The sequence below is a fragment of the Talpa occidentalis genome, unplaced genomic scaffold (genome assembly GCF_014898055.3).
Source record: "Talpa occidentalis isolate TD23 unplaced genomic scaffold, MPIMG_talOcc4v2.1, whole genome shotgun sequence".
NCBI lineage: Eukaryota > Metazoa > Chordata > Mammalia > Eulipotyphla > Talpidae > Talpa > Talpa occidentalis.
In genome coordinates this window covers 24,025,027-24,143,738 of record NW_026555331.1, presented here as the reverse complement: position 1 = coordinate 24,143,738, position 118,712 = coordinate 24,025,027, and the positions used below count along the sequence as shown (strand labels likewise).

Below are 118,712 nucleotides of genomic sequence, written 5' to 3'. Positions count from 1 at the left end.
CATTCTAGATAGCAACAGTGATCTAACTAAAGTTGCTGTTTCCAACCTTGCCCCTTATTTCTTTCTCTTGTTTTAAACTTTTTCTGCAAGGCCTTTCTAGAAGGCTAAATTCAGCCATGCTTTCTTCAATGAAACTCAGTAATGGTTCCTTAGTTGATTTCTATATAAGATTCAAACTCCTTAATGCGGCACAAAGACCTTTCATGATCTGACCATGTTCAGTTCTCCAGTCTCATTTCCTGCCACCCTCTTCTTGTGTCAACTCTTCCTCATCACCACCCTCCCCCCCATATGTATTAATGGATACCCCTTAACCTCTAGAACTGATTTCAGTTCTCTCTTCATGTTTTCCTCTAGGCTGTTGTACTTGCTTGGCACCTTTGTCTGGAGCATTACTTGCATCTGAACCATTCATTCTCCTCAAACCCCTAAATATACACTATGTTTCATTTTAGAGACAGCTTCTTCCAAGAAACCTCCCCTTGGAATGGAAGGATCAGATTTCCCCCTTATATAATTCCAGGACACCTGTATTTAATTTACCCCAAGAGAGCTGTTATGACTTATATCAGAATTCACTATTGATCAATATTTGTCTGTCTTTACCAGGGATCTAGGCAGCCCCCAGCACAGGTCCTGCCACACAGCAGGCACTCAGTACATAACACTCAAAGGAATGAATGCATAAATGAGCCCATCCTGTAAATTCTAAGGGACCATCCGTACAGAATAAAAAACATAGGCACCACTTCTGTTTTGAAAATGACTCAGGAAAAGCTGCCTCCAGTATGTCATTGTATTTGATAAAGGGGTGTGTGCCTAAAAAAATTCAACATGTGTTCAGTGAAAGCTTTTTACTGCAGAAGTGCAGGCACTGAGAGGCTGTGCAGTAGCCCCGCTGTCACCATAGCAACCTGCCAGGGAAAGGCTGATGATTTAGTGTTCAAACGTCTCTTAGCTCTGTACTTTTGGAACCCAAGCCTGTTTTTCTGCTGTTCTATAAGGCAAGTTTTACAAATGATATCTGTGCTGCCTTTAATTTTATTCAAGTGCTTCTCATGTCATTAAGAGATATGTTATAACATTTGCATTGTATCATCAAAGCGACATAATCTAATTCAGCATATTACATTCATCTTTCATCTGCTTTAAAATATTCTCATGCATCATTTTCAGTTTCGACTTAAATACTAATTTTATTGTCTGCTTTTGTAATTGTGTGGTTTTTCCTTTAATAGTGAATGTAATGTTGATTTTTAGAAAATATCAGCTGCTATAGAAAGCTAACCCATAAAGATGATAAATAATAGCCCTTTCCAGGCTTGGAAAGGAACAGAGGAAATGGGGTCTTGTAGTTTAGGCGGGGGAAGGCATGTGTGTATGTAATTATGGCCCCAAATATGTGGCATGTTATTTGATTAGTTGTTTATGTGAAATTTGTAATTTAATAATTCATACCTTTTATTTGTACAAAACTAGATTTTCTGAGCTTTGTCACATAGGTAATCTTATGTGAGACTCACAGAAACACTGTGAGGTGGCCTATCCCTGAATCCAGATAAGTAATAAAGGACAGGTTTTTATAGATAGGACCCCCCCTCTCCAACCTGCAAACTTCACAGAAAAGACAATACAAATACACTGCCAAGGAGAAACGTGTGCACCACACAACAGAGACACACCGCCGCCCCATCACCTCTCTTCCTCACTGCTCACCTGCTTCTGCTGGGGGTTTTCTCAGACTCAGTCAGGGCTGACAAAGCACCATCTCCTAATCCTATCAGCTGTGTGAGCAAGCGCTGCCGTCTGTCTCAGTGACCCAATGTTGGGTGATCTGCACAGCAACAAGGAGCAGCTGACGTGTTTTACCACACGTCATGAAGAAAAGAAGCTGCATTCTGGGGCATCCTGGGATTTTTGTGTGGTGGGGTGGAGACCCATATTTTTCTTACCAGGGAGAGAGCTGCCTGTTTTCCCGTACATAAGAGCATGTGTGAGTGATCAACGGCCCTCTTATCGTATGTGTGTTATTGTTACTATATGGTTACAGGATTTTGATGTTGTAAACTGTAATGAGTAGAATTCCGCAAGATCACTCCCTGAGGAGGGGGCCAGAGAGCTATGGGGAAGCTGAGGCAAGGCCGGCTGAACCTTCACTGGCTTCAGACTGTGCCAATTATCTCTGCTCTGCAAATGAGTTTTCAGTCAGACATCAAGCAGGTGCAGAACAGGAATTAAGGGAAGATCCAGGTGAGGAGGCAGAGGTTGGGGGCTGGGTGCTTTGAAGGATGGAGGGGTGCAGTCTCCTGCTGCCTAACAGGGAATCAGACATGAGGTAATACTCCAGAAATGCTTCTGCCTTTGTGGCCTTTTGTCCATCTGTGAGAATAGGGGAAGCTACCAGCCAAAGACATAAGTCTAGTGATGGTGTTAAACAAGTCAAGGACATAGGGTTGGACAAGCGGGTACATAGTAGCTGGGAAAGTGGTTAGCATGGCTGAAACTGAGATGTCTGGAAAGTGTGCTTTTACAGGTTGCCATCAAGGTATCAGAAACTCAGCCTTGATATTTACCTAATGAAATATTTCAAATGACTGGATAAGATAGTGGGGGATGTGTGGGTGTTGAGGACTTAGAGACAGGGCAAAGGAAGTTGTTTGCAAGGTAGGCATAGGGAGGCCTAAGACCAGAGACTGAATTCTGGGCTTGAAAGAAAAGCACTTTCCTCTCCTAAGATACTAGAAGGGATGAGAAGGTCAGGGCAGGGGAAAGCTATCAGAAGTCAGTGAGAAGTGGAGTGGAGCCCTTTCTCAGACTAGAGGCTGTGAGGAATTCATTCAGCAGCCACAGCAATTGAAGCTTAGACAAGACACTTATATAATCTGTGTTCTCAGAAAGCAGATTTGTGACTAGATTTGAATGACATGAAAAGACTAGGCTCTACTTGATATTATTTCCTTACATGATTTTGTACTTGTTTGCCCTTCAACTTTCTAGAAAAGAATCATGATTATTATTATTATTATTATTTTTAATAGTTCTGCCTTTATTTCTGCTGAAAGATTGGGGGTGGGAGGAAAGGTTTTTAGACTGTCTGCTCAATGGAGAAAGAGCAGTGCTGCATAAAATGGAGCATAGCGCCTCTACAGGCCAACTACTATGCCAGCAGCGGCAGGAGCCCAGAGGGAACCAGGAGCACCAGGCCAGACAGACTGCTGCTGGCAGGGGCCGGCGGGGAATTGAGGTTACCTCTGCAGTTGTAGAGCTGAGAACAGTTTTGATTGCTACTTTATTTCCACCTCCTAGGCCATTCCTGTAAACCATTTTCCTTTTCCACCCGAAATCTTGTGTAGTGAGTAAATTTAATCCTTACTATACAGTTATAGCTCTTCTCCAAAATCTGTAGGAAAATAAAACCCAGAATTTGGGAATTGCCCTGGGTTGTTTCATCTGTCCATGTGCTATTTCTAGAATGCTATTTATTCAAAGAGGAAAAAAAAGAGCTTTAGTGAAAAAAAGGTACTAACCCTACATCATCACATTTTAGAAAATAAAGAACACTATTACTCATCATTTCATTACCCTAACATCAATTATCCATATTCCTTCTGTTAGTATTTTTGTGTACTTGCTTTCAGGATTATCTACTGTATAAAAAAATAGCACAGTTGAGATGAGAATAAAATTCTAATTGACATATGGCATTTGGGCCTTTTGATGCCATGACATCTGGTTGTTTCTGGATGGCTGTGGCAGGATCACATGCCCATTGTGTTCCCGTGAAATCACTCATCTCTGTCCTCTCACTGAGCACTAATCTGAGCTAAGAGGCTCTGAGTGCCTAGCACTGTTGACAGAGAGCTGGGGCCACTGCTGGTACCTGGAACTCGGCATCACAAAGGTGGCTTCCAAGGTTCTTGGTCCTGGTGGCCACTGACCAAATCAAAAGTTTCAGAAAGTGCTGCCAGTGGTGGAGAATAGGCACATCTGAAGCTGGAGAGATGACATCAACTCCAAGGGGGGTAGAAAAACACCTGTGCCCCTTTCTATTGCGAAGCCTGGCTACTATTGCAAAGCCTGGCTACTGGCTTGCCATGATGTCATGCTGATTCAAGGAAAAGCAGGAAAGTGAAATGAGTTTCGCAAAGAGAAGTGTGATGACAAAAACTGTAGTTTCATACATGGATTCTCAAGTCCCATAGGCCTTGATTTTGGGCCTTCCTTGCCGCTTTCTGACGGTGTGACTTTAGGTAAGTGGTTTAATGCCTTTAGGACTCAGCATGTGGTAAGGGCATGTTGGTTGAAAAAAGAGGGAAGGAAGGAAAGAAAAAAGTGGGGAATAAAGGAAGGACATCAAGTTGCAGCAGTTAATGTCTTTGGGCAAATTAACTTCTCTGATCCTCATTTTCTCACCTATAAAATGGGCTTAATAACAGTAATTAGTTCATAATACTGTTGTAGAGATTAGACAAAAATACAGGGAAAGCCTACCATTTATGTCTGGCACAAGGTTAGAGCGTAATAAGTGTCCTCTCTCCCTTGGGATCAACCACCATTGCTGCCTTCTGCTTGCTTTTTTTCACTTCTCATGGTAGAGATTTTCACTTTAACTTGCTACACGGAGAAATAGTACATTTCCCCCAGCTGACTTAGAAGAGATAAAGAAAAAAGAAATTCTCAGTAGAAATGATGTTGATAGAACTTTCCTTTCTAAAGGTAGATTATAAAGGTAGGAAACATGATAAATGGCCTGGCACGTGTCATTCAATCATTTTTAATCCATCAAAATATATGTCATTACTATTCTGAGCCAGGTATTGGCCCAGGCACTACTTTCAGAGTGTTCAAAGATGAAGTATTTCCTGTCCTCAAGTATCTCACAGTGTAACAGAGCTGTGGAAAGCTCATCAGTTGCACACTATTCAGCGTGTCAGCACCATGACGGATGAATGCACCCAAGGCTTGCCAGTGCCTGGGCTGGATGGGAGTCTGAGGCTTCCAGGGGAGTTTTGAGGTGAATTTTGAAGGATGAATAGGCCCTATTATGATTCTGACTCCTTCAAATTTCCTTTCTCTCTATCTCACCTTTCTGGGTTTTCTCTCCTTCATCCTCTTCCTTCTCTCCCTTCCCTTTTATGTCGTTGCCTTCCTCCACAGCACCTCGCTTTTCCTTTCCACTTTGAGAGACTGCTGCTGCTCCACATGCTAGTCACCAATGGATTGGTGCAGAGAAAAGCTTTGAGTTTTGCCCTTGCAGTTTTATTGTCTGAATTGTAAACTTCTGGGGAAAAAAGGGATTTTTTTGTAAGTCTTGATCGCCTAGCACAATACTAAGCACAGTAATCTGGCGCTTCAACCAATAGTTTATTAGAAGTATTAGTTGCAATTTCAAGAACATCATGTTATACTGCCACCTATTGGTTCATTAGTAAATTTTTCTTTGACAGGTAAAGTCTTGCTTTGCAACAAAGCAAGTCTTCTTAACAAAGCTTAGTAGTGCCTTTATTCAAACTCTCCACACTCAGACGTACCAGCCTACCACCTCTGAACTCATGTGTGAAGATACACTTATATTCTTATTGACAGAAAAAATAGAACTATTAAAATAACACTCTATATCTCCTGTCTCTTAAGTCTCCAAATGCACCTGCCTCCATCCCATCTTTTCCATTCACCCTTTATCCTTTAGAATGAAAATCATCCCTCTTCTAATCCAAGGGTCATTCCCTTACTTGAACTTTAGATCCCACCCTTTTCCACTTCTTTTTTTTTTTAAGATTTATTTATTTATGCATACAAGAACTGGGTGTATAGGCCAGAAGTGCGAGGGAGGGGTTGAGAGGATTCACCAGAGACAGAGTGGAGAGCAGAACAGGCAGATCTACTGAAATACGGCAGGTGAGTCAGGAGAGGTCTGCTGCACCATGTGGGTCACCTCCCTGGCTGGGGATCAAACTCATGCTACAGTGGCTGCAGAGTGCCTCATAGTGCTGATGCTTAACCCCTTGCGCTACTAGGGAGGCCCACCTTTTCCACTACTTAAGGGAAATCATCCCATCAGTTATTCCTTCTAACTCTGCAGGTTTCTATCGATAGTTCCTTATTTGTAAAATGGAATAATCACAGTACCTACCTTGCAGGATTTTGGTGAACATCCAAGGAGTTAACACAGTTGAAGAACTTGTAAGAATGCCTAGTATATACTGAGTGCTCATGAAATGTTAGCTGATATTTTTAGTTATCCTTTTTTTGATAACTTCAATCTGCTTTCTATCAGATACTTCACATGGGCATTTAAACATGCTGAAGCTTTCTTGAAAAAATAAGCAACTCTCTTAATCTCTGGTTTCTTTCTAGAGTGATTCAGTTGCTTCTCCCCACACATAATTAAACTTCTGAAAAAAAGGATGTATATTCACGTCTAACACTCTTCCTGCCTTTTCACCCAGCCCACTCCACTTAGTAATGTGTCCCCACCTTTCCATCAAGCAGCTCTTGCCCAAAGTCACAAATTATCTCCATGTGATTTAATCTAATGGCTAGTTTTGATCTTATTTTGACTTCTCATCAGCCTTTGGCATAGTTAAATGCTCCCTGTTTTGAAAACTGCTTTCCTTATATAACACAGTCCTGCTGTATTTTCCTACATCTCAGGATTCTTTCAGGTCATTCCTTAAATTTGTGATTCTCCCTTCCTATCCCTGACCCTTTTAGGTTTTCATCCTACTTCCCTCCTTAAGTCCTATATTTCTCACCAGTTGTTTCAGTTACTACATATCGAAGGTCCTCCCCAGCGTACCCCAGCCCCGGCTGTAAGGCCTCAGTGCTCACCAAGATAAAGTCCACACACTGGTGTATGATTCACAAGATTCCCTCTGATTGAATCCTTGCCTTCCATGTTTGGCCTTCACAAATGTTCCTTCTACAAATAATTCTTGAGATGTCGAACCTCCATCTCTCACCACTATCTAGTTCCTTTTGCCCTTCAGAGATATTCACTGGAAAACATGGCTTATTAGTCACAAAATTACTCTTGTCTTGAGTATGAAGTGCGAGAATGATTTTTGGCTTTGAAAATACCTTCTGCTGGAACTATAGGGGAGATGGTATTTGGAAAGATAAAGCAACGATGAACATTGAACTATTCATTTGTCAGTGTGAACCGTTCATATGTCAGTGTGTGGCATAAGTTGAAAAGGAAATCAAAAAAGTTTTTTAGTGATCAAATGAAATAGTGACTTTGAGTTAGTATAACTTGAAAAGTTTCTGCTAGAGAAAATGTATACATTTCACCTTATTTATTATAAAATATTAATCTTAGCTTTATTATTTTAATGGACTCACTTTTGAGTGAGAAGTTGAAGAATTCTCTTTGAAAATATATTCCCATGATTCCTTGTTATAGTTTTTTCACCTATTTTCTTCTACCACTTATTTGACTTTCAGTATTAAAATAGAAAACTATTCTAGATGGAAATTTATTTTTAAAGTCACTGGTATTTAATATTTTTAAATATTCATATGGTTACATTGTTCTAAGCCTTTATTGTTATAAAGTCAAGAAAATGCAAATTTTTCAAATAGATTTAGGACCTAGGCAGATCTATTTTGAAACTTGGAAAGATTTTTTATCTGGAAAGATTTTACTTCAAAAAGAGAATATTAGAAAACTCCACACTACAAACTCTTTTAAAGTACACTTAAGAACAGTCCATTTCCTAATGCTTGAGATACTAAGTACAGAAGTGAGTTTATTAAAACCAATGTGCTTATATCACCCACATTTAACATCTGTTATTTTTGCAGATAATAATTTATTATTTTTTCTGCCTATACTAATGTCAGTAGTTCTTTTATGTTTTTCATTTTTGGCATTTAATTATACAATAATGGATGGCTGAAAAATGTTGTTTGAAATATGAACCTTATTCATTGCTAAATATAATGAGATGAAGCAAAATAGTAATTAGGCAGTTTCTTTAAAACTCACTTAAAAACTTGGTCTCCCTGGTGGCGCAGCGGTTGAGCGCTGGGTTGCGAAGCTGCCCGCAGGCTCTGCAGCGCCAGTTGGATCCCCAGTCACCAAGTGAGAGTCCTACATGGCGTGCAGACCTTTCCTGCCGCCTGCTGCTCCCCTCAGCAGTGTAGTTTGTCTGTCTGCCTGCTCTGCTCCCTGCTCTGACTCTGGTGAATTCTCTCACCCTCCCGTGCTTCTGACTGCACCCAGTGCTTGTGTGGATAAATAAAAAAATCTTTAAAAAAAAAAAAACAACTAACTCACTTAAAAACTGTCTTACCGTATTATACTTCTACTGCTGCAAATCTTACCCTGTGAATTCCAGTGTTTTTATAAATAAGTGATTTTATTTATTGGACAAATATTAACTGAGTCTCTCCTTGCTATGTACCAGGAACTCTGGTAAATATTGGAAGAAATTTAAGTAGTTTGCCTTGCTATAAGGAAAAGGTGTGATTTTTTTTTTTTTATTTCACTCTGTGCCTTCACTGTACAGTATCCTAAACAGTGTTTGGACTATTACATGAACATGGAGAATAAAAGTAGAATAAAGAACTCCACCCAAATATTAAGCCATGCTGCTTAATATTTTAGACAATTTTTAGTTACTAAAATAAAACATCATTTTAATACTTTTAGGAAAATGACATGACTCATTTAATATTAATATTTCAATCTCTGGTGTTAAACTATATTTAGAGATAAACTAAGAGAACAAATAAGCAGGATAGAAGAATCCTATTTGTTAATACAGAAGATATGCTGTATATTTTTATTTATGATTAAGAAATGTGGTCAAATGAAAATCAAATCTTTCCCTCTTTGGCTGAATCCCTTGAATTTGTTCCCCATGGAGCACTGCTGTTTTTAGAAACATTAAAAACTAAATGGACACTGCTTAATGGTACAAAATGTAATCAATTATTCATTCTATTTTGTCATAGTAGTTCTATTATTAAACTTTAGTATAGGGCAGTAACTTATTTATAATTTACAAATATAGCTAGAGATAATAATGCAATGGGGGGTGGTCTGAGTAGCAAATTCTATTTCTTCTTTATCAGAAGGAATATGGTTTTCCTTCAAAAATGAGGTTTTCTGATTTTTTTTTATTGTTGTTTGTTTTGGTGAGGTTTGGTATGAAGAGACTGACAGCGGGCCTCGTGGTCTTGGGCTGTCCATGATTAGGTATTCAAGCCCTTTCTCAGTATTCTATTCCTGTAACCTAACTTCATCCTTTCCTTTCCACTGTTACCATTGAAGCTGGAAATGACTGCAGAATACAAATCGTATGATAAGTATTTGGGAATTTGTCTTTGTAGTTTTTCAGTACACTGCCAAACTTCTTGCCTAGAGAGCTGTGTGAAGCTTTTCAATCAGAAACCTTTGAGCAATCCCATTCTCTAGCCAACTGGGAAGCACCCACATGACTTCATTGTAGCAGGCCTTCAAAGGGATTAATAAACATTTCAAGTTCTTTGACTGCATATTCCTTTAAGGCTTGCTAATTTGTTGGCCATCTATTTATTTTCAGTCTTTTTAAATACTGGTATTACATCTACCTTATGGAGAACCCCCCGCCTGCCAAAAAATATGATGTACACAATCTTGAATAGCACTTTTATAAATGAGAACTCTTTCCGTAAAAAATTTGAATCATTATGCTATCTTCTATTTAGTTTTATCTTACAGGAAAATTCGACTTTTCTATTTCTTTCAGCATTCATCAGTATATCACTAAGTGTCTCATTTAAGGCCCTGCTGTTGAAGGGTGGTAACCGACCCTCAACAGGTGCTGTGGCGTTGAGCCAATCACACTGCCCTGGAAGATACCCCTTTGTAGAGCAGGTCTAATATTTCAATGATGAATATAAAGTAGGACAAATTTTAGGCTAGCTAACATCCTGGGGTAGCTCTGGATTCTCATTCTTATGCCTCTATTTGTGATTTTTTTACTCACCCATGCTTTTAAATTGAGGTACTAACACAGAAAATACATGAAGGAGGGCGTTGCCTGCCCTGTTTTCTTGGGTGACCTGTGCATTCCATCCACTTTTTTCATTGCTGTGAAACAGTCTCCCACAGATTCTGCTAAGGTTTTTAATTCACAGAGACATATTGGGGCATATACCATATAAAGAGAAGTGTGGCAAATGTCAACAAAGCTAGTGTTTTAAGTATGGTGAACTCTGATAAATCTCTAATTCATGACAAAGACAAAATGTTGAAATTAGGAAAGTGATTTCCTGCTTGAGTAAGTGAAAAACTTCTCTCTTCCTTTGGAGATTAGAGTTAATGCTGTCTCCCATTAAACTCATATGTCTGTTACCTATATCCACTCCAACCTCTGAGACTGTGTTGAGAATTACAATCTGTCAGCCTTTTGTATTCATCTGTGTGACCTCTTTTAAACTCAATAATTTAACATTTGATAAAGCAATCATACCTAGGTGTTAGTATATATTATTTTGAGGTCAATTTATGTTTTCAGACCCATTAATAAGAAGTGGAAAAGTATGGGGGTTGCTGAATAGTTATTATTAATCATATCTGACCCCCCTTTCCAATGATGTGGGTGAGCCCTATTTTTTTTTTCAGATAAGTATTCTTGCCCCAAAACTACTTCAGGGTGGACTCCCAGTTTGGCAATGCAGGAAAATTAGCCAAGGGAATTTCCAATTTGACCATTGTGAGGCAGTACAAAACAGCCTGACAATTTGCTGCCTTCGCTTGCTCTGGAGCCTACAAAACTTCTATTCACGATTGTCAAATGGAAGTTTCCAGCATGATGGGATAGGGATTTTCCAAAGCTGATAGCACTTTGTTGCATTTCACTACCTACGTGTTTGTATATACTGTCTTTTTTAAATAAGGAGCTCAGGATATCCAAAAGCAGCATACTATTTGACAGTGACCTGATTTGAATACTTTTTAATTTTACCTACCACAACCCCACCACCAGATTCATAGGAGCTCTTCACCCCTGCCTGCCCTTTAAAAGCTTTCCCCACATTAAGAGCCATCTGATTTTCCCTGTTACCCTTGTTTATCAGTTTGTTTTTTCCCCTCTCTTCCATATCTTATAGCTCCTATGACAAATAAAAGGGAGGTTCTCATTCCACAGTGAATGAAGCTGGGAAAACACATGAATTGTTGGATATTAGCAAAGAAACGTCCAGAAATACATAGAGAATATGGGTCTGTCCATGTACAAACCATGTGGGTAGCTCCCTGGCCGGGGATTGAACTTGTGCTGCAGTTACTGCAGATAGCCTCATAGTTCTCACACTTAATCCCTTGTGCCAGTAGGGAGGTTCTACTCTGGAAATTCTTGATAGCATATCCCAAGAATCCCAAGATAAAACTCTGGAATGTTGGAGCTAAAGTGATTAAAAAGAAAAAGGAAACTAAAATCTAAGGGGAAAAAAAAGATGAGTGTATTGTATGAGAAGATTAAATTTACAAAGATTTGAATTTGGAAAGGGAAAGGTTGAGTTTTGGACAGAAGTGTGCACACCATGAATTGTAGAGATAGTGACCTCAGACTCATTCACTCAGCAAATGTGGGTATTGAAGAAGTGCCTTGTGACATTGAAATTTATAATATGAATTATATATTCGGTCTTTTTTTCTGCTTCTGACAGAGTTAATTAGGCTGACTTTTGGACCTCCCATAAGGATGGGAGCTGGCTGCCAGGCAAACCAACCATGTGATTGAAGAGTCTGAACTCTATCATATCCTTCCATCTCCAGGGAGGGGAGAATGCCTGGGGGTTGAGTCAATAGCCAATGGCCAATGATTTAATCAATCATAGTTGTAATAAAGCTTTAAAACCCCCAAAGAATGAGGCACAGAGAGCTTCCAGGTTGGTTTGGGGAGAGTGGTGGGTTCTGAGAGGACTTGGAAGCTCCATGCCCTTTCCTCATACTTTGCCCTGTACATTTATTCCCTCTGGCTATTCCTGAGATAAGTCCTTTTACAAAAAACCAGTGATCTACTAAGTAAAATCTTTCTGTGTTCAGTGAGGCATTCTAGCAAATTAACTGAATCTAAGAAGACGATGTAGGCATCTCTCATTAATGGGTAGTCAGACCGAAGTACAGGTCTAATCTTAGCATAGGATCCATTTTGTGAACTCTCTTTAGAGGTCTACACACACCCGCTGATGTCTATCAGATCCTAAAGCAAAACATGCCTGTCTTTACAGCCTTCAAAGTTGACTTCACTTTGCAAACTTCCTTTGTTATTCCAGCATGTGCCTTTAGTTCCCTTTTTCTTAACTGGAGTATATGTTGCATAGAACTTGGGGCTCAATTTGTTTTCTGATTATCTATTTGCCTTTTTCCCCAAGCCCGAAGGCAAAGAAGTATGTGTTTTACTTTCTCAAAGCACCTGGCCCCAAATATAGTAAGCACGTTGTAAATACACACATGTTGATCTCTTGAATAAAATGTTTTACAATATGGAAGTCAAGAATGATAATTGTCATGGATTACTAGGGAAACTCTGATCCTGAGATACATTCCTGATTTTTGTGATATAAATCAGTAGCTACCCCCTTCTCCCACACCATGGTTAATGCCACTGTTGGGCATTCCATAAATATTAAGTGAATTACACCAGGTACCAGAAATACAAAGAGACATAAACTACAGTCTCTTTTCTGTCTCCTTCATGTTCTACCTGGGGTGGATCAAGTTCATAAAAATACATGAATAAAGCAAGGGAATAAGGGCAGAGATAGGGCTGGCTTTGATAGTGACAATAAAGGAGAGAACAGAGCCTGGGTCAGAGCTAACATGGCTTCCCTTGTGGTAACTTATAGTTGGCTTAATTACTCTAATTTTGTTATCAATGCATGTGTGTATAATGTATTGAGTCAAATAGTCTTTTGAATTTGATAACTAGGTATGTAATTTTTTTATAAAGTTTTTTTTTTAATTTTTATTTATTTACACAAGAGCTGGGGTACAGGCCAGATTCGTGGGAGGGTGAGAGGATTCACCAGAGACAGAGCGGGGAGCAGAACAGGCAGACTGATAAAGTACACTGCTGAGGGGAGCAGCGGGCAAGACAGGAGAGGTCTGCCGTGCCATGTGGGATTCTCGCCTGCCAGCTGACCAGGATCAAACCCGCACTGCAGAGGCTGCAGACAGCTTCACAGCACTGTGCACAACTGCCTGCGCCACCAGGGGAGGCTCTAGGTATGTATTTTTGAAAAAATAACTTGGAGTTAACATATAATCAAACCAATACCAACATTGAGGAAGGTGCTTTTTCCCAATAGTGTCATTTGATCACAAAATATTTCTGGATGGACCTAACTATCCATCTTTGTCATTCCTTCTCCAGAATACATTTTTACTTTAAGCTCTCTTTTTCACTCTTACTTTCTAGTTTTCTATTTCATGTGCAGCTATCATTTTCCCGTAATTTTACCTTTTCTGCTTTCAAAAAATAGCAGAGGTATTTATTGGCTTTGTTTAGTGTTGCTGATACCATTTTATAACAAACAACTTACAGATTGTCCCATGCTTCTAGCACTAATTAGAGTTTATTTTCATGTTTTTACACTAATTAGTTTGATTTTGAAAGTACAGTGTAATAGTAAGAACCATAGGGCTTACCACAATGTCCAGTGAATACTGCTTTTTATCATCAAGAGGAACAATACAGATATACTATATCACTTAACATATTTAGCCAAACAACAGGTAATTAATTGGCAATTTTGTACATTGTTAATAACTGAGTTGATTTCTGATTTCAACAAACTGCAGATAGTATAGGTTAGGACACTGAAGTAAAGATAAAACATGTATATAATGGCTTGGGTCAGAAGGGAAAAAACCACAAGAGGGTCTATGCTGATTAATGCATATAAATTATTTCTCAGTGTGTTGCTAGTAATTCAGTCCTGTGAAATGCTTGAAGAAAAAAAAAAAACATTCCAAAAAAAGAATGGAAAAAGCTGTAACCAAGGACTTCTTAAAATTTCCCACTCCTGATTCTGTTAAGATCACTAAGAAACCTGGCCGTAAAAAGACCTATTTGCCTGTAATCAACTCAGTATTCCCCTAACCACAGATTTTTTTTTTCCTCAGCAGATGAAACATTGGCAGTCTCAGTGTTATAAGAAACACACTCAGTACAGACTGACTATTCCGAAGCCCAAGAGACCACACTTGGGGAAAGCCATAAGGAAGAGGGAATATTTGGAGTTAGGTCTTGAAGTTTTAGGTGGAGATAAGGCAGGGCAGACATCCTAGACTACATGGAGAGTGGAAAAAGACAGGAGTCGAAAGCACTAGGTGCTCCAGAAAGGGGCTTTCACCTTCTGTAAATGATGCTACATACAATGATTAGCAAACTGTGCTTTATGTGTTTTATCTCATAGTATCATAAATTCTGAAATGTGTATTTGTTCCTGAATGTAATTACTTAATTATAACTTGAATGACCTATGCCAGCACTGTTGAGCAAAAATAGAATGAGTTGGGCCTCCCCTGGTGGTGCAGCGGTTGAGCACTGGGCTGCGAAGCTGCCCACAGCCTCTGCGGCGCCGGTTCGATCCCCAGCCGCCAGTGAGGGTCCCACATGGCGCGCAGACCTCTCCTGCTGTCCGCTGCTCCCCTTAGCAGTGTATTTCGTCGGTCTGCCTGTTCTGTTCCCCGCTCTGGCTCTGGTGATTTCTCTCACCCTCCTGCTCTTCTGACTGTACCCAGTGCTTGTATGGATAAATAAATCTTTAAAAAAAAAAAAAAAGAATGAGTTACACAATTCTAAATTTTCTAACAATGGTATTAAAAAAGTTAAAAAAAAAAGCAGATGAACTTAATTTACAATATATTACTCAATCTAACATATCTAAAATATTATCATTAGCATAAAATCAATGCAAAAATTATTAATGAGATTACTCTTTTTTGGTCAAGTCTTCAAAATCAGGTGTATATTTTTACATTGACAACACATCTCCATTCAGGCTAGCTGCATTTCAAGTGCTATATTACCAGGTGGCTAATATTATTAATGAACTGTTCATTAATAGTACTACATTAACATAAGATAGTTGGATAAAGCAGTCAATTTGAGTAGTTTTATAAATCTTTAGCCATGACTCATTAGGATTAAATGGATAAGACATATTTGTTTTATCAGTTGTTGATATTTATGGGTTTTCTGGGCTAGATTTGAAACAGGCAAATTAGGTATAATTATAGATTAAAATATAAAAATTCCATTTCCCTCCAAATCAATTACTGTAAATACATTACTTTCTTGCTCTCTTTTTATTCTCTCTTTTTGTTCTCTTTTAATTATTAGTAAATTAGAAGTCAGTGGATTGGTGACAGTTAAACTAGAAGACTACTACTTATGCCAGCTTATTTGTAACCATACACATGAGCTATGAAACTATTTTTCAAGTTTTTAAAATTTTAAATGATTTCTCCTGCTGGTGCAATTTTTTCACACTTCATCACATTTCTAAATAAGTGATCATGTAACTGAAGATTTCATGTCCCGAAGGCATAATATCAATACTTCCAAATGCTTCCATTTAAAATACAAAGCAGTTTTATTCACACTTCCCATTTTTGAACCCACTAAGGACATTTTAGGGGAGGAAAAACTAGAAACCTGCTGTTGTTTTTGTTTTCTACAAATTCTTTTTACTGAGGACTTGTACAGTTTTTCTGTTTCCAAAGCACATTTAATACCCATCAGAAACTGAGTGAATATGCATATTCTTTAAGCTCTGGAAAATCTGCTGTTTTAAAAATGGAAGCTGAGTGCCAAGGCAACTGCTGTGCATCTGAATAGTGAGCTCCTCTCTAAACACCAGTGTGGCTACGGAATAGATATGAAGACAGCTGACAGCAAAGCATAGTCTTTCAAAGTTCAAGGTTTTTATTCCAGGGTTCTAAATGTCAGCACTATGACTATATTGCATTCTTTCTTGTGGGGGGCTGTTCTTTGCCTCTCTAGCATGTACTCACTAAATGCCAATAGCTTCCTGCACCCCTCCTCCTATTTCTTTACAAATCAAAAATGTCTCCAGAGGTTGCTGAATGTTCTTGGGGACACCTCTGTGCCTGATTGAGAACCACTGCTCTATTCAAATCTGAAAACTATCTATTTAAAGATAAAGTATGAGTTCTAATTTCAGAGTATAAACCCACTAATATCATCATCTACAAATGTTTTTGCTAAGAGCTGGTAGCCTTTGGAAAATGGATTAGCTTCACATAATATTCTCTTGTGCCCTACCTTATTTAATCTCAGTGAACTTATTTTGCTTTGTCTTTTAATGTAAAATAAAGACCCCCCCCACTCAATTTTACTGGAATTGGTATACCATAATAATGTATGCATAAGCAATTATTTATCTGCAGCAGAGAGTGAAATGATGTAGCAGCCTGAACCTCCTTAAATATATTTCAAGGGAGTTTATTGAAGTTGTTTTTATATAACTATTTTCTAAATAAGTCAAAGGGCATAAAACTTCACTGCCATCAATTTGGTATCTTATAGTGATACCACAAAGAAGATGCAGATATTTGTGTTTTAAATAGTACTTAATGGGCCTCCCTGGTGGCACAAGGGGTTAAGCCTCAGCACTATAAAGCTATCAGCAGACACTGCAGCACTGAGTTCGATCCCCAGCCAGGGAGTTAACCCACATGGCGCAGCAGACCTCTCCAGTCTCATCCACTACTCCCCTCAGCAGTGTGTTTCAGTAGAGCTTTCTGTTCTGCTCCCCACTCTGTCTCTGGTGAGTCCTTCTCATCCTCCTCTGGTCTACATCCAAGAGGGGTGTATAAATAAATGCATGAATAAATAAACCTTTAAAAAATAGTACTTAAAACCTCTGCAATCACAAAAAACACTAAGTATGAATACAGTGCTTCTAAGCAAGATTTTTCTTTTTCTCTCCTTTAAAAAAGGGCCCTAAATAAAGCATCTTAGACTTAGTACAGCCTATTTCTTGTCCTATGTGAAACCTGCACAATTTTAGAATAGTAAAACATATTCCATATTTTTAAGCTTATATGTTTATTTTGAAATGACAGGACAGGCAGGCAGATGCAGTATGAGGACAAGGACCGTGGCCGCTTCACAGAGGTTAGCTGAGGTCAGCAGCACTGAACAGTGAGTGCCTACAAACTATTTGTTCTCTACTACCCTCTGGTGGTGTGTTTAAAAAAAAAATACAGTTAACAAACAAATCTAATCACTGTTAATATCAATAGCTACCATGTATTGGTAAACATGGTATAAGGCTTAATGAATATTTTCTCATTTAACCCTTAACAGTTGCTTGAGGTGGGTATTAGGACCCACATCTGATAATTAAAGAAACCAAAGCTCAAAGTCTTAAAGGAACTTGTCTAAATCATGGGGCCTGGTAGAAATGGTGTTCAAATTCATACCTTTTAATGCCAACATTTGTCTATTCTGTGTGTTTTATTGTTTCCTTGGCAACTCTTAATGAAGAGCTGGCTAGATACCCCGAGGTTGGTAATTCCAGGAGGCTAATGGACTTTTTGGCAAAACAGTTGAGTCTTGTCATGCATTCTTTTAGATTCATCAAATTCAGTTCTTCAACTTAAGAGAAATAAAGTGGGGAGAAAGAGGGTGACAGGAGACAGAGAGACTTTGAATACTGTAGGCGTTTTCTAGTTTAGGCCTGGAAGTAAAAGTGCAACTGGAGATGAGGATCTGCTGTTTCTTTAGTTCTCACATCTCACTGAACCATGTGTGTAGCTAATGTTTAAAGATACAAATATTTTTATATAAGGATTCTAATTATATACCAATAAGTATCTGATATTTAATTATACAAAGTGGCTCTGAGGCTTGAAGGAACCTGGTTAAATAATGAACAGAATAAGGAATTTAAGAATTTTCCAATATCATTTGAACTCTATTCTCCTTTTTATTATTTTGGATGCTTTAAAACCTAAATCCAGCATAAAATGTGATTCTATACCTCTGAACATGTTAGTGCACTAGAAGAATAGGTGGCAAGGGGTGATTTTGAGGGGGGTGTCACACCACAATTTTCCAACAAAAGAAATATTCTTCATGGAATCAATAAAAACAGTAAAACAGTATCCTGTTCTTTTTCAGGCCATTGCGGGCAAGGAGGAACGTATTTCAAAGGTTCTCAAGATGGTTGTAATTCAAACTGCCAAGGCAACACTGAATGGTCAATGTTTTATTTTCAATTAGATTGTCCTTCAAAAAAAAATCACAGGGTCTCCCTGGTGGCCCAGGGGTTAAAGTCTCAGCACTATCAAGCTATCCTCAAACACTACAGCATGAGTTCAAACCCCGGCCAGGGAGCTAACCCACATGGTGCAGCAGATATCTCCTGTTTAGCCCACTGCTCCCCTCAGCAGTGTGTTTCAGTAGATATGCCTGTTCTGCTCCCCACTCTTTTTCTGGTGAATCCTCTCAACCCCTTCATCTCTGACCTATATTCCTGTTCTTGTATGCATAAACAAAAAATAAATCTTTAAAAAGAAAGAAAGAAAGAAACAAGAATCACAGTGAAAAATACTGTGTTGATAATTCCAGGTCATAATTTATAATTTGAAATTCCCCTTAATTTTTCTCATGCTTACTTTGTGAAAAATAGTAAATATATACATTTAATTCAATGACATTAGACTTAGGTACAATGTATTAAAATGCATCCATATATCAAATGTTTGAAAGGGGGAGACACTAAGAACAGCAAACATTTTACCAGGCAGTGGAAATGCAGGCTGATTTCCTGATTTACTTAATTGCTCTAGAAGCAACTGATCTACAAGATTGAAGTTATTTATTAGCTCTGGAAAAAAATAGCTATGAAATCTGATAGAGTAGTTATTATTATGTAAAACATACCTATATGCTGAATTTCACAGGGAAAACATCTATTGTCATCTCTGATTTACTAGCACTCCAAGTTTTATTCAAACACCAATGTGTCTTGATGTCTGGCGTATAAGTTAAGATAGTCTACCAATGAACACCTTTTTTGGATTGATTCTTTTCTCTTCCCATTTGTCTTTCCCATTTTGTCCAAGAAAATGCAAGGTAGTCAGAGGCTATTTATAACAGAGAGGCAGACATTTATTGATTTCACAGTTTCCAAATGATGGGCATTTATTTGTAGCTTAAATAAGTGCCATCTATTGCTTTGACTATAACTTTTGTGTAAGTTACCTAGCCTGCATCCAAGCTATAAATATAAATTGTGGGAATCCATACAGGCTGGTGATGTCAAAACTTTTTAATTCTTCAGAAACTGATGAATGCTCAATCATAGGTATATTTGTTTTCAGTGTAATGGTAGAGGTTTAGTGGGTTTAGGTCAAATGAAGGAAAGATTAATGGTGAGGAAAAGAATTATGAACAGAATTCTAATAAATATCCATGATGAAGAAATTAATTTTTGCTGTTGGCTCTAACATATATAAGATCTGTCTATATATATGCATCAGTATACCAACAGAAAGATCAAAGTGGAACACTGACTAGGTAATATTCTACTTTCGGGAAAATTTAAACCTATTTTCCTTACTTACAAAGAGAAAATTCCACAAAAATGCAACTGCAATCATATTACTTTATATACTTTAGCTTTACAGATATTTGCACACTAGCTCTTCTATATGTATACTAGCTCATCTAATTTCTAAATGCCTCTTGACACTTACTATGATGTTTTCCCTATACTGCTATTTTATGAACCTATTATGCCATTATTTTTTGGTTTTATGAATACTATTGAGTGAAGAAACAAAGAGTGGTTTACTTTTATCATCACTGTTTAAATATTTTTAAATACAGTTTTAAATTAAAGAAAATTTGCTGCATCCCTGCCAGGATATCAGTTTTAACCAATAACCCTGGTTCCTTCCTTTACTTCCCTCCCTCCATATTCGAGAAATACAAGGTACATATTTTCTCTCTATTTTTTCTAAAGGAAAGAGGGGGGAGAGGGAAACATTATTTTATGATTTTACCAAAGGGAATCCTAATATAGAGTTATTCCTTGAATCTGTCAAAAGGACTGATTGAGACAACATCTCTCAAAATATAAACCTTTAAGCTGACATTATTTGCTCTTGGCAATTTATAGCCTAGTAACAAAGTATGAAAATCCTGACTTCAGATATGTTATTTGGTTTTCCTCCGTAATAACTCCTTTTGATAGAATAAATTCAAATATATCCTTCTTTATGATAAGTGATATTAAATTGAAGAGAAATTTTATTTCAGCTTTCTCAGGCTTTGTACTTATCATGGGTGTGACATTGTATTGTCTTAAAAAGAGAAGACTATGTGAGTGCATATTTCATAAGCTCCTTATTCATAATTCATATTATCAGAGATAGAGGGAATGTATACACAAAGAGCATTTTTTCACATGTGACCTCTGAGAAGGACACTGAGCCAAGCCTCACAGGGTCTCTTTCAGTGGGGTGAGGAGGGAGGTTCAATGAAGGTGGCAAATGGCCTTTCTCAATAGATTTGTAGAGTAATGCTCCAATTCCACTGGAATTTAATTTTTTTGCCACATGAATTGGGCCAATAGCACTTTAAAATAATACAAATGAATATAGCATTTGAAAGTTTAAAACTAGTTTTATTCTATGCATTTATGAACATTATTGATAATGAAAACAAAACAATGTCTCATTCAATTTTGGAAGGATTCATGGCACTTAATTATTTACTTGTACGAACTGGGTTTATGTTTCTTGCGATAATATACAGCTGATTTAGACCTATGAGTTAATTAATATGCATTGAAGATGATGTGGGTACTTGATTAATATTTAATTATAGAAACAAGGATGACATGTTCCTCTCCTCCTTGAATTAAAAAGAAGTTATTAGTGTAAACCTTTTTTAAAAACTCATTTATGTCCAAATCAATGAATAAATTGTTTGCTAAAATGTATTAGGTAGTTTAAGACTAGAATGAAAATCTTTCTCTTTAACATCAAGATATAAATCCTCCTCAACCATCTACATAATTTCAAGAATGAATATTAAAAAAAATTTTTAGAAGTAATTGCATCTTGCACCTCACATATATATATATGTATATATATCTGAGATTCATATTGTTATCTCAGTAAAACATTCACTGATAATAAAAATTAAGTTCTCATGCAATTGGTATCATTATTATAAAGAAAGATGCAAATGAAAGTAATTTTAAGGTGATTGTGCATTTACATACTATAGTTGAGAAACTCTGAAGCTGGGAATCTCAATATCAGTAACAGTTGTCTAATTCCAACTTCCCAACACAGAATCAGTTTTTTTAATAAAAATATAAATTGTGAGAATTCAATTGAAATAGAAAGCCAAATTAAATTTAAAAAATTCTATATTAGGATTATAGCTTGATATCTGGAAGTTGTAAGATTAAAAGTGACTTAAATATTTTCTTAATAAATTGAGCTGTGGATGTGGTGCTCAAGAGGGAATGAGATTTTCTGTATAATTAAAACATGTCAGTTTGGCATTTAGTGGATTGCTTTGGCAGTAGTCAGTTGTCATCAGCATTTAAATTGGTTAAGATCTCAGAATATATGTTGTGGAAAAATCAATCTCTCTCTGATGTCTCTCTTTGTTTCTCTCTCCCTCCCACCACACCATATCCCTTGTGTCTGTCTGTCTGTCTCTTTCTTTCTCTATAAGGAGGATAAAGAAAAAATGAACTAGAAATTTGTTCTCAGTTACACAGACAAGTGATATGTATACATATACACACATGCACACACACACTTACACACATATATACATTAAGATTTGTTTGAAGCCTCTTTTAAAGAACTTGTGCTAATAAATGACAACAGTTGGTCACAAAACTAAAAGAATTTAAGTTACTTTAAAAATAAAAAAAAATATGAATTAATTACTGGAAACTTTTCAATTAAAAATATGAGGAAATTGATTAATTTTAAAATGATTTCTGTAGTATATTGGCCATCAATTACCAAATAAAGACTTGTTTTTATCATTTCCTTTTCCCTATTTTAACACTAGGCAAATTAATAAGCCTTGCATTTTATGCATGAGTTGCTAGTTACTTCACATTCCTCCAATTATTTTGAAATGCATTATAAAGAAATCACACCATATTTTAGGCAAAGTTTTGAATGAAAGCACTTTAAAAAACAAATGAATCAACATAATATATGGTAAAATAGTTTTTAATACCCACTGCCTAAAATTTAACTTGAAGCATTTTAATATTAAAATGGATAGACTGAAGGAGGATGGGGGTAAACTAACTTAGTTCAAGTATCTGCTGTGTGTGATGCACATTAACACTTTCAGTAAAGGGATAACTCTCTGAGCAGTAATCAAGTAATTTGTTCTAGATGAGGAAACTGGCTTGGGTGTTTCCCAATCTGCAGATTTAGATGGGTCTCATGGACAGAAGTCTGATAAGCATGCTTAAACTCAAACACTGCTTTTTGTATTTTGCTATATATTGCAATATAGAAAGATCAAACCTAACACCCTTTTAAATTTTTACACATTTGACTTTAAATACATCAGAATTGAGATAATGTATTTTGCTTTACATTCTCAAAGCTATACAACTGCACCCCTTTGAATTTTGTCAGACTCTGTAACTCAAGATTGTTGGATTAACCTTGATCCTACTTCATGAGAAGTTGAATCACCCTAGCATCCAACTTTGCTTTCTGGGGTGGAGAGGAAGAATAATTTCAAAGAATTAAAAAAAAATATTTAGGAAGATAATTCTTTCTAAGGCAGTGATCCTCAACCTTGATTAAATTTTAGAATTATCTGGGGAATTTAAAAATATTGTTGCCTGGAGCTCACCATGTGTAGTTAAGGTTGGAAAACTGCTGTTAGTTTCCACCCCCAAGGCTATTCTTTTGCAATTGCTTTGTGGTTACATTCACGTGATCTCCAGTAAGATTAAGTTTGGGGTACCAGATGGGTGTGAGGAGTTAGGGAGAGCACAGATATGACAGCCTTCTATGTTCTTAGCAATGAGATAACTCAGTAACAACAATCACCATCACTCTGGGATAGATTTCTGAACTTCTGCAAAAACAGTTTAAGCATTACTGGAGAAAAGGCTGCCTTAGGGCAAAAGGCAATGTTTTACAGTCTTGCTGAGGTGGGAGTTTAATAGGTATCCATTATCTCTAATTGGGATTGGCATCTATAGGAAAAAATACATTTTTACTTATAAGATTTCGAGTTTAAGCAGCCTATCAAATAAAGGGTAGGTATTTTTGAAAATCTACGTACCAGAGAGTTTAGCAATAAGTAATACAGCATTTCTACTTAACAGCAGACTGACACTTAAATCTGAACCGATGACAGTTTAATCAGGAGAGCATAATATCTCATTGGCTACAGAAGCATTCAATTTGTACAACCTCAAAACAACTAACGTCACATTCAAATTAATCTAATTAAAATGCTTCTAGATCAAGAGTATTTTTTCTCAGTTATTTTCTAAAGCAAAGCCTGTAGTATCAAATTAAGGAATCAGGAATAAACTGTGGATAGAAAGTCATTGCAACTCAGTGACTCACTCAACTGCTAACTAGCTGGCAAGTGTAGGAAGGGCTGCCTGCCACTGCAGTTAGCAATTCTCTCCTTGACAACCAGATCAGAGACACTCATCTTGAAACTCACAGGAAGTAGTTTTGTATGGCTTGATCAAAAGAAAAGCTACATTCTATCCAAATGACAAGTTAGGGCTAATTTTTATAATACAATTTGTAATTTCTCTTCAGGAATCATAACTCAGGCAAATTCTTCAGTTTAAAATGCTCACTTGGAAACAAATTTTCTCCAAATCCTCCAACTCCAAAAATAGGTTTCTCTGGAAAAATCAGCAACAATTACAAAATGCCGTTTCCAAAAAAAGTCTTCATTTTGGATCTTCTTAAAGCCATCATAATATTCTTTAATATTTTTATGATAAATCTTTTAACAAAAATATAACTCCCCAATAATACAAATATTCCTCTCTCATCACCACAGGAAACTTACCTATTGGGAAGAAGTAATCAAAAATCACTGGCTCACACAAATATAATGAGCTCTGAGAGGCTTCAGTTTTGTAGTCAATGGTTGGAGACTTGTTTAAATGAACTCTAGAGTAAGATGACTGTGGTTACCCTCAAAGCAAAACCAGAGGAATCTGCACCTGAGTGTAATGCTTCAGGGCACCTCCTTTTGTTCTATGCAGAATTGCTAATGCTAAAATTGCAGTCTTCATTCCTTTTGCTCAGGGCACACCTCGAGGTAGGACAAAGCTTCCAGCTTAAATATCCTGAGGGGGAAAAATAAATCCCAGAGGGCCTCCCCGGTGGCGCAGTGGTTGAGCGTTGGGTTGCGAAGCTGCCCGCAGCCTCTGCAGTGCCGGTTCGATCCCCGGCTGCTCCCCGGCCACCGCAGGAGGGTCCCACATGGCGTGCAGACCTCTCCTGCCGCCCGCTGCTCCCTTCAGCAGTGTACTTCGGTCCTTCTGCCTGCTCTGGTCCCTGCTCTGCCTCTGGTGAATTCTCTCACTCTCCCGCGCCTCTGACTGTACCCAGTGCTTGTATAAATAAATAAATAAATCTTTAAAAAAAAAATAAATAAATCCCAGAGAGGGAACCTCCCTTGCACACTAGTAAAACAAGCCACACAATGAGTGTGTAAATCTGAAAAGCTGGGAATTTGTGGTCATGTAACAGGGGGAACCTCCCCCTTTCCTGGGGACCACCCTGTTACAGTCATAGTAAGGTGATCTTTTCTCCTTCTCCTTTGTAAAGAAATATTGGAGATATTAAGAAGAGGATTTTTCCACTTCTTGAGACTATCCATTAAGTGCGTCTTTGAAATTTTCTCACTCCTTTTTTCTTCCTGGTATTTATTGGCAGATAAAATTTTCATTGGCAGATAAAAGCAAGTACTGTAAAAAGAGAGAGAAATTCCTTAGGGCAGTGAAATATAGATCAAGAGAGAGCATAAGTGGATGAAAAATATTAGGAAAAAGTTAAGGCCATTAAGGGAAAATAAAATTAAGAGTGTAATTTATTTATTTATTAACATGTGTTCTAAAGTACAAGAGAAGTTTCATTGTAGTAGAGGGATATAGAGCTGTTGTGCCCAAGGTCAGCAGACTCGGTGAGCATAGGCTCCAAGAACCCAAAGACAGCTGATGCAAACACAAAAGGGAGTTTATTTCAGACTAGAGTCCGGGTTCACGGCACCTACCAATGCAGTGGCAGATACCGAGAGCCTCAAACAAAGGAAGCAGGGGTCTTTTAATAAGGTTAAATTATGCTGGCAGTTACTCATTGGCTACAAGGATGCGTTCTCCAACTTTGCCAGGCTATCATTCTAAGCTGACTGGCCAGGCCAAGATGCAGCTCCATCCTGCAGCTCCAATTACAGCAAGTTCACCCTCATTGGTGACCGGAGAGTAAGGGTGGAGTGAGGGTCGAAACTATCTTTGGAATGCAGTTCCCCAGCAAAACCTAAAATTCTAAAATGGCAGTTACACACAAAATGACAAAGCAATGGCTAAGAATACTTATGCTTGGTCCCACAAGAGCCACACTATCTAATCTTATTTTTTTAAAAACAATTTTAAAAACTCTTAAATGTTATCTTATTAATGCTTGTACAAATGATGTCTATTTGTCTCTCTTTATATGTGAAAATTGTACAACAGAATACATAGTTCAATTACTAGGATCAAAATCTGAAGCACATAACCAAGCTATTGCACATTTAATTTATAAGTCTCTGTAGACTTTTTTTTAAAGATTTATTTATTTATGCATACAAGAGCTGGGGGGTAAGCCAGAGGTATGGGGGGGTGAGAGGATTCACTAGAGAGTGGGGAACAGAACAGGCAGATGTACTGAAATCCACTGCTGAGGGGAGTAGCTGGCCAGGCAGGAGAGGTCTACTGTGCCATGTGGGTTGCTCCCTGGCTGGCAATAGCCTGATAGCACTGTCTTTAACCCCTGTGCCACCAGGGAGGCCTTCTGTGGACATTTACTGATGAACAAATTACAACTACTCTATCAAATCTGTTTTCTTAGTACTTTTTAATGGAACATGTACAGTATTATGACTTTTGAGTTGAGTTCAAGTTTGTTGACGAATTTTCTGAACAGACTTCAGAGTAGACTAGTAGTGACAACTAAATATAGATGTTAGGTTCAAAAGTTTTAGTTTCAAATATGCAACATAAATACAAGAAATACTAGCTTGGAAACAGTGTAGAAGAAATGATCTAATGGATTTCTTAGAGAAACTTATGTAAATAAGTTTAATATACTCTTATGAAAAATGGTTGGTCTATAAGACCAGCGTGTTTGATATCAGTCTTTTTTAAAAAAAGATTCATTTATTTATGCATACAAGAGCTGGGGTACAGGCCAGAGGTGTGGAGGGTGAGAGGATTCACCAGAGACAGAGTGGGGAGCAGAACAGGCAGATTGACTGAAGTACACTGTTGAGGGGAGCAGCGGGTGAGCCAAGAGAGTTCTGCTGCGCCATGTGGGTAGCTCCCTGGCTGGGGATTGAACTCATGCTGCAGTGGCTGCAGATAGCATCATAGTGCAGTGCTTAACCCCTTGCGCCATCAGGGAGGCCCTTATATCAGTCTTATTGGAAAAAAAAAAAAAACATAAATCTCCTGCCTGCAACATTTTCCCTCAAGTCTCTGCACGGACCTCATGGCACAGCTACTTTGCTATAAACAGGAGAGAACAAACTCAAAGTCAGAAAACTGATTGTTTGAAGAAACATTCGTAATTGGAAACAGAAAGCAGGAAGGCCTAACTATCCTTTTTTGCACTCCATTTTATTTTGTCTTCTTTCCATTTAACCCAGAAGTTATCTCTGAACCTTGGCTTTTGTGCTCTTCCCCATAAATAAGACTTCCATTTGCCAGCTAAGGAGAAAAGTGACTTCTTCACTACTAGTTATAAAAAGAAGGTGGTGTAGAAAAGAAAATTATAAATAAGCCATGAGAACAATATCCAAAAGTTAGAATTTATATGATGGCATTGGAAATTACAAAGACATTTAAATGCTAAAGGATAGATTGTGGGTTTTGGCATAGTAATGGCTAAGAGTTAACACTGAACAGTTCAGAGTTTTGATTCTGCACTATAATTGAAAGGGTTACTTAAGAAACTCACTTAGGGCCTCCCTGGTGGCGCAGCGGTTGAGCGCTGGGTTGCGAAGCTGCCCGCAGCCTCTGCAGCGCCGGTTTGATCCCCGGCTGCTCCCCGGCCACCAGAGGAGGGTCCCACATGGCGCGCAGACCTCTCCTGCCGCCCACTGCTCCCCTCAGCAGTGTACTTGGGTCCTTCTGCCTGCTCTGCTCCCCGCTCTGGCTCGGGTGAATTCTCTCACCCTCCCACGCTTCTGACTGTACCCAGTGAATGTATAAACAAAACAAACAAACAAATAAATAAATAAAACATGCCTCTATTAAAAAAAAAAAAAGAAACTCACTTAATTTTCATCATTTGTAAAGGGAAATTACAGTAGTTAAGGGAGCTTTAATTGAAGTGACATAGGTGAAACCGTTTAAAAATACCTAGTTTTTAATGCAAACTTAAATTTATTAGTCACTACTTTTGCTCATGATAACTTTAATGCATGCAAAAAAAAACAAATGAAAGTATATCTACATACATTTCTATAACTTGATAACTAGGGAATGCATGCCTCTTCTAAAGAGGGTAAATCTAGCTCTTCTTCCATTTTGTCATCCACATTCTAATCCATTTAACTAATATTTAGCTCTCAATATGTGTTAGGAACATAAAGTAGTGACACTGTCAAGAAGATTTAGTCCTGGAACAGACTTAAATTCCAGGGATATATATGGCTTTCTGTTATTTAATTTTCTGGTTACATGAATAATTATTAATCTTTAGGGCTTTCAGAGGCAAGAGCCATATGTCAAAATTCTTTGTAATTCTCACAATTGCACAATTAAATATCAGAATTAAGTGTTCATTGACTTAATCAGTAACTGACAGTAAATGTCTCTATACTTATAGCTAGCAACGTAAATATTGACACATTTGAAGATTTACTTTTGTGTGTGATTTGAGATTGTATGAAGAATACCTACATTGCCCAATGTAATAAAAGTCAAAGAAAGGATTATTATGTGTCTAAAAATCCAAATGAAGATTTTTGGAAAATAAATAGAAATCAGCAATTGTTCACAATTATTATAAAATATGCAAAATTATTATAAAATATGCTACTGGCATATTTTAATAAAAAAAGAAGTGTGATAGTGAAGTGATGAAAATTCCAAAGCTAAACTTCAAATAGGTTAAAAACAAGTATTTCCTGATTCAGTCACCATTTTGCATGTTACTCAACCACATAAACTGTGTGCAAATTTTCTTACCATGTTGATTATAAAGTGGAACAATACATTAATTTCTGTGTCGATATTTGCATTCTTTTTGTCATTAATTGGAAGAAATACCAATCTTCCTTCCCCACCCCCGCCCCGCCCCATTATTAGCTGTCTGACACTAAGGAGGAGGTAGTTTCAGTACCATGGACAAAGCACTCAAAGCACTCAGCTCTTAGCATCAACAGGAAATGTTTCCTTTAGGTTAAAATATAAGAAATAACTTTCTAGTAGCTATCTTCCATTTTAGTATGTTTTAAGGGCCAAATGAATACTAAATAATGTTCAGCTGGATATTATAAAGTTTACATTTTCAAACCCCTTCTATTTTATGGAAAAACATAATGGTCCTTCCAAAGACATGCATCACTGTGATAAATGCATTTAAGTGTCATTAGGTATAATGGTTTCTATTCACTCAGACTATTATACCATTCCTTTAAAGTTAATTTAATGCACATTAATGGTGTGAAATTGATGAAATTATGAATTGCATTTCCCAGGGCACAGGTTAAACCAAGGAAGAAGGGAGAGGACAGGTTAATATTACCTTCCACCCCATTCTTCATTTATACCACAAAAGATGTCAGCTCTACCCTTGGGAAAGAAATGCTCACTGTTAGTAAGTTGAGCTTAAATTGATTTTTATGATTTTAAACTCAGCTAACTGTCTGAGGTTGGGTCACCAAAGGTTTATAGTTTTCTTCAGGGAATAAGAAAATATGGGCACTTTTGAGATTACATTCATATTTCATCCCATACTTTCATAGTAACAGATAACTTTTCACTTCCCTTTTTGTAGTCATCTTGCAGATTAAATTTAGAGGGTCATTCAATTATTTGTAACCTCTCCCTCACATTATTACTATGTGTCTGTGTTTAATCAATTAAAATCTAATTTAAATATTACAATAAAACTATTATTAATATGGAAAATTTTAAAATCCAAGGCTTTGGTCCCAGAAACATCTGATATAGCAAAACTTTCATTCATAGTATCAGAAACACTGAAATCTAATTTTGAATTATGACTTACAAAAATACAAAGAATGAGAAAAACATTTATTTTAATTATATGTGAAGGAAGGAGAGAAAGAGAAGTATAAATTCACTACTTGTTGCAATTCATTTAATACTGATGGATGACTAAAGAAAACAGTACATTGTAGCTACATTTTGCTACCAGTGAAATGATTTCAGAACTAAGGAGGACAGAATAAAACTTAAGAAAGGAGAACAAAGCTCATGCCAAGTGATGCTACTAACTTCTTTCAAAGAATTTTGTTTATTTCATAAGCAAATTATACCCCACCTTTTATAATTAGAGCAATATAAGACTGTTAATGTCTCTGACGAATCCTGGAATGAGAAGATATGTCACGAGGACAGAAGTAAAAAATGAAGCCTATAACTCTTATTTTAAAAAGTGGAGAGAAGAAAGACCCTCTAAAACACTATCCAGTGAAAATGAAAAGAAGTATTAGTCAATATTCTGGCAAAGTAATAAAAGATGGTTTCTGAGCTCATAGAGATCAACTTGGGCTTTAGCGAATAATTTGGGCAAGGATAGCTTCATTTTTCCTTACAGATAGGGTTAAAGACTAGTAAATCTGAAAAATGGTTAGGAAGAAAGTCACGTACTCAAAGTTTATTTAGACCAGGTAATTAATACAAATGAGTTGTGTGGTCAGGGTACTATCAAATGGAATGGTAGTGGTTATAGCGAATAGAAGATGTTGTGTGAAACTATCACTACTCAGTTCTAAATGTTCTTTTCCCAGGGGAAATAGAAATTTGGGATTTTTTAACTCCAACATTTTATTAATGAATACTCCTTTGATTTTTAAAACAAAATACATCCCTAGATCGAATTTGGCCCAGAGGCTGCCAGCCTGAACCACTTGGCAAAGCATATGGACCTTGGTAAGGCATCTGGCAAGGTTTCAGATGATATCATTATTGAGATTTTTCTGGCTGAGTGGCAGCAGAGACATTACAGTTAGGTAAGTTCAAATGTAATCTCGATTTCTTGACCTACTAAACATAGAGTTTCCATATGATCCAGCAATTGCAATCCTCGGTATTTACCCAAAGGACACAGAAACATCAATTCCAAAGAGCACCTGCACCCCTATGTTTATAGCAGCACTATTTACAATAGCTAAGCTTTGGAAACAACCCAAATCCCCAAAAATAGATGACTGGATCAAGAAGATGTGGTACATATACAACATGGAGTATTACTCAGCATTCAAAATAGATAAACACATGCAATTTGCAGCAACATGGATGGAGCTGGAAGGGATCATGCTCAGCGAAATAAGTCAGAAAGAAAAAGAAAAATACTGGATGGTGTCACTCATAGCAGGAATCTAGAAAACTTAAATAAGAGACCAGGAAAAAGAATAACTATAAGAAGGAAAATATCAAAATCAACAAACAACTATGAACCAGAGACACTCTATGGGGAGCGGGGGGTGAGGAAAGGAGGGATTGGGGTCAAAATAAGGGGGTTGTAATTGTATGGAGAATATAAAAATAAAATTTAAATTAAAAAAAGAAACAAGAGAAATCAAGAAATGAAATAAATTTCATATTTGAAATAGAACAAACTTTTTATATTTAATGACTTTTTTCCCTTTGGATACCTATTTCATTATACAGTTTGCCATGTATCAGCTTGTATTTTTTTTTTTTGGCCTTTGATAATTATATGCCTCTCTGAGATAGTAAAATACTAAGTTATGTAGAGAAGAAAAGAGACAGTTTAAGATCTACTTCCAGTTCTATCAATATTTAGTTGTATAACTTTGGGCAAAAAAAGAGAACATTTGGGCTCAAAATGTGGCTCTGAGGCTGGTGTGATCTTTGGCCATTTTACTTGTTAAGGATGTGGATTTGACTTCTGGAAAATGACAGGGTTCAGTTTTACAAGTCCTAAGATTCCTACTATGGCCTTGAGTCTATGATTCTAAGTAAACCATACTGTATTTAAGAATATCAAGAGTTAAACCATAAAATTTGAAAACATATTTGTTACATTTCCCCTGACTTATGATAATCAAATCTGATATTAGTTTGTAAATATACATTAAAAGTTTGATCACTTAAATGCTAAAAAAAAATACAAAAAAACCCCCAACAAATGTAATCTCGATATAAGGATAGTTGGATGCTCCCAATGATGAGATGGGCTGGCCTTACAATAGAACAGCCAACAGATCATTTTAATGTTTGAAAATAGATTATTTAAATAAAAAAGAATCATGGCCCTGAAGAATGCCACATGCAAGCCACATGTTGTTATAGAAAACTGTTGGTGTTTTCTCTTTTTGATGAACAAACACTGTCACTGAAGTTGGATGATCGTAAATATTCATTTTGGAACTAGCAGAAGCACAATGAGTTAAGTTCCTTAAAGAAATTTGTAGGAACTCTAAGAAGGTCTTTTCACACTCACCCACCTATATTTTCTCATACAGTTTTCAAAAATCCACTCTGAATGTAAAGGTTTTCTCATTCATGGATTTTTTTTTCCAAAGGGATTTCTACACCAAACCAATGCCATATAGTTTAAAAAAACTGAGTTAACATATTCTGAGAAAAGAGACTGAAACAGCCTAAACACATATGACTTGGTGACTGAGCCTGGGAGACAATCTGAATAGTCATTACCATAAATTATGGAAATGGAAACCAAATATAGCTTTTAGCTTCTTTCGAGCTAAATATTCTTGCAGAGATGGGCTACTCTGATAAAAAATTAATTTTAGGAATATTTTATAGTTTAAAAAACTTAATGAAAATTGTCTTTTTCCCTAGAAGAGATGACAGGTTATTTCTTGAGTGGTGACTAGGATATGGGGTGACCTAGTTTTCTCCTATTTTATCACTGATGATGAGTTGCTCCTCGGAGCTAGGCTTGTTTCCTTCTCCACTACCCAGAGCACTCCTGCCTGCCATCATAAAGCTTCCCCATGTGCTGGGTGTACCTCTGGGGGTACCCAGGATCATTTTATGTGGCTCATGGATAAATCTCTCTTGGCATTTTCATGGCTATGAATCCTTAAATGAAGCTAAATTTATAAAAATCATGTATCAACTTGAATGTAATATTAAGTGAATAATAGTACCATTTGTATTTAGAAATGGTTAAAAATTGTGAAGTGTTCTCGAGTAATTGAAATTCTGGAAATAGTGCCTTCTCCCATGGAGAAGGATGCTTCTTTGGTCAGAGGTTGTGCACATAGAACCTTCCTTTCCTTTTTGCCAGGATGTGCTAGGACCTCAGTCTATAGGAGGTCCAAAGTTTTAGTTTTCTCTCTCCTTTAGGGAGGCAGTTGGGTGTTCTGGGGTTTCTTGGCATTAATGGCCATCCCCAAAGAAGAAACACCTTGAAGTTGCTGAGAGCAGCTCTTAAAACAGACTCTTTAGCTACTGCAGTTAACTTATTTTCATTCCTGTTTCTCTTAAAGAAAGAAGTTTTATGAGCATCGGTGTCTATGTATAGGAAGCCCATCTCCTTTTATCTCTTCTGCCTGGTGATATCTATTTGACTACTTGAAACACAGGAAATATTCAGCTAAGAGAAAGAATAAAGACTAATTGTATATTTAAGACCTCAGTATTTTCTTGCAGGATTCCCCCCCCCAATTAAAAAAAAAACACTTATTTTAGAATAATAACTACTCAAAGGAACCACTTTCTCTGTTTTCCAACATTTAAATAAATAATCTTAAATTACTAGCTATTGCTAAATGCTGTGTTTTAAATCTAGGCTATACTGATACCCTCACAAGAGAAATAATACTTTGGAAGTGCATGTGTTCTTTTACAGTAGCAAATGAAAAAGTTTCAAGGCATTAGTTTTTTAAACACACTTAAACATAGCATATATAGCAAAACAAGGTATTGTTTGTATATTCAGATTTAGCACAATCGCCAATGATGGAATTTGCTGTACTTACAAAATGATTAAAAACAATTTTTATTTTGAAATAATTATAGATACACAGAAAATTTTAAAGATAGTACAGAGAGGTCCCATAGACCCATCTCCCAGTTTCCCTCAATCACAATGTGTTACATAATAGTTATCTATTACATAATATCAATAGCAGGAAATTGACATAGGTGCAAAGTGTGTAGAGCTATATGATATCTTATCACAAATAAAGATACACAGCTCTTCATTCACCACAGATATCTCCCTCATGCTACTTTATAGTCACAGACCCTTTACACCTTCTTTAAGCTATGTCAAACATAAGTTTGTAAAATTATTCTTTTGTGCCTGTCTCTTACATACCTTTACTAAGAGAGGAGAAAACCACAGATGTGGTGTTAAGAGACAATTGATTCTGAGTTTGTCCTTGACTGAATCATGACTCTAGAAAAGTTACTCTCTGCCATTCTAATTACTTATCTGTGAAAGTGGGGTTTGCTCCTTTTTTTTTTTTAAGGACACCAGTATTTAAGAACTTATATGATTATCTGGTCTCAATTATGCTATCACTTTAAAGACTACTGAATGTAAAGCAAGTTAATGAAATATAATTTAGCTGTGAAAATCAAGAATTGAATGGTGTTGTTTTAAATGTATTCGATATTAAAAGTTACTGTCAATAAGTACCCAAAAGCTGTATTATAATATACTGCTGCTCTAGTGTCTGAAGCATATAAAAACATAATGTCACCTGGTCCCATCTCCGAAAAGAACAGGTGATATTATTCTCCCAAATGTGGCAGTGCAGAAAACTTGGTACTACCACAGTTAACTGACTTTCTCTGCCTCCAAGGACATCCTTTGGGGAGCAAGAAGTGAGCATGCCTCCTCTGTGCCAGAGGAATTTCTAAGCTGACAATGCTGCTGCAGAAACTTTAGGTTGCAAATGCTGAACTGTGGGGTTCAAGTTTGACACTTTCTAAAGGGGGGTGATTCAGACACTGGAACTGCTCTTTGCATCTGCTGCCCTGGGCCAGGGGTCAGGACTAGGGATCCTATAAGGAGTCTAGCTGTGGCGTTTCCTGCTGGCCTTGATGCCTAGTATTGCAAAACACCAGAGAACAAGTTAAAAACAACAGGAAAACAATTTTCCCCAAGTGACTCCTTCCATTTAAAGCTTTAAGAATCTCTTCCTGGCTACAATTCATTTATTTTTTAAATTCAAACCTGTTGATACCACCCTACATGAGACTCTCTAGCGCATCAACTGAGCCCTTCTACAACATATTGATGACAAGTGCGTCCTCCCTCCTCATCTCAAATGATCTGTGTGAAAAACAGTCAGGAAGCAGAAAGTTTTCCTGGGGACTTGGGCCCTTCCAGGTCTTTGGAGAGATCTGCTGAAGCCTACTTTTTGGAGTCCCTGATACTGTATTCAACCTTCCTTATCAAAAGGCACAATTTCCACGTTGCACTGCAGAGGGCAAATCACTGAAAGGACACCCAACACCGACGGCCTGGTCCACCTTGCCAGTTGCAAAGAGGTGTTTAGCCCGACCATCGCACCAGCCAATCAAACAGGGATACCGCGACCGCCTCCTGTGCCTTCCTCAGCACCCCGACACCTCTGCACTGGAAGGGGCGGGCCCAGTGTCCAGAACCACCATCTCCCGCCCTCCTCATTGGACCTCAGAGGACCAGCGGCCCTCCCGTGCCCGCGGGCACCTGCAGCCAATTCCCCCAGAGACACCCCGTCTTACCCTTGCTCTGCCGGCAGCACCGCATCGCGCCGTCCAGGAGGAGACATCCCGCGCGCCCCGGAGGCCGGGCCGCGGTTGGGCCGGGGGCGGGCTCGGCCGGGACCTGGCACCGCGGCGGGTGTGCGCTTCGGCGCGGGGAGCCGGGCCTGGCCCGCTCCGCCCGCGCGGTCCCGGGCGGGACACGTGGGGCTTCCGCCGCCCGCGCCCTGGGGTCCCGGCGCCCCCTCGGCCCTTGCTGCTTGGCGGGCCCGGCAGGGCCGCGAGCGCAGTGGGGAGCAGGGCGGGGCCCCGAGGGCCGGCACCGGTAGGTGGGGCGCGGCGACCTGGGCGCGGTGCGGACCGCGCGCCGGGGGCTCGGGGCGCTCTGCCTGCGCTCCGGACCCGCGGGCTCCGTCCCTGTCGCCAGGCCCCTGCCGCGTCTCTGCAGCTTCAGCTTCCGAAGCCGCTCGGAGCGGAGGCGGCGCACTGCGGAGCTCCGAGTCCCCGCGGGGTGAGGGGGACCGGGCTGAGGCGGGAGGGCCTGCGGCGCGCCACCCCCTTCTCGAGCCAGCCGCGGTCCCTGCCGGGCGGCTGCCGGCCTGGGCTGCGTCCCGCGCGGGGTCCTGCTCGCCCCAGGTAATGCGCTGGAGCCGCGGAGCGCTGAGGGCCGCAGTGTAGACCTGAGGTGCCCTTTAGCACTGCCTCTCCCTGGGAAAATTCCTGTGGCGACCGCCGCCTGTCTGGGGGCAGCCAAGAAGACACGGCGCCAATCTGGGGCGAAGACTTATCTGCAGCCTACTTCGCCGGTGACCTTGGGCCTCTCCTCTAAACAAGGCTTCCCTGTCCAAAATTCCTGGCCCCGGGGATAAACGTGACCGCTTTCCCAGGTAGTATCTCAGGAGATAAGTGATGGGGTTTAAGAAACAAAATAGTGCAGACTTATTTGTTAGGAAGTGCAATGTAGATAAAATTTGCATTGACTTTGGTTCAGAGGCAGGAAACTTACTCAGGTCTGGGAGGCAAAAGTGCTAATTTTTTAGTTCAAGTGCAAGTGCAGTTCCTCAGCCCACTGCTTGCTTTTCTGGGAAGGTAGGTTTTTGAACAGATTTGTAGGAAGATACCCCCTCCCCCCCCCCCCCCCCCGCACCACCCCCCCCCCCCCGCGCCACCCCCCCCCAGCATAATTACAACACCCCCACGGAGCCCCACTTAGAATATTCACTTTACTAAAGAGCTTCATGGTGAAACTGGTTTCACCCCACTTCCTGCCATAGTTGAGGGCCCCGGGGCGGCCACTGCAGTCAGGCTAAAGGTTCTTCCAGGTGGGTTTCTTGTTAATTGCTTACTTTTAGGTAATCTTCATATTTACAGTGAAAGAGCTGTCAATGCAGATGACTGCTTGTCGAGTTTTCTACCAGTACTGAAGGGGCCTCTGGTAGACCTGGGAGGGTGGACCTGAGGCATGGATGGGATCTGATGCCTGGCTGGTGTGGCCCAATCATCTAGATCCTTACTGAGCCCCTTTTCCATTCCCTGCCTCCCCTTATTATCACTGTATCTGTGAGAGTCTAGCCCTCAAGTTAGCTTACAATCTGATAGCCCTATGTTTGTGTGTGTGAAAATGGTGCAGTGCCAAGTTCACACCATTGAAGCCCACCAGTCTCACATTACTTAACCTGGCACATACTAATGGTAGCGTTCAGACTCAGATTTCTTCTTGCTATTTTTTTAAAGTCTAGAAACCCCTTCCTCCATGAAAAATATGAATTCATAACATAATCCCATGAACCCATCAAAAAAAAAATGACTCATGCCAAGTCTAGATGTATTGGATTTTAAGTATGGACCTTGCTTCTTCCCTGCCTTTCATCTCCATTGAAGGTCCAGTGAGTATAAGACTCTTTGGACCTATAATATCAATAAATGAATCCACCTCTGACTTTCTGTCAAGACTGCTGCCCGCCCCAGCATTCCCTTTACCAGCTTGGCTTGTGGGCTCAGGATTATGCCCTAGGAATTTCTTCTCTCCGTAATCCAGGCTTCCAGGCCCTCTGCATCACACATTCCAGGAGTATTACCATTTAATCCCTCCTAGTTTATGTATTTATTAAGATTGTTGTGAGGCTAAAAAGGATAGTGTTTGTAAAGTGCCATGGAAATAGCAGACTGTTGGTTATAACCAGTCTCTTGGTTACAATTTTTACAGCTTCCCTTAAAACAGAAATTCCCACTTATCTAGAAACAATGCCATTAGATTTTTATTCTAAAGGCTCCAAAACACTCTGTGTGTGTGTGTGTGTGTGTGTGTGTGTGTGTGTGTGTGTAGATTTGGCAAGGTAGGTATGGGGGTAGCAAAATGGAGAGCAAGGATTGGTGACATGTTGCTGGTGTAGAATTCCTGAATTGGGAGGTGTCAGGTGAACCAGAAGATGGGAACAGGAGAGAGAAAAATCCTATTAGGAATGTTTTTCATCATAGTGGCCACAGTATTGACTGCTTTGGAACAAAGGGAAGCTCTTCTCCATTGGGGCTTAGCCTTTTTGTTGTTGTTCAATATAAAATATTTTACTAAATTTTTCTTCAATTTAAGAGAAGAACATGGGGTAGTATTTTACAAATGGTGTCATTTTTACTGTGGTAACAACACTGTATACCATTTATAGTATTGTTGACTTGCAAGACAGTATATGATTTAGAAGTGTAGTTCGCACCTGTGTAATGTATGTATGTATGTATGTATGTGTCATATCATGCCCACCACTAAAGCACCAGGAGTCCCCCACCATAGTCCATTGGACCCCTTCCCATTTTACTCTGCCCCCGTCATCTCCTGCTTTGGTAGCCTTAATTCCACAGTCAGATTTTTATGGTTGGTTTGGTTTAGTTTTATCTATTCCTTTGTTCTGTTTCTTTGTATTCTACATATGAATGAAAGCATCTATTTGTCTGTCTCCTTCTGACATATTTTGCTTAGCATAACACCTTCCAGTTCTATCCATTTTGTCACAAATGGCAAGAGTTCATTTATTTATAGCTAAGTAGTACCCCATCATATATATATGTATATATATGTGTGTATATATGTATATACACCCCATCATTTACCACACACACACACACACACACACACACACACCCCATATCTTCTTCATCTGTTCATTTGTCATTGGGCACTTAGGAGTTTCCCTAGCTTGTCTGTTATAAATAGTGGCACAATGAACATAGTGGTGAATATATCCCTTCAAGTAATTGTTTTGCATTCTTCAGATAGATATGAGGAGTGTCTTGCTGGATCATATGGTCAATCTATTTTTAATAATTTGAAAAATCTCCATACTGTTTTCCAAAGGACCTGGTCCAGTCTCCATTTCCACCAACACTGTAAAAGTGTTCCTTTTTCTCCACATCCTCACCAACACTTGTTTATGGTCTTCTTGAGATAGACCAATCGCATGGGTATGAATTAGTATCTCATTTCTCCGAAGAAGACATTAGAATGGACAAAAAATACATGAAAAATGTTCATCAGGGAAATGCAAATGAAAACAACAGAGTAAGAAAACAAGTTTCTTCCTCATTGTCATACATATCCTCCACTTTGCACCTTCTACAAGATGACCTTCTGAAATTAGGATACAATAAATATCTATGCACAAATATCAAACACAAACTACTGAACTCAAGCTTTCTTGAACATGTTGCAAGAATATACTGTAATTGTAGGGATTTGTATAATTCGTTTTTGAAGGAAGGTTTAAACTAGGAGATTGAAAGACTAAAGTTTATCTAGTCCAGCTTTTGAAATATTGCTTCTTTAGTTCTTGGAATCTCTGTGCCTTCTTTGTGACACCCAATTCCTCAAGACTCCTGTGTTTCCAAGCCAGAGCTCTTTCTTTATGGCTACTTAAAAACATTATTCCCCCAACTTACTTTGTTCCTCCCAGATTATAGATATGAATTAGAATGGAGAAAATTCTCATTTGCTGTCTCTGGATTTGAGAATAATAGTCAATAGCCAACTTAGATGTGGGGACATTCAAATGGTGTCCAGAAGCTACATAGTCCTATAGGAACCCCCAAATTAGGTGGTGGGTGTGGTGTGGTAATAATACCTGAAGGGGGAGGTACTATACCTCTACAAAAATGGTGTTGTAAACCAGTGTTACCTCAAAACAAAACAAAACTCTCAAGTTAAAGGAAATCATTCAGTTAAAATAATTGCAAAGAAAATGCCAGCCCTTCTCTTTTTGGGGAAAGTAGTCATATTGCACTGAGAATATTTGAGCTTTACTTTTACATTGCTTTTATCAAAATATGTAGTTCTGGTACCTGTTTATAGTAAGTGACTCATTCAGTAACATTTACCCAGCACTTTAATCTAGTCCTATCTTGTTTTTTCTTTTCCTCATCCCGTTTCCTTACGATTATTACCATGTGAATAGATTGATATGTTATTCTTCAAGTTAACAGAATGGGGAATAGCTCACATTTGCTGAGTGTCTACTATATACCAGGCAACAATATTTACAGTGTTTAATTTTTACATTTTTCTTAAGAAGTAGTTGTTCTTTGTACCATATACTGATGAAAATAAGGATAACTGTGACTTATTGAAAGCCACAGAAGCAGTAAGGAGATTTGAAGTAAAATATTTCTGATTATTCTGAATTTCTATTCACATCAGTGACTTTTTAGAGCAGTGTCTTTACTAAAGATGATGCCAAATGGGAAAAATATTGGACAGTACTGCATAATGGTTAGGGTGTACATTTACTCATATTTTGTCCACTTAAGTTTAAACATGTCAGTGGCTTTTCTTAAAGAAAGGACTTCAGTATAATAAAATCCTTGGAAAAACTGGAAAATCATTTTTAACTCCCTTAAGCCACACATATGATGATGAATATTTATTAAAAATACTTTGGAGAGAGACTATTTCTTATAATTTCTGCATCTGCACCATAACTATAAAAATATTTAAAATATTAACCATGCCAGCAGCTTTTACTCATAACAGATTGGCTTTATGCAATAAGATGCATGAAGAATTTGAGCAACTCATATACCCCCTCTGAGCCTGTAGTTCTTCATCTGTAAAACAAGTAATAAATAAAATACTCCAGGAGTTTGAGGTGTCAGGAAATAATGGAAACAAAACTACTTTAAGAAGTCTAAGTACGTGATTGTTAGTGCAATAAGAAAAGAGTTAAATGGACATCACATTGTGAATTGAGTGGAAAAAGAGTATAACTCAGTTAAACTTTGATCAGAGTCATGAATTTTTAGCATAAATGGAAAATTTGTAGATTTTTTAATCTTCCTCATCTTATCAATGAAGAAAAAAGTACGCAGAGAGAGTAAATTATCTATAGATATACCGCAGCCTGAAAAATATTGTGGAGACTTATAAAGAAAGGAAGTGGTAGCGTAGGAATAGGGAGAGTCAGTCAAATATTTATTGAGTAGCTGCTATATATCAGGCATTATTTTAGATAGTAGGAATATCGTGAACTCATCAGATGACTTTCCTGCAAGATGCAATAGTCAGAGTCAGATAGATGTGTGAACAAACAAGGTCATTTCAAGCACTATTAAGGAAATTAAAACAGGCATGTGATGATGAGGCCTAGGTTTTTATTAAAAGGACAGGTTTTGGTCCAACAACTGGGTTGATGGGAGTGCAGTTTATTTCAGTTGCGGCTGTGTTCATGGTTGGGCTGGGAATTGTGCTGGCGGTGGAGGCGGGGGTGGGGAGGGAATGATTAGTTCTGTTTTGATTATGTGAAATTCCAGATAATAATCAGGCATCCAATGGAGCTCTGGAGTGGACCTCCGGAGCTTAGAGGAGAGGACCAGGCTGGAGATAAACATTTGAAAGTCTTCATCACAAAGACAGAATTCAGACCATGGGATTTAAAAAAAAAAAAACATTTTCTTTAAACTGTACAGGATTTTCTTTGGTCAGGTTGCTGAGTAAGCAAAGTGGCCCACACAAATGTTAGCTTGTCCTCCCCAAACTATAACCTCCTGACACTGCTCAGCCATGGGGCTGTCATCACCATAGCAACAGTATCTTGTTGAAGGGAGGTCAAGGGGATAAATGTTGTTTCTCTTTGTGAGGCTTCTGTCATGTCTGCCATTTTAAAATGAAGGTGTCCACAACTATACTGTTATTTCCTTCATTAAGACCCAACTTTGTGTCTCTAGCCCTTTCTGTGATTGTTGTGATTGACAGGGCTCTCCTCTGCAGAGATGGACATTTATTAATGCAGTTTGTGTCCAAATATCCCCAATATCTAAGTTGATCTTAAATTAAAATGCTTTATGTTATGATTTTAAAAGAATACATGCAAAACTATCTCTTAATTTATATTTTCTTATAAAAATGGTACAGAGAGCCTGTTTTTGTTTATCTTTCAATTTTTATGGGGTGTTGGAAAGTTTATCATTCATTGTTTCACAAAAATATTTAGTACTCTGGTAACACTTGCTGTAATGTGCCAGAGGAAGTTGTTCTTAAGTAACAATTCTTTCAAGTTATAGGATGAAATAAAGTTAAAGATAATTTATTTCAGATATTACAGTGTTTCTCAAGGTCAGATTTGATCAGAAGACTCTCTTATACCCCCAAACACTGAGGTTTCACAATGACTTACTGAATAATTTTTTAAAGAATAATTTTTATTTATGTGGTTCTGAATTTTCCTTGTAGTTTCCTTTTCTTTATTTTTTTAAAGATCTATTTTATTTATTTATACGTGTGAGAGCTGGGGTATAGGCCAGAGGTGCAGGGTAGGGGGTGAGAGAATTCACCAGAGACCAAATGGGGAGCAGAACAGGCAGACTGACTGAAATGCACTGCTGAGGGGAACAGTGGGCAAGACAGGAGAGGTCTGCGGTGCCATGTGGGTCAGCAACCTGGGCGGGGATGGAAATCATGCTGTCGTGGCTGCCAATAGCTTCATAGTGCTGAGTCTGTACCCCTTGTGCCACCAGGGAAGCCCTGATTTTATTTTTTAAAGTAAAAATTTTCAAGCATATAGAAAATTTAAAAATATAGAAAAGCACCAAGAAGAAAATTATTCTTTGCAAATGTGAATTATTATTATTCTCATCCTTTCTGTCAAGGTTTTCACCAGCAAGAACTTTTCTACCTGTTTCAGTCCTTGGGAGAGACACTGTCCATTTACCATGGTAAGCTCAGGGCAAGAGTACTTCTAAGAAATTTGTAAATATGTGAGAGCCTTAAGACTCAAGAACGGCAAATAAGTTGACCCATGACCACCATTTCACCTCTGCGATCCAAGGAAGCATCGCTAATGAATTATGGTCATCTAGATCTTAGGTGCCCAAAGGTGACCTTGCAAACTTTGTCAACTCTGTGATTGATTGGTATTGACCCTTTAGTAGAACCTATTTGCCATCTCTGATGTAGGATAAATCTGTATATACAGGGCCTCCCTGGTGGTACAGTGGTTGAGCGCTGGGTTGCGAAGCTGCCCGCAGCCTCTGCAGCGCTGGTTCGATCCCCGGCTGCTCCTCGGCCATCAGAGGAGGGTCCCACATGGCGCGCAGACCTCTCCTGCCGCCCTCTACTCCCCTCAGCAGTGTACTTCGGTCCTTCTGCCTGTTCTGCTCCCCGCTCTGGCTCTGGTGAATTCTCTCACCCTCCCGCACTTCTGACTGTACCCAGTGCTTGTATAAATAAATAAATCAATAAATCTTTAAAAAAATAAAAATCTGTATATACATATGTATGTATTAGATTTGACTTATACACGTATTTCTTAAAAAATATGAGATTATATTATACTTGTGAAGGCATTGTGTGTATGTATGTGTGTGCATGTGTGTGTAGATAGATAGATAGATAGATCATGTCTGTCTATATAGATGTATTTTTTTTTGTGAGATAATTTTGAGAATAATGTAGGAGGAGTGTATATATGTAAAATAAAGAGAAACCATGAGGATATTAGGATATTTAGAATAGGGTAGACATATTTAGGATAGACTTTAACATTACAAATTCACAATAAAATATTCTGAAAGAAGTTGAAAAAAGCACATTATGAAGATTATGTAGGACCCCTAGTTGCCAGCGAGTGTTACAGTCAGCCTTTTAGAACCAGCCACCAGAACCAGACTTTCCGGTTTTCTGCTGGGAAGACCACAGCTGGAGTCTCATCTCTTTGGAACAGGTTACAAGCCTGAAAATTTTGGACAAATTAGCTTTACAGTGAACCGGATGTGATGATTAAATGAGATCTTAATTTAGTTCCCTTGTGGTGAAAATATCTGTATTCTTTTGCAGTGATGTCTCAACTATATTCCTTAACATCTTACCCTAGTATTCTATGTTCTAAATTAGCTAACCCCTTAAAAAAATTGGTCCACAATATGTGAGCCAGTATTAGATGGTAGATGTTAAAAAATTAAAAAAAAAACAACCCTGATCTCCCAAAGCTTAGATTCAACATTTCACTTATGTGTTTCCCTAACACTTTAGTTTGTGTTATCAAAATATCACGTTATGCTGTAATTATGTGTCTCCAGCTGAAGTATAGACTCCTGTAGGACTGGACTGGCTCATTGTTGTATTGCTATTCATTAAACTAGGGATTGGTAAATTTTTTTCTGTAAATGGTCAGATAATAAATATTTTGGGATCTACATACCATATAGTTTCTCAACTACTCAACTCACCATTTTATTTTATGTAAAGATGTATTTATTTATGTACATGAGAACTGGTGTACAGGCCAGAGGTGTGGGGGCTGAGAGAATTCACCAGAGACAGAGTCGGGAACTGTATAGGCAGACTGACTGAAATACACTGCTGAAGGGAGGAGCGGGTGAGTCAGGAGAGGTCTGCTGTGCCATGTAGGTAGCTCCCTGGCTGGGGATCGAATTTGTGCTGCAGTGACTGCAGACAGCTTTATAGGTTGCATCTTAACACTTGTGCCATCAGGGAGGTACTCAACTCACAATTTTTATGTGAAAGCAGCTGTTAATATAAAAAAATGGATGGGTGTGACTCTTTCGAATAAAACTTTGTTTCAAAAACAGAAGATGAGTTGAAATTTGCTTGATATTGCTTGGCATATGGTAAATGCTCAATAGATTTCTGTAAGTAGTGCAAGTGGTATGTTAATTTGTTTAAAAATTGAAACATGTTGTTTACTTTCATAGATCTAATATTCTAGGAGATTAAAGCAATTATAATACAGTATGAAAAGTCCTCGATGGAATATGTGCTGTGTGTTATGGAAGCCCAGAGAACTGCATCCTAATGAAACTGGGGGGGAGGAATTAGAAAACCTTTTCCTGAAAGGGGTGGATTCTGAAACGTACTTTGAGACAAAAGTAGATGTTACATTAATTCCTCACTTAAGATTTTTGATAGGTTCTTGAAAACTGTGACTTTAAGTAAGGTATGAGGAAAATAGGTCCTAGAAACAAAATAATATCTTTTCCTTCAGTGACAACCAGGATTTATTTTTTTCCCTCATCAACATTATAACTGAAGGATATAGAATGAAAGGATGTTCTCTGAAGACCTGCTCTATATGTAAAAGATGAGGGGGAAATACGGGTGTTCTCGGCTGAAAGAGTAGCACCCGCGCAAAGTCTGAGAGGCATGTCACATTTGGAGAACTGCAGGAGGCGCTGTGGAAGTTGTTCCCTCTCCCTATGTCCACTAACCTCCATATGTCCTCTACCCTCTATTTTCTTCTAGAACCAACTCCATCTTTTCTTTTCTTTTCTCTGATACTGATTCTTTAAGCTTCATGAATAAATATGCTCACTTTTTTTTCTGTGTTTAAAACTACTATATCCTGGCGAAACACTACGTCATTTGCACATCAAAGACATCTTTACAGACACATCACCCAAAGCAGTGATAGTGAAGGCAAAGATAAACAGCTGGGACTACATCAAATTAAAGAGCTTCTGCACAGCAAAAGAGACAATAACAAAAACAAAGAGAAACCCCACCAACTGGGAGAACATTTTTGCACCCAACACTAATGATAAAGGACTGATCACAAAAATCTGCAAAGAGCTGATGAGACTCAACAACAACAAAGAAAATAATCCAGTCAAAAAATGGGCAGAAGAGCTAAAAAGAAACTTCTCTGAAGAGGAATTGCAAATGGCCAACAGGCATATGAAAAAATGTTCAACATCACTTGTCATCAGGGAAATGCAAATCAAAACTACCATGAGATACCATCTTACACCAGTGAGAATGGCACATATTAAAAAAACTAGCAACAACAAATGTTGGCGAGGGTGTGGAGAAAAAGGAACTCTTCTGCACTGTTGGTGGGAGTGCAAACTGGTCCAACCACTGTGGAAAGCTGTGTGGAGATTTCTGGACCTACTAAACATAGAGCTTCCATATGATCCAGCAATTCCACTCCTAGGTATTTACCCAAAGGACACAGAAACATCAATTCCAAAGAACACCTGCACCCCTATGTTTATAGCAGCACTGTTTACAATAGCTAAGCTTTGGAAACAACCCAAATGCCCAAAAATAGATGACTGGGTCAAGAAGATGTGGTACATATATACCATGGAATATTACTCAGCATTCAAAAAAGATAAACACATGCAATTTGCAGCAACATGGATGGCGCTGGAAGGGATCATGCTCAGCGAAATAAGCCAAAAAGAAAAAGAAAAATACCGGATGGTCTCACTCATAGCAGGAATCTAGAAAACTTAAATAAGGGACCAGGAAAATGAATAACTATAAGAAAGTGAAAATCAAAATCAACAAAAAACTATGAACCAGAGACACTTTTAGGGGGGCAGGGGCGGGAGGGGAAGGATTGGGGTCAGAATGGGGGGGCTGCAATTGTATGGGGAATATAACAATAAAATTTATTAAAAAAAATAAAATAAAAAAAAATAAAACTACTATATCCTCTTAAATCATCACCATTACCTCCAGCTTGACTATCACCATCATCGCCACCTCCATCATCACCACCATTTCCCCTGCCATCATCACCTCACTACTTCGTTACCTGTGCCACCACCACCACCACTTTCATCTCTAATACCTTTGTCACCTCCAAGACCAACACAGTTGTTATGCCTCTACCTCTACCATCTTCACTGTTACCTCTGCTGCCTTCTCTACCACTATCACCATTGCCATATCACAATGAAAACTTCCTTTATTCCTCCAACCTTTAAAGAGAGTATATATTAACTTTGTCCTTTTTATCATTTTCATTTGCTGTTCAGCCAACTGCAAACTGGCTTCTGTTCTCATTACTCCATTGAAATTACTATTGAAATAAAGTTTCTACTTATTGTATTATCATATTGCCATATTCAGTGGGCACTTTTGATCTGTAACTTACTTGACCTTACATGACATTTGATTCTGTTTTCTACTTCCAGTGTGAAATACTCTTTCTTTGAGTTTTGTGACACTAAAACTCCTAATTTTCTGTCCCCTCCTTTTTGGTCTTCTTTAAAGACCACTATCATCCTATTATGCCCTAAATGTGGACACATTTCTTGGCTGTCCGCTGTTCCTCTATCGTTGATTGTATATGTAACTTCTTATACTCAATTCCTATATCCAGACAGTAAAAGCAAGGCAGGGGTGAGCAAGGAGTCTTGGGTAAAGGTGAAAATCTGACATAACCACTAGGAAAATTGAGAGGTTGCTGCTCACTAAATTATGCTGGTTAGGGCGTGGAGCCCAGCTGAAGCTGCAGAGGATAAATTTATAGTATCTTGAAACCATTCAGTTGTAGATATTTTTCTAGCATCCTGATAATAGGAAACAATATTGAGTAGATGACTAGAATAGATGACTAGAAAAGGTGATAAAATCCCTAAATAAATTTCCTCACTAGATCTGTTCCCTAAGTCCATGTCATATTCTCATATAATTCAAAAGGTATAGTTATCAAAAATCTCTAATCATTTGTAGTTAAATCAACACATCCTTTTTGTTTGATGCTATAACTATTATACCCATCCTTTATTGACAGAAATGTTGTCAGGTTTACATTTATTTAAAAAAATATAGAATAAAGGTAGATTTGTCTAGCATTCTTTATATGATCTCTGTTGACATTATTGAGATGAATTTTAAATACTAAATCCTGGAAAAGACAGAATAAATTTGATGTAAACATTTGGAACACTATTTTCTCTCTCCCCCCTAAAGGGGCCCCTATCTATTTTCAGACTGTGACTAAAACAGTTTATTTTTAACCAGAAGTCTTACTTTCTTACTGTAATTGCACGGTTGAATTCATATATGTCATTTTTTAAATTTCATCTTACATTTTCTGTTGCAGATCCTTGGATAAAACTTCACATTATTTAAAATCAGAGAAAATGATATTTTGGATAAAGTCCAGACATTTTAACATTGACCTTTCATTTGAGGTCCCTTGTCTGTATTTTAGACTCAACTTTCCATTCTTGCTAATCTCATAGCATATACTCCAGTCATATTGAATTATTTCTAAATCCTCAGACAGGTCGGATCCTCTTACACCGTCATGTCCTTGCCCATACTATTCATTCAGATTACATTCTCCCCTAATTCTGGTAAATTCTTCAAATTCACATTGGGAATTACAAATTCCATTTTCTTCCCTGACACCCTCATGTTAACTGTATCATTGAACTTAATGCCCTATTGTAACTCCATCATTGTTGCTCCTGATAAACAATAAGATCCATGCAGACACTTGGCATCTCATTATTCATAGTGCTGAGTAATGGCCTTGACAATAGAAGGCATTCAATAATTGTTATTTGACTGACTGACAGAAAGAAAGAAATAACGATAGAAAGAAAAAAAGAAAGAAAGAAAGAAAGAAAGAAAGAAAGAAAGAAAGAAAGAAAGAAAGAAAAAGAAAGAAAGAAAGAAAAAGAAAGAAAGAAAGAAAGAAAGAAAGTTACTTTCCATGTTCCATTTTTGTTTTTAGATGGTATTGTTGATATATGTTTTTAGTTGCATAATTTCTTGGAGATAAAATTATGAATTAGCATTTAATATGAATATTGTTCCTTAGAGGTTTTATGTCTTTGTAGTTGTCTAACATTATATATCAGGGATCTTGTGCTGTTCCTCCTACCATCAATTTTATCTCCTTCATTTTCATTCACTTATCTGCTTCCATCTACAGGTCTAGATCGGTTCCTGCTATGGCAGGCCGTACTTAAGAAGGTTCCTGCCAGGGATGAAGATTGCCTCGGAATCAAGCTCACTTTTTGCTGTTACCTGGTATGTGTGCTCCTGCTCATCTTACTTGTAAATCACCTGGTTCCTGCTCACCTACCTGGGCTTTTGACCATCTGCCTTACCTTCCAGCTTTGGGAATCTTCAGTTCACCTCTGCCTTCTTGTCTCTCACTCACCTGCTGTTTGCGCTGACCTTCCATGCAAACCTTGATTTTTCCTTTTCCACTTGATTTCTGACGAACTGTAACATCTTGACCTCTGACGCATTTCTCTCTTTGAATATGGACTAACCAGTAATGGTGGTTGCTGTTTCATCACCTCCCCTAGATCTATTCTTCTCAATATGCCTTAACTTTCTGATCTTAAACTTGACTCTGTCATACTATTTTTTTGAACAGTAATTCTACTGTTTCCTTATATTGTGATGATTCAAACTGGGATACAAGTTTGTTAACCCCAAGTCAACTACTGTGTATATAAACAAAATATATATACTCTAATGAATCTGAAAATGTTAAATCTATCACAAACCAAGTCAGTATTCTTGATTGTGGCTGTACATCAGAATTATCTGTGGAAACTAAATGGATAGCCCCCACCCTCCTAGAGCCACTGAATCAGAATCTTGACATGGGACCTCAGCGTATGTCTTTTCAGGTTTCATGATTTATTTGGATGGACAGCAAGGGTTGAAATTGAGTAACACAGCTCCACTAATGATGACACCAAATGCTATACAATAGACATGACAGGTATCTCAAATGTTAAGTACTAATAAAAGACAACATTTATTCATTCCTAACCATATGCATGTAGTTTCTCATTTAATTAACTCAAGTCAACACTATGAGTTAGGGACTATATCCATAGAGAGGACTATTAAACTTAAGAGGTTCTGTTACTGGACCAGAATTGCTTAGCAGAGCATGTGGCTCCTTTTCTACTCATAATATTCAATTTATAGCTCTTGCATCACCATACTTTATCTATTGCATTTGTCCATGTCTTGCTTTTAAGGGCTGACTCCTTTCTGAGGCAGGAACCTGACCTCATTCAGCCTCATAATCTCCATTGCTAAGTGCAGTAGCTGAAGGGCATATTCACTTCTCACAGGCCCTAGGAGTGCTTGCCCCTCTAAAGGTTGAGGGCTCCCACCTATCCTGCCCCACTTGAAGTGCCCTATTTAGCTGCCCTCTCTGTGACAAGCAAAGTGTCTGGAACATGGCAGCTGGAATGTCACACAGTAAAGGTTGAGTGAATGTTTCAGTGGTAGCAGAGCAACCAATAATAAAAGATAATTATTTTATGCGTGGCTCAAACATGGTAAAATCAAGTGCTACCCTGGACAAATAAAAAGAAATATTCAAATATCAAAAATGATTGAATCGGGAATCTAAAATTTCATGGGTGTTACAGAATTAGTCTTGTAAACTTTTTTTCATATGCTTTGAAGTGCTAATTGCAATGCTAGATAACTGGCATTCTTACACATTACACTTTATTACATGTTAACTCATGGGAGATATATTCATTTGTGAAACCTGCATTTCATTAAATGTTAGCAGTAAACTTTTCTTGGAGATACTTATTCCATTTTCATGGTCAAGCTTGCAGCTCTCCTCATTTCTTTCAGATTGGTATTTTATTTGAAAAGTTGAAATTTTTTTGAGTTTCAGTAAATAACTTTGACAAATATTTAGTATGTAGTCCTTCTTAAGTGTTGCCATGTGAGATAAAATAAACATTGGAATGGAATTTGTAGTTACATTAAATTTCTGTGCCTACAAGTCAATTTAATTATTGTTTACAGTTTTATTGAGATATAGTTATCATATATCACTGCAGAAATTTAAAGTGTACAGCAGAATGGCTTGGGGTGCCCTTTTTTTTAAAGATTTATCTATTTTTGCATACAAGAACTGGGGTACAGGCCAGAGGTGTGGGGGGTTGAGAGGATTCATGGGAGAGAGAGTAAGGAAGAATAGGCAGATTGACTGAAATACACTGCTGAGGAGAGCAGCGGGCGAGTCAGGAGAGATCTGCTGTGCCACATGGGTTGCTCCCTGGCTGGGGATTGAACTCGTGTGTGCAGTGGCTGTGGATATCTTCATAGTTTGCATCTTAACCCCTTGCACCACCAAGGAGGCCTCTGGTGCCTATTGATTCAAGTCCCCCTCTAGTCCTCTGAGCTAGAGATAGCACATTACTGGAGAGGGCAGGTCAACACGCCATCCTTTACATTATCCCTCTGGACACAGAGTCGTGAAGCAAATTTCCTTTCTTTCTCTCAGTGAATTCTATTTTATTTTCTTTCATATGAAACTAAAGCCTTTTAGAAGACAATAGAAATGATATTAGAAACTGTTTTCTCCCAGTCGTTAAATGGTGGAGAATGTTTGTAATGCACAGATGTATATGGAGGTACTTAATAAATTATCGCTGCTGGTACTTCTTCACAACTGATATGTCTTAAATTTTTAGCTCCAAACAAGCATCGAGAGGCCAATAACCATGTCTCACTAAATTTTTAAATCTTATATCATCTAGAAATGGTCCTTCTGTGCTAGGAGATATATGAGAGATACTAAATTTTGTGAATAAATGAATGAATCAGTGAATTAAAGAGAGAATCAAATAAGACATGTGTGAAAACAGCTTGGAAATTACAAAATGATGTCATAGTAATAAAGGATTGCTGTTGTATTTACTGCTAAAAGTAATTTGAAAAATGTTTGTGAAGTATAACTTTGTTTAGAAAAGTACAGGATCATAAGTGTGAATTTCCAAAGCTGTTACCCACATAACAGCCCCCAAATAAAAAACAAAATATTGCTGACATTCCAGAAGCCCCTCTTATGCCCTCTCCCAATCTCTGTTTCCCCTAGTACTTACTACCTGACTTCTAACATGATAGATGTGTTTTGCATCTTTTTGAATTTTATAAAATTGAATCATACAGGATATGCTCTTTTTGTGTCTTTTGCTCAACTTTAAGTTTGTGAAATACTTTCATGTTTTGGATGTAGCAAAAATTTGTTAATTCCCACTAGTGTATGATGTTTCCTTTTTTTAAAGATTTAGTTTTATTTATTTATGCATATAAGAACTGGGGTCTAGGCCAGAGGTGCAGGGTTTGAGAGGATTCACCACAGACAGAGTAGGGAGCAGACCGGGTGGATCTACTGAAATAACACTGCTGAGGGGAGCAGTGGGTGAGACAAGAGAGGTCTGCTGTGCCATATGGGTCGGCTCCCTGGCCAGGGATCAAACTCATGTTGCAGTGGCTGGTGATAACTTGGTAGCGCTGAGACTTTAACTCCTGTTCTACCAGGGAGTTTGCTGTTTGATGTTTCTTTGCATGATTGTATTTCAATTCTTTTTATACTTTCTACTGCTGAGGCACTTGGGTTGTTTTTAGTTTGGGGCTACTATGATATAATAATATCATAGTATAATAATACTTCTATGTGTCTCACAGTGAAGTTATGAGCCTATTTCTAGTGCATGTATACCTAGAAGAGGCATTTATATGGGCTATAGAAAAATCAGTCTCCAGTTGATATATCTTTAGCGACCAGTTTTCCAAAAATTTATATTCAGTTGGATTCCCATTAGCAGCAAATAAGAGTTCTGGTTGTTTTTCGGTCTAGACAAAACTTGATATTATCTTTTTCATTTTATCCAATGTGGTGGTATTATAATGTTTTAAATTTGCATTCCTGTGATGATAACCGCTTTTTTTGATGAGGACCACTTTTTTTTTTTCTTAGCCATTTGGTTATTCTCTTTTATGAAGTGCTTGTCCAGGATTTGGCATGTTTTTAAATGAGGTTCTTCTTTTTAGCGATTCTCTAATAAGAGTTCTTCATATGTTTTGGTTAGAGGCTGTCAGATATAGGTATTGTACATGTGTTCTGTGTGAATAATGTTTTATTATGTACTTTTTTATTGAAGTAATACTGGCTTCCAAATTACATAGGCTTTAAGTAAGAGACTTTAAATCAACATGTGAATATACTGCCGAGCGTTCATCAGATTTCTAGTTTCTGTCCATCGCCATAGTTGACCCCTTTACTCCATGTACTCAGTTCTCACCTCCTTTCCCTTATGGTAACCACTATTATGCCCTTGTAGTCTAAGAGTTTATTCTTGTTTTATTTAGTTCATTCATTTTTCTGTAGAGACTGGCTCTACAGAGTGTTCACCATTTTATCTGCAGTGCCTAATAAACAGTATTCTTGATACTGAAACAGTTATTTAAAAGTCAGTCATTAGTTCACGATTCAGTCTATCACCAAACTGTATACAACATAATATGAATGCATTTCCTCATATGATGAAAGTAAATTACACGGTATATAGTACTATATAGTACTTGATAAATAGGGAAAAATCAAAAAGTACCTTTGCATCGTTACTCTGTGTTCACAATTACAATAAACCTTCTAATAGAATGTTTAGTAATATCCTTATGTAAAAACAAAAGAGATAATATTATTTTTTGGTTTATTCCTCATAAGGTAATAATATGGTTTAAAATATTTTTAAGGGGGAATTATGTGATTTTATGTTTTAGTGGAAGAGGTTTATGGCTTAAAATTGGTTGGGACATATTGCTCAGGAGGATCAGATGGGTAGAAAATAAAGACTGCAGGTTGTGCTTCATGATTAAGAATATGGGGAGCAAATTGTCCAAAAATTCAGACTCCTTTCAGGCCATGAGTAACCCTTTATGAAGAATAATCACAGAGTTTGAATTTCCCTTTAAATGGAGATTTCCATAGTGTTTCAGATTAGATGACCTCTGACAGTGTCTTACAACTTTAATTTCTGTATATTTTTGTAACGTAAGATACTTGTCATAGTGCACACACAATTCTTCCCCAGGAGGTACTATCCTTTCAACCCAGTTTCCTCCTGATATTCTTGCTCAGGCTGCAGAGGCAGATACAGACTTTAGGGTTTTGGAAGTCACTCTTTGAGGGTGCGTTGACCAAATGCATTCTTTTCTGTTATTTTATTTATTTAACAGTGGTTCTACTTTCTTTTGAATTAATTCTAGCTCTGTATTTTTAGGGACCTCCCTCAGCTAGATTCAAGATGTTGTGTGAAATGAAAATGTATTTGAGTGGAATGCAAGATTGACATCATGAATACTCAATCTGCCATTTACAAAGGATAATTTGTTCAACATTAAATATAAAAAGCTCGGCCTGATGGTTGCATTATAACCAGTGGGGTGCCTTGTCAACCAACTTTGCCCGGGAAACAGGTTTGTTACAACTCACTCCTTTCAGTAATTATTGCTTCTAAATGTTGAACATCCAGGCATGTTAAATGAGACTTAGTTCGTAATTGTCACATATTAGTATAATGGATTGAGCTAAAAGGATTTCACACATCTGGGCCAATTTGGCCTTCAGTTCTAGAAGCTGCATGTGGTATAGTCTGAACCTGCCTTTTCAAGTTGGAGAGAGCGCAAAATGAATGATTGGATGGCTGGCTTCAGTTATTAACATTTCCTGACTCATTTGCCACCCAATGCTGCATAGCTGGCGTGGGTTGGCTTAGGGCTGGCCTACCTCTCACAAACAAATACCTTAAGAGGTTTTTGGACTCCAGGTTGCACTAAGTCTGGAGCCTAATTCTCAGGTTGGAACTCCACAGTCAAAAAATATTTTTTCTTGGCTTCTTATCTCGTGTTTCCAACTGTTAGATGTGATTTGCTAGACAGTTTTTGTCTCATTTAGGAAGTGAGCTGTGTCTGAATTCGTAGGATGTGTCCTGAACTGCTCAGCATATGAACTACAGCATAGGGTTGTAAAAGTTTTTGTACGAAGAGACATGGATCTTCTTAAAAAAATTTTTTATAGATTTATTTATGCGAGAACTGGGGTACAGGCCAGAGGCGTGTGGGGGGGGTGTGAGAGAATTCAGTAGAGACAGAGTAGGGAACAGAACAGGTAGACTGACTGAAATACACTTCTGCGGGGAGCAGTGGGTGTGGCAGGAGAGGTCTGCCGTGCCATGTGGGTATCTCCCTGGCCTGCCAGAATTGAACCCATGCTGCAGAGGCTGCATTCAGACAGCTTCACAGTGCTGTGCTCAACGTGCTGTGCCACTGGGGAGGCCCAGAAACATGGCATTTTTAAGTTATTTTTTTCTTAAGTTTCTAATATAAATGTTGTGTACCCACAACAGGGGAATCATACCAATTTGGGTAGCAACTTATTTAGCATATCCAGATTGGGCCCACACTTATACACCTTAGTAGGGTTGGCATGTTACACACAGAGCTACAAACCAATTAAAGAGCTTTTAATGTTGCCTCAGGGACATTTTGGGAAACTCCAAGGGAAACCTGATTATTTTGATAAAAAGATACCCAAGCATATAGAGATCTCTGACCTACCTCAGGGAAACTGGATGAGACAGAACCCTCCCTGGTGTGAGCTTTACAATTCCCCTTGCTTAAGATTGTGTCTGGAAATCCTTGAGTCTGATAAAATTTTATTTCACAGCCATATCCAAATGCAGTCATGGACAAATCACATTTTTTTTTCATCTTCAAAAAAAAGTACTTATTAGTTTGTACAGGTAATAATTGAATGCATTTTTATGGAATATTTCAAGGTATGAAGACCTATATTGAGGATTAAAGAGTTCTTTTTCCTACATTTCTGCTTCTAATCTACTCCAGCTGACCCCAGCCTAAAAGTGGTCAACATTATCTTTTTCTGATCTTTCTAGTGCATTTTTATTCTTATGTATAACACATGCAAATCCATAGTTTAGCAAATAAAGGAATGATAGAATATACACTTTTATGCTATTTTCTTTTTCATTTAAAAATATAAATTATGTTTAAATCAGAAATCATCAGGATTTGTGAATGCATCCCTGTCTATAAGCCCATGTAGGCCTGACTGTACAATTTCATTTCACCTCCCACTGTCCTATTCTCTCACTGGCCAGTGACCTTAAAAAGAAAATTGTCCCATTTAGGGCATCAATTTAGTGAGTATTGTTTGTTTCTTTAATGTATACATGAAATATTTGAACCAACAAGGGGAGGAAAATGGAAAAACGAGCAAAGATTTCAATTAAGAGCTATGCAGCCTATATAGACAGTCTGCAGTCATTGTATAGGCAGTAAAAGACTATTTCTCATAGCCTCAGAGGTGGAAACAGGATAATTGATGAGAAAAATGGGTCCATCCGATCCATTATCCCTTTTTTCTACCAAATTTTAACAACTTCCCTAACCCTTCTGCTATGACCATTTGACAACCAGCAGAAGGCAAGTGCTCTTTCCTGCAACAGTTGAGCTTGATTGCTTACAATATTCCCCTCCTCCCCAGGGGTCCTCACCCCCCTTGATTAGGAGAAATGGCCCCCTACCCATCCTGTCAAGGCTCCCAGGCTGCACAGTGAATAGGGGAGAAATCTCATTTTGGAGACAAGCATTTTCTGTGAACTCTATTAAGCAACAAAGCAGCCGGGCTTTCATGGGGGTCACATTTCCAGGATATAATCACCAACTTCTTGGGTGCAATAGAAGCCCCTGCCAGAGTCCACTCTTCCCGTGTTCGTCAATGTGATTATTTCACTATAACAGCTTTCTCGAGGGAGTCTGAGATGCTTTCTGCACATTTTAATGAGCCTGTCATCTGGCCTCAATTTTTTCCCTTAGTCTTTATTTCTTTTCTGATTTCTTTCTTTCATGTTAAGAGTCACATGTATTTGGAAGGCCAAGAGGACACAGGGATTTTAAATGTCATCTAGCATAGATGCAAATCATCTTCCCTTCTTGAAATTCAGCATTATTGCATTTTCTTAGTTTAACAGGGTTAAAGATATTCTGCATCTGGGCTGAGGAAAAAAAGTGCATGATTAAGCATGGAATTTTTGGTCTATTCCTGGATGGAGATTAATCTTATTTTTCATGAAGAATTGAAATATAGATTTAGTACAGTTATATAATAAAGAACAGCAAACATCCCTATATAATAAAAAAAATTCAGAGTCTGAGCCAGTGAGCCAGCAAATTCTAGATTCCTTTGTTCTGGTTTTACTAGAATTTATTAAAAATGACTAGATTAGACACAGTGGTTCTAATGCTAACTTTTAATAGCTAATACTGAGTTTGGGATTCATGAAAAATTTATTTTTAAGAACAGAAAAAAATAGATAAAGGAATGGTCAGAATATTTTTATTTCATTTATATTATACCATTCCATATTTACTAAATTTGTACTTAATTTTCAATATATTTGTTTTTTTCTCATACTGTGTTTGATTTTGATAAGTAAATTTACCTTGGCATTTGTAATAAAAGATAGAAGAATAGGATTTATTTTAAAAATTCGTTTACCTTGGGATTTTCTATGTAAGGACTAAATTAGAGTATATTTTAATGAACTTCAACTACCCATGTATGATTTTTTTATTTCAATTTTTTTGAGATGGCTTTTGCTAATAAATGATGTCTATGACTAACACTTCTGTAGCTTTACCAATTTAAATTAATCTGGCTCTTTATCCTTTATAAACATATGTATGATCTGCTTCAGTCAGATTTTCTGAAAACAAAGGAAAATATTCCCCATCTTTCCCCAGGAGGCTTACAAATGATATGCATTGAACTAATCCAATTGAACTAATATGATTCTTATTCTGTGTGTATGCAAAAAGGGATAGATTGTTCAATAATATATGAGCAAAGAGAGATGACTATTCTCCCAGCTTCTTTGCCTTTGGATCTGGGGGAGAAGGTATCTGTGACTGAAAAGCCACTTGACTGCCAGCTAGGAACTGTGTTCCTGCTTCCTCTGAAAATGAGGATACATTTTCTAACTCAGACAAAGCAGATGACACGTTAGCTCTCCTTTATCACTTCTCTTTCTAGCAGTGATGAAGGATATTCAGTGTGATTTAGACTCCCAGCTGGCCCCAGCTGTCAGAGTGGAGACCTTGGTATCCAGGCCATTTCCCTGAGAGAAGTTCAGGCCCCCCACCAGAGCCTGGGGGTGGGTTCCTGTAGCTTCCCTTCATTACCACCTTGGTATGTGTTTTAGTTTGTCTGAGCTAATACAACAAAAATACCATGACTGGATGACTTAAAAACAGTACAAATTGGTTTTCACAGTCTGGAGGCCAGTTAGTCCAAGAAGAGTGCCTGAATAGTCATGTTCTGGTGGGGCCCTCTTCTTGGTTCATTCCAGGCTCCTCCTTGTTCTTCCCATGGAGTAAGAGGTGGCAGATATCTGGGGTGTCTTATAAGAATGCTAATGTCATTAATGAGAGCTCTGCCTTCACGACCTAATCATCCCCAGAGGGCCTGCCTCCCAAAACCATCACCTTGTGTAGGATTCAACACTTGAATTTTGGGGGACACAAACATTTGGACCATAGTGGTGTGCTTCCTCTTTATTGCCTAGTATTCCCAAAGCACTTTTATTGGTTCTCTTCTCTTTTCATGCTACATAAACTACCTGGTGATTTCCCCAAGCACATGGTTTTCATCATCTCCTGATGATGTAAATGATCATGCATCCATAGCTTCTGACAAGATCCACACTCACATACTCAACACTGTATTGGATATTTTCTTTGGAACATACTGTTCCTTTTTCAAAACCACCAAGTTCAAGATAAACAAATTACCTTTCTTTTTTTTTAAAGATTTATTTATTTATGCATACAAGAAATGGGGTGCAGGCCAGAGATATGGGAGGTGAGAGGTATGGTGAGAGAGGTCACCAGAGACAGAGTGGGGAACAGAACAGGCAGACTGACTGAAATACACTGCTGAGGGGAGCAGCGGGTAAATCAGGAGAGTCTGCTGCGCCATGTGGTAGCTCCCTGGCCAGCTGGGGATCGAACTCGGTGCTGAAGTGGCTGCGGATAGCTTCATAGGTTGTGTCTTAACCCCTTGTGCCACCAGGGAGTCCCTGAACAAATTACCTTTATTTTCAAACTTGCCTTCCTTTATGTTTCCTATCCCTGGGAGTGGCACCATCCAGTTGCCAAAAAGGAGCCTTAATGTATTCTTATCTCTTGTGACCCCCAAGATTATAGGTCACCAAGTTCTACATATTTCATCTCTTAGTTGTATCTCAGATTCTTCCTCTGTTAGTGAATTATTATTTTGTGTGAGTGGATAGGAGATTAGGGCTTTTCATAGAAGTAGTATATACTTTTTGTAGGTTTCACATATTTTTTCTTTTTCTTTTTTTTTTTTTTTCAGCCCTATAAGTTATCATGAACAGGTGATTGATTGGAGTGGGAAGACCTGCACTTAAATCTTGATTTGTTTGCTTATCAATTATATAACCACAAAGTTCTTAAACTTCTGCAACGTCAGTGTCTTTATAATCAGATACAATGCTGGCACTATAGGGCAGTTGTAAAAGATTAAATGGGACTATGGATATATAGATGTAGGCACTTATTAGTGCATAATGACCAGAAATTTTTGGTTTATTTAGTCATTCAGAAAAATTTTATTAAGTATCTACTTTGTGCCAGGCCTCTTGTAGATTTTACAGAGATGAATTTTAAAGAAATGTCAAACTTCATGTATTTATTTTCCATTGGGAGAGATACATGCATAAACCACATAAATAATGTGCTGTTAGGGCCTCCCCGGTGGCGCAGCAGTTGAGCGCTGGGTTGCGAAGCTGCACGCAGCCTCTGCGGCGCCGGTTCGATCCCCGGCTGCTCCCCGGCCACCGGAGGAGGGTCCCACATGGCGCGCAGACCTCTCCTGCCGCCCGCTGCTCCCCTCAGCAGTGTACTTCGGTCCTTCTGCCTGCTCTGCTCCCCGCTCTGGCTCTGGTGAATTCTCTCACCCTCCCGCGCTTCTGACTGTACCCAGTGCATGTGTGAACAAGGCAAAACAAACAAACAAACAAATAAAAACATGCCTGTATAAAAAAAAAATGTGCTGTTACTATTAAGACCCTTTCTTTGACCTAACTTATCAGGCAGAAGGCTCTCTAGAGCCACTCATATTTCTCTTCTGTTTGTTCCTTTGCTAGATCCTCTCCATACCTCTTGTGGAAATTGATGCTGGCTCTCTGCTGCTCAAGGTGGAGACAAATGTGTGCCCTCTTTTATATTAAAACATAGTCAATGTATATTATTTAATTTTTTAAAAGATTTATTTATACAAGAACTGGGTTACAGGCCAGATGTGCGGAAGGGTGAGAGAATTTGCCAGAGACAGAGCGGGGAACAGACCAGGCAGACTGACTGAAATACACTGCTGAGGGGAGCAGTGGGCTAGACAGGAGAGGTCTGCTGCGTCATGTGGGTTGCTCCATGGCAGGCCAGGGATTGAACTGGCATTGCAGAGGCTGCAGATAGTTTCACAGCTCTCCGCTTAACCTCCTGCACCACCGGGGATGCCCACAATGTATTTTATTTTATAGGGAGATACTTTCAGTTTATGTCATATCAGAAAAATTTGGAGAAACTCATTCTAACTTAGGTGTCATTATTGGCATGACTTCATGCATTATCTTCCCTGTAGACTTGTCTATCTTTAGAATTTCAGGTTAATAGAGGGTTGTCTACAGTGAAGGAATGGGAAAAACATTTTTTAAATCTTTGCTATTGGATGAGTATTTTATCTCAGTCCATACCACCACTCTACAAATTGGGTATTAGTATCAAGCATCAATATTATATGGATAAACAAGTTGGAGTTAGTGAGGTATTGACTTGCCCAGGGTCACTTAGCCATAAAATTTGAAAATCAGAATCAAAATATCTCCATTAGTCTTCTTCCTACATAGCTTTGGTGAACATATTTTTAAAAGACAATAAATTAGTTCAAGTCTAAAGATAAGCCATTTACCTATTGGTAATCCATTTTTTGCATCAGTTTATTGTTCCACTAATATCATCTGAAAATGTCACATCTTGCCAACTCTAAATATTATGTTTTTAACGATCTGATGGATAGAAAGCTTCTTTCACTTAAAGTCATGTTTTAATGACCGTCAATAACTTCTAACATTTTCATACATTTATATTCCTTTCTGTTGTATTATGTGAATTACCTGTTCTCATGAATTTTTCATGAAAATATAATAACATTTAAATTATATTTCTGTTGAGTTGGGGAAGCTTTCTATCTGTTAAGCATAAGGACCTTTTCTGGGGTGGTGGTACATGCGTGCTAATTTTTTTCCTTTTGCTCTGCCATTTGCCTTTTAATTACCCTTTGTCATTCAGAAACATTTTGTGTGTAGTTTTTGTGTACCCTTCTGGTCATTTCCTTTACGTCTCTTCAATGTCCTTTAACTAGGCTCTCCTATAGTCTCCACACCCTTTCTCTGGAATCCAAGTTGTCCCAGAGTTATTCTTTTACAATACAAATTAGCCCTGCTACTTCTTGGCTTCAGTTCCTTCAACGACCTTCCATTGTCTAGATGGGAAAGTCTACATTGACTTTAGTATGGCGAATGTCTTTTGTGATCAGCTACCTTGTGCGTTTCTCACTCATAGTCTGTCACTTGCCCCTGTTGGCCAGGTTAACCCTGCAGCACTCACAGGTGCTGTGTGTACAGCTCATGTCAGATTCTTTGTGCACAGTTCCCTTTGTCTGGCCTTCCCTCTTTCCTTGTCCTCTGAGGAAACTCCTACTTATCATTCCAGGCTCAAGCACAGTTGATTATTCCTTTCTTTATGCCATCATACAATGCATATTCCTCTTTTGCACTGTTTTCCCAATTTTTGCTGAATGGATGTACATGTAGTTGTAGTTATGTAATAGCTTCCTTTAATATCCAGTCTTAATTTAAATGAAATTATTCAAAAAGGAAATTTTTCCTCCCTACTGTAAATGGAAATGCAGTGTTATTTGAAATAGCTATGGGAAGACCACAGAAATAAAAACTTAACTATGACAGTAGTCTGACTGTGGCCCCACGTCAAATCATCTTCCACACCAACAGTGAAACACACACTCCCTTTCAGAGAGCACTGTTAGTTGTACCACTTACCAAATTATCCAAAGGTAAACTTTTAAAGAGAGAGACATTCTGGAGAAACTTTACAGACCACAATATATTCCTAGCTTATAAAAAGGACACCGCTTTGTAAAAGGGTTTAAACAAATCTTTCAGTAGTCAAATGTTTGTCTAGTTATCTTGGTAAAAAGTGCTCAGTCTTAACCTTATGAAAATGCAGCAAGTCTTGGTTGACTGTGTGCTGACTGAATTCTAAACAGAGTGTGATTGAAAGCTTTAAAAGTGTTCCTTAGCCCGTCTTTTCTGTGGTCTTTGTCTTAATTCAGAAGGGAGAATATTAAATATAGATAAAAGGGAATGAGATCCATAGGGCGATGAAAGTGGGATGCTGTGCCTCAGAAGAGAGATGTTATACAAGACTGTCTGCCTGAATTTGTTAGATTATATGGTAGGGTGCATGTGGACTGAGAACACTGTATTATGTTTAATTTTGGGACTGGTCAAGGACTGTCACAAGACTAGACTAAATTACATGTGACGTTTGGCTTTGTGACTATATTCACAATAACCTCAAAAGGATCTATTATTTATATTAAGGGTTTAATATACAACTCACAATGCTTTCCATTTTTCTCATTTCATCTCTAGGTGCTGATTTGTACTTTTAATAAAAATGCAGAAGTAGTCTGCATTCAAATGCTGTGATTTGTTAAGAGCAAGACAACATAGAAGCTGAGCATTTAATAAGTTGAGAGCTAGAAACAAAGAAAATTATTATTTAAAACTTTTCAGATTTGTTACTCTTCTCATCCCAGAATTATAAAGTACCAATTTATCCTAAATGCATAAAAGTACTGCCAATTCTAGAAATTTCAGAAAGAACAGTAAGCATTAACTAGTAGTATAAAAATAGAACTTTGTGACCAGTAATGAAGGGGTGTTTATTTCCTACAGTACTCCGAAATGTATAATTTTAGTTGTTCCTTTTCAAATTACAACTGGATACAAAAACCTCTTTTCATTCAGAAAGGATGTTATTAAGTTTTCTTTAAAAAAAAAAAAAGCAGCTGTGTGCAGGTCTCAAAATGGACCCAAAGATGAATGCAATAGCTTATTAACATGATTCTATATTTTAATGAAATGAAGTTGTACTGTTTAATTCTTTATTTTTCATAGTGATTTTATTACCATTCACCAATTGTGATCCTAAGGTGGGAGAGAGGCATTTAGTTCAGATAAAGCTGAAATTCTACTCATGAGTCCGTGAGCTTTGGGATTGGAAATGCTTATCCTTCTGTTCCATTTTCCCGTCTGTGATTTCAGAGTTTCCCTAGACTTTAGTGCAGTTGGGAAACACAAGCCAGTAAGACCCTCCACCTGAGGGAAAGCTGTTGGATCCCTCCACAGCTGCCCATAGTGCTGTTGGTTCTCACTGAATGCTCTGTCAAAAAGAGACCAATGGGGATTCTTCAGGGGGACATAATCCCTGTCCCCACAATTATCCACAATGGTATTTTCCCCTTCTCCTCTTGGGGAGGGAATCCATAGCTTCCAGAAGATTCTTCAAGGGTCCATTCCTTTTAAAAATGATTGAAAACTACTTCTGCAATGCCTCATTTTGTTGTAATTATTATAGTCCTAGAGCAATTGTCCTCATGTTCTGTAGACACTAAATGGCTTTTCTGGTGGGATTGGTAAAATTTCTTTTTATATTATGTTACAATATATATAACATTTATCATTTTAACCATTTGCAAGTGCATAATTCAGTGGCATTAAATACTTTCACAACATTGTATAACTATCTTCATTATATTCCAAGTACTTTCATCTTCCCCAACAAGAAGTCTATACCCATTAAACAATAACTTCTCCTATGCTCCTCCGCCAGCTTCTGTTAACTTCTGTTCTACTTTGTCTCTCTGAATTTACCTATGTTAAGTACTTCATATAAATGGAAATATACAATGTTTGCCCTGTGTGTCTGGCTTATTTTGGTAAGCATTCTGTTTTCAAGACCCATCTCTGTTTTATGTGAACATTTAAATCCTTTAAATATGTGAAATTTAGATCCTTTATATGGCTGAATAATATTCTACTATATCTATATACCACATTTTGTAATCCATCTGTCAGTGGACCTTTTTCCCACCTTTTGGCTGTTATGAATAATGCTGCTATGAACAAATATCTGTTCAATTCCCTGCTTCCAGTTAATTGAATTTACACCTAGATTTGGAATTTCTGGTTAGATCTTTATTTATTATATTAAAAAAATTTAAAGTTGGTTTCTTCTTTCCACTACCAAGAAAAGTTTATGACATGGAACTATTCAAAATCAGTTGCTATTTCCTAATCTGTCTCTTATCTGTAAATTTTCTATATATTTTTTTAAAGAACAAATGTTTATTTTCTTCTTTTTAAGATTTATTTATTTATGCATACAAGAGCTGGAGTACAGGCCAGTGGTGTGTGTGTGGGGGGGGTTAGAGGATTCACCAGAGACAGAGTAGGGAGCAGAACAGGTGGATCTACTGAAATATACGGCTGAGGGGAGCAGCGGGCAAGACAGGACAGGTCTGCTATGCCATGTGGGTCAGCTCCCTGGCCTGGGATAAAACTTGTGCTGCAGTGGCTGGGGATAGCTTTGTAATGCTGAGGTTTAAACCCTTATGCCACAAGGGAGGCCCATTGTCTGTAATTTTTTGCTATCCACTTGAGTGGTCTCTGTGATCACCCTGTTTTCTAATCATAGTGCTTCTTTTATGTTCATACCTTGTGAAACACTTGGAAACAAAGTCCATCAAAGAAGAATAGTTTCTTTACAATGTCTCTTGAGAATCAATCCTGTAGATCCTGTTCTCTTTGAATATTCATGACACATAATTTTCACTTAGTGAAAAAGATATCCTAGACATTATTTCCATACAATTTTCAGAATTTGTTTTTCAAATTATTTGAAATGTCACCTGTCACCAATGAATAGTGATGGAAAATAAGGACATGCCATCCCCTTTGTAGAAATGATTATTCTGGACATGGTGCTAATTTGCCAACCCTGAAAAAGTCAGTTCTGTTTATAAAAACCTTGACATATCCACAGAATTGAGAATTTTAAGTAAATATCATAAGCCTGTGTTTGTTGGTCCCCGGGGTAATTACTTAATACAGGTTCCTCCAGAGCTCTTTATCCTCAGGAACCCTATTAAAACGATGACATTATCAAGGTGTTGGAGGATGGGAAAGAAAAAAAAAAACTAAGATGAATTTATAGTGAGAGCTTAGACTAAGGGATTTATTTTCACAGAGACATTTTGTCATTTCATCCTATGTCCAGCAGAGGCAAGAGAGAAGGGTTGCACATATTCCTTTGAGACTCATGAATTAATTATTCTAAATACTGCAGGAGCTACTACCAGTCAGTGAGTATGGAAATTGAGTAAAGTCAGAAACCTGCAGTGCCCATATCCCCCCTTTCACTCCTTGCTGTCAGATCTTTTTCTGGATTAGTTCTGCCTCTATAGTTTTGCCACTATTCTAGACAACAATGAAATCACAGAATGGAAAGTTTTGAAGGTGTTTGTATTCAGAGGCTTGAATTTATCTGTGTCTTTGCCAAGAGGATTTCTGGATCCCAATTGAATTGTTCAGAGACAGTAAGCAATAGGGGGTGATAATTCAGAGTACCTGGTGTGATAGAAGTTTTTAGAAAGAGTCATTTTAACATCCTGAAACACAGTTTCATCTGTGGTACATTTTTAATAACACCTTGCATCATTGTTGAGAACTAAATACAATGGGGGTTAAATTCTATAATTGAATGACTGCTTTGTTCATAGTAATAAGTGTGGTACATACATATTATCTCATTTGTAACTTGTAACAATAAAAGTGACAGGTGGATATTAACCTGTACCTTAAATTTTTCAGGCAGATTTCTCTAAGAGTTTAACAACATTAAATCTTATCCCACCCCCACTTTCAATTCGTTCTCCAAAATATGACTGTGGTAATCACTGTAAATGGATTTGGTCATATCATTTCCCTTCTTGAAATATGTCATTATTGTCTTACCACTACAAGACCCTGTTTAGACTTTTGGTAATATGTTGACTTCTGCCAGCTTTTAGCCACTTCTCCCATGTAGTTGTCCTTAAGTACAGTTAAATATCTGATTTTTCACACATGTCCTATTCTCTTTCACTCTGTTGCCTTAGTAGCCAAACTCAATTGTCACTTCTTCTAGAAACATTCCTTGATACCTTTGTGTCATGTCACTATATGTTTACTTGACTATGATGGATACAAAGTACTAATCCCCAGAGAGCAAGAACTGTCCTTCATTTTCTGTATGAAAATGCTAAGCATCATTCATGCCCTTTAGTAGTTCTCAACTAATATTTACTGAACTGATGAATAAATGCATGTCAAGTCTCTGAAAGTAATTGGCATCTCCCTATATAAATGCCTGGAACCTTCCATTTCCACACTAAATCACATACAAATCTAGTTATCCTTACTAATGTACTGCAGGATAAGTCCAAGCTTGGCTTATACTTCAGGGGATAAAGTGAATGCATGGCTTTACCTTCCTTCCCCCTCAAAAATCCACTGAAATGATGCAGAAAAGCACAAGGGGTGAGGCAGCATCATGAGTACGGAGACCTGGAGTAGATCTATCAGCACACTGAACATTTTATCCAATTTCTGGGAACTTTAAAGTGGGTAGGCTCACGTTGCTGGTTAAAGCAGAAAGAAGGGTATCAAGGTCTAGAGTGTATATAGGGTGAAACTGGAAGTGGAACTGGAATAGAAGCTGAACCCACTTTTTTCCCAATAAATATACCAAACTGAGCAATGAGCAGCGGGGCAGTAATCTCACTAAGTTGCCAAGAACTGACCACCTGCAGCACCTGTTTATCCCACCCTCTTCCTCTACCACCGTGTGTGCATTTGCTGTCATTTTCCCACAGAAAGAAGCCAGCTAGGTATTCTCCAGGGAAATAGAACATTCTCCCTAGGAAGGATAAGGTCTTTCAGAAAGGGATTAACACTTCTGATTAGGATCCTCCATGTCTTGGTATTTAGAGGTGGGGGTGTTGGGGAACAGTTTGCCTTCTCGCTCTCTATCTACACCCTAGTTGAAACCTGTATGTCATCTCACCTGTGGTGGGTTTGCAACTGTATGCTCTGTCCTCAGTAGGCCAGTCCTGGGATGTCAGGTCCATGCCTCAGTCAAACATCATTCACCATAATTAGAAGCATGTAACCAGAATTCACCAGCCTTTGGAAAGAGATCCAGCAGTGCAAGAGGAGCACCCAAGGAAAAACAGAAACAGGTTAATCTCTGATGAAACCGATCATTTAGAGTAGGAGAGAACACTTTTAAGTAATTTTGATTTTAAGAGAGATGATACCTATCAAACAAGAATTTACCATTATGAAAGGAGTGGGGAGCTAGCAAAGAGTTAGTTGAAATAAAAATAATAATCAAAGGGTTGGAATGAACTGTTAAGGAGCCCCGAGAATGTAAAACAGACAGAGGTCCTGAAAAATGTAAGAGAAAATGAAAAAAAAGAGTGGCAATCCAGGAGAACCAATCTGAAATACAACTGTCAAAAGCGAACACAGAATGAAAAGAGAGAAATAATTCAAGAAATATAGGTGAACAAATAAATAATATACACAAAACTAGCTAAAAGGAAAAGCAGCTTCTCAGTGCTGAAGAGAGAGTATTCAGCACTGAGTTCTGAGCAGAATAAATCTAAGCAGACCTTCATTTAAACGTCTCCACTTGACCTGTGGAACATGGGTAAGTTGAAGATCTCAGAAATCTTTCCAAAAGAAGACAGGACCATGTAAAGGGATGGGATAATGGGAAAAGGATGGAAGATAAGGGGGTGTGTATGGGGAACTGTTTTTTTTTTTTTAAAGATTTATTTATTATATAAGCACCGGGTACAGTCAGAAGTGCGGGAGGGTGAGAGAATTCACCAGAGCCAGAGGGGAGAGCAGAGCAGGCAGACTGATGAAGTACACTGCTGAGGGGAGCAGCGGGCACGACAGAAAAGTTCTGCATGCCATGTGGACCCTCACCAGCTGGCCGGGATCAAACCGGTGCTGCAGAGGCTGTGGGCAGCTTTGTAACCCAGTACTCAACCGCTGTGGTACCGGGGAGACCCTGGGGGACTGTTCTTAATTATATTTATTTATAAATAAGTTTGCCTATGTGTATATTTATATATGTATCTAGATCTCTATATCACCTTCTTTTATAAGCCAGGCAACTGTGATACATTTGTAATGAAAGATGATGACAACAGATGGTCTCTTTTTTCATGGAATTTACATTCATCATAGGTAGGAGGTAGTTTACAGATACTGTCTAAAGTTGATGAGTCAGGAAAAAGTTTTGAGCATATTATAAAAATCAAAAATGATTGAAAATGCAATTCATGGAGGTAAGGAAGGGGGAGTGGGGGGAACAGTACTAACTTTTACATCTTTTGGAAAGTATCAGTAAAATGATGTTTAGTGATGAGAAGCAGGAATAAATGCTCATTATTTGGGGTGCAAGGTCACCGTCACAGGGACAAGGGGCAGAAGTGATGAGCAGCAGAACCTTAGGCCTCTGATTTTGGCTTGAGAGGGGAGTTTCCTTTCTATCTGTGTCATCCTGAAAGGTTTGCACTTCTGTAATAGCTTTTAGAAGAAAAACATAAAAGCCAAAAAAAAAAAAAAAGCCTTTGCCAGGCATGTAAGTCTTTTCATCATCTTATCCTTAATTCTTTTGTTCAGTTTCGACTTCTGCTGCTCCCCTCTGACCCCCATTCCTCCCCCTACACCTGAGACAGACAGAAACCTTTGCAGCTGAGTGCTGCCTGGGCTTACCCAAACAACTTCTCTGCCTTAATGTTATTTCTAGATTGCTCCCCAGTAGCTGTTCCCCTGTAAGACCCCAGTCGCCTATGTTCTTGTGAAGTCTTTCCTTACAACGCGTCTCTGTGTTTCTATGGCCCTAACCCTTGAGCTTCTTGGAGGTAGGTACAATGGACATTATTTTACTTGCATCTGAGTGCCTGGGACTGTGTGGCTCCTTCACTGATGAGTGAACCACCTTGGGCTTGCTGTGCTTCCTCACAGTGCTCCCTGCAGGCTCTGCCACTTCTGGGTCACCGTTTTTCAGGTTCAGTTTGAATATTTGTAGAGTTAAACGGGGGCAGTGGGCAGATGACCCAGTTGAAGTAATTTGTTCTAAAATTAGTTTAAATAATGCCACCACCAACTGTAATAATACTACAGTTTAATGCTTCTGATGTGATCATCACTGTTCTGTAAACTGTAGATAATCAGATTTCCCACAGCCACTCTACAAGATAGCAGTTATATTCTCCACTCTCAGCTTCTTATGACTGCTCTCACTGATGACCACAACCCTGGCGGTTTGAAGCAGTAGAAAGCCTCTTCTCTCACAGTTCAGGAGGCAGCAATCCCAACTCAGCGTGCCTGGGTAGAGATCCAGGTAGCCAGCTAGCAGCAAGCTTGCAGAGCTGACTTTCCAACCCACCATACCACACTTTACAGATATGGAAACAAAGGGATTTTGTGAACTTGATCAAAGCCTCAGGTATTAAGAGACACAGTGTAGCTGTGAACTTGCATCTCTCTGATTCAGAAGTCCCTTCTCCCCCTGGGTTGCTAAATAGTGAGTGATATCCTAGGACATTTGCATTTTACTTGGAATCAAGGTTAAAAGGTAAACTGCCTCAGGTCAGAATTCAAAAGATGGGTACCCCAGTTGGGAATAAGGCAGGCGGTGAGGCGGTGGGCATGAGCTATACTCTAGGGGTGAGTACCAGTGTCTCATTACCCGAGCTGCTGCTGATTTCAGCTAGGCTGTCAGGGAGCTCGGGCAGCAGGAACTCCTGCCCAGACTTGCCAGGTCCCCGTGTTGCAGTCTGCCGAGTAAATCCTGATTCCATGTCTTCCTTTGGAGATGGAGGAGACTGAGGCTCAGGCTGAGGGTGGGATGGAGGCCATGCTTTTATGCTAGAATTTCTGCTTGGGAGCTGAGGGCTATAGAGCAGGGGCATTTGCTCCATCAGCTTTTTTTTTTTTTTTTTTTTTAAGATTTATTGATTTATGCACACCAGAACTGGAGTACAGGCCAACAGTGCAGGGGATGAGAGGATTCACCAGACAGTGGGGAGCAGAACAGGCAGATCTACTGAAATACACTGCTGAGGGGAGCAGTGGGCGAGACAGGAGAGGTCTGCTGCACCATGTGGGTCACCTCCCTGGGGATCGAACTCATCCTGCAGAGGCTGCGGATAGTTTCATAGTGCTGTGTCTTAACCCCTTGCGCCACCAGGGAGTTCTGGCCCCATCAGCTTTAATTTAAACCCAAACAACCTACATCACTCCCTTTTCAGGTATAGACTTGCTGTCCTCATTTTGAAAATGTTTCTCACAAACATGATGTTCAAAACAAGTTTTATGTAAGCATGTTTATGTTAAGGACAATGTGTTCACATTTAGCAAAGTGGTGGGAAAACACTGTCAAAACAAGTTCCCTGCAGAGAAGGACTGAAGTCTTTCTGAAAAGTACTGAAATCGGGCCTCCCTGGTGGTGCAGCGGGTTGAGCGCCACACTGTGAAGCTGTCTGCAGTCTCTGCAGCATGGGTTTGATTCCTGGTCGGCCGGCCAGGAAAAAACCCACATGGCATGGCAGACCTCTCCTGCCTCACCCGCTGCTCCCCTCAGTAGTGTCTTCCTTCGGTCCATCTGCCTGTTCTGCAGCCAGCTCTGTCTCTGGTGAATCCTCTCATCCTCCCGTACCTCTGACCTGTACCCTAGTTCTTGCATAAATAAATTAAAAAAAAATCTAAAAAAAAGAAAAGAAAAGTACTGAAATCACATTCAGTCAATACAAATGCCGACAGAGCATTGCTCCCTTAGAAGTAACACTGGGGAAGGTAAATAATCTGGGGTACATCCTTCTGGTTTTCTGTCCTTTTATGTCTTTGCATACATACCTAATATATTTAGTTTTATTTTCAATAAAAGGCATCATAACTTGGCCACTTGCTTTTTTAAAATTAGCAATATACCTTAGAGTGTTTACTGGTCAGGACCTACAGAGTTGTACAGTATCCTAAAATATAAATATATAATGTGATTTATTTACTGCCTCATTGGATTTAAATACTGCTCTTTTGTTATTAAAGCAATGCAGTAAGGAACACCATTTCACATGTAGCTTGGGTATTGGTGCAACTGTAAATTTAGGAGTGGATTTTTAAAAGTGTTATATTCTTTCTATTATCCAAAACATGGAAAAATTGGCACCAAAGCAGAATTGAACCAGAGGCTCACCTCCAGATCTTAGACGTGTTAAATGCTGCAGCTTCAGTTCTTACTGTGCTGATAAGGAGGTGCCTCTGTCACGAGGTTGAGAGATGTGTCTGAGACAGACCCTCTCTTCCCTGCCGTCTGCACACAGCTGCCCTTTTGGCTGACTGTATATGGTCCAGTCATGTCAGGAGACAGCTTTGTATTTCTGTGGTTTCCTCTCGTGATGTACCAATTTGGATTTTGTTTGGTTGCATGTAGCACACTTTACTGTAGAGGTTTGCTGGGTGGGTTCAGTTTGCTCACATAATAAGCTGAGACATCCCCCAGGGCTGTCACAGCAGCTCCAGGACAACACTGGAGACCTGGCTCCCGCTGTCCCCCTGCTGTACTGCCCTTTGCTGATCTCTTTCATCTCTATGGCTGCAGAATGGAAGCTCTGCCTCCGACCTTGCTTCTGCGTCCTAGACTAGAAGGTGGGGGAAGCTGTTGCTTTTTATTTTTTTTTAAAGATTTACTTAAAAGAGTGGGGGTGTAGGCCAGAGGTGTGGGGGAAGGGGCAGGGAGGGAGGTGAAAGGATTCACCAGAGACAGAGTGGGGAACAGAACAGGCAGATCTGCAATATATTGCTGAGAGGAGCAGCGGGCAAGACAGGAGAAGTCTGCTGTGCCCTGTGGGTTGCTCCCTGGCTGGGGATTGAACTCGTGCTGCAGTGGCTGGCAATAGTTTGATAGTGCTGTGTCTTTAACCCCTGCACCACCAGGGAGGCCCGGCTGTTGCTTTTGAAAGAGTTGCCCCAAAAGCCTCCCCCAGTGACCTCTGCTTTCATCCTATTTTCTGGAACTGGGATGTGTGACTGTTCCTAGTTTCAAGGATTCAGGGAAGATGAGCATATTTAGCAGGACCCTTTGTGACCAGAACTTGTGCCTGGTAATCCAGATGGAGGGAAGAATGGAGGCTGAGTAGAAGTTATCACTACTGGTCATACTTGGCAATTCAGGTGAAAATGTCTAGAAGAAAGCCCATTAAATAGGCAAAAAGTTTGAAATGCATTGCATATGTAATATATTACCATGATAATAATATTTAAAATAAGAAATTGCATCTAATTTACCTTCCTAAAAAAAAGTGGGGTTTTCATTTTTCTGTGATTCTGGTCCCATTGAATTAACAACTGTAATTTTTACCTTCTATCCAGGGCAATTAAATTTTGTATTATTTATTTTTTTCACTCAACATATCATAACCTTTTTAATACTTTATTACCCAGGCTTCTAAATATTCACTTAAAAGAGTTGCAATGTATTTTAGTAGCTCAATATGACATTATTTTCCTTATTCATGTCTACAATATCAGGCATTTAGATTATTTACACTTTTAAAAGATAATGTAGAAACTATTACAGACTTTTTTTTTGCTCATAATTTTATAAGCAACATTTGAATACAACAAACTACAGGTTGATGCATATGAACAATTTCTGTGATTATTGCGAAAGGCACCATGCTATTTTTGAGAAAAGTTTTTGCCAATTTATATTCTCAATTTAAATACTGCATCTGTGTGTCCCTTTAAAATTTTTTTTTTAAATAGACACAGAAATGTGATGTCCAGAGTTGACTCAAGCCTGTCCTCTAGTGATGAATCTTAGAATTTCATGCCAGGCTTTTTCTCTCTTTAGGGCTTTTTCTCAGTGTGGCATAAAGCTGGCACAATGCTGCTCATCGGCCACAGACATTTTCAAATATGCCAGGCCTCAGCATTTGTTGTGCAGATTCAAAGAATAAAACTAGTTTGGGCTGGAAGTGCGCAATGTGAATAAAGGAGGCATCTTACAGCAGATCCTTCTAGGAGCAGTTCTAATCTTGATTGGGTTATTGGTGGTGTTGCTAGGAACGCATTCTTCTGAAGGGGGTGCTCCTTAAATGATGGTGGAAAACTGAGGATTTTTCTTGTCTGTTTAGAGGAAACAATAAGAATTATTATTTTATTGTATAAGAAAAGAGACTGAGGATCGGAGTGATTAGGTGATTTTCCCAATTGAAGCTGGTAAATCACACAGACTCTGTGGGTGTCTGGTCTTAGCTCTTGCTACTCTACTCCATGGCCTTTCCATTCAGTGTCTGAAGGAGTGTGAGCATCTAATGAGTTCATATACAGAGAGCGTTTTGAGAAATATCCAATACAAATATAAAACAGCAGAATTATTAAATGATGTCGCAGAGAGGCAGTCTGATTTGAATTAAGAAAATCTTTTAAAAAATCTTCTTGAATATAGACCCTATGAGCTTGGAGTTTTACCTTATTGTTGGCTTTGGTCAAGTCACTTAACTCCCTGCATTGTTAATTTTCTCATCTTCAAGCTAGAGATGACAAGTTATGAGTTATTATCTGCAGCATAAATTAGTCCACTGAAAATCATTGAAATAGTGGAACTCAAAAGATGCTTAAAAAATTCAGTTCTGTACACTTAGCTTACTGGTGGGATAAAAATTCATCTGAAAACACAAAGACTTAGTCCTCAATCATAGCAGTGACCCCCGAAGGTTAAATAATCACCACTATCAAGATGTGGTCAGTCCTGGCCTCCTTTAAGTCCTCACAGCCACCTAGGAAGTAGATCCTGGTCTCATCCTTCGTTATATATAAGGTACCTGAGGCCTAGAGAGGTTAAGTAACTTCCCTGGTCACACAGCTGTCTGTGGCAGATCCGGGATCTGACTCCAGGCAGCCTGGCTCTGTGATCTGAGCCCTTGTCTTCCCGAACTGCCTTTTATGACTCAGCTGTTGCTCATGCTGCAGCCTCTTCTCTGACTACTACACAAACGCTGTATCTTCTCTTCCCTACTTTTCTATCTTATTCTGGAAAACTGTAGGTTTCCCCAGATCATTTTAGACAAATAACAATGTACTTTGTTGGGAGTCCAGAAATCTCAAAATAAAGTAATTGTAGCAATTAGTGGTAAAGATATCATTTGTTTTCTATTTGGTCATAGCAGTAGAGAAAGGGATCCATCAGGGAATGTGTTCAACAGCAGGGGGAGAGCACCATGTAGGGACATTTTCATTCAAAAGCCAACTGATAATTACTGAGTTACTTTTTAGTAGAGAGACTGAGGTAATGTGGATGAACAAGGCAGACAGGTTGTTGCATTTTTAACGAGAAAGTGAGCTGTGGTGGAGGACTGGATGTGTTGGGGGTGGGCGTTGAAGAGCTGTGAACCTGTCTGTATCTCTAAATTGTATGTGGTGTTGTATACCAGTATTACCTCAAATGCAGACAGTATCCTTATTTATTCCCTTTTATAGAAATGCAAGATCGTATTGGAGCAAATTTTGAAATAAATGACATGTATCAAAAGTTTATTTATTCCATTTTATATAAATGCAAGATCGTATTGGAGCATATTTTGAAATAAATGACATATATCAAAAGCTTAAAAAGGGAGGAAATGAATATTAATTGATCACAGAGGCAAATGTGGTAATTGCTATAAATAAAAGGGTACTTCAGAAAGTATACATATGATTCATCTTAGTATGGGAGATAGGATAAAGTTTTCTAAGGAAGTAATATTTCTGGAGGAAGGGCATTTTAAGAGGAGGAGATTGTGTACAAACACTGTCACTGGAGGAAAATATGACCCCACTAAGGAGTGGAATGAAGAGGACTGTGTGGCTGGCGCATCAGAGAACAGGAGGGAACGAGGTGAGGTAAAGTATAGGCCATACAAAGCTTTTTTGGATCGACTTAATCTGTAGTTTTTTACTTTTACTTAAATCTTGGCTTTATTGTTGTTAAGTCTGAGTGGTTTTAGTCTTTTCCCCAAGGAACAGAGAAGGACATCAAACTGGTATGTGTTTTTTTTTTTATTTTTTAGAGGTTTTTTTTTTTATAGAGGCATGTTTTATTTATTTATTTGTTTGTTTGTTTTGTTTATACAAGCACTGGGTACAGTCAGAAGCGAGGGAGGGTGAGAGAATTCACCAGAGCCAGATCGGGGAGCAGAGCAGGCAGAAGGACCGAAGTACACTGCTGAGGGGAGCAGCGGGCGGCAGGAGAGGTCTGCGCGCCATGTGGGACCCTCCTCTGGTGGCCGGAGAGCAGCCGGGGATCGAACCGGCGCTGCAGAGGCTGCGGGCAGCTTCGCAACCCAGCGCTCAACCACTGCGCCACCGGGAGGCCCTGGTATGTGTTTTAATCTTCCTATGGTCTCAAGAATGGACTGGAAGGAAGCTCTGGTGAGCTATGACGAGGAGGTGCTTTTCCAGTGTGGATGGAGAAATAATGTTTTGGATCAATGCATAAAATAAGTGGATTTGCTAGATACTTCGGAGGTAAATTTGACAAGATGTGGTAATGCATCAGATTTTGTAAGAGAAAGAAGTGTCAAGGAGACTTCATGCTTTGTGGAGTACAACTCGGTGGATAGTGCTACACTTCACTGAGAGAAGGAATATTGGAAAAGTCAGGCACATGGATGGCAGCACTCCTTTTTTGGATTTCAAGTGGTAAACCCAAGTGGTAGTTTCAGAGTTTCAAAGGGAGCAGGTGATAAAAACTTTAGGGTAACAAATGGTCATGAATTAGATTGCCTCAGGAGTGTATAGTAGTAAGAGAGTCTGGGTGAGTCTAGAACTCTAATATTTAATGGGCAGATAGCGGAAGATGAGCTTGCGAAAGCAAAGGAGAGTGAAAGGTAGGAAAAAACTAAAGTGATGTCACAAAGACTGCAGGGAACATTTTCAAAAGGAGAGGGGAGTAATTAACTATATCAAATATGCTAAGAGGTCATGAAAATTAAGGCTGAAAATGTCCATTGGATTTAGCTACATGGAGATCTTACATAACCTCAGCAAGAAAGTTTCAGTGGAGTGAGAGTTATGGAAGCCACATTAAACTGTGTTAAGAAGAGGAGGTAAGGAAGTGAGATGGGAGAGTGAAATTTTAGGTTGCTGAATTAGTCAATGTACTCCAAAGAAACAGATCAACGAATGTGAGATCAAAAATGAGTAGGGAAACTGAAACAGAAATCAAAAGCCGCCTAACACACCAGGATCAGATGGTTTCCTTGGTGAATTCTACCAAATGCTTTATGTAGAATTAATGCCAATTCTTCTCAAACTCTTCCTAAAAATTGAAAAGTAGGGAATACCCCCAAACTTATTTTGATGAGGGCAGTGTATCCATGATACAAAACAAGGGCACTACAAAAAACTACAAATCAACAATCCTGATGACTATAAATGCAAAAATTCTTAACAAAATATTAACAAACTGAAGTAAAAAGCACATTAAAAGGATTATACACTATAATCAAGTGACACTTATCCCTGGGGTACAAGAATGGTTCAACATGTATAAATAAAAGTGACAATAAATATCACCTTAATACAAAGAAGGCTTATAGTCAAATGAAATCTCAATGACTGCAGAAAAATCATTTGAGAAAATGCAATATCCTTTCATTATAAAATCTTTCAATAATTTTGGTATCAAAGGAATGTTTCTCAACATAACAAAATTATAGATGATAAGCCCACAACTAACATACTCATTGATGACAGGTTGAAAGCTTTTTCTAAAGCTCAGAAACAAGATAAAGTTGCCCACTCTCACCAGTACTATACAATATAGTTCTGGTTGTCCTAACCAGATCAATTCATCAAGAAAAAGAAACCAAAAACATCCGAATAAAAGGAAAAGATATAAAATTGTCTCTGTTTGCAGATGATATGCTGTTATGTACAGAAAGTTCTAATGACTCTGCCAAAACTGTTAGAATTAGAAAATTCATTAAAGTTGCTGGATACCACATCAACAAGTAGAAAACAGTTGTGTTTCTACACACTAGCAACAAAATAATTATAAAAGAAATAAGATGATCCCATTTACAATAGCTTCAAATGCAATGAAATGATTAGGAATAAATTTAATCAAGGAGATCAAAGATCTCTACACTGAAAACTATAAGACTTTGATGCAAGAAATTGATGAATATAAAATTAAATAGAAAGACCTCAAGTTCATAGACTGAAAGAATTAATGCCGCTGAAATATACATACTGCCCAAATTATATATGGACTTGATGATCTATAGACTCTATGCAACCGCTATCAGAATTCCAATGACAATTTTCTTTTCTTTTTCTTTTTAAAAAAGATTTATTTATTTATGCATACAAGAATTGGGGTACAGGCCAGTGTTGTGGGGGGGGTGTTGTGTGGGGGGGGTCCATTACTGGACCCACCAGTAATGGCAGTAAAATGGCAGTAAACCACATCAAACTGAAAAATCTTCACATAACAAAATACCCAACAGTATGAAAAGGCAACCTATGAATGGGAGAAAATAACTGCACTCCAACTATGTGTTGAGATTTAGATCAAAGGAACTTGAGTTGTGTAACTCAATAGAAAAAATTATAGTGATTAAAATGCAATCCAGGGCCTCAGTGGTGGTACAAGGGGTTAAGACGCAGTCTATGAAGCTATCTGCAGTCACTGCACCAAGAGTTCAATCCCTGGACTGCCCGGAAGCTACCCACATGGCGTAGCAGACCTCTCCTCTCTCGCCCGCTGCTCCCCTCAGCAGTATATTTCAGTCAGTCTGCCTGTTCTGTTCCCCAGTCTGTCTCTGGTGAATCCCCCACCCCCCACACCTCTAGCCTATACTCCAGCTCTTGTATGCATAAATAAATCAATCTTTAAAAAATAGGTAGAGGACCTGATTGGACACTTTTAAAGAAGTCCTAGAAGATGCCGAGAGGTACATGGAAAAATGCTCAATAATAATTTCCAGGGAAATACAAATCAAAATCACAATGAAATAACTGTTAGATATCTAATTCTAATAACTGTTAACATGGCTGTTAGCAAAAAGACAAGGGATGAGTGTTGGCAAAGATGTGGAAAAAAGAAAACCATTGTGTACTGATGGCACACATCCACCCACTATGGAAAAGTTATGTAGATTCCTCAAAAAAATAAAAGCAAAGCTACCATATGATCCAACAATCTCTCTTCTGTGTATATATCCAAAAAACTGAAATCAGGGTCTCCAAGAGCTATCTGTACTCTCATGTTCTCTACAGCGTTTTTCATATTAGTGAAGATAAGGGAACAACGTAGGTATCCACTGATGGAAGAATAAAGAAAACTAGTTCATATGTATGTATGCATGCATGCATGTAAAATGGAGTCTTAGTCATCAGCTATGAGAAAGAAGGAAATCCTGACATTTGCAACACTAAGGATTGAACTTGAGGGCATTTTGCTAAGTGAAATTGAGAAGAACAAATACCCTATGATCACTCTTATATCATTTATATGTGGAATAATCTAAAGAAATCAAATTCATAGAAACAGTAGAATGGTGGTTTAATGGGTTTAATGGGACTGTGGGATCAAGGAAATGGTATGTTGTTAAGTGGGTACTAACTTCGAGTTAGAAGACAAAAATTTCTGAGAATCTAACAGACAGCATGGAGACTAGTTACCCAGACTGTATTTTATATTTGGAAATTGCTTAGAGTTGGGATCTTACATATTCTCACCAAATTATGAGAGGTGAAGGAGATGTGAATTAACCCTATAGTTGCCATGATTTCACAATATATATGTATACCAATTCACCACGTTGTAACCTTACACTTACACAATGTTATATGTCAATTAATTATATCTCAACAAATATGGATTTAAAAGTCAAAACCAAATAGATGCTTCTTTATTTCACAGGGCACATTAATAACTTTTGTGGATCACCAAGATAGCTCTGGAGCTTAGTGTGAGAGGAGAACTAAACAGCTACTGTGTTTTTTTTTTTTTAAGATTTATTTATTCATGCAAATAAGAACCGGGGTACAGACCAGATGTGCGGGAGGGTGAGAGGATTCACCAGAGACAGAGTAGGGAACAGAACAGGCAGACTGACGAAATACACTGCTGAGGGGAGCAGCGGGTGAGACAGGAGAGGTCTGCCGCGACATGTGGGATTCTCGCCAGCCGGCTAGGATCGAACCAGCGCTGCAGAGGCTGCCAACAGCTTCACAGTGCTGCGCTCAACCGCCTGCGCTACCAGGGGAGGCCCTAAACAGCTACTGTTCTCAATGAATACTCTCCAGGAATTGGCAAGTGTGCATATAAACAGCAGGATAAAAAGTAGGCAGGGAGAGAGGCATCTGAGACTGAGGCCACCAGAGGGACAGGGCGGTGAGGGATCCCCTGTAGAGATGGAAATGGCAGCTAGATTTTGGGAATGCCAGTGTCCACTGTAAATTTGAAGTTGGTCTGTTTTTGGTGGTGTCTTCTAGACCTATGCTTTCAGAGCTGGTCTGGTCTGTTCTACTGCCCTGGATCAGTAGGGCTTGGGAGAAGAGTGCAGGAGGAGGGGTTGGCAGGTAGAGGGGAGTTGGCATTCTGGAAAGAGGATGCCTGTCGCGTTGCAGTTGGTAAAGCAGAGATGTAAGTTGTGGTGAGGATGTCCCAGGAGTGGATGTGGGTTGTAGGGGGAAGGGAGTTCTTGAAAGATGGAGAGGTAGAGACTTGGGTAACTTAAACGGTAAGAATGAAAGGTTGGGGGCCTCCCCTGGTGGTGCAGCGGTTGAGTGCTGGGCTGCGAAGCTGCCCGCAGCCTCTGCAGCGCCAGTTCGATCCCCGGCCTCTGGGCAAGGGTCCCACATGGCGTGCAGACCTCTCCTGCCGCCCGCTGCTCCCCTCAGCAGTGTACTTCGGTCCTTCTGCCTGCTCTGCTCCCCGCTTTGGCTCTGGTGAATTCTCTCACCCTCCCGTGCTTCTGACTGTACCCAGTGCTTGTATAAATAAATAAATAAATCTTAAAAAAGAATGAAAGGTTGGTAATTCTTCTAGCAGAGAAAGTAACAACTTTGCAGCAACATAACAAAAAATTACTCTAGATCATCATTTTTCTTGAATAATGTAAGCTGGCTTAAAAATCTTCACCGTTTAATGGGAGTAAGAGGGCAAAAAGAAATAAAAATAGGAGGGCGACTTCAAATAGACACAATTATACTATAGTGGCAAAGGTTGATGGGACATTTCATTTATTCATTCATTCATTCATTCATTCATTTATTTGTTTGTTTGTTTGTTTATACAAGCACTGGGTACAGTCAGAGCATGGGAGGGTGAGAGAATTCACCAGAGCCAGAGTGCGGAACAGAACAGGCAGACTGACGAAGTACACTGCTGAGGGGAGCAGTGGACGCGGCAGGAGAGGTCTGCGTGCCATGTGGGACCCTCACCAGCTGCCGGGGATCGAACCAGTGCTGCAGAGGCTGCAGGCAGCTTCACAGCCCAGCGCTCAACCGCTGCACCACCAGGGGAGGCCCTGATGGAACATTTTAAATGAGAGAAATGAGGGCCCTCAGGGAAGCCATAGGAAGGGAGAGGCCTGGTTTTCTACCAGAAGTGGTGGTTTTAGTTTTCGTTCAATTCTCCAACTTCCTTCCACTTTCCTGCTTAGGTCTCCAATTGTTTATTGTCTTGTTCCTTTTCTTTTATGGGCAAAACCCCAAAGGATGCTCAGGCATGGATGGAGGGGTGTCTGCCAGATGCCTCTGCTCCACCTCAGGACTCTTAGAGGAAGTAGGACGTAAGAGATGTGTGGGGGCGAGCTAGTGCTGTGCAGAGAATAGAGAGGAAAGTTCTCTCCCCCACTCCCCAGAAGGTCAATGTTTGTAGCCACAGAGAAGTCACTCAGGAGGAGCAGTACATTTGGCTCATTAACCCAAGTGAACATCACTGCATATCCGCGTGTGTTGACTACATGAAGTTCCCATTAAAAGTCCAACTCTCTCCTTCACCATAACGTGTTTGCTTTCTCCTGAGTGCCTACGAACTACATGCTTTGCACACTTTCTCCCAATCTCTTCCTTGTCACCCAGTGAGCTGTGCTCTGTTATTATCCTCTTTTTTAGATGAAGAAATTGAAGTCCAGGGATATATTAATAAGTACATTTTCCAAATCACATAGCTGGTAGTTGGTAGAGGTATTTAATATTAAGTCCTGTTCCATTTCAAAGCCCACTCCAGAGTCCTCATGCCAGTTAGATGAGCCACCCCAGGAACAGGGGCACTTGTGTTTCTAATATCAGCACAGAGAGAGCAGGTGCCCGTCTTCTGGGTTCACAGTTCATCTGGCAAGTCCCGCTTGAGGTCCAGAGTGCTGTGGTGCATCAAGTCATTCTCATTTAGTAGATTGGAAAACAGAGGGACAAAAGGTTCAGTCTCTATTACAAAGAAAATGAGCAGCTAAGTCAGTATTAGGACTTTGCTCATTTCTGGGGTAGATTATTTAATTCTGTTGCATACTCTACAGAATTAAGTTTCTGGGCACTTAATTGTTTTTGGTCTCAGAAGAAACTTATCTATGAATAACAACTATGGAACACAGCTTGTGAATAATAAAGTGAGAGGGTTCATTTTCCAGTTGTTTTATTCCATTGCTGTTCAGCTTACAGGGAGAGCAACCGAGCAAGGATTTCAGATTAATTGCAACAGCCCGCTTTAAATAATGCAGGTCAGCGGTTGCGTTACTCATGGGGAAACACTTTCATCGGATCCTTCAAAAACAGATTTTAAGCATTGTTTTCAGGATTTACCTCCAGATTTTTATTTTTTTATTCTTATTCTTGACCCTAATTTTTCATGCAGTTCATTATTGAGAATTGATAAAGACAAATGTGGTGCAGACTGGATTTATAAGAAAAATATTTTCTAAAAAGAATACAAATTTGCTAATATTCCTGAAACTCTGGTTGATGTGATATACTATCTTTCGATTGATGAGAAATGACAGGGTTGTTCTTAAAATTTTGTAACTTAATTTTTAATTGAGATAACATTGACTTACATTATTGTTGGCATTTTGGAAGTACAGGATCCTCTCCCTACCCCATCTGGTATCGCTTCCACCAGATTTTTAAAAAGTGCATTTTAATAATGCTATTTTTGGAGACTCTTATTGTCTTTCAATTCAAGCCATAAATGCTTTTTGCCCATGAATCCAATGCACTGAAACTGGAATCTACACTGGAAGTGTGGGCCAAGAAATTAGGGATTTATTGAGGCTCCTCTGAAGATCATATTTTAATTATGTTGAGAAAATGGCTCACCACCACTGCTTTCGAAACTCCAGCAGTACCACACAGCTTGTGTTCAGTTTTTCTGTCTCGGTTTCATTAAGTCTGCCAAGAGGCAGGCAGGAGAACCAGAACTCATCTATAAAGGCTAACCACTCTGCTAGCAAGCTTGTCTTACATTCCTTTACAGCCAGCATGTGGAAAATAACATTCTGCCTTTATGGTAAAATATTAAGGAAAGAGGTTTAATCTATTATCACAAGGTGAATGAACATACGTGGTTGAAATTGTGGTTTCTGTTTCACTGTTCAACCTCTGCTAGTTCAGAATTCCACTCTGGAGAGATTAATGTTTGGGAAGTAAAAACCCTGTTTCCTCACTATTTCCTGAAGCTTGCTGTCAGTTAAAATGGACTTTTTTGGTACTGTACTTTCTATTCTGGGGCCAAGGTTTAGGTTGCAGAAAGGAAAGCAATAGTTCTAGTGGCATTTTGACTATTTAGGTGTCCCCTCACTAGACTGTGTATTATTCAGGCAGATTATCCAGATTCCTGACTTTTTCTTCTTTTACATTATCTGCTTTATTTCATTTTCAGTTTGCAATCTAATATACGTGGTTTAAGAGTCCCGCAAAAGTAAGCAATACCTGCAGTACATAGGCTGTTTGTTGAGACTTTGATCACATCGGGTCTATCCTAAAGCTCCCTCAGCCTCAGCTCCCACATCTTTTAAAAGTTTTTTTATGCCCCACTTTCCTTTCTCTTTGTTTTGAGTGTGTTTGTCAGCAGCAGTAATATCTTGAGCAAGGCGCTTTGCTAGGGCAAATTCTCCTCATCTGTGGGATGAGGACATTGTTTGCTGTCTGCCAGGAGACTTGGAGGATTGAATGAGGCAGCATATGTGAGCTCTCTGGGAACTGGGAAGCCGCCTGCCGATGCCCACAGAGCTCCGAGGAACTGCCTGTGCCAGTCTCTAATGTATGTACTTTGACTTCCTCCAATTTTGATTCCCACAATCTATCTCAGCTAGGTTTTCATTATCTCACTAAAAAAAAAAAACAAAAAAAAAAACCAAAAAAAAACCACAAAACAACCAAAAACCAAAAAACTATTGAAATAACATTGGCTTATAACATGTACATAAGTGTCAGGCATAAAGCATATTCTGACGTCTATCTATACTACGTCACCAATACCACCAAAAATGTGGTTTCCAGAACCGCCATACAATGACCCTCTTTACCCATCTTACCCACTTCCCACTCTTCTGCTCTGGTAACCCCATTGTGTTCTCACAATCTAAGTTTGATTTGTTTGATCGTTTGTTTTGTTTTTCTTCCACATGAGTAAAACCACACATACTGGTCTTTCTCCATTTGTTTTATTTTACGAAGCATAATATTCGCCTGCATGTTGTCATACATGGTAGAATTTCATCTTTTTAATAGCCAAATAGTATTCCACTGTCTATATATGCCCCATCTTTACTCCCTTCATCCTTCAGTGGGTACTTAGGTTGTTTTTAAATCTTGATAATCGTAATAGTGCCACAGTGAATATTGGGGTGCATATATCTTTTTAAATTAGTGTTGTCATAGTCTTTGGATAAGTACCCAGAAGTAAAATAGTTGGATCATAGGGTATTTCGATTCTTAGTGCTTTTAGGACTCTCCATACCATTTTCTATAATGGCTGCACCAGTTTCCCACCAAGGGTGTGGAAAGGTTTCCTTTTCCCGCATCTTTGGCTACATTTGTCGTTTCTTTAATACATGGCACTAACAAACATTTGTCGCAGGCATTCCAGTTAGTCTGGCTTCCTGCTGCTTCCTGGGGAGTGGGTGTCTTTAGTCTGCTTCTCGCTTAAGGCTATCGTCAGATAAAATAAAATTTGGGTTTTCTCTACAGGCCACCTGAGAGCCTTGATTAAAAAAATTGTGTTCTGTCTGAAGAGTATTTTAAGATTTCCAATAAAATGTGCATCCCTAAAAAAAAAAAAAAAAAAACTTTTTTCTGAAAAAAATTTTTTTTTTCTGAAATCAAACTGCATTCAATTTTGAATACTTAGTCCTTGCACTGTTCGTGGATGGCACACTTATTTATCAAGCATCTATTCTGTGTCAGTCCCTGTTGTCAGCACTGATATCTGGCTGCCTGCTGGTTATCTTCTGTTTTCCCTTGCAGATCCACTGCCCTCCCTGCTGTGTACCCTGAGAAACTGATCTGTAAAGAAGGCCGGCTTCCTTTTGGGTTCAGTTCAAAGGATCCTCAGCAGGTAGGCTGAGAGATGGAGAAAGCTGAGACATTTATTTTCCCTTCTCCCTTTTGAAGGGAGACTCTAGGCCGGCTGTGCCTCTCCACTGCAGGCCTGCCCTGCCAGGCTGTACTCTCCACACAGCCCTCCATTCTTTGGGTTCCAGCAATGCTGTGTGCTCTTCAGGCCCAGGAGTGACCATGGCAGGCCCTGTTGTTACTGGCCCCCCAAATATTTCCCTACCTGTGTGCAGTAGAAGTCATGCTGAGGTCTCTTGGTAAAGAATCTCTTGTTAAATGTCCTCCAGTTACTCCTCTGCTTCCTATCAGGATACTGACTCGGTTAAGCAACAAGCAAGACCTGGAGACTTTGCTCATGTGGAGCTAGGGGTTGGGGTGTGTGTGTGAGGGGGAGATAATTAACAAACAAAAATTAGCAAGATAATTTTAGACAGTGATATCATCAACAAAATTGTTTATTTGATAGAAACTAGGGTGTTGGCTGAGGGGGAACATTATAGAGGAAAAAACTTTTTCTTTTGTATCTAATTTTTCTGTTTTCACCTCCCCCCCCTTTTTTTTTAACCAAGGTAGCATTTGTTTAGAACGCTATGCATGATTCAGACATATAGGATCACACCTTTTCAGGTGTATGTTACAACATGACACCAACCACCAAGGTGCCCATGGTTCTCCCCCATGGTTCATTGTGCCCCTCCACCCTGCTCTCCATCCTGTAGTCTCAATTCTACAGTCAGATTTATCATTTTTTTTTTTATTGGTTTGGTTCTATCTGACCCTTTGTTTTGTTCTTTTATTTTCCACATGTAAGTGAAACCATCCAGTATTTATCTTTGTCCTTCTGACTAACTTCGCTTAGCATAACCCCCTACAGTTCCATCCACGCTGCCATACATTTTAAGAGTTTGACATCTGATTGATACATTAGTGAGGGAGAATGTCATGTAGGTAGAGGAAAACTATTGGCACAAAAATCCTGAGGTAGGAGTGAGAAGAGAGCAAAGGACAGAGAGAAGACCAGCGTGGCTGGACACAGTGCACTCAGAACATGGAGGGTGAGGAAAAGAGAACCTGAAAAGGGACCAAGTGTCTTGGCCCCAGCCTCGAACTGTAGACACCCGGCCTTCTGGGAACAGGTGAGCAACGCACACACAAAGGACATTTTATTTCAGCTACCAGACTTTTGTCACTCCCTACTCAGAAAATCCAGGAAATCAACAGATCAGTGATAATTTCTTCCCCACTGAAAAATATAAGCCTGATTTGTATTTTCAATTTTTCTTTTTCAAAAATTGCATTTTTTAAAAAGATTTATTTATTTATACAAGCACAGGGTACAGTCAGAAGCGTGGGAGGGTGAGAGAGAATTCACCAGAGCCAGAGCGGGGAACAGAACAGGCAGACTGATGAAATACACTGTTGAGGGGAGCAGCGGGCACGGCAGGAGAGGTCTGTGCGCCATGTGAGACCCTCGCGGGCGGCCGGGGATCGAACCGGCACTGCAGAGGCTGCAGGCCAGCACTCAACCTCTGCGCCACTAAGGGAAGCCCAAAAATTGCATTTTTTTTTTCAAGGTTTAGGTCAAATATTTCCTCCTACTTCACAAATTCTCTTTTAAAAAATGGACCTCGTCATAAAACGGGCTTCTGGGTTACCCTTTGCTGTCTTCAATCTCTGTGCTTCTCATCCACGTGTCCAGACCTGGAGATGTCTCTGCCATTTAAAGCTCTCTTCGAGAGAGTCAGCTGGTCATACTTGCAGCTCTTCTCAGATGGAACTTCTGTTGGGCTTCTTTCCCCCCTTAACCATGTGGAAGCAGCACCTCTGATACTATGTTTGCAGAAATAGGGCCCTGCGGGTGTCAGACTCTTGTAAAACTTGCATATCTCACTGCTCTTCAGTCACGTCTGTGATGCACGAGCTGCTTCACAGTGCAGCTGGGAGCCTGCAGCACGCAGCCAAGTCTGCACTTCGGAGTTCGCCCCAGGACCTCCTACCCAGTCCCGGTGAGCACTGATATGGAAAAAGCCTGACTTTGGGGAAAAAGTTTTGAAACAAGTTTTAAAAAAAGACAATTTAAAACTAGGGGTTACATCATGAACAATTAAAGTTCTCCTTACATTACACATTGATTTTTTTTTTAAAGATTTATTTTTATTTATTTATACAAGCACTGGGTACAGTCAGAAGCGAGGGAGGGTGAGAGAATTCACCAGAGCCAGAGCGGGGAGCAGAGCAGGCAGAAGGACCGAAGTACACTGCTGAGGGGAGCAGTGGGCGGCAGGAGAGGTCTGCGCGCCATGTGGGACCCTCCTTGGATGGCCGGGGAGCAGCCGGGGATCGAACCGGCCCTGCAAAGGCTGCGGGCAGCTTCACAACCCAGCACTCAACCGCTGCACCACTGAGGAGGCCCTACACATTGATTATTGATACAATACCGAGAGACCACAGTTTTACTTTATTTTATTTCACTAGTATATTTAACATTTTTTTAAAATTATCAGTCCATTCCATAACTCTGTAATGTTGGGAGTACAACTTCACACTCCATACTCACACACACCCCACTCACCCTCCAGAAAAGCCCCACACCTGTCCTGCCTCCTCCTTTCCTCTAGTCCCTGCCCTCTGCCTCATTCCCGCTGGTAACCAGTATATTTTCCACAGCAGCTAATCTTGTGCTTTGCCAGTTTGTTTTCTTCGTTATTTGTATTCGACAAATAGGCACAACTGTGTGGTATCTCTTTCACTTTCTGACTTAAACACCATAATCGCTGCAAGATCCATCTATTGTATCCCAAAGGGCATTATTTTATCATTTTTAATAGCTGAGTAGTATCACATTGAGTATATGTTTTATAATTTCTTTATTTAGTCTTCTGCTGTTGGTCATTTAGTTAGTTCCATAACTTGGGTATCATGGATACTGCTGCTATGACAGAAGAGTGCACAAATCTTTTTCATTTGACTTTTCATTGGGTAAATATCTAGCAGTGGCATTGCTGATTATCATTTTCTAAGAAATCTCTATACTGTTTTCTATAAAGGTTTCACCAAACTGTGTTCCCACTGATAGTGGATGAGAGTTCCTTTTTCTCCATATCCTCATCATCAATTGTTTCCAGTCTTTTTGAAGTAGGTCACCTCACTGGTGTGAGACAATATCTCATTGTTTTAATTTGCATTGCCCTTGTACTAAGTGATGTTGAGCTTTTTCACCTGTGTCTCCAGGTCCTCTGAAGGTCTTCTTTGGAGAAGTGTTTATATTGGTCTCTTGTCAATTTTCGATTGAGTTGGTTGTCTTTTTTGTTTTATTGTTGAGCTGTATGCAACTCTTGGACTTAACAGTATCTTGCAAGAAACATTTATATTGCTTTATTAAACATTTAATAAAAGGTGCTTGCTGAAATGCTAAAATTCCAGAATGTAAGTTTTCTGCCCAGTGTGGGACACTGGATGAGTAGAAATCATAAAATTTCTTAGAATTCATTCGATATTTAGAACTCTGCATCAATAATTAAATGCCGAGGCCATTAATAGTGTGAAAAATCACAATCATATCTAGATCAGAGAGAAAGGGAAGGAACTTGTCTAGAGGTAAACAGGTGACTTATATCACATCTTTTTTTTTTTTTTTTTTTTACTTTTTTATTTTTATTATTTTTTTTTTTAAATATTAAATTTTATTTTTATATTCCCCATACAATTGCAAACGCCCATTCTGACCCCAATCCTCCCCTCCCGCCCCCCACCCCCAAAAAGTGTCTCTGGTTCATAGTTTTTTGTTGATTTTGATTTTCACTTTCTTATATTCATTTTCCTGGTCCCTTATTTAAGTTTTCTAGATTCCTGCTATGAGTGAGACCATCCGGTATTTATCTTTTTCTTTTTGGCTTATTTCGCTGAGCATGATCCCTTCCAGTGCCATCCATGTTGCTGCAAATTGCATGTGTTTATCTTTTTTGAATGCTGAGTAATATTCCATGGTATATATGTACCACATCTTCTTGATCCAGTCATCTATTTTTGGGCATTTGGGTTGTTTCCAAAGCTTAGCTATTGTAAACAGTGCTGCTATAAACATAGGAGTGCAGGTGCTCTTTGGAATTGATGTTTCTGTGTCCTTTGGGTAAATACCTAGGAGTGGAATTGCTGGATCATATGGAAGCTCTATGTTTAGTAGGTCCAGAAATCTCCACACAGCTCTCCATAGTGGTTGGACCAGTTTGCACTCCCACCAACAGTGCACAAGAGTTCCTTTTTCTCCACATCCTCGCCAACATTTGTTGTTGCTAGTTTTTTTAATATGTGCCATTCTCACTGGTGTGAGATGGTATCTCATGGTAGTTTTGATTTGCATTTCCCTGATGACAAGTGATGTTGAACATTTTTTCATATGTCTGTTGGCCATTTGCATTTCCTCTTCAGAGAAGTTTCTTTTTAGCTCTTCTGCCCATTTTTTGACTGGATTATTTTCTTTGTTGTTGCTGAGTCTCATCAGCTCTTTGCAGATTTTTGTGATCAGTCCTTTATCATTAGTGTTGGGTGCAAAAATGTTCTCCCAGTTGGTGGGGTTTCTCTTTGTTTTTGTTATTGTCTCTTTTGCTGTGCAGAAGCTCTTTAATTTGATGTAGTCCCAGCTGTTTATCTTTCTCTTCACTATCACTGCTTTGGGTGATGTGTCTGTAAAGATGTCTTTGATGTGCAAATCCCGTAGTGTTTCGCCTATATTTCCTTCTATGTATTTTATGGTTTCAGGTCTTATGTCTAGTTCTTTAATCCATTTTGAGTTGATTTTTGTGTATGGTGTGAGGTAGTGGTCAAGCTTCATTCTTTTGCATGTAGCGACCCAGTTTTCCCAGCACCATTTATTGAACAAACTTTCTTTGCTCCAATGCATAGTCTTTGCTCCTTTGTCAAAGATTAGTTGACCATAAATCTGTGGGTTTATTTCTGGATTTTCTATTCGATTCCATTGGTCTGAATGTCTGTTCTTGTTCCAATACCATGCAGTTTTGATGATTATGGCTTTGTAGTATAGTTTGAAGTCTGGGAGTGTGATGCCTCCATTTCCTTCTTTTTTTTCAGTAGAGCTTTGGCTATTCGGGGTTTTTGGTGATTCCATATGAATTTCATCAATAATTGTTCTATTTCTTTGAAGAATGCCATTGAGATTTTGATTGGAATAGCATTGAATCTGTATATTGCTTTTGGTAGGATGGCCATTTTAATAATGTTTATTCTTCCAATCCATGAGCAGGGGATGTCTTTCCATTTCTTTGTGTCTTCTTCTATTTCTTTTAACAGTGTTTTATAGTTTTCTTTGTATAGGTCCTTTACCTCTTTTGTTAGATTTATCCCAAATATTTGATTTTTTTTGTTTCGATAATAAAAGGGGTGGTTTTTTTGATTTCTTCTTCTTCAGATTTATTGTTTGTGTATAGGAAGGCTACTGACTTTTGCGTGTTGATTTTGTATCCTGCCACTTTACTGAATTGATTGATGAGTTGAATTAGTTTTTCTGTGGAGATTTTGGGGTTCTCTATGTATATTATCATATCATCTGCAAATAGTGATAGTTTGACTTCTTCTTTTCCTATTTGGATTCCTTGGATGTCTTTCTCTTGTCTTATTGCTCTGGCTAGGACTTCCAGTATTATATTGAAAAGCAGTGGTGAGAGTGGACATCCTTGTCTTGTTCCAGATCTTAATGGAATTGCTTTCAGCTTTTCACCATTGAGAATGATACTGGCTGTTGGCTTCTCATAGATGGCCTTTATGATGTTGAGGTATGTTCCTTGTATCCCAAGAATTTCAAGGGCTTTTATCATGAATGGGTGTTGCACTTTGTCGAAAGCTTTCTCAGCATCTATTGATATTATCATATGGTTTTTATATTTCTTTTTGTTGATGTGTTGGATAACGTTGATTGATTTTCGGATGTTAAACCATCCTTGTGCCCCTGGAATGAATCCAACTTGGTCGTGGTGAATTATCTTATGGATACATTGTTGGATTCTGATAGCTAAAATTTTATTGAGGATTTTTGCATCAGTGTTCATTAGGGAGATTGGCCTATAGTTTTCCTTTTTTGTGTTGTCCTTATTCGGTTTTGGTATTAGTGTAATATTGGCTTCATAGAACGTGTTTGGTATTGTCCCTTCCTTCTCAATTTTTTGGAAGAGTTTGTGAAGGATAGGCACTAATTCGTCTCTGAATGTTTGGTAGAATTCATTTGTAAATCCATCAGGTCCTGGGCTTTTGTTTTTGGGGAGGTTTTTAATTACCATTTCAATTTCGCTGCTTGTAATTGGTCTGTTTAGGTGTTCTATTTCTTCTTTATCTAGCTTTGGGTGATTGTAGAGTTGTAGGAATTTGTCCATCTCCTCTAGATTGTTGAACTTGTTTCCATATAACTGTTCATAGTAGTTACTGATTATTCTTTTGATTTCTGCTGTGTCCGTTGTGATTTCTCCTCTTTCATTTATGATTCTGTGTATTTGTGCTTTCTCCCTTTTTTCCTTTGTGAGCCTGGCTAGGGGTTTGTCTATTTTATTTATTTTTTCAAAGAACCAGCTCTTGGTTTCATTGATCTTTTGGATTGTTTTTTTAGTTTCAATTTCATTTATTTCTGCTTTGGTTTTTATTATTTCTTTTCTTCTACTGGTTCTGGGTTTTTTTGTTGTTCTTTTTCTAGATCTTTGAGCTTCGAGATTAGGTTGTTTCTTTGAGTTCTTTCTTGTTTTTTGATGTGAGCTTCTATTGCTATATATTTTCCTCTTATTACTGCTTTTGCTGCATCCCATACATTTAGGATATTGGTGTCCTCCTTGTCATTCAATTCAAAGAATTTTTTAATTTCTTCTTTGATCTCCTCGTTAGTCCAGTGGTCTTCCAGTAGTGTGGCTTTTAATCTCCATGAGGTAGGATAGTTCCTTGCCTTCTTTTTATGATTTATTTCTAGTTTGATGCCTTCGTGGTCAGAAAAGATGGTTGGTATGATTTCAATCTTGGTGTATCTGTTGATGTTTGTCTTGTGCCCCAGTATGTGATCGATCCTGGAGAATGATCCGTGTGCGCTTGAGAAAAATGTGTACTCCGTTTTTTTTGGGTTTAGTGTTCTATAGATGTCTGTTAAGCCCAAATGCTCTAGGTCCTTATTTAGAGCTTTAGTTTCTTTACTTATTTTTTGTCTTGTTGATCTATCCATTGTTGATAGTGGTGTGTTGAAGTCTCCCACTACATATGTGTTTTCTCTGATGTCTGTTTTCAGAGAGGACAACAGTTGTCTGATATATTTTGGTGCTCTTTCGTTTGGTGAGTATATGTTAATGAGTGTTATTTCTTCTTGAAGTATTGTCCCCTTAATCATAATGTAGTGACCATTGGGGTCTCTTTTTATTTTTTTGAGTTTGAAGTCTGTTTTATCTGATATAAGTATAGCTGTTCCTGCTTTCTTTTTTGGCCCATTTGCTTGTAGGATTGTTTTCCATCCTTTGACTTTGAGCCTATTTTTATCTTTTGTAGCTAAATGTGTTTCCTGGAGACAGCAAAAGGTTGGGTTTTGTTTCTTAATCCAGGCTGCAACTCTGTGTCTTTTTATTGAAGAGTTTAGTCCATTTACATTTAGAGTTAATATTGATATGTTAGCATCTGTATTTGCCATTATGTTTGTCTTTCCTTTGATTTTATTTATTTATTCTTTTAATAACTTTTTTTTTTTTTTGGTCTTCTTTCGTTGTTATTCGTCCCTCTGAGGTTCTGGCTTTAGGATTCCTTGTAGTATTTTTTGGAGTGGGGGTTTAGTCGCAATGAAATTCCGGAGTTTCTCTTTGTCTGGGAAGGTCCATATTCTTTCTTCATGGAGGAAAGAGAGCTTTGCGGGATAGAGTATTCTTGGTTGGCATCTGTTTTCTTGGAGTCTGTTGACTATGTCCCTCCACTCTCTCCTTGCCCGTAGTGTTTCTTCAGAGAAGTCTGATGTCAGCCTGATTGGTTTTCCTTTGAATGTTATCTGTTTCTTCCCTCTTGTCAGCTTCATTATTTTTTCCTTGTCCTGGATTCTTGGGAGCTTTACTATTATGTGTCTTGCTGTGTTTTTCCTTTCGTCGTGGAAGTTTGGTGTTCTTCTTGCTTCTTGTATATCAATTTTCAGCTCCTTCTTCTCATTTGGGAAGTTCTCTTCAATTATATCCATGAATATTTTCTCTGTTCCTACATCTCTCTCCTCTCCTTCTGGAATTCCTATAACTCTTATATTTCCTTTCCTCATGGAGTCAGATAGTTCCCGAAGTCTTTCTTCATTCTTTTTCCTTCGTACTTCTCTTTCCTTTTCTGTTTTGGTTCTTTTTATTTCTGTGTCTTCAAGATTACTTATTCGTTCTTCCATTTCATCTATTCTGCTTTCATTGCTTTTCCCAGAGTTCTTTAGTTCCTCCATTAATTCTTTGATCTCCTGCATTTCTCTTACTTCCCTCTTTAGGGACTCAATTTCCTTCTTCTGATCTATCACTTTTTTAATCATGGCAATTTTAAATTCTCTTTCTGGAAGGCTCAGAAGTTCTTCCAAGTTGCTGTCGTTGCAATCTGGGGAGTGGTTTTCTTTTTGTGGTGTGCTTCTTTCCTGAGGAGTTTTTAGGTTGCGTGTGGTTCTTCTACTCCCTACTGTCTGTTTTCTAATTTGTCGTATGCGTTGGGACACTGTGTTGCTCGGACTGACTGACATCTTGGGTGAACTTCTCCGCTCCCCTCTGGCTCTTCCAGGAGCCATCTCTGTCTTCTGGGGGAGCTTTCTGCTGGTTTTAGGCAGTTTTTACTGAAGAAATGTCCCTGTTCTCAAATGGCGAAGCGGGATGCAGTCCCTGCGCCTCCGGTTTCAGGCACACTCTTCTGCGCACCCGGTCTGCCCCGGACGTGGGTGCCTGCTCCCTCTGTGGGCTCAGACTGCTGGTCGGAAGGGGCCTGGCGTGGAATAACTTCCCGGCTGGCCACTGGGTCCTCCAGAAACCTTCTGCCCTTTTCAAGCAGTCTTAAGAAATGTCCTGTTTTATAGGGTGTTAGTGAATTTTTTTCCTGGTCGCTAGGTGGCGCCAGAGATCTCTCCTATTGTCCTTGGGGGGCTGTTTTTCGCCTCCCCCCACCCCGTGGGACAGAGAACAGAGCGGGAATGGTAGGGTACACCTCAACAGCTTTGGGGTGCTGTGTCTGCCTTGTGCCCCACCGTCGTGGAGAACCCACGCCCCGAATTTTCGTGCCCCGGGTCTCAGTTCGAAGCCCTCAGTTCCAGGACTCGGGCTGTAGCCCAGTTCAGTGGCGCGGGAATGGCGCCTTTTGCACAGCTCCCGTGCCTGGGCGCCTGGTTCCTGCTCACTCAGGGAGGGACCTTCACCTCAGTGAGGACCTCCGTGCGTCTCCCCGCAAGCCTAGGTCGCAGGCGCGGGGACCTGGGCAGCTGCGATCCCAGTCTGCACTTGCTTTTCAAGCTCCCCTAGCGCGCCGCGTTTCCGCGCCAGCTTACCGGCAGCCCGGGCTGTGTGCGGGTCTCCCGGGGTCTTTGTTCTTCTCTAATGGCGCCCGGAGCCGTTCGCTCACCGCCGCGGTGGATCCTGCAGGGTTCGCCTCAGCTCCCGTTCCCGGGGTGTGGTGGCTGCAATAGTTCCTTTCCACTCACAGTCCCGCTTGCTGCGTCCTTTGTTCTTGTGGGCCGTTTTGGTGTGTTGTTTCCTCCTCTCTGCCGGTCGGAGAGTGCTGCCTCTGTGGGCGGGGGAGGGGAGCAGGGTTCTGCGCTTCCCTCCCTTCTAGTCCTCTTTTATGGCCACTTTCTTCTTCGGGCAGTTCGCTGGCGTCACCCGTTTATCTTCCGTGTCCCACTTCTCACTGGGACCTGCCGCTTTTCCTCCCTATTAACTTTTTTTAATGGGAGATCTTACTCGCAGCGTCTCCTCGCCGCCATGTTGCTCCGCCCACCTTATATCACATCTTTGTATTAAAAGTTCTGTATCATGATTTCAGACAGATCTGAAGTAAGCATTACTACATGATGACCACTGGATGGCAGGAGTGAACAACATAAAAAAATACAAGATGGCTTCTACAGGAAAAAAACTACTTTTTATGTATCTCACCTTCCTTTCTCTGCCCTCCTCACTTCTTGTAAGTTCTTACTTCCTCTTATAAGCTCGTTCTTCCTCTTTCCCTCTTCTTGTCCCTCACTGTACTTGTGTTTCCACTTCCAGTTTTAAATAATTGATTCTCGGAATCATATAAGCATTCTAAAGAGTCAAATCTGCAAACCAGCCACGTGTATTTGTAATTCAAATAAAAAAACACAAATTACTTTCTCTCACTCAAGAGGTCTTTTATAGCTGCTTTCAAATCAAGCTGGGGATAAAACTTGACAGCCTTTAAGGTTCAGAAAGCCTCATGTTTCAGCCCCAACCTCTCACAGTGGCATATGGAGGGGTTGGTGGGTGCAGGTGAGCATGACTGAAATGAGGAAAAGGAAGACACACAGAACCCTCTGGAGCTGTGTATAAGTTGATAAGCCATGTTACTTCTCTGTGATATATTGAAGGGATGGTTTGATAATGATCAAGGTGCTGTGCTGAAGTTATTCCAGACAACAACAACAAAAAAAACCAACTCCTCCAGCAACCCCACACCCCCACCCCTAGAAAAACAGCAGTGCAACTCAACTGTATGTAAGACAGCTCCTGAAAAATGAGCTACCATTTTACTAATCTATTCAATGGAAGAAAATTCATCGTTTGACTAAGTCATGCAATTGAGCCCCATGTCTGAGAGGTATGATTTAGGCTCACTGCTCTCTCTTTCTTGGAGTCATTGTTTTCTGCTCAATAAATCTTTCATTCATTATTGATTTATTTTTCTATTCTCTAAGACTTCTCCTTTTGAAGACTAGGGTTCTTGTCTCTTACATACAAAATTTGACTTTTGCCACTTAATTCCTTAATCACTCAAAGGCAGACTTTAGACAACTTCTTGGAGGTTAGCAATACCTCTTGGGGCTAATTCTTGAGCACTGTTGGTAAACCAGGATTTTTGTAATGTTTAGCTGTTGTATTTTTCCAGGAGTTAAGACATTGAGGAAAGTTGACTCTTCTCAACTTTCCTGCTCTCTTAAACAAACATACACACTCTCTCACACTCACATCGTATAACCACATACATTCAAGCAAGAGAAGGAAACACATTTACTCTAGTTTGAGGTGAAACCTGGCCAAAACAAATGAGATGATAGAAATGCCCTTGTTATTTTGTCTTCATCATGTTGATTCCATTTTTCCCAGTTGTAGAAGTTAAATACTGGAACTTGATATGTGGTTATGAGAGAGGAATGGGCTACAAAATGAAGCCATTTCTGGGATCATCAGTGTTCATGGACAACAGCTAAATTAATAAGTCTCAGAGAATTAGAGATATAATTGTTCTCAACTGTTTGTGAATTGGAAAGTAGCACAGGCACAGTTAATGTGATTGTTCTCGCTGAGTTGACTAGTAACACTCTGACACTGTCACTTAATAGGTGCAGTTTCCTTTCTAAGGTACTTAACATTCTCAGCTACACTTTCTTCATTTGTTAAACAAGATGGGGTATTGGCTCCGGTGGTTTGGTGGAGGATGAGTGGAACGTGCACATTTGGAGGAGCAAGAATGTCATTTTTTTTTTTTAAGGAATCTAACTCAGCACTATGTTTCTTACCTATTGTTCTGGCACCATTTCCATCACCAATATAGTTGTTCTTGGTGTGATTATTGAAATAGCCACATGTGACAGCTAGGACTTGCCTCCACAGTCTGTCTTACACTTTGCTACCAGACTTATTTTCATAAAAGCTCACCTTTTATTGTATTAGTGTGCTCCATAGCTACCCACTGCCTGTTTGAATATGAACTCTGGCAAACATGGCACCCAGTCAGACCTTGATTCCCCCTGATATATGTCCCTCTATTCCTGTCAAACTGAGCGCCTCTTGCTTTCTTGCTTCTCTGCTATTTTCTGTTTTTCTGAGTGTGTGAAATTCACACTCTCCTCATCTGCCTTTTAAAATATAATTCATACTCTTCCAAAGTTACCCTCTATGGGTTACTTTTTCCATTTCTCGCAACCAAATAAATATATTTACATGTAATTATATAATGTGTAAATCAATCATACAATGACAATATTTGCACAGAAATTCAGCAAACATGTATCTACTGTGTGTTAAGGAGTGTCCTAGGTGGACAATGTTGGAGATATAGATAATCCCCGTCATAATGTGGTACTATTATATAGGTACTATGGTGTAAGTAGACACATGGTATTAGTTGAGTAAACCTGTGGAGCAATGGGAGTACATTGGAATGGCCCCTTACCTAGCCTGGGTAGACCCTTCCATTGGAAGAACCAAAGATTTCCCAGAGTAGGGAAGTTGTGGGTTCCTAGGGCTCTTTTTTTTTGTTAACAGATAAGTGAATGAAAAGATGTAATAGATACAACAAAGTATTGTTCAACCATGAGAAAGAAGGACATCCTTCTATTTTGTTTTTAACCTGGCGGGGTTATGCTAAGTGTAATAAGTCAGAGAAAGAGAAATATCTACTTATATGTGGAATCTAAACAAAAAACCCAGAACACCAAAACTCAGAACCACAGTATAGAATAGTGGTTACAAGGGGCTGAGGGTGCTGGAAGTAAGAAAGTATTGGTAAAAAGGTACAAACTTCCAGTTATGAGATGAGTAAGTTCTGGATCTAATGTATGACATGATGATTATACATAAAAGTATATAATGTTGTATATAAATTACAACATTATATACTTGCAAATTGCTAATGTTTGCTCCACAAATAGAAGTGATAATTATGTGATGTGATGGAGGCGTTAATGCCATCGTGGTAATCATTTTGTAACGTATAAGCTATCAAATAAACACACTGTATACCTTTAACGAGTAGAGTGCTATCTGTCAATTATATCTCAGTAGCTGGGAAAAAAAAAGGGAAGGGGCAGAATTATCTAAGGATTTTAACATATCTTTTTTGATTTCTACATTTCTCAGAGTGTTGACATTGAATAGAAGTTTTGTTTTGAAAATGAATGTATTGGCACGATATTTTTTGTTTGCGATGTTAATTGTTCAAATATACACACATATACACATATGCTTCTGCCTTCAGAGTTTCATAAACCAGACACAAGTGATTTTGTTTTCATTTTTTATTTCTTGTCAACAGGAATCACAATTAAAAAAAAGAAAATGATGAGGCTGGAACAGATTTCAATTATTTCAATAGGAAAAAACCCCACATTTAGTAAAAGTGCTCCTTAGCTTAGAGGTCCACATATGATGCAGAGAATAGATACAGTATTTGTGTGTGTGACTGTTCAAAATATTTGAGATGCCAGTAGATGTGAATCATGCCTTGCGGAATAAAGTTGATATGTCCTTTTTAAATTTTCCTTCAATGAAGTATCTGCTGCTTGTATTTGAGGTAGCAACTTTTCTAGGCACTAGTGTCTCTTTGCTGTAACGACTGAAAATCCCAATCTGTATTGGATGAAGGGTATGACAATTTTAATTTTTACAACCTTGCCTTAACTTGTCTTTCATCTCTTCTTGGGCTGTGTCCCAACCAGTGTCCAATATGACAATACAGAATTACTTTTCCTGTTCAAACATATGCTTTTTCAAGCCTCTTTTCAGTTGCAATTCCTTTTATCTGACACTTACTTATTCTTTTCTTGGTTGGGTAAAAATCCCATAGGTCCTTCATCAGAACCCTGCCTACTTCTGAAATACCACCACTGACAGTAACTACACAGCAGCAACAGCAGCAGCAGAAACAATAGCAACAATCATTTGCATAGTCATTACTTTATGCCAGGAAATGTTTCAACATCAAAACCACCTGACAAGGTAGGTGTTCTTAAATTCCTGTTTTTCAGATGAAGGAATTTAGTAGATCCGAAGGGTTGTGTGACCTGCCTAGGTCACACAGAGAGCAAGACTAAGAATCATTGCTTAAAGCCCGTACGAATGAGTGCAAAGTGAATACTTCTCATCAAAGTGCTCTGATGTACAGATATCCCAGTGGGCCTAAAGCTCATTGTTCAAATATGACTACAGATACTACCTCATCAGTTTCTAATTATCACTACAGAAAGAAACCTCTTTGAACATGCAAGCTATCTCTTAGCCTAGAGCCTGGATATAATAGGTATCAAATAAATATTTATTAAATGAATTAGATAGATGAATACCCTCAGATCCTCTTGAAACTCACAAATAAAGAATAATTTAATTTTTGGCAATGTTTTATTCAGCTGGGTTTAGAGTCTGAAAATAGATTCCTATATCCCTAATTTTCTTATATCCTACAAAGAGTCATGAAAAGCCAAAGACTTGAGAATGAAGTTGGTTGGCAGGAAAATAATTAGTATTATTAATACTTCATTATAATAAGTACTGCTACTTCTGCACATGATTACAATAGTAGTATAGGGGTTTTCATTATTCCTGAGATGTAGATTCACTTTTTTTCCACCTAGAGAAAAATAATTTTTGCAAGTAAGGAAAAGATACTAAATTTTTCTTTGTGGTTGATATATCTAATGCCCTTTGCTAAATAAATATTTATGTTTTAGAATTTTGGGTGATTCAATATAGAAAGTTCTCTTGCTTGTTGAGTGAGTTGTAAAGGATTTTATTTCTGAACATGGTTGTAACTTTATATTTACTTTGAAAGGTTCCAAGATTTCAAATCATGAAACTTGATGTCCTGCACCCTGATGCAAAAATATGGGAGAAATATCATGTCTAACCCTTTTTTGTGTCTCTACTTTCTCTGCTTTACAGATTTCCATTTTTATTGGTTCACAGTCTGTTTCTAGCATGGAAACAATTCCAATTTCCAGCTCCCTTGACACATAAATCTACTTCGCAATATTTTTATAGCAAATATTAGGTAGATAATTAAGAAATGAGAGAAACCTACACATAGGGAAATAAGGGAATATATACATAAGGAATGTCTGTCTAGATGGGATTCACAATAGATCCCTTTGAAATAAAACAACATGACTTTACTGAAGAAAACAAAGTAAATATAAATTTTCAAGAATGTTACCATCTAGTCCAAGTCTTTGTAATAGGCATTTGGTAATTTTTTGTTGCTGAACAAATAAAGTGAAATGGGCATCACAGGGGATTTTTGCCGATGGCTGCAATATCAGTGCTTCTGTTTGGAAGATGGGTTTACATGGGGCAAGGGGAATGAAACAAGAAATTTGGCTGGATGAGTAATGTATCTTGAATGGCAGATATGGAATTTAGGACTTCACTTGCTTCAGAGCAAGGGTTTCTTTGCAGAGACTTTATTTTTATTTTTTAAAAAGATTTATTTACTTATGCATACAAGAACTGGGGTCCAGGCCAGAGGTGTAGGGGGTGAGAGGATTCACCAGAGACGGAGTGGGGAACAGAATAGGCAGATAGACTGAAATACACTGCTGAGGGGAGCAGCAGGTAAGTCAGGAGAGGTCTGCTGCACCATGTGGGTAGCTCTCTGGCTGGCTGGGGATTGAACTTGTGCTGCAGTGGCTGTGGATAGCTTCATAGGTTGCATCTGAACCCCTTGTGCCACCAGGGAGGCCCTCTCTGCAGAGACTTTACATGATTAAAGCAAAATTTGAGATGAATTCAGTGCCAGTATTAGAGCATTGAAATACTCTGGGCACTTAACTACAGGATAGTAGCAATGGTCCCACCGAGAAGGGTAAACAGAAACGAAAGTTGACTTTCATACTCACACAAATAAAATCTAAAAGGTATTCTTTGAAGTAGTATAAGGAAAAAAGCTGTCAGGTATCAATTCATCCTCATTTATTCCTTGAGCCATTTTTGAATATTTACCATGTGCCAGACCCTGTGTCTACCAAGGTTTGAGAGATGAATGAGATATTTTTGCCTCAAAGGAACTCATGGTCTCAGAAGGGAGAAGACATAACCTAGTTGTTTTTTTCCTACTAGTATTAATATAGGTTTCCTCTGATAATCCTCATTTTCCCCTTGGGTTTGTGCTTAATAGTGTTTGGTTATAAACTGGCTGACCAGGAAGAGGGTAAAGTCTGTGATGTGCTGTCTATGTAGAGGAGTTGGTCCTGGCTTGATGTAAGGGGTCTTTTTCAGATCCTGTTTACTGCCTCAGGCTCCTTGACTTCTGTTTAGCTAAGAAAAAGGATAAAAGAACTCAGACAGCTGAGGATAAAAGAAAGTGAGAGAGAGTGGGGAGAGCTTCAAACCCTGCACACACACCTAATTGGCTAACTTCCAAAAATATCCTGAGGCTTCCTCACACTTTGATGAAGCATTAAGGTCTTGTTTTCAGGGACTGGCTGTCTTTCAAATTGGTGATAGATCTTCCTGCCAAGATTAAAAAAAGAGAATAGAATGAACCCTCTTAGCCTACTACTGTCATCATTTCATTTTATTTGAACAGCAATCAACTGATGAAGCCTGCTCAGGCTTCTAAAGAGAAGGAAAAATAATGCTGCTTTATTACTCCTCAGTCTTGGGGTTCTGACAGTAACACTGAGAGCACTTGCCAAGTAAAATGATTCAGCAGGTAGAAAGTAGTTGATCAGTGCAATTTCCTTCCTTTGCTCTCTTGAAACTAGAGGGCGACTCAGACACCAGCAGTATTTCAAGTGGGAATGGCAGTTTTTTTGCTGGTTTGCTCACTGGTGCAAGGTGAGAGCAGTGTTGCATCATGGGCTGGGTGTTGGGGATGTGATGGTTGATAAAAAGGGCACGGCCTATACCCCAGCTCTTGCATGCATAAATAAACCCTTTTTTTTTTTTTAAAGAAAGGGCATGAATAAACGCAGACACATAGTAGATGCTTAGTTAGTTCTTATGGGAGGCTATAGTTTGTATTTCTCATGTGCATTCCTTGAACAAAAAAAGATACTGTATTGAAAAGGAAGCACCTTGGGGTTTCCGTTGTTAAGAATGCAACTATATAAAATAATATGATATGTGTTTGTGTATATATTGATATATACACATGTATGTAAGGTACCTAAATGTGTATACACACATGCTTATATACATATATGTGTGGATACATGCATAGCTATATGTATACATCAGTTGGAATGTCACATTATTTGCAGTAGGGTCTCTGGAGAGATAATTAAGTTAAATGGTGGTCTTTAGAATGGGCCCTAGTCTGGTATCACTGGTATCCTGCTTTATCCCCATAGAGGGAAGACCATGCTTGAAATTACAGGAGAAGTGCCCAAAGAGGGTGTAGAAGAAACAGTAAGGATTTTTTTAATAATAAAATGATATTATAAAAACTTTTAAAAAGCTCATGATTTTGGACTTCTCGATTCTAGAATTGTGAGAATTCTGTTCTTTAAGCCATCCATCTATACTTTGTTATAACACCTCAACAAACTAATATAACACCTAAAACATTAAGCTTAATTTTTTTCACCAGATTTGCACATTACCTAAATCTTCATCACTTTTTTTGTTCTTTAAAAGGTACAGGCATGTACCTATCCTACATTAAGGAAGCAAATGCACAAATTAATGAATTTGTGAATAATGTGTTACAGTTTTTAAACCTCTGGTCATTGGTGTTTCTTTTACTTCTTTTTTTTTAAAGATTTATTTATTTATGCATACAATAACTGAGGTACATGCCAGAGGTACAGGAGGATTCACCAGAGATAGAGGGGAACAGAACAGGCAGACTGACTGAAATACTCTGCTGAGGGGAGAAGCGGGTAAGACAGGAGAGGTCTGCTGCGTCATGTGGGTCACCAACCTGGCTGGGGATCAAACTCATGCTGCAGAGGCTGCAGATAGCTTCACAGTGTTGTGCTTAATCCCTTGCACCACCAGGGAGGCCCTCTTTTCCTTATTCTTTACCTCTTGCTTTTAACAGTTATTTTTCCTTGCTTTGCTGTTGTGATTTCATCTTCTTGCAATTTCTGTTTCTCCTTTCTACTTCTAATTCAACAGACTTTTATAACTTGGTCCAAATAGTCTCTAAATTGGAATTGAGCTACCACTATCCTAAGCTTCCCTGGCATTGCACATAGCCCTCTGTATAGTTTATTTGAGTCCAGATTCCTTGTCTTAATGACTTAAAACAAGATTCCAGTTTCTCAGCCCCTGATGTACAGTAGCCATGTCAGAAATATTTTTGGAAATAAAATATGTAATTGTCTTTACTCTTTGGATACTAAATCCCTTGGTGGCTATTTTTTCTCATGTTACTTCAGATATTTAGTTTTCATTAAACACTTAATATATGCAAGATACTGCAATTATTTTTTTTTTACCCATGTAGATTAAATACAAAACTTTTTGTCTATAAGGTATTTTCTTTTTGCTTCATTGCCTGGTTGGGTAGCCATTCAAGCTTAAGGAGCACCTGCTTGAATGTGTCATGTTATTTAATACTGATTTGAACTGAACTATTTGTGTGAAATGTGGATAACTGTAGTATTTTGATGTTTATTGAAATATAGTGTTCTTAAATGTACCTCTGCTCTTAAATGTACCTTTATACTGATTATTCATTCTTGAAATAAGATATACAATAGTTTATTATTAAATTCAATAAATCTTTAAGTCAGTTTGGAAAATCAAGAATTAGTATCACCTTCAGGCTGGCTGGTTTCAGTTATTAAAGTTAGATTTCATTTTAATCAAAAGTGACCATTTTGGCCTTATCATAAATACATAAAGTCTATGAGATGAATGTTCTAGTAAATTTAATAGAAGGAATATTGAGAAACATATGGAGTAGTGGCCTTATATTTCACAAAATAGGTTTTTTCTTATTTTTATACATTTATGAAGAGAAAGGTTCAGAGTGGGAATGAAGTAAGGGTCCAGACTGCAGCTTCTATAAATTGAAAAGCATATGGGAATTTCCCCAGAAAATAAGGTAAAAGAGAAAATTGGAAGCAGAAAAGAGAAGAGCAAAACTTCATCTGCCTGCTCAGTTTGCATAGGACATAAGGCCATAGAGACCATCTGTTTGAAATTCTGTTGATTTGGTATATAATTTCAAAAAATCAAGTGTTGAACAATTTGCCCTTTGTGCCCTGAAAAGAGGGAACACAATATTCCCCATAGATTCAGTTAGGACATGGTGAGGGTAGAGGTTAGTTGAATTTCTTATTCATTTCTGTCTTCAGCATCACACTATGTCATTAAGATATAAGAGCTTAAGAGGACTTCTGTTCAGTTCTCTTACATAACAGATGAGAGAAATAAGACCCAAGGGAGTTAAAATCTGGGACAAAACCAGATGTTTCTTAATTCACTCTTGAGTTTCATTCTCATCAGACAATGCCAATGATGAACACTTATTTGGACTGAGCTACCCTTCAGTGAAAAGGGTATGACTCTGGAGTCTAAATATCTCGGTACATTTCTGCTCAGTTCATAGGGACTACATATTTAGAAATAATAATAAAAAAAAGAGTTCAAGGGGTTGGTTGGCTAAAAAAAAAGGGCTTAGGAGAAATTAAAAAAGTGAAATTTAAAAGGGGAAATGTAAAATATGCAAGTTTTTAAATAAAAGTTCAATTTTATAATGGCAACATATTGTGAACAATGTGGCCATTAAGATCATGGTAAAACCTGGGAGGCTCGAATTCAAATTCTGGCCAAATCTGGACTAGTTATGTGATTTCAGTCAAATTAAGTAACCTTATTTTAAAACTGGAAAATAACTGTTAGAGAAATATAGTCACACATGATACCCACAAAGGACCGGGTGTAGACAGCCTTTAAATGCCTCTCAGTTGTCCTGCTCCTGGGTGTTCCAGTCCTTATGTAAGCTCCTCCCTTTTCCTGTGGACTGGCCCTCAACTTGCTTCTAATCAATAGGCTGTAGAAAAGGTGATGGGATGTTGTCTCCATGATTAGGTTATGAAGTATTTTGACTTCCATCTTGCTAGCAGATTTTTCCCTTGTTGATCTTGATGAAACAAATGGCATGTTGCAGGGGAGGGCTGTGGCAATGAACTGAGGCCCGTAGTCCAGTAGCCCTGGAGGAACTGAATTCTGCCAAGAGCCACTAAGTGTATTTTGAGGTGAATCTTTCCCCACTGCCCTTTTGTAGCCTTTGAAGGTCCTGAAGCAGAGAAGCAACTCGACCTAACCTGGACTCTTGGAAACGGGGTGAGAATTAATGAGTTTTAAACCAAAGTTTTGGGTTAATTTTTTATGTATCAGTAAGTAACACAAACAGTGCTTAACACGAAGTAGTGATATATGGTAGGGGCAGGTGCTGGTTTAAAAATAATTTCAAGACACAGGGATGAAGAGGAGGATTTTGAGGGGCCTTTATGTGGTGCCCAAAGAAGACCAACTGAATGGTAAAAATATAGGTCCTGAAGTGAATAGATGAATATTTAAAAAAAAAAAAGAAAGATATCAAAATAACAGGGAGGATGGTGTTCAAGGGTGTTGGAAGCAAGATTATGTAGTGTTTTCTAGGCTGTAAAAGATTTGGAATTTGAAAAAATGTTTAATGGGAAGTGGCTAACATTTTTTTTGCTGTGTGGAGAATTGAATGTATGTGTGTTTGTGGTGGGGGGCAGAGATGTTAGAAAGGAAACTCCTCTCCTGCAGTGTGGTGGGTGATGGCGGGTAATGGTGATGATGTGAAACAACTGAGGATGCATTCTGGAGGCAGCAGGATCATGTGCTGATGGCTGGGAGGTGTCATAAAAGAGAGAAGTCAAGGATGACTCTGGAGTGTTGGATCAGAGAAACCTGGTCCAGAGTTTCCATTTACTGAAATGGGATATGGGAATCACAAATTATGGGGAAAAGTAAGAGTTCCGTAGATCCCCTAGAAGACATCCAAGTCGAAATTCTGAGAAAGCAGATTGGTCTGTGTCTGGAGTTCAGAGAGGTTAGAGACATAAATTTGTGTTTCATCAGTATGTAGAAGACATACATGGTTCTAGAGTGAATATTGACAGAGAAGAGACCTGAAACGTGAGCCCAGATGCACTCCAGCATTTGACTGTGGACAAGTGTGTGGGGGATTCATTAGATGAAACTTAGAAGAACAGCCTCGGAGATCACAGAAAAACCAGGCAGAATATGTTTCCAGAAGCCAAGTTAAGACATCTATTCTGTTGCTGTCAATTTTCTAGATCATTTGTTCTCAATCTTAAATGTTCATCACAGTCATCTGGTGGGGCTGCTGCTTTTGTTTTTTTTAAAGCTTTATTTATTTATTTATTTATTTATACAAGAATGGGGGTACAGGTCAGAGGCGTGAGAGGGTGAGAGAATTCACCAGAGCCAGAATGGGGAGCAGAACAGGCAGATGGACCGAAGACACTGCTGAGGGGAGCAGCGGGCAAGACAGGAGAGGTCTGCCTCACCATGTGGGAATCTCCCCAGCCAGCCAGGAATCGAACCCGCGCTGCAGAGCCTGTGGACAGCTTCACAGGGCAGCGCTCTACCCACTGTGCCACCGGGGAGGCTCTGGTGGGGCTTCTTAAAACAGATTGCTGCATCTCATTCTCAGAGTATCTGAATCAAAGTCTTGAGAGTGGCCCAAGAATGTGCACTTGGAATGACTGCAGAATTGAGGCTGCTAGAGGTGAAGGATGAGGGTGGGGTGTGGAGAGTAGGGATGGGAACTATAGGGGGAGGGTATAGAATGATCTATGGTAAAGGACTATGGTGGTGGGTGTGGTGTGAAGGAGGTGTGAAGCTCTAAATTATAATCAGTGTTGTAAACTAATATTATCTCAAAAAAAGGGAAGGAAGGGTGGAGGAGGAAGGAAAGAAACAGGAAGTAAGGAAGGAAACAAGGAAGGAATTTCCATGTGTAACAAGCCTTCAGGTGGTATTCGTGCTGCTTGTCCAGGGACCATAATTTGAGAACCACTGGTGTCAATCAAAGGTTATCTAGCTATGGTCCACAGAATATTTGTGATCACTTTATCCATTCTTTCATTTTAATTCATTCAGCAGTTTATTGATTTCTTAGAAGGTTACAGTTATTTTGCTAGGTATGAGGTATACAAAAGAATTCAGCATCAAGTAGAGGCTGTTCTACTTAAAATGGCGTTGCATTCTTAAAGGTGCTCTTCTCCATGTGACTCATAACTGCAAAAATATCAGTTCAATATTGCAAATGTATAAATTGATTCCTGTCAGATTATCTCAGAATATATTCCTGACCAGCATTCATTTTTTGCTCAAGTAGAGGACTTGGATATAAACATTATTTTCATTGCAGCCTGGTAAGGACAATAGACACAGTGTAAACAAAGCAGAGTGACAATATGATGGTGGGAGAGGAGACAAAGGAGAATTTGGTTGGGGACTCTTGAAGCACAGGTGATTTTTAACTTATTCTTGGGTAAGCATCTTTTAGGTAGTCAAAAGGGAAATGCATGACAGGGATTAGTATCCACTGAGACTTGGGGGGATAAGCAAGCCTGATATATTCCTTAGATTAAGACATTGCAAGAAATGTGACTTTAGTGGGTTGTAGAGTTTGAAGGGGCAGTGGAGGGGAATGAGGCTATTCTAAGGCAGATGTATATCATTTGTATTTGTTACATTATTTAGCTTTTTCTCAATAACCCTTTGAGTGTGGAGTTTATACATATGAACAATGATATTTATTTGAAAACCAGTACTGAGTAAATCATTAAGACTGTGCTGATCAGATTTTAATGACTCAGGCTATGGAAGTGTTTTCCTTCAGTACTGATAAAAAAAGCAACACAAATATATGTTGTGTGACTCCAATTGTAAAAAATATTCAGAATAGGTAAAACCGGAGACACAAAGTGTATTAGTGGTTGCCAGGGGTGGGAGAAGGGTGGGGGAATAGAGAGTGACTACTAAACGGGTTACAAGATCTCCTTTGGGAGTTGATGAAAATGTTTGGGGAATGAGGTATATTTGATGGTTGTACACTATTGTGGTATATTAAATGCTGCCCTGTGTACACTGTAAAATCGTTAATTTTGGTTTAAGTGAATATCATCTCAATTAAAAATATATTGCCATGGGCCTCCCTGGTGGTGCAAGGGGTTAAGCACCACACTATGAAGCAATCCGCAGCCTCTGCAGCATGAGTTCGATCCCCGGCCAGCCAGGGAGGTGACCCACATGGCACAGCAGACCTCTCCTGACTTGCCTGCTGCTCCCTTCAGCAGTGTACTTCGTTCAGTCTGCCTGTTCTGTTCCCCGCTCTCTCTCTGGGGACTCCTCTCACCCCCTGCATCTCTGGCCTGTGCCCCAGCTCTTGTATGCATAAATAAATACATCTTAAAATATATATATATATTGACATGATCACACTAATTTTAAATATAATATTAAAAAAATTGGATATGCTATCAAGAATGCAGATTGAAACAGTTCTGATTCTCACATATATTCAAAGATAAATGTCAGGCAATTTGATCTTACAATATAAAGGTAGTTCATCATTAACCTGGTTGAATAAAATACTGCAACTGACACATTATTTCAGAAGCTTAGATAATTTAAATGAAGATAGACTTTTTCTTTTTTCCTGATGACATTTGCTGACTGGAAAGTCTGCATTGTTATCTTTAGGAATCATGTCTTAAAATGGCATTGCATTATTAAAGGTGCTCTTCTCCATGTGACTCATAGCTGCAAAAATATCAGTTCAATATTGCAAATGTATAAATTGATTACTGTCAGAGTATCTCAGAATATATTCCTGACCAGCATTCATTTTTTGCTCAAATATTATTAGAAAAACAAAAAGTTACAGTGTTTTAAAATTATGGAAAAACTATGAATTTATCCAATATTAATACAAATTATAATACATTTATTATTTTGCCTATTTCTTAACAGTTTTTTTTTAAAGATTTATTTATTTATACAAGAACCAGTGTTCAGGGCAGAGGCACGGGAGGGTGAGAGGATTCACCAGAGACAGAGAGGGAAACAGAACAGGCAGATTGATGAAATACACTGCTGAGGGGAGCAGCGGGTGAGACAGGAGAGGTCTGCCACGCCATGTGGGATTCTCGCCGGCCAGCTGGGATCAAACCCATGCTGCAGAGGCTGCGAACAGCCTCACAGTGCGTTGCTCAACCGCCTGTGCCACCAGGGAGGCCCTACAGTTTTTTTTTTTAAGTAGTCTTTAAAACAGACCCTTATTTTTTGGTCCTTAGAAGCAAAAACTGAGTTCATGCTCTTTGTCAATATTGTACCAAAATTAACCACTTAGAGTGTATATTAGTGGTGTGTAAAAGTCCTGTGTCATTTTTTTCTCCTTCATTTTTATTCCTACTCCAATTTCATGCCTCCATTTAGGTATCCTATTGGACACATGTAATGTTAATGTTACCTCAACATTAGTAATGGCATTAAATACACTGAATTTTTATAGCTGCAAAAGTATCACTGGATAATTTCTTTTAATTTTTTTGTTATTTTTCCAGTCTTCTCAAAGATTTAAGGCAGCTTTCAGAAGTGCTTTAAGTTCTCAGAGAAACTGAATCTTGGTGTCTGATTCATTTTCTGAGTGGGTGGTATACTGACTGCTCTAACCTTGTCACTGTCAGGAAAGTTCAGATTTCACACTGTAAAGAGAGAAGAAGCCTGTCCTTGCTATTCTCTTTGACTCAAGCTTTTGCCTTCAGACAATGATTTTACACACTTTTCCACCAACACCCTGGCACTTACTAGTGTCACCTCTGCTTTGAATTGCAATTGCAATTTCCTTTGTTTATCTGGACTATTTTAAAAAGATGGCTGCTCTTATTTGAATGACATAGTTTGTGCTCCAGATTGATCTTGTTCAAATTTGGTAATGACAGTTATACCATTGATTTCAAACAAAATAATCAAGTGAAGGAAAAATACTTCTTTTCTAACTCAGTTATTCAGATAATATATGACTTTAGTTTTCATAAAACCAGTAGTGTTTTGGTGAGTACCATCTGAAAAGAGGTTAATGAATCACCAAGGGAGGAAACTTGAGAATCTCTGATTTAATAAAGAACGTTAACTGTCATTTAAGTCAATCTACCACCCAAAGGCAAAACTCATCTACAGCTTGCCTGATGGCCTATTTGTTTTATGATTAAATCCCTTCCCATGGATAGATTACTGTCACACCAGAGAACCTATTTATTTTTGGACAGCTGTAATTAAAAGTTCTCATTTTATTTTTTCTCAAATTAAGCATGTCTTTTTTAAACATCTTCTTAAAAATTTACTTCTTTTGGTGCCATCTAGAAAAAGATACAATTCTCTTTATAATCTTTAAGTTATATGAAAACATCTATATAGTTTCCTCTTGCCTTCACTTATCTCTTCATTAAGAAAATTATTCTTGGGCCTCCCTGGTGGCGCAGCGGTTGAGCGCTGGGTTGCGAAGCTGCCTGCAGCCTCTGCAGTGCCGGTTCGATCCCCAGCTGCTCCCTGGCCACCGGAGCAGGGTCCCACATGACGCACAGACCTCTCCTGCCGCCCGCTGCTCCCCTCAGCAGTGTACTTCAGTCCTTCTGCCTGTTCTGCTCCCCGCTCTGGCTCTGGTGAGTTCTCTCACCCTCCTGCGCGCTTCTGACTGTACCCAGTGCTTGTGTGTATAAAATAAAAAAAATAAAAAAGAGAGAGAGAGAGAGACTCTTCGGGCTTTTCTTAAAAAAAAAAAAAGAAAGAAATAAAATTATTCTTATGGACTATATGGGCAATACGGGCTTTTTTTCTTTTTTAAAGATGATGATATATGTATCATCTCAAACATTTTCTTAGATATTCACCAATTTGTTCATGTTCTGAAAATAAGGATTCGGGAGTGGAACACTTACATGGACACAGGGGAACTTATATTCCTATGATCTTGATGAAATATGTTGCTTCACAAATAAGTATCTTAGAGATATTTCCAAGGTTTGTTATTGTATAGGATTTCCTTGTTTTATTCCTGTAGGACATATCAGGACACAGTTAGGAAACAGAACACAGTTGCTGAGAGATGACACCATAATTATGAGAGTGAGGTATAAAATTTATAATTATTAAGTGTTTTATGAGGGTCATGTCATAAGGCCACAGTGCTCTCAGTTGGAAATTGAGTTCACAGTCATAGGTAAAAAGATTATCATTTATACCTGAGCTAATCCTTAATTGCAGCTTGAATTTCGTGGCCCTTTATGGGAGAAAATAAATTGATAAGTAATTGTCAATACATTATAGCTAGAAATGGGCAATGTTATATGCCTAGAAGATTTATAGTGTAATTATTTGTAAAGATATCCAACTTAAATGACATGGGATCTTATATATCATGCCTTCCTAATTGCACAGGTGACTGACCACCAGATTGATTTTGATTACCTGGCGATCATTTGTATTTGAGACAGTATTGAGAGGTGATTCTGCTTTGTTTCCCCTTTATTTCCTTTTTCTTCTTCTAGTTCCTACTTTACACAGATGATGGTTTTGATCATTTTCACCATTTTGATACTATTCAGTCAATCTTGATAGCATTCAATCAATTAATGTTTAATGACATTTATTATTCAAGATAATGAATCTAGCATTTTCCTGAAGTTATGTGGTATATTTAGTGGTTTTTTTTTATGTGATGATTTATACTTTAAGATTTTTAAATTGTAGAATTTACATATAAGGAGAATATGTAATATAAACATACACATAGACATACACATATACTTCCGTGGAAGAAAGACATTATTAGTACCAGAAACACCTTACCAAGCTCCCATGATCCCAAACCTGAACATTTCTTGATTCAGCTCTCCTTCCACCAAACACTCCATCTAAAACACAATCTAGCTTTTGTGATAATCACTGCCTTCCTTTTATTTTATGGTTCTATATCTAAATATATATCCACAGGGAACACATTGTCCAGTTTTGCCTTTTGGGGACCTTAGTATCAAACCATCATATTTTATATGTTTTTCTATGACTTGTTGATTTTATTTATCCCTATATTTGTGTAATACATCTGCCTGCATATGTGTAGTATGTATTGTTCATTTTTATTGCCATATGGACATATTGCAACTTATTTATTCAGTTTATTGTTGATTTACTATCAGGTTATTTCCAGTTTTTGTTTGGTTTTGTTTTTATCAAAGACAGTGCTACTAGGAATACTTTTTATAGTTCAGCCAGTGCCCAGGTATAAAAGATTTCCCACCATTTAAATCTAAAAAAAATGGAGTTGCTGGATTGTAAGGTATGTGAGTGTTTGACTTCACAACATTAGACCAAACCATTTTCAAAGTAGTTATATCAGCTGTGTATGAAAATTTCCCCATTCCATAACCTTGTAAATGTGTGGTATTTCTAGATTTCAAAGATTCTTGCCAATCTGTGGCATATGCTCCGTACTTCACTGTGATTTTAATTTGTAAATCCCTGGTTATTAATGAAATTGCGTATCTTTTCAAATATTTATTGGGTATTTGATTGTCCTTTTTTTTAAAAAAAATGCCTGATTAGATTGTCTTTTTCCTTTCTAATTCATATACTTAAAAGTAATAATCTTGATATTGTTACAGAATCACATTGGGTGCCAAATCTGTTACAGGACAGGGAGAGGGGTACGCCTGATCCCACAAACCTACCTGCTCTAAATAGATTCTGTCATCTGCCACATCAACACAAAACATGAGACTTTAATGGGAAGGAACTTTAATACAATTAGGAAACAATACAGGAAAGGCAAAGAATATAGTTTCTAAATCAAGCACCCAAAGCTACTCATCCCCTCATGGGTAAAATTCCACCCAAACAGGACTGGCCAAGAGCAAGGCCTGAAAGCCTGCCACAGGTCCAAAGCATCTTCCAGTGGGGACCCACAGAAAAGGATCAGAAACAACCAGACAAGTCTGGGAGGAAAAGAGCAAAATCAAAATCAAGATAAAAGCTGCTATTGTTATCCTCTCCACGGGTCTTTCACCCACATCTGTTTTAACCAGTCCACGACCAAAAGGCAAGCGCAGTTTCTTTATGTGTCTCTCTGCTCCAAGTGCCTCCTCCAGGTCTCCTTCTGGCTCCATCCTGTTTCCTTCCTTCCTCCTTCCCTTCTCCAGCTTCTTCTCTCCCTGCTCGGCTCCACCCTCCCCTGGGTGGGGCAGGGAACCTGGAACTTCCCTTTTTCCTGGGGACCACCTTGTTACAATATTAGTCATTTTTTATTATGTATAGTCAGTAAACTTTACCAATAGAATTTTTACTGCATATAAGATTATTTTGGAAATACAATTTTTGATTTTAATGCAATTGAATATATCAACCCTTTTCTTTTTGGTCAATAGATTTTGAATTTTGAGTTATGTTTAAATTATTTCTTCCTTACTTTGAAGGCATGAAATAATCATTCCTAAAAGGTTGATTGCTGTGCCTTCAATTACTATATCTTTTTGAGTGGCAGAAAACATCTATCTATTGTTAAATATGAACAAAGTAAAAGCAAAGAAATATTTCCATTTTGTCTCCCTAAATGGGACATGTGATATTTGTGGAAGAGATTTACACTTCTGTTTAGTGAGACTGTTACAGGGCAACCTAGATATGAAATGGGTTACCTGATTGTGGGTCCTCACCTGTGTGCTTATAAGGGACTTATAATAATACTCAACTGCAGGTGCACACAAAAAGGTTAATAAAGGGTTTATTTACAAAAGAAGGGGAAATGAAGAAATGAAAGACTCAGGAAGAAAGAGAAGGAGATAAATTCATGAATGTGTCCTACTAGTTCTGCTGAACTGGATTTCCAATAGCATGGTGAAAAGCCAAGAGATCCCCATGGCCCCCACATAAGGTTTTATAACAAACCTGGCTGCTTAACTCCACCCTCAGTTCCCAGCTGTCCTCCCTCCGGTGATGATGACATTATGGGATTTGTAGTTCTTGGTGTCTTGGGTAGAGTCCATAAAACCTATTTATGGTATTTGTTCAGGACATCCTTTCCCCCTAATAAGATTTACTATTTTGTTTAGCATTTGGAAACCCATTTTATAACTATAAATTTTTCTGAGTTGGAATTTTTTTTTTAACTTTTGTATATTTATCTCCTTAGAAACAAACTAAAACAAAATTCTGATTTTACTAATGCCTATTGTTGTATTTCACAGTATTGAATAAGTTTTGGAGAATGCCCAGAAATGTTATCTCCAAATTGAGCAGAACAACTTCTCTTTGAAGACTCCAGAAGACAACACTCAGTCAGGTAAACACAAATGAAAGTTTATTTTTTTAAGATTTATTTATACAAGAGCTGGGGTACAGGCCAGAGGCGTGGGAGGGTGAGAGAATTCGCCAGAGACAGAGTAGGAAACAGAACAGGCAGATTCACTGAAATACACTGCTGAGGGGAACAGCGGGGGTTATAGGAGAGGTCTACCTCACAATGTGGGTATCTCCCTGTCTGGCCAGGAATTGAACTAACCCGCACTGTGGAGGCTGCGGACAGCTTCACAGCTTCACACCACTGGGCCAATGGGGAGGTCCCACAAATAGAACTTTAAAGTCACCTTGACAGCAAGCACTTCTGACCAGTGGGTTTCACTGTTGGAGGGGAATTTATCATTATAATCTTTCTGTTAAGGTGATGATTTAAATAATCCTCTTTTAGCATAAAAAAGTAAAATTAACATTTAAATTCATGAAAACGTTACCCATAAGAGATAAACAAATTGGGATAGTTTCTTGCTTTTTGGTGTTTTGCCTAAGAAGACCATCTAACTTTGGTAAGAAGTATTTATTCATATGTTTTATGCTTAGAATGCTATAGTTTTAACTTTTAGATTCAGTCAGTGACCTATTTTAAGTGCATTCCTGGGTCTGACTTCATTCTTCAATGAGCCCATGTACTTGACATTTCAAGGCATTTTTGCTTGTTGCCAAATCAAAATTGAATGGTGTATACTTAGTTATTATTTTTCTCCTTAGTTTATGTTAGTCATACAAAAATGTCATAAATCATAATAATTAAAAAGTTGTGTTAGAATGGGGTCTCCCCTGGTGGCACAGCGGTTGAGGGGTGGGCTGCAAAGCTACCCGCAGCCTCTGCAGCGCTGGTTCCATCCCCTGCCACCATTGAGGTCTCCCACATGGCGTGCAGACCTCTCCTGCTGAGCCTGCTGCTCCTCTCAGCAGTGTATTTTGTCAGTCTGCCTGTTCTGTTGCCTGTTCTGGCTCTGGTGAATTCTCTCACCCTCCCGTGCTTCTGACTGTACCCAGTGCTTATATAAATAAATAAATAAACCTTTAAAAAAAAATTGTGTTAGAATGACTGCCTTTCAGATAAAAGAATCTTCAGCCATTTTCACCCAAACTTCTTTAATTTTTATGCCCTATGTTTTAGTTTCTGAAGATAAAATTTCCCAGTGTGTGTGTGTACATATCTATTTGTATATCTATGAAATATATACAATATGTATAATGGAATATATAAATATATAGTTTCATATTGCATGTTTTCCTTAGTAATGATTATTTCCGTAAGTTTACAAAATTATTATATTCAATAAATTTAAATAATTATTTTCTGTCATGTAGATATATATGAGCAATTCATTGTTCATAGAATATTTAGTTTAATTTTCCCTGCCCCTCTCTCTCTCCTCCCGCCCTTTCTTTGTTCCTTCATTGCATACATTTGAATGGGCTTTTTATTTATGCAAGTATTTGCTTTTTTAAAAAATGTATTTACTTGGAAATATCCCTATAAATAGGGTTGCTGGATAAAAGGGTATGGACATAAATGGTTTCACTAACTTAAAAATATTTTTAAAATATTGAAAGCTTCCAGCTGTGTAAGTCTATTCATGGTTCACCATAGCCTTGGGCATCGTATATTGTCATGTAAAACATCTTACTACTTTTGTGTGATTGAATTGTTATCTCTAGTTTTTTTAAATTTGCTCCTCTTTTTTTTTTTAATGAGGAAAAAGACATATTCTCATTTGTTTACTCTTTGTATTTTCTTTTGATTGAATTATGTTCATATTGCAAAAGTGCATTTCTCTTCTCCATGGTGAGAGTCTAATAGCACATTCTGCACAGAGGTAAGGCATTTTATAATTTTTGCATTAAAACATTACTTATTTTTATAGTACAGATATATATTATAACTATTAAAAATGGAACCTAGGTTTAAATTACCAAAAAGTTCTACAATTTTGACCAAATTTAAATTTTGATATGTGAGTTTTTTTCCTTTTGTATTGCTGTTAATGGAGATTGCCTTAAATGTTACCTTTAAACTTTTTTATTGTTTTATAATAATCTGTATTTTTAACTGGTGAAGTGTTTTAAACCTGTGTGTGTGTGTGTGTGTGTGTGTGTATGCGTGCACACACACAATTTCTTTTTATTGAGGAAAGATTAGTTTGCAACACTGTATAGGTGTCAGGTATACTGTTTCTTACCTCAGCAACTATATTACCCCATATTCCCCTCACCACATGCTTCTAAATAGAGAAATGGAGTGCCTTAGCACATATTCATCAGTGACTTGAAGATGGTAGTTAAGAAACTGGACCTTAGGAATAACTCTCATTCATTTGCTCTTATTTACTGAGTATCCCTGAATTAGGTATGGTTAGAGCCTGGGGGCAAAACACACAGTGAATGGACTCTGACCTTGTGACCTTGTGACTGGGCCTTTGAGTTCTGGTTTGTAGGTAATTATAATGTAGGTAATTATAATATAATGGATGCGCTATAATAGGGGAAACACAGTTGAGGAAAGTTCACAACCAGTGGACTGCCAGAAACCCAGAGGAAGCCAGTACTTGAAGAAGAAGTATGAAGAAGAGAGAGAGCTAGATCTGGTTTTCTGAAAGAAAGGATCTGAAATAAAATGAGTTCCCAAGGATGAGCAGGAGTTACCTACTTTATGTAAAAGTACATTCCTACTCTGTTGTTCTGGTTATGACTGTTGGTCTCTATGGGTAAGTACTAATAGGTGACTTTTGTCTTTTCTCAAAAGGCATTCCTAAGCATCATGGGAAAAGAGTCCAGCCCCATAGAACAAAGCCAGGCAGAAGCCTTGAAGGCCAGACTTCTCTATCAGGACGTTTGCTTGGCAGCTCAGCATCTTGACTTTTTCCTTCGAAAAGGAAATGCTCACAAAGAGGTTTTCAAGCCTCATGTCCTGGCCCTCAGGGCTATGGTTCAGCAAGTCTGCATTAAACTCATGTTCTTGCACCCAGTGGATTATGGGAGGAAAGCAGAAGAACTATTGTGGAGGAAAATGTACTCTGACGTTGCTATGTTGCTAATGAAGACCAACAGGAAACCCATGGACACCTTCAAACACTGGGAGGGCCACCTTCGGGTTCACCTGAGGGCTGGTCTCCACTTCTATGAACACCTCTTCCTGTTCCTACAGGGTCACTACGAGCTGAGGTTACAGAGCTGCATCGACTGGCCACACAGAGCCACAGTCCACCTGATTGGTTGCAAGAAGGTAGGCCCCACCTCGGAGGAAGAGGTAGCCTGGGCTCGAATGGCCTGCCATCGCTGCCTGCTGTACCTGGGAGACTTGTTCCGCTATCAGAATGAGTTCTTGTCCCTGGCCACTGTGGACCTGGCGGAGCGGTGTTACTACAGAGCCCTATCAGTGGCCCCACACATGGGAATGCCCTTCAACCAGTTGGGTGCACTCATTGGAAATAAGTACTATGATGTTGAAGCCACATACTTCTACCAGCGCTGCCTCCATTCAGAAGTGCCTTTTAAAGGGGCGTCTTGGAACCTCAAACGACTCTATGATCATGCAGGAAAAAGGTACAGCCGCCTGAAAAGGTACCAGGGGAAGAAGCTCTCTCCCAGCCAGAGGCAGTGTTGGGATAACAAGAGGCTGCTGGTAAGTTTCCTCTACCTCCAGAGCCTCTTTCAGCCTCAGAGGAAATTCAGAGCGACCAGGTTGATGGCCCTGTGCCAGCTGGTTCTGGAAGATTTTCGTCTCTGTCTTTCCTATCGGCCTTGCCCGTTTGACCTGAGCCAAGCTCAGGCCTTCACAGAGAGAAAGCCCCCCAAAGGCTATTTATTTCTCCCAGATCTTCTCATCTTCCATATGGTGATCCTTTGCCTCATGAATGTGCACAACCTGAGGAAAACAGACTCGAAGCAGCACAGGCCAGCTGCCCTCTTCACCTTGACCCTTTTCTCTCACCTAATTCAACACGTGAATACCCGAATCCAGGCTGAGCTCCAGAAAGGGACGCAGACTCCAGTGGTGGCCGTCCCCAGTGACAGAAACCAGGAGCAAGAGTCTGGGGAGAGGTGTTCTGGGCCCCCCCACAGCATATCTCAGAAAAGCCACAGGTCATCTTGTGTTTCTAGTGAGGGTTACAACTCAGAAGCCAGTTTTCATTCTTGCTGTGACTCAGATGAAACAGATGAGGATGAAAATACATCCTTAAGCTCGCAGACCCATTCAGAAACAAGCAGTGAAACTTCTTATTCGGATACAACGGATGAAGACGAAAGGGCCTCCCTGAATCCAGAAGCAAGGCAAGAAAGTGGGGTCAAATCCAAACGTAGCATTGCCCAGACCAGGGATGAGCTGAAGACTCGCAGATCTACTAATAGTCTTCTAGATCTTTTGAGAACAACCATTTCTGCTAACCTGCCAGTCCCGTTGAGCCAAAAACTCCAAGTAAAGCACAGCCTGCACATGGCTCCTGTCTTCGGTTGCAGTATTCCGACCCCGCTGTCTGAGCTGAGCCCTGCCTCTGGCCATCCATCTGGCACAGAGGATATGAGTAGCTTGCCTGAGATAGAGCCTCCCACTGGCTCCCTGGGGCAGGATGCCTCCACTGGCCAGTCTGGCAACAATCTCCAGACCATTCAGAAGAAATTGCGGGTCCTCTCTGCAGAGGGACTGCTGCCCACTGTCAAGGTGATCCTGAGTTGGCTCCGCACCAATCACAGCCTCCTCACCTCATGTTGGCGGGTTCCACTTAGCCTGTGGGATCACCTGTCTGTCCTGCTGAACCTGTTGCCCTCCATGGCTGATCTTCAGGAACCAGGCCTGGGCCTGTCCCACCATCTCCAGGATCTGCTGCAGAACTGTAAGGGCCCAAATATCCCCAGGTGCCTGCAACTCCCAGAGGACCTGGCTCTGTGCCATCACTCTCCACTGCAGGTCTCCCAGGAGAGGGTGTGCTCAGAGCAGGAACTACCTCCGCTCAGCTCCCAGGATGAAGCTGCTGTGCGCATCTGCCTCCTCAGAAGCTTTGGCCACTTTGCAACTTCGCTCCCTGGACAGTTCCTGAGGTTTGACTCTAAGTTGGGGGTCTTTGTGAGCACTGCTCTTGAAGGATCAGAAAACTACTCTCAGCAATTTCTTGAAAAAACTTCAAGGATCAGGTTTTCCAAAGACATTGTTCAGCTCTGGCTTCAGCGTGAGGTGGTGCATCTGGAGAAGACCCTCCGGGGCCTCCAGATTCAGTCAGCCTTGACCCCTTACCTGTTCCCTGACCCTCGCGCTCTCTGTGAGCATCTGCCAGTCATCCAGCAGCTTGCTACCAGTGGGAAGTTCTTCCTCAT

At 38.9% G+C, this 118,712-nt stretch overlaps 1 protein-coding gene and 1 long non-coding RNA gene across 2 annotated transcripts in view; both read left to right on the top strand.

The window, feature by feature from the left end:
- The first annotated feature begins 35,822 nt into the window (after positions 1-35,822).
- On the top strand, positions 35,823-84,711 carry LOC119238690 (uncharacterized). Its single transcript, XR_005123627.1, has 6 exons — positions 35,823-36,050; positions 42,292-42,357; positions 48,339-48,436; positions 53,470-53,665; positions 84,016-84,106; positions 84,675-84,711. It is a non-coding gene; the product is annotated as an uncharacterized LOC119238690 (long non-coding RNA).
- A 30,483-nt stretch (positions 84,712-115,194) lies between these two features.
- LOC119238683 (nonsense-mediated mRNA decay factor SMG5-like) overlaps positions 115,195-118,712 on the top strand; it is a 4,291-nt gene continuing 773 nt past the window's right edge. Inside the window, exons 1-2 of the mRNA XM_037502611.2 lie at positions 115,195-115,219; positions 116,146-118,712. The exon at positions 116,146-118,712 is cut by the window's right edge and continues 773 nt beyond it. Of these exons, the coding sequence (XP_037358508.1) occupies positions 116,161-118,712 (2,552 nt within the window). The 5' untranslated portion in view covers positions 115,195-115,219; positions 116,146-116,160. The remainder of the gene's footprint in view (positions 115,220-116,145) is intronic.